The sequence below is a fragment of the Cryptomeria japonica genome, chromosome 9 (genome assembly GCF_030272615.1).
Source record: "Cryptomeria japonica chromosome 9, Sugi_1.0, whole genome shotgun sequence".
Taxonomy (NCBI): Eukaryota; Viridiplantae; Streptophyta; class Pinopsida; order Cupressales; family Cupressaceae; genus Cryptomeria; species Cryptomeria japonica.
In genome coordinates this window covers 535,491,855-535,636,033 of record NC_081413.1, presented here as the reverse complement: position 1 = coordinate 535,636,033, position 144,179 = coordinate 535,491,855, and the positions used below count along the sequence as shown (strand labels likewise).

The window sequence follows — 144,179 nt, the reverse complement described above, 5'->3', positions numbered from 1 at the left end:
ATTCATGCCTTTGCATAACCCACTCATCCCAATAAGGTTGTACCAACATACAATGATCACTCCAAATGAGCTCCTATTACCTTTTAATGGAACTTGATTCTTGATTCCTCCATCATATATCACCTATCTTCCAAATCCATTTATCCAATCCTTATGCATCCATAAAATTCCTCTAAAAAATTTAGAAAAAGTTTAAATTTTTTTTTTAAAAAAAGCAAAAAAATCATCAAATGGTAAATATTTGGCAAACAGGCACCTTGGAAAATTACCATGATAAAAACTTGGCATACATGTATCGTATGTAATTCCTCCATCCATTTTCTCTCCACACTTGGGGGTAAGTTCTTCTAGCTATCTATCCTATTATAGCATCGTAAATTGTACACCCTTAATTAGGGTTGTACAATTTCATGCTTAGATTAGCACCTGTCTTAGTGTGTTGCATTATGCATTTTCAAGATTCCTTTAAGCATTTAATTATTAAGTTAATTAAATCTAAAGTCCTCTCTCATCATTCTACACATTATAAAATTGGTCCCTTAACCCTAGGTGTGCCCCTTCTAATTTTATCCTTTTAATTCATTAAAGCCCTAATTAGGTGCTACTTCGACCTTAAAGGCTCAATTTCACATATCTAAACACCTTTAATTGTCACATCGAGTTGGGATTTACTTTGTAATCACGATACCTTGCATCCCTAAAAAATTGAAAAAAAAGTCAACTGGACCATGGTGATTCACCATTGTCCTAACCTTTTTCTCCATGAAATTTTGCAATCATGTTTTGGTGGTATTATAATGTTTAAATTTGACTTTGTGCAAAATTATATCAATTCTAGGTCAACATATGATAAAAAACAAAGTTAGGGTTTTATATATATAACCTTTCCTATCCTCATTTGAAGGAACCGACAAATCTAGAAATATAAGCAGATTCAAACCTGGTCCCCAAAAAAGCTCCAAAAATGTCTAGATTGGAGCGCTCATTGCTCTAGTCCTCCTAACTTTTCACACACCAAAAGGGGTTAATTCATCTCTGCAAATAATGTTGATTTTGAAGATTGCAGCTCCGTACTTGTTTCCTGCAAACAAAAAGAAAGGGAAATAGGTTGGGAATAGGGGCTTGCCTAAGTCAAACCTTGGTTTAGGAATTAACCTTGATTGAAATATTGCAAATATTAAAATAAATAATGGAAGGATATACCTCAAATCTGCAATGACTGATGATGATGTTTTGCTTCTTGAATGCAATCACATATGTTGTATGAAATGGCATGAACATGACAAAAACCTAATCACACATACATGCTTGCATATGAATGATGTAATTTTCTCCACAACGGTTGAATAAAGGAAATGCAACCTTGACTATAAATGCTTGATAATGCTTCACTGATGCAAGAATGCTTGATTGCTTGGAGAGATTTATTGCTTAGAGTCTTAGAATTGCTTAGATGAAAATGAGTTGAGGAGGATGCCTTATATAGGAATTTCATAATTGAAATCACCTTTAGGACGACCTAGAATAGATATATTTTGGCACAAAGCTGAATTTAAACATTATAATACTGCCAAAACATGATCTCGAAATTTAGGGAGAAAAACGTAGGACTAGGATGGAGCATTATGGTCCAGATGACTTTTTCCCAAATTTTTAGGGATGCAAGGTATCATTATTATAATGTGATTTCCAACTCGATGCGAAAATTCAAGGTGCTTAGATATGCAAAATTGGTCCTTCAAGGTTAAAATAGGATGTGATTAGGACTTTAATGAATGACTTAATTAAAAGGATAAAATAAAAAGGGTCACACTTAGGGTTAAGGGGCCAATTTTATGATGTGTGGAGTGATAAAATATGACTTTAGATTTAATTAAATTAATTAATTAAATGCTTAAAGGGAATTTAAAATGCAAAATGCAACACACTAAGGCATGTGCTAACCTAAGCGTGGAATTGTACCACCCAAATTAAGGATGTACAATTTATAATGCTACACAAGAATTCATAAAGCATTCATTATGCCTTCATCAACCATTTTCATCATCAATTAAGCCTTTGGAGATATTGAAGAATAATAGGAGATCACTGACTGTTGATTGGCTTGTACCTCTCTCTTAGGGTTTAGTATGCTTTCATGTTATTTTCATATCTTTATATGAGTTTCACAACACTTGTTTTCAGATTTACATTATTTCTTTAGATCCATTGTTGCATTTGTGGTTTGAAGCATTTTGATTTACATTATGTTCATTTAGGGTTTATACTCAAAACATAGGGTAAAGCTCTAATTTGCATTCTATCTCATTAGGATCTTACAAACACATGAGATTCTAGGGCACACACACACACACATTCTAATATTACATCGATTGACTCTTTGTGGAGGTGGAAATCTCAAAAACAAGGGGTTTGACTAAGGTAAAACCCTATATAGCCACCCAAACACCATTTTTCAAGTTATAGGTGCAGGTATAGAAATCCGACAGAGCGACAAACTTTGGAAAAGTCATAATTTGTAGGTACAGGTCCGGATCCAGAGGAAGGTCTTAGTCTTGTAGGACCAAGGTGCCCTACGCCCTGATCCTCTATGTTTTGGGGCATCTTTTGGTAGTTTTGCATCACGAGAACTTTGTCTGTAGATTCTAGAAAACCAGGTCAACATAGTAACCAGAACCAGAGTGCCCAACGCCTTAGTTCATCTTGATCAAGCTTAGTTTTTGGTTACAGGTGCACATTTGAGTTTCATTTCATGTTCTACAATTTATATCTCAGTCTTAATTTTGCATTTCTTTGTTATTTCAGTTTATATCATCACTTGTGTTCACCTCCCTAGCTTAGTTTATCATTTGTTTACATTTAGCTCGTTTCCCTCTCATATCAACAAAGGAATAGAAACCCTAAGATTATTCCTTCACTCTCTTTCACAATAAGTAGTCAAAGAGAATCACTTCCTTGGGCTCTTTCATATTCCAATTTATGGAGGAAAGTGTGATTAGGTGCTAAACTACTCGAACCCATTTTTCACCATCACCTTTGTATGTACTTAAAAACTCATTTTGTAATCATTTCTTAAAACATATAGCTTATACACTTTCATTAATTGTATTGGTTATTTCATATACTTGCACTTAGTTAATCACATAATTTTTTAATTGCTTAGATATTTAGCTTACTTTCTTTACTTGCATTGTTTCTTTCATTGCATTTTGTAAAAAGAAAAAGGACATTTCCAAATCTTTTCATGTTGCAATTTTTTTTTGGCGGGGTGCTACCCTGAACCCCATTCCATGTTGTCAATCTTAAGGTGACATGTCGGCCTTCGACCGACTTGTCTTTGCATCATAATAGTTTCTTAGATCTTATTCTAACACTTCACCCACTTCGTAATGAGCCTATTAAGGACATTTTAAGGCAAGAGGATGATTTCAATAACACCTTTATTAATGCTCTCCCTTCTAAAGATGAAGCATTAATAAATAGTGTTATTCCCTCTCCAAAATTGTCCCTTCCCATGAGGACACCATAGTGCAAGGAGGTATTTCTGACACTTCTCTCAATAATCTCCCTATTTGGGATGAACCATTAGATGATGATGTTGATTATTCTCTTAATTTGTTTCTCCCTGATGAGAGTACCTCGGTGAAAGAATATGATATTATGGTTAAAGACGGTGATATGATTGACAATTCTCCTAATAACACATCGCCTCCCCAAATTGGATCTACTCATGAGGATACAATAGTTAAAGAAGAGATTGTTAATACTTATTTCAAATATCTACCTCTCAAGGATGAATCTTTGAAGAGTAATTTTGATCCTTCTCCTAGAAAGTACCTCCCCTATGTGGATCCTTTGGTGATAGATGATATGATGACTACCTTTCCTAGTGACATTATACCTTCTTTCAATAACCTTCCCTCTAGAGATGAAGCATTAATGCCTACTTCTAGTCCATCTCCCAAAATTAATCCTATCCATGATAACAATTTGGTGCAAGAAGAGACTATCAAAAATTCTATAAAAAATCCCCATCATATGAATGATGTTGATCCTTCTAAAATGTACACCCTTTGTAAGTATAATTTGGAAGAAGAGAATGATCTTAGGTTGCAAGGGTTTGATAACATTAATACTCCCCTATATGAGGATTTCTCTTTCATTCATTCCAAAGAAAAACCTATTCATGAAGAAGTCTTTAAGGTTGATAATCCTCTTTGTGAACCACTTGATGATTTTAGCTCTACTAGACCCTCCTCGCATGTTCCCAAACCATCTTTGATTAATATGATACATGTGAATGAAACGCCTAATAAACCACTCTTCACGATTCAAGGTGCTAGTCCTCCTCAAAATTCTCAACCTCATAACAAGCCTCTCTTCATAGTTCAAGGTGGTTATAATAATGATGCCTTCTGCACTCCTAACAAACAAGCTATTACTATGCAAGGAGGATATCTCATTAAGATTCCTTATAAGTATGTCAAAAAAATAACCCGAGAGAGATTTAATGCAGTTGCCCACACATATAATACACAAAATAATAGGCAACCTAATCCTACTCCAGGTATTCCTTCTTCAATTCCTACTTCTCAACCTATTCTTCCATTAGCACCTCATATATCACAACCTCTTGTTAAAGAGTATGATCTTATTGAACAACTTAAAGCTACCCCTGCTAAGATATCTCTTTGGGATTTGATTCAAACTTCATCTACACATCACAAAATGTTACAAGATGTTTTAAAGAACTTAGATGTCCCACCTGTAGTGACACCTAATAGTTTGGCTTCTTTGAATGATCTTGTGAAAAAATATAAATCTCAAATTGTGTTCAGACAAGATGAGATACCCTCTCATGAGATTCAACACCAATATGATCCTCCTATGATTATTGTTCTTATCAATGGTAATGCTATAAGAAGAACCTTAGTGGACAATGGATCTGGCCTTAATATTTGTAACATCAATTTATTGCATTAGATTAAGGTGGATCCTTCTTCTATTCAACCTCATTCTCTTATTATTCGTTGCTTTGACAATATTGCTAAACAATCTTTAGGTATTATAACCTTGCATATTAAGGCGAGACTTGTTATTTTACCTACACCTATTCATGTGATGCTCGATAACCTTCTATTAGGAGGACTTTGGCTTATAGTATGAAATTTGTCCCTTCTACTCGTCATCGTAGCATCAAATTTATTTATAATAATAAGATGTATACTTTGTTTGGTGATACCAATTTACAAGCCCCATTGCAAACCTCATCTTCAAAATCTTGTTTAATTACTTCTAATTCTTTTTCAAATACTCCTACATGCGCAAGTGTGCATTCTTCTTCTAGTACTCTTGATTCTTCTTCCACTCACACTAAATCATCATTTTCTCCCTCATCTAAAGAAGTGCTCTTGGGTGATGATTGGGGATCTTTATATTTTATGCCATCTTCTCCTAAAGATACTCCCTCATCTGAAGAGATACTCTTGGAAGATGATTGGGGTCCTTGGGCTTTACACCTACCTTTGTAGGAGAATATAAAATCCCCCCAAGATAGCCTAAGACTAAAAAAGAGAAAGACATGAATGAATCTAAAAAGCAAGCTACTTTGTCTAATCAACTAAGTAACAATTTTGTGGTTGCTTCTAATTCAAACAATTCTTTAGAAACCTCTTCTAATTCATCTAATTATGACATTGAAATATATGAGGCCCCACCATCTCTTTCCGATTTGGCATCCCTTTATGGTCTTGGTTTTCATATCTTAGCTAAGAGTGGATATAATGGCAATGGTTGTGGCATAAATGAACAAGGGATTAAGGTTCCTTTAGAAAAAAATATACATGAAACCTCATTTAGACTTGGATATAATACTTCAAAGCCTACTAAAGCATCTAAAAGACCATCTCTCAATGTGAATTCCATATTTACTAGTGATGATGACCTCATCTTAATTAGATCATTGTCTACATCTCTCAACACTCATCTCACTCATAAGAAAATGGTGATGATTGATAAGTCTCTCTATGAATCTTCATGGAATCTCCCCAAGAGATTAGCAATCCAATTTATGAGTCTTTACCTTCTATTCATACCATTTATTATAGAAATGAGGCCCTAATGAATACTATTTGTCCCTCTCCTAAGGTTTCTTTTATGTATGAGGAAATTGTGTGGAAGAGGAACATGACTTAGTGGCCTATCCTTCTTCTAGAGACTACTTTCTTGATTAAAACATTTCAATACTCATTATCTTATACATTTTGTTGCTCTCATTCATTGTAGATCATTTAACATGTTGTATTCAAGTTCTTCATCTAATCAATCATATATTTAAATAACATTAATGGCTATTATGCTGCTCTCTATGATGTTACATTGGTAGCTTTCCTATTGGGGGCTCATTGTCATTCATTATAGTACAATTTCACATGTGATCATACTTTGGAAGCAACATAATGGCCTATTATTTCATCTCATCTCCTGTCTCTATGTATGGGAGCAAGGATGATTTCAAGCATCTCTCCTTCTTAAGATTAAACTTCCCCTTTTGTGAAGTGGTGTCTTCTATAAGGATATCTTATTTATTGTAGAGGTGTATATTCGTATTGGGAATTCCCTCTCTCATATTGGAACAACTATCCCTGATAAATATCTTTAGTACATATCCTTAATTGGGACCTCTTCCTTAGTGATGGAAGTCTATAATCATTCATCAAATCCTTTTTTCCTTATTGAGTGATATCTTATATAATGAACCCTTCTATATGGTGGACATGTTTATCCCTGAGGAGGATCCCTTTCCTTCTTTTAGAAGAGTGTTTCTTTTGATCCCGCTTTGATGTCATTGTCTCTATGCTTGGGGGCCAAGGGTGATGTCAAATCTTCTCTCTCTTTTTTCTTCAATGATTAACCTTTCCTTTGTTGAGTTGCATTTTTTATTTGATGTCATTTCTTGCATAGAATATGTGTGTTCCTTATGTAAGACCTATTCTCTATTTAAAATAATGTGTTGGTGTTGGATCTTTCATGAATGATCTCTCCTTAGTGGAAGTGTGCAATCCTTCACTAAGAATCCACTTTTTCCTAATAGTGGAGGTGTGTATTCTTATTTTCCTTCTCTTTTTAAAAATTCTATCTTTATCAAAGATCCCCTCTATTCTCAAAGGTGGATATCTTTGGATAATGATCTCTTCCTCCTCTTTCATTATTTAAAAGGTAGTTTGTTTTCAAAACTTAATCTTTCACATCTTGTGTTAGAGAGATCCAATTCTCACACTCTTGGTTGTATTGGAATTATGGTTTAGATCTCTTTCTTACCAAATGATTCTCCATTAGTTTTGTTCTTGTATCAAACCTTGTTGTAAGCATTTGTCATCAATTTTCCTTCACAATTCGATGTGGTAAGCATGATACCCTGTTTCAAATGACTAATTAGAAAGTTGAAACAGGGGGGGCATATAGCTACCCTCGAATTTCATCACTCTTAGTAAGAACTTAGGTGATTTTGTAATTTCAACTAACAATGTGCTTTCATAGGATGCAGTTCCTAATGTTGTATTGTAGATACTATTAGGGGCTTCATTTGACATCTTATGGAAATACCCTTTTTCCCATGAATGTTTACTCTTTTGTACTTTAGCTTCCACATTCAAGTAGTGTCAAATGACCACTAAAGTGGGGGCTAAATGTAGCATCATAAATTGTACACCCTTAATTAGGATTATACAATTTCATGATTAGGTTAGCACCTGCCTTAGTGTGTTGCATTTTGCATTTTCAAGATTATATTAACCATTTAATTATTAATTTTAATTAAATTTAAAGTCCTCTCTCATCATTCTACACATTATAAAATTGAGCCCTTAACCCTAGGTGTGCCCCTTTTTCTTTATCCTTTTAATTCATTAAAGCCCTAATTAGGTCCTACTTCGATCTTCAAGACCCAATTTCGCATATCTAAACACCTTGAATTGTCACACTGTGTTGGGATTTACTTTGTAATCATGACACCTTGCATTCCTAAAAATTCGGAAAAAAGTCAACCGGACCATGGTTATTCACCATGGTCCCAACTTTCTCTCCCCAAATTTTAGGATCATGTTTTGGCAGTACTATAATATTTAAATCTGACTTTGTGTGAGATTATATCAATTCCAGGAGGACCTATGACAAAAGAATGAAGCTAGGGATTCATATATATAACCTTTCCTTTCCTCAAATGAAGGACCCGACAACTATAGCAATTGAAGGAGCCTCTTGTGAAGTGAAAGTGCAGGTTTATGTGGAATATACAATCAACAAATCAAGCATTTATTAAGTCTTCATCAACCATTTTCATCATCAATTTAAGCTTTAGAGATATTGAAGAATAATAGGAGATCACGGATAGTTGATTGGCTTGTACCTCTCCCTTAGGGTTTGGTATGGTTTCATGTTATTTTCATATCTTTATATGAGTTTCACAACACTTGTTTTCAGATTTACATTATTTCTTTAGATCCATTGTGGTATTTTTGGTTTGAAGGATTTTATTTTACATTATGTTCATTTAGGGTTTATACTCAAAACATAGGTCAGAACTCTAATTTGCATTCTAGCTCATTAGGATGTTACAAACACATGATATTCTACGGCATACACACATTCTAATATTACATCAGTTATTTGTGGAGGTGGAAATCACCAAAACAAGTGGTTTGACTAAGGCAAACCCCTATATAGCCACCCAAAAACCATTTTTCAAGTTATAGGTGCAGGTACAAAAATCTGACAAAGCGACAAACTTTAGAAAAGTCAAAATTTGTAGGTATAGGTCTAGATATAGAGGAAGGTCTCATTCTTCTAGGACCGAGGCACACAATGCCCTGGTCCTCTATATTTTTTGGGCATCTTTTGGTAGTTGTGCATCCTGAGAAATTAGTCTGCAGATTCCAGAAAACCAGGTCAACACAGTAATAGGGACCAGAGCACCTAGCGCCCTGGTCTGGATCGACCAAGCTTAGTTTTTGGTGATAGGTGCACATCTGAGTTTCATTTCCTGTTTTACAGTTTATATCGTAGTCTCAGTTCTGCATTTCTCTATTATTTCAATTTATATCATCATGTTTGTTCACTTCCCTAGCTTAGTTTATCATTTGTTTATATTTAACTTATTTCCCTCTCATATCAGCAAAGGAATAGAAACCCTAAGAGTATTCCTTGACTCTTTGTCACAAGAAGTAGTCAAAGAGAATAACTTCCTTGGTCTCTTATGTATTCTAATGTATGGAGGAATTTGTGATTAGGTGCTAAACTACCTGATCCCATTTTTCACCATCACACTTATCTACCGTGCCCATCATATCTTATCCATTTTACTTCTTTCATCCTCCTTTGGATCTTGATAAAAAGAAAAGGCCACCATGTATAAATGATTTGGACACCTCTTGCCATCCATTTCCCCATCACACTTTTCATTTATCTAACCCCCTAGCTACCCATCCTTCCTCCATCCATATAATCATTTCACATACCTTCATAGTCCTTATCCAGACATCATCCTATCTTCCATCCACATCCCTCATCCTCCTAACACTTTATCATATCTCTCCTAATGCCTCATTACAAATGACATATACTAAGTGGGGGAATCTTATTTCCTTTTTGATGTAGTCCTTGAAAACCCTATCACACCACCATCCATCCACTAATCCCTTTGTCCAATGATCATTATCTCCCAATTCCTTCATCCCTCCATCAATAATCGATTCCTCTCCCAATCGTCATCTATTTACATCATCCAAAATAATTTCATCTCCTTATCCTTATCTCATAAAGCTTTCATCTCCCTATCCTTATCTCATAATGATTTCATCTCCCAATACTTATCGTCATATACTCCACCTTTCAATCACTATTTTTGTATCATTCCATCACCTCTTATATCCCTTGTCATTGGCATCTTGCTCTAGGCTACCTTCATGCAATCCAATTCCATCCATCCAATCAAACCCAATGTTCCTCGCAAGTCACCATCACATGTAAATCATATCCACATCCTCCTTACAATCCAACATCAAATGCCAATCAAATCATCCAATCACATCCTTGGTCTTGTTCCCATCCTTGTTGCAATCCTTGATCACAGTAAAATCATCATCATTGAGATGTATCCTTCCCAATCCTTGTGTTTCTTTAGGATATATCATTCCCACATCAAAAAAATCCCATCAATCATCAATCCATCTCGGGTTTTCAGCTTGATTGGGGAAACATCATGTTTGTCTTTTGTTCATCATACACAATCTCAATCCCTTGTATATCTTGTACATAGTGTCAATCATGTGTGTCCATCTAGGATCATTTGTATATATATGTCCTTAGGTCCCATCTTTTGCATTAGTTAGTCATGTGTCATCAAGATTGTGTCCCTATCTAGTTGGTGATTCGACATCATCTTTTGGTCTCCTTTAAGGTTTCAAGAGTCTCGTTTGTCTCTTGCACAAGAATCCTAGTTTAGTATCCATCTCCAGTCTTCGCAGGATATATCCTTCCTCACATCAGACCAATCAATCATCATCCATCAATCTTCCCTATGGAAAAAGGTACTTGAGATACTTATTATTTATTTGGAGATTTTGGATATTTGTTTATCTTTATCTTGAGCTTCCTTGTTTTACTTCTTTATGGTCACCACGATCCTTTATATCATGGTGTGCTATGAATGGTGAAACTAGGGGCATGGTCTTGCTATTTTTCTTGCATGTGTCTTTTTTTTATGTGTCTCATGTTGTTCCCTCACTGGGGCATATCTTTGTCTTGTAGTTTTTCTAGCATTTTTTTATTCAAAGTTCCCCACAACTTTTAGAGATGTTAGACTAACCTTTTTGTTTGTTGAGTCAGTCTTATGCATTGGTTGTGAAATCACCTTGGTTCTTCATACCCTGGTGACTCGTAGAAAATGCTAAATAAAAATAAGTGTTCACTTCACAAAAGTTACCATATGATGCTCAATCTCTCTTCATCCATTTATCCCACATCTTTCTAATCCATCCATCCTATCTTCCCATCCCCCATCTTGTTTCTTCTATCCCCCATCATTTTCATGATCTCTCAATACACATTTCTTCCATTCATCTTCTCTTGCATTTATCCATATCATTGCATCTTTTCATAATATAGACTTGTTAGTCTATCCATTAATCATTTTCATCCTTCCATCACCAATTAGGCACCATCATCAACATCAAAATCATAAGCCATTACATACATAGCATCTATCATACTCATCCATACATAATGCAACATTATCTCATCCATTTCGAGAGCACACCCATGTTCTCTTGAACCCGCGTGTCCTCTCGATGGGGCATCCTCATCCCTCATCTCTCATCATATTTCATCCTAGTCACTCTTTTGAATGATCTGGGCATCTTCCCTAATCTAACCATTTTCTTCTAAGCTTTTTTTTTTCTAATTTTCTTTGAAATGATGCTACTTCACAACACCATCTCAAAGAGGGGCAAAATGTAGACATCTAAAATTGATCACTTGTGTTTGATCAATTTATTCCCATTATTAATCTATTCTATCTATTTCTATTAATCAAATAATTCATTGTTATTTAATTAGTCATCTTTATTCCTCCAATTTCTAGCCCTTTTCCCAAGGTAATAAATTCACCTATTCAACACTACCCCTTAGACCCTCATCTATTAATTAAATAAATACCCTTGTTTATTTAATAAAATCTTCATCCCCACTTTCCTCCAATTTTGAATAAAAAATGCTATTTACCCTCATCCACTTGTATTTTCCTAATTTTCCCATTTGCCTCCTAATCTTAATCCTAATCTCCACCTAACCCACTCCACTAATCATGTGCAAACATTAAATCTTTGATTAAGTGAAGTCAACTCCTCCCATCACATCAAGCACATAGGCTTCTTACACAAGCACATGGGCTTGTCCCCTCAAGTGCCCTAAAAGGAATTTTTAACTCTTTTATTCCTCTCATCAATCCTCAACCCTTGATCTTAATCAATCAATCTTGACTATTCATTCAATATCATCAAAAATGTTATAAATCCAACCCTTAACCATTTTTATCTCTCACACCCATTTTGCATTGGAGTGTCGTGATGCTCTCGAAATATTGAGTGAGTACACATCCAACCAAATATCAAAGGACAAATGGTTTTATGAAGGGGAATAATTTGTGCTAGATTTGGTTTGCACGCTATTTTTATTTATTCTTCTTTCATCCTATCAGATGTTGCTTTAATTTTTAATTTTGAGTGTCTTCCTTTATTGTTTACACTCCTTTTGAACTCACATTTCACTACACATAGTGACATGTGTCACCAGTCATATGACATGGGATAAAGAGTAATAAGGATCCTATGTGAACCCTAATTAAACTTAACTAACAAGTTTGAATAGGATCTAAGAGGTGAACTAGTTAGGTAATATCCATATTCACACCAAAAATAGGAAGGAGATGTTTGAGCCACACCTAAACCTAGGGGGGTTCCTACTAGGGGTTAACAAGCAAGGAGAAGGTATACCAGACACTATAAGATTTGTTTAAATATACGGTTAATTAAATAATTAAAATAAAGAAACAATATAGTGTTTAATTTAATTATGATGTGATTAATCCAATAAACATATCAATGAAATGATGAAAAAGCAATAGTAAAAATCAACAAACTCATAAAATGAAAACTGTTACACTAGGTATACACATATAAACCCTTGCAATAAGAAACTCTACCCCAATGAGATCTAAGCTTGTATTATTTTCAAAAGATGAATTATTATAACATAATATACTTCTCTATGACAATAGTTTGATTGCATAATAATACCTACACAAAGTTATACAACTCACTATCCCATGTCTTTGAAATAGGAAAATTAGAAAGAAGAAACAATTGGCAAAAATCCCACCCGCCCCACCCCGTGTCATGGTTAAGCATCTCAAATAGTATGTAATTCCTTTTGCACACATTTTATGTATTGTAGATGTCATAGATTTGGTCATAAGAGTCAAATTGACAAAGATCCCAATCCTTGGTGTTCCATGTAGGCATTGGTCTTGCCAAAGCACTAAATATGAAAAAAATCATATAATCTAGAATAGTGACTAACTATTTGTAACCTCCTTATTCAATTTCTCATTACATAATATCTCAAGCATCCCTAAGAATTAACCAATAATAATAAATCCCCTCCTTCATTTAGGCATCCAACATGGATCATTTAAATTAAGTTTGGAGACTAGAAATTATTCATCATTTACATAATTAATTTATAATTATAAGACTTAGGACTAGTAAAGTGAATGACACATCCAATTTTAATAAAGGCCCTCTAGAATGACTAGTAGCCCAAATCATGTAATCATCTTGGACAAAGTAGAACACATAGAAGCTTTTTAACATTTTGAGTAAACAAATAAGTTGTATGATCTCAATATTAACAAGGATGGGGTTGATATATATCCACCCTTGACCAACCCCTACACACTAGATAACATTTGACCTCACCCAAGATCTCACGTAAGGGGTGGAGGAGATACACTGAGGCTAGGGGGTAGTTCGTTAGCCAATTTTATTTCCACAATAACACCTTCTTGTCATTACTCACATTCTATTATATTCCTTTATAGAATAGCTTTTTCCACTTGATCAAACCATTCCAATGAATAGAACCATGGGGGAAGGAGTTAATAGACAAAAAGGAGAGATATAGTCATTATTTGTCAAGTACTTAGCCTTCACAATGCTAGTCTATAGGATCGCTTCCTTGAGAAGTCTCCATCCAATTTATCTAAGAGAGATTGAAACAATCATAGCTTTCCAAGACCCAACCCCCCCAGCTTTGTAGGTATGCTCACTTGATTCCAAGAATCTAGAGCCACTCTTTTCTTCTCCTCTACTATAGAATAAAGAAATGTTATATATGAATATTCTTGAGCTTCTTTGTTATTTTGTTTGACAATCTAGAGATAAACTTGAAAAGAATAGGAAGACTTTGCAAAGTAAGTTTCAATAATTAAATATCTCTTGCTTGAATTAGCAATGTTCCTTTCCATCCTACTAGTTTTGTTTAAACCCCATCTAGAATACAATTTTAATAAGATTCCGACATCCAAAATTTAAAAAAGGAAGTCCTAGATAAGAGGAAGGGAACTCTTCATAATAGCCCTTGAAAATGAAAGAAATTATTCTTTGTCTCTTAAAAAACAAAATACTTTTATCTATAATAACCCTTTTCCTATAAGTCTTTTCATAATTGATAAATAAATTATTTACATCTTTAATTAGCTAATGGGATTATTTAAGTGGACTTACAAGCCCACAATACATTGATAAGCTTATTCTTGCCGCTAAACTATTTTTCAATTGTTGATCAAATTTGCTAGAAAAAAAGGAATGGAACTTCTCTTTCATGCTAGTAAATTGTTGGTGTTTTTTCTTGCAACCCTTATTTCTAAGAAAAAATATGTTGTCAAAACCCATGGATTGTCTAAACCCATGGATTAGAAAGATTCAACAATAATCAACACCATGATCAAAATAAGGATAAGAAAGGCCAACGAACAAGGCTATAACCAACCTTATACACTTCAAGCTCCACAAGACTCGAGAGGGTAATCCTATTTGTATGGCTTAAAAGATCATAAATGATTTACTAAACTATATTATAGACCCTTGAAATGTGTATGAATTGCAAATACTCATATGTATGAAATAAGGATACCATATATTTCACCAAATTCATGCATGATCCCTTATTTCTTTGAATAATACTAAGAACTAATAAATTATACAATATGTCTTCATCTCAAATAAATAGAGAAATCACAAATGAAAAATTACCAAGCATAACCCTTGTACTATTTAACATTCATGAAGACACAAAAACCCTAATAAATTAAACATGAAAGAAAATGATTCATTGAGATTTATAGATTTCAAAAACCATTTTCGAAGGAAAAATTGCTCAAGATTGACTAGTGTCTAAGTGTGGGCTATAGAGTCATGCATCTTCCATCTTATGCCAAAATATTAAACATTTTTTGATGATATTTTACTAGATTACCACCTTACGATAATAATATCTCTAAAGCCTGTTATATAGCCACTCTTGAGATCCATTAGACAACACAATATCCCCACTATTTTCAAAAGAGCATTTAATCTATTCCTTGGACATGAAATAACAATGAAATATAATTTATTACTACAAGTGTGTATGAAGGTGGTAGAAGCCCTTGATTATTCCCTTTCAAAGAAAATTACATTTTTTTGGGGAAATACCTAAATAGAAGTATAAGGGATATAGTAACGAAGAACATCACTTGCAAAGTCTGTAATGGCGCCTCTGCCTCTTTCTGGGAAGACTCATTGGATGGCCACCAAAAGTTATGTGTTGACCCTTCTTTGAGGGAAATTAGAGCAGAGACTAGCAGAGTTTGGGGGACCAAGGTATGTAATTATGGTAAAGTAGTCAAGGTCAATGGAGTTGACAAATGGTGTTGGAAATCTCTGGAGAACATAAACACCCCCAAGGATCAGAAGGAAATGCTTGCAAATATTCTCGAAGAGAGACCCATTCCAGTCTCTCAGGAGAATGGAAAAATTTGGTGGTGCGCTTCCAAGGATGGGGAATATAAAGTAAAACTTGGCTATTGTATAAGGGAAGTGACAGAATCCAACTATCAATGGCCAGTCAAACTTCTATGGGAGAAAGACATACTTCCTAAGGTAGGTGTTTTTTCTTGGCTTGCCATTCAGAGTAGAATTTTGACATAGGATAGACTAGCCAAAATAGGTATCTGTGGCCCTAGCAGATGTACTCTGTGTAAGAGAAATTTGGAAACTGCAAATCACCTATTATGGACTTTCCCCTTTGCTCAGTACTGTTGGAAATACCTTTTGGGAAAATTATATTTCCAGCCTGAGGAACTTCAAAGTCTACAAGAGTGGTTCATTTTATGGCCTAGATTTGTGTACAAGGGAATTTTTAGCAGCATATGGTAGGTTCTTCCCCTAACAATAATTTGGGAACTCTAGAAGGATCTTCAAGGACTAGGCAATGCCTCGGGAAGTGTTAGTGTAAAAAATGGAAGCTTCAATAGTAGAGCTTGTCAATGAAGTGGCCAAAAAGAAGTCAAAAAAATCCAATGTTTTCACAAATAGAGACAATGATGTTATGGAAAAATTTCCTGGTTTGAGGGTCCCGAGGGGACATGAATTGGCTCATTCGAAAGGCTCTGCAAAACAACAGGATGTGACAGTCTAGCAAGCCCCCGAAAAAGATTGGATCGAAATAAATTTTGACAGTACCTCTCTAGGCAACCTAGGGAATGTAGAGGCAACTTGTGTGGCTCGGAATGATCAAAGTCTCATTATAGGGAAATGGGCTGAATACATTGGAACAACAACAACTAACATTTCAGAATTTAGAGAAGCTTTGAAAGGAGTTGATCTTGGCAAAAACCTGGGGGCAACAAAGCTTCATCTTGAGGGAGATTCTCTTCTAGCGGTCAATGCAATGCGAAACAAATGGGTGGTAAATTGGCATCTTGAGAGATTGCATGCTCCCATATTAAAAACACTAAAAGGTTTTGTCAAATACAAGATTAGTCACATTTTTCAGGAGGGAAATGGGACAATTGATGACCTGGTGAAGCAATTGGCTAAACACAAGATCTCTTTCAAATCATTTCACATCGTAGCATGAGATGGGGCCGATACTTGACGGATTGGAAATAGATCATGAGGACAGTTATAGTATGCAAGCACAATTTCCCACATGACTCGACAGGTGTGGATGTGACAAGGGAGGTCATAATGCTCGATCACCCATTTTTAGAAACCTAGCCAAGTGGCGGGTTAATCATAACTTGACTTCCCAAGAAGAGGAGATGTTGAGTTGGGAACGACACGTTCATGAGGTGGAAAAGTGTCAGGCCTACATATCACTTCAAGGTGTTTATGGGAAGGAGTAACAACTAGTCCATTTATAAGGTACAACTCAGATGGTGCAATCATTATGGCAGGTGCTCGTTTTGCCCTGCAACCTTTTCGGTGAAGGATTTATATACATGGAGTATATGGTGGAAGAACCACTTCATTTTCTTTTACCTTTGAGTGACATGGAAGCTGTAGGGATGGATATGTTACAATCTAGGGTTGTCGTTACACCAAAAGATCGACCTGTCAATGCCTGATACAACCACTAGACTTATATAATCCACAAGAGGTTATTAAACCATGTCGTGAATTCTCACGAGGGACACTAGCCCACTGCCAACAATCCCCCTTCTAGTGTCACTCGTCGCAGTCTGCCTGATTTGAACCTGTGACCAAGCTCTGATACCACTTGTTACAAGCTAGGGTTGTCATTGCACCAAAATATCAACCTGTCAATGCCCAATACAACCACTAGACTTATAGAATCCACAGGAGGTTGTTAAACCATGTCGAGAATCCCCATGAGGGATGCTAGCCCACTACCAACAAGATACTCCTATTCTTTTGGAAGAAACCAAGTAGCAGATGGCTTTCCTAAGATAAATTTTAGAAAAAACATTTTCTCGTGGTGATGGAGTTGAAGCATCCCCTGATTCTGCATATGATAAAAAAGGTTTTGGGGTTGGAGTTCTTGCGAGCGACGCACAAGTATAGAGTAAATATGAATATAACGACAATGTTCTAGGCGATTTGCATCCAGTTGGGCATTTGCAAGCCCAGAATAAAGAACATATGCCAAATTATTTTATGGCATTCCTTCCTTGGAAAAATTGATGCAGTTCTGGATAATATTGACGAACAAAAGTGTATTCCGTTATCTCACCAATTTTACATGACTTGGGATGTGGAGGGGGATGCAAGGAAATTATCGATTGTTCAAACCATGGAAATGGAGAAATTCAACTGTAGTCGTGCGAAGAAGAATTGAAATCTGGTATTATTTCTCTTGACTAGGCCATAGACTTATTATTTGGGGAAATTCATGAGGGAGGAAGGTTTGCAGGGTTGAAGGGATATCGGGGTGGATGAAAATGGTGTGATTCGGGCAAGGAATGACTAGGGCCTTCGAAAAGAGGAATTGTGGATTCCAAATGACACGAGACTCATTGAAGAGATAGTTGTAGGGGATGCACCCAAGACTACTCAATCATTGCTCAGACAATGACAACTCATAGTTTGTATGAGAATATCTCGGGCTCTTCAGAGAGTGACTGACCTCACTCTCTTTTTCTCTGGTAAATAGTTTCCTTTTTTGGTCTAGTCCCTCATAGGCTTGTGCTCAATATCGTACAAATAGTAGCGGAGTATGTATGTTATCTAAATGTAGAAGATTTGATATATAAGATGGTCCTTCTCCTCTGTACCTAGATTTTGTTGATCTTTGGGCAGAGGATTTCAGCCGAACATAGTTTGCCCTTTTGGTTTCTTTTTAGCTCTATGTCTGCATTTTGGATAGGAGGGTAACAACTCATGGGCACCTCCTTCAAATGTACCAACTTTATTATCAATATAGGTGATGGCCTATCTAGCTATTTACTGACTAAAAAAAAACTAAATAGCAGTATGATATTCATATAATCCCACTTCAAAACACAAAAACACAATGAACTAATAACTAACAATTACAAACCTTCACCTAACTAAGACCACTCTAGATTCCACATTAGAACCCTTGCAAATGCAGAAAAAATTACATTTTATGGAGAAGAGAATTACCTAGATCAACTCAACACATGACATCTAGAATCATAAGTCCCTTTGATTTACAACAAGATGTCATAAAAAATATGCCCATTTCTTTACTTTATCTCTCATTTGCTCCCTATTTTCCTCTTACTTGTAACTAAAATATATTCTACTTCTTCACTTGCATTCCCATGCATCATTTTCACTCCTAGGTAAAAATCCATTTGACTGGCACTTAAAAATAAATATTTCGCCATATGCTTTAATCCATAGAGCGTTCACTTTTTAATGCTTATTTTATTTTAGGCATTTTGACCCTTCAAAATGCCTAGCCAACTCTATGTCATATTTTACATTTTGTCAAACATTTCTATCTCTGCAATCAATTGGGCATTTCTTCAAATAGTTGCCTTGCAACCCAATTACCTATAGAAATTACATTCTTGCATATACCTAGTCTGATACGAATTTCAAGTTTGAAAGCTCCAACTCCAAGCTTTCATTTGTAAACATTGAAATAGACAAAATGCTATTGAAATCATCTACAAAACATTTCTAATCATTCAAAAAAATCTTTAATATTGAATAAGAAATTTTAAACAATTTTCGAAGTTTCTTTAAAACAAACTGTCACATCTTCAAATATGCAAGTCATTTACTATTAGCAATAAAAAGAATGCTCAAAACCCACCAAAATAGTGTCTAGCATTGGAAAAACATGTTTGGGTTAATTTGCAATTTTGCTAGTTAAATTTTGTTGATGGAGACAATTAAAAATAGTTTAAACAACACCAATGATATTGTAGAGGTATGAGAATGACTGTTGGGTCAATTTTCAACTTAATAGCAACCAAAAAATGCATAGGAAGTTCTCATAAATGTTTCTTGAATGTGGAAAGTAGTATAGACATGTTTTTGGAGTACAAAATAGCAATTTACACTCACTAAATAACCCAAAAACTGCCCTTAAAGCATCTACACATGAGAGAACTTTTTTCCACTACCCTTAGAGAATCTACACATTAGAGAACTTCTATCCATTGTTGGTGTGAAGTTTATTGTAGGTTTATACAAGAGAAATCAACTCCAAAATGGAACCATACTATTATGTATGAGAACACCAACACAAGACAATAACAAGCATGTGAAAGAGAGCATAATTAGGCACCAATAATATTCTTTGAAAAATCATCTTATGGTTGTGACCTAGTGTTCCTTTGTTCATTACTAATTTGACTTCAATCAACTACATTGTGTTGGTTATTGGATAATATTTATTGGGTTTTAAATTATTTAATGAATGAAAGATTTTAATGGTGACCATGAGATTAAGTAGTATATGGGACCAAGACAAACATTTTTTTTCTTCTTCATATTATTTTGCAAGTCGAATCTCCTACCAGAGTAATCCTAGCTGGTTAATCCTATCTCCCTCAAATAACTAATGCATATTGTCAACCTTCAAACTATTTTCACACTAAGTGTGTATATCCTTATAAGTCATGCATTCCATGATGAAGTGCCATTCCATTTCCACCATTCCCTTATTACAGAATATGCAAGCTCTTTCTTCCAAGTTTTCTTGGGTATCTTCCACCTACTAGTCTCACACCTAAGATGATGCAATCTTGTCCTCAATTGTGCAACTAAGAACCTTGCTTAACCATTGCATGCCTTTTTCCTGTGACAACCTTCGTTCTTTTATGCCCCCAAATTGGCAATGAAGCCCAAACAAGACATGTGGAGTAAGTATTATTTAGTCGCATTTGATCTCCATGCATCTTTAGCAAGCATAACAAAATTTATTTATATTGAAAGGCACGTGAGGAAATAAATCTTGAGCACCAACCTCACACTTAGCACTGGCTTTGATGTCTAGGTTTGACTTATCTTTAATCTGCTAAAGTTTGCATTGATAAAATTCATGTATGCAAAAAACAACCACAGGTTGATGTTGACAAAGGTTGCCTATCACAATTTAATTTGGCTTTCACTTTGATAACCTACAATTATGTGAATAGATCTTTGAGAATTGACCTTTCCATTTAAAGAGTACTAAATCAGTAGAGATAAAGCTTTGGAGACCATTCAACACTCAAATATATCATCTTCTTCTCTCCTTTATGCATTAAAAACATTAGAAATGTTTTAAATTATTTTCAAATTTAAAGCTTAGTGAAGATGACAATTGAATTTCCCTACAAGTCAAATGAAGAAAATTTCACCACGAGCACAAACAATTTATGGGAGCCATAAAAATTTGCAAGGGCTCATAATCAATTAATCTAATAATTATTATTTAGTTTTCGTGTGTTGAAAAAAATGAACTTTCAGGAGCTCCTTTGTAAAGTGGACCCCTTAGGGGCCTAGTTTAATTTTTTTTTTGTTTCTACACAAATGATTCTTTAATCACCATGAAACTAGAGGTAGGGGTTATGGAAGGCAAATGATGAATTGGGTCATCGCTAGAATTGAGAAAATCCAACTTTCTAATGACACCCCTTAGACCCACCTTAAAATGGCGATATATTAAAATACCCCCAAAAAATTTGTCTCAAAGCAACCAAAACTGACACACATGATCCTTATGAATTATAAAAACTTTTTACCAAGAGGATTTTCATGACAACCTTTGGATTATATAATTTTATTGTTGAAAATTTTAAATTGACTAGTTGCCACGAGGCTTACAAATAAGCTTTTGTTGCCAACTTAGGACCTTTCAAGCACTTAAATTTTGTCAAATTTGTAGGTGCAAACATTTTTTTATTTTAAAATAAGGATAAAATCTATAATATCTTTATAGTAAATGCATACCAATGTGCTCAATCAAATTTACTACCCCTGCTTGGATATTCACTATTGGCAACCATTTATAATATAGACTAGTGTAAATGAATGTTGTTTGCATTCACCACTCATTGATCACCAACCAAGTTGTCTATACATTTATTTTAAAATGACTAATTATCACAATTACAAAATATAAAGGGATAACATTTTAAAAGATTAATAGGTGATTGAAAAGCAATAGTAAGCATATGTTCACCACTTTTCAATTATTTAATAGTTAACAATCAATATTCTTTTTTATTAAATTTAAAAGAATCTATTTGATCAAAATGAATTGTTTCTCAAAACTAGTCTTTAATGTTGTTTGTTAACTTTTAGATGTTGTTGAATATTATGTTGATCGAAACTTCTAAATTCTACATTATCTACATTCATCTTCAAAACATATGACATATGTGATGATTTTAATTCCATGTGTTTTGGTTGTATTCAATTTATTTAGATTTCACCCTTCATGTTAAATTGAAAGCTACATATATTATGAGTATATTTTTCATACCATACTATTACTTTGACTTTTAATTGTAATACAATATTCTATGTCTAGGTATACAAGTTACGTAGATCCTTAATAGCTCATTAATTTGTAAAGAGACTAGATATAACTGGAATGCAAACAATGTATCTTGAAAAATGAGTATTAGAATATTTGAGTGCATTGATCTTATGTCACTTTGTTGAACTATTTGTGAAAAGATTTTTTCTAAAAGATGTATCATTTTGAAATATAAAATATTTATATAAGAATTCATATTTTTAACAAGAAATTTTCATTCAAGGTTCTTATTTCCAAGAATATAATTTCTTTCTAAGTATCATCACCATTTTCAGATATCTAAGATGGGCATTCAACTTTCAAGTTCTCTAAAAGTCCACCATGAATAGTTGCTAGTTTAAGTCCCTCTTGAAAGGAGATAGTCAAAGAAAACTAGTTTGAGAATCACTAAAATATTGAGGTCGGTTGGGTAGACTTAGTTATACTTTAGAGTCCCATTGCTCAAGGAAAGTCACTATGAATGCATGTTAGATACAAAAAAAAAATTGGTTCAAGGAAGATAGAAAAGGGATTTTTTTTTAATGCACCTTTCTAAAAAAAGATAGGACTTGGTGATCAATTTATGTTTTGTCACCCATTCCTAAGACCATTCCATTTTATTTTATTTGTGTTTCCTTTCTTATTGCTATTTTTAGATATGATCATATGTGTATCTACTGAGTAAGTAATTTGCATCCGACTTTCAATTTTACCAAATTAAGATATTGGGCTTACTTCATATATTGTTGAAATATACTTAGATATTACTACAATGAACACTAGAACAAGAATAATAATAGAAAATTTGAGAATAGGTCAAATTTCCATAGCTGGGATAAGTGGTAATTGAAAGAGGCATCCAAGCGGAAGCTTGTAAATTAGATAAGCTACTAAGTTGCAAGGTAAAGATTGCAAGTTGAAGTAGGATCAAAAGAAATAATATAGCATGTTATCATATATGAAATAAGCATAGATAAAAGCACACAATTCAATGCCTTCATTTAATAGATAACAACAAAATTATTTTAGAATAAAATAAAACACAATATAAACCGATCTGGTCAAGTACATAAAAAACTCATTGAAACCATGTTAAGTGACTTACCTCAAGATTCTGCAAGTTTTAAATTATTTTGCATCTTTTGACAACTATTTGAATGAATATTGATATTTGTCTTAAAAATTGTCTTTTCTTCTATGTGTTGCTACATAACTATCTTGTGCTAGCAACATAGGTTCAAGAGCCAAACATTTATTGCCACCATCAACATGGATACGAACTATAAATAAAATTTTACATTAAAAAACATGTATGACCTGACTCATCTTTGTTTACATAAAAGGGCACATATGACATGATTTGCCTATTGGACATTGTTGCTGCTAGGATATGTTGTTGTCATTGATGTCAACATATTCCCGCTCCGGTGACTATATCATGGTTTGGTGTATGGAGTATCTCTAGTATCGTTATATTCTTTTGTATTGGTTTTAGTGATCCAAAAAGCTTAATTGATCGCATCAGATGATCTGGTTTGCAATTTGTTTATCTGATTAGTGCTTTGCAGAGTTTAGTATTTCCTCCAGTATATTCTGGTGTGATCAGATCTTGTGCTAATATTTTGGGAGATTGTTTGAGATGGTCTTGTGTATCTTCATGTCAAATGGTTCATGATTTGGTGCTTCGCAAGTTATCTTTTCTTTGTGATAGTTGTTGTTGTCTGAGTGTTCTTGAGGTTCAGATGTTGATCGATGAAGATTTGATAAGTGGTGTTGGTGCAACTGTTACTGATGATTCTAACATGTGCTTACTGGTGTTTCCTAATTGTGTCCTATTTTTTTTTTATGATTTGCATTGATCATTGTGCGAGTTCTTGGTGATTTTACTGAACCAGTGATGTTCTTCATGTTATGTGGTTTTCCTGGTGGTGTAGCGTGTTGTGGTTGATCTTGGCATGATTTCTGGTGGAGATGAGTGTTTGGGAATTTGGTTTAGGACCATGTTATGTCATGTATATCATTATATTGTTTTGGTGGTCGATCTTTGTATCGTGTGATGTAATTTTGTAATTGGGTGTTGAGGGTAGTCGACCTTGTTATCAAGGTTGATGATTTGTAAAAATAGTTGATATTATCATGTAATTTAAGTATGAAGGTTGTGTCTACATTATCAGAGAGTGATATATGTGTGAACAAGTGATTCATCCTTCGATATTGTGATTGAGGAGAGATTAGTGTTGCAGAGAAGACAAATGTGCTTAATCGGAACTGTCATTAGGCATTTGCAAATGTTGTTATTGCAGTTCATTTGATTCTGAATTGTTGTCCAATCATTTTGTAAGTCAGTGAGACTTACTTGTAAGCTAGTGAGCCTTCCCTGAGGGTTGTATCCTTTTGGGTTATCATATCTTTAGTTGTAAGCTCTAGGCAGTGTGCATGAATGCTGGTGCATTCCCCATTGTAATATTCTTACATACTACTACAGAGTATCATCTTATTGTGGGTAGGTTCCCACTGTGGTTTATCCTTTAATTGGGTTTTCCACGTCAAAATATTGGTGTTGTGTGTTGTGCTATCAATTTCCTTATCTTTGTCGTTGCTGCAGTTTATTAGATTTGTATTTGTGGTTGAGTTTGTTAATCCGATGAAAACTGATTCAACCCCCCTCCCTTCTCAGTTTTCCTTCATTGTTGTTCCCAACAATTGGTATTAGAGCGAGATCCTGCGGAAGAAGCTTAACCGCTTGAGGAGATCTGGGATGACAAGTGGAAGTGTTATTTTTAAGGAGAGTCAGAGAGATTTAATGGTAGTAACTATGCTATATGAAAAAATCGGATGGAAGTGTACCTAAGATGTCTTGGAGAGGATTATTGGAAGATTACTAAGAATGCCTATTATGTTCCTTCGATCCTCCAAATGGATCAGTTACTCTTGATGAGATCAAGGAAGCTGAAAATAACATTAGAGCAAAGGAAACATTGCTAAGCACCCTGACTGATTCTGGAAGATTACTAAGAATGCCTATTTTGTTCCTCCAAATGGACCAGTTACTCCTGATGAGATCAAGGAAGTTGAAAATAACATTAGAGCAAAGGAAGAATTGCTAAGCACCCTGACTGATTCAGAAATGACTAATGTAATGGGACTTCAGACTGCACATGAGATCTAGGAAAAGCTTGAGACCTTGAATGAAGGAGATAAACAAGTAAAAGTTTCTAAGTAGCAGAGTTTGAAAGGGGAGTATGAGATGTTGAGAATGGGAGAAGATGAGAACATAAATTCCTTTATGGCTAAGGTGAATGACCTTGTCCTAGGTATTAGATGTGCCGGTGTAACCCTTGAAGAAGATGAAATTGTTACTAAGGTGCTGAGATCGTTGCCTCCTACTTACAAACATAAGGTAACCACTATTGATGAAATCCAGAGTGTGACTACTATGAAAAGAGATATATTGGTTGGAAAGATTGTTGCATTTGAGTTGAGCAAATTTGGTGAATCACATGGAAAGTATGAGACAATATTTAGAGCATCTATATTCGAAAAGCAGAAATATGATCCTGATGAATGTAGAATATCTAGATATGAAAGAGAGAGAAGAGAGATGGAAGAGAAAGAAAGAGAATTGGATGAGCTTGAAGCATTGATTGCTCAAAGATTGCCTAAAGGAGCCAGTAATTATGATGGGAAATTGCCTTTGAAATGTTTCTCTTGCAATAAGGTAGGATATTTTGCTTCTAGATGCCCAAAGAGAATGTCTAAATATGATAAACATGATAAATTTAATAAGCATGATAGAAATGATAGATATGAGAAGTATGATAAACCCTAAAAGTCTAACTAGAAGTATAAGCATCAGAAGAACTATTATTATGTTGTTGATGAAGGTGTTACAGATGAAGAATCAAAAGGAGATGGAGTTGTGTTTATTGCTATCAAAGAAGATGGACCGATGCCTATTGATTCCACAAGCTGCACTATTGAGGATAAATCTTTAGCTGCTAAAGTTGAAGAGATAGATGAATGGGTGATTGACAGTGGTTGCTCACATCATATAACTGGTGATAAAAGAAAATTTGTGAATATGGAAAGGTATGATTGTGGAATAGTAAGATTTGAAGATGACAAAGCATTTGTGATCTGTGGTAGAGGCTCTATTTCCTTTGATGGTAAGCATAACACTGATGATGTCTTCTATGTTGAAGGTTTGAAGCATAATCTTTTAAGTGTTGGATAGATGGTTGACAAAGGTTATGATTTACAATTCAAGAATGGAAAATGCAAGATCCTTAATGCCTTTGGTATACAGATTGCATCTGGAACTAAGAATGAAGGTAATATCTTTCATTTGAATAATGGTGAGAAATTTTTTGTTTGATTGCTTAGATTAATGAAAGTTGGTTGTGTCATAGGAGAATGTGTCATGTTAACTTTGATTCAATGATTAAGATCAGTTCTACACAAGTTGTTAGAGATTTGCCTAAAATTGTTAAGCCTACTAATCTAGTATGTAAAGAATGTCAAATGGGTAAGCAAACAAGAATTTATTTCAAGAGAAAGCAATATACATCAGATGGCCTGTTAGATTTTGTATATAATGACCCGTGTGGACGTACAGATGTTAGAAGTGTGCAGGGTGACAAATTTTTTATGTTACTAATTGATGATTATTCTAGGATGATGTGGGTTGTCTTTTTGAAGGAGAAATTAGAAGCATTAGACAAATTCAAGATATTCAAAGCAAAGGTTGAGACTGAGATAGGATTGAAGGTGAAATGTCTAAGATCTGACAAATGAGGAGAATTTTGTTCTGGTGAGTTTGATTCATTCTGTGAGAAGCATGGGATTATAAGACAACTATCTACTCGTAGATCCCCACAACAGAATGGAGTTGTTGAAAGGAAGAACAAGATTGTTTTGGATGCAACAAGGACTATGTTGATTGAAGGGAATGTTCCAAAGATCTATTGGAGAGAAGTTGTTAGCACTGTTGTTTACACATTCAATTGAGTGCATATTAAAGGTGATACTAGTAAGGCTCCTTATGAGCTATCATTTGGTCATGTTCCTACTGTGAGATATTTTAGAATTTTTGGTAGCAAGTGTTATATCAAGAGAGATGATGATATATGAAAGTTTGATGCAAGAAGTGATGAAGGAATTTTCTTGGGATACTCAACAAAGAGAAAAGCCTACCAGTGCTACAATAGGAGACTAAGGAAGATAGTAGAAAGTGCAAATGTGAAGGTTGATGAGAACTATGCAAAAGAGATCAGAGCATGTGGATATGATGATGGTGAGCATGTTGTTATAACACCTATTCATACTGAAGAATTGAAGCAGAATGATCCAGTAGAGACTATTAATCTAGATGTTGTTGCTGTCGGTGGAGAGGTGCAAGAAACTAGAAATCAGAATAATCAGAAGATCCCGAGGTATGTAAGATTGAATCATTCAAAAAATTAGATTATTGGAGATAAAAATAAAGGTGTGATGACTAGAAGAAGGCTAGTTGCTGAAGAGGTATGTTTAATTTCTAAAATTGAACCTAAATATGTTGTTGAAGCTTGCAAAGACGAAAATTGGATGAGAGCTATGAAAGAAGAATTATATTGGATTGAAAAGAATAACACATGGGAGCTTGTGCCTAGACCTAAAGACAAGAATGTTATTGGTACTAAATGGGTATTCAGGAATAAAATAAATGAAGACGGTGAAGTTGTCATAAATAAGGCAAGACTGGTATGCAAAGGATATTCACAGAAAGAAGGAATTGATTATGAGGAGACTTTTTCTCTAATACCTAGACTTGAAGTTGTTAGACTATTACTTGCATATGCTGCCTATAAAGATTTCAAGGTATATTAGAAGGATGTCAAGTCATCTTTTATGAATGGCGATCTTGAGGAAGAAGTCTATATTGAGCAACCTGATGGATTTTCATTATCAGATGATGAAGACATGATATTCAAACTAAAAAAATCTCTTTATGGATTGAAGCAAGCCCCTAGAGCTTGGTATGCTAGATTGGATAAATATTTGTTGAAATTGGGATTTAATAAAGGTATTGTTGATAGTAATCTATATTTTAAGAATGAGAATGATAACATCTTAATTGTTGAAGTTTTTGTTGATGATATTATCTTTGGAGGAGATGATAACTTGAGTATGAAGTTTTCTAGTGATATGCAGAAAGAATTTGAGATGTCTATGATAGGAGAGATGAATTTTTTCTTAGGTTTGCAGATTTCACAGACTAGAAAAGGTATTTTTATATCTCAAACTAAATAAGTGAAGGAATTGTTGAAGAAGTTTGGATTGGATGACTCCAAACCGGTTGGAACTCCTATGGTGACTGGCTGCAAATTATCCCAAAATGATGAATCTATGAAAGCTAGCAATCTTTGTACAGATCTATGGTTGGTGGATTGCTATATCTTACTTAGACTAGACTAGACATTATGCATGTTGTGTGCATGGCTACTAGATATCAAGTTGATCCGAAAGAGAGATGTCACTATTGTGAAAAGGATATTAAGATACTTGAAAGGAACTGTGGATTATGGTTTGTGGCATCTAAGGAATGATGATTTCATTTTATGTGCTTACACTAATGTTTATTGGGTTGGTGATGTTGATGATCAGAAAAGCACCACTAGTGGAGCTTTCTTTTTGGGTCAAAAATTGGTTTCATGGGCTAGTAAGAAACATGATTCAGTATCTCTATCTACTGTTGAAGTTGAGTACATTGCTGCTGCTAGTAACTGCACTTAGGTAGTGTGGATGAAGAAAATGTTGAAGGATATCAAAGTTATCTATGATGAGCCTAATGTCATATATTGTGATGATTCCAGTGATATCAATATGTCAAACAATCTGGTGCAACATTCAAAGACTAAACATGTGCCAATCAAATATCATTTCTTGAGAGAAAAAGTTAGTGAAGAGGAAGTGAAGCTGGAGTATGTATCTACAAAGGAACAAATTGTTGATATTTTCACCAAATCTTTGCTTGCAGATACATTTGTCTATTTGAGAGACAAGCTAGGGGTATCTACCCCTCCTGATAAGAACTAGATGCATTGAGTTGCATCAATCCGATGAACTTCACAGTCTTATCTCTTTGTTTGGATTGATGGGTTGGTGCTACTACTCTGCTAGAGTAGTTAGTGTGTTTATGGGGGAGAGTAAGTTTGATTTTTTGTTTTGAGATCTTTGACATTGCTGTCAAAGGGGGAGAGAAGCATGTGAAAAACTATTTTATCCGCTTGATCTTAGGAGGAGTTTGTTGGAGATGTTTTCTTTCTTTGCGTTGATTGTTTTTCACATTCATATGTTGCCATCAATGCTAAAGGGGGAGATTGTTGGACATTGTTGCTACTAGGATATGTTGTTGTCATTGATGTTAACATATTCCTACTCTAGTGACTGCAAATTGGTTTATTGGGATCATGGTTTGGTGTATGGAGTATCTCTAGTATCATTATATTCTTCAAGATTGGTTTTAGTGATCGGAAAAGCTTAATTCATCATATTAGATTATCTGGTTTGCAGTTTGTTCATCTGATCAATGCTTTATAGAGTTCAGTATTTCCTATGGTATATTTCGGTGTGATCAAATCTTGTGCTGAGACTTTGGGAGATTTTTTGGGATGGTCTTGTGTATCTTCATTTTAGATGGTTCATGATTTGGTTCTTCGCAAGTTATCTTTTCTTCGTGACAATTGTTGTTGTCTGAGTGTTCTTGAGGTTCAAATGTTGATCGATGAAGATTTGATAAGTGGTGCTGGTGCAGTTGTTACTGATGATTCTAATGTGATTTTTGGTGTTTCCTAATTGTGTCCTATTTGTTTTGATGATCTGCATTGATTGTTGTGCGAGTTCTTGGTGATTTTACTGAACCGGTGATGTTCTTCGTGTTATGCGATTTTCCTAGTGGCTGAGCGTGTTGCAATTGATCTTGGCATGATTTCTGGTGGAGATGAGCACTTGGGAAATTGGTTTAGGACCATGTTATGTCATGTATATCATTATATTTGTCTGATGATCAATCTTTGTATTGTGTGATGTAATTTTATAATTGGGTGTTGAGGGTTTAGCCGACCTTGTTATCAAGGTTGACGATTTATATAATAGGTGATATTGTCATGCAATTTAGGTATCAAGGTTGTGTCTGAATCATCTGAGAGTGATGTATGTGCAAACAAGTGATTCATCCTTCAGTATTGTGATTGAGGAGAAAGTGGTGTTGCAGAGAACACAAATGTGCTTAATCAAAATCGTCATTATTCATTTGCAGATGCTGTTATTGTAGTTCATTTGATTCTAGATTGTTTTTTGATCATTTTGTAAGTCAGTGAGACTTTCTTGTAAGGTAGTAAACCTTCCTTGAGGGTTGTAGCCTTCCGGGTTATCATATCTTGAGTTATAAGCTCTAGGCAGTGTGCTTGAATGCCGATGCATTCCCCATTGTAATATTTTTACATACTACTATAGAGTATCATCTTATTGTGGGTAGGTTCCCACCGTGGTTTTTCCCTTAACCGAGTTTTCCAAATCAAAATCTTGGTGTTGTGTATCGTGCTATCAATTTCCCTATCTTTGTTGTTGCTACAGTTTATTAGATTTGTATTTGTGGTTGAGTTTGTTAATCTAGTGAAAACTAATTCACCCCCCCACCTTCCTCTTAGTTTTCATTCATTATTGTTGCCAACATCCCCAACATGTCTCAATTGACCATGACAAATGGTATATAAAAAATTGTGTTGAATTAAAATGGTTATGCTTCTTGTATGTCTTAATGAAATCAATATATTGTTTGTATCATCATAAATTTTTCATATTTGGTGATTTTTTTCTTATGTCTTGATGCAGGGACAATCCTTGAACTACAATCTCGACACTCAAATAACACTTAGAACAAAATAGAGACCCTCTGTTACTAATTTAACACATAGTTTGATACATAGTAAAGTAAATTTTAATTCAATCAATTCAATAAGCATGTCATTTACATACATGGCCCTTCATGGGCCTTCTACCCTACATAACATCTCTCTTTAGTTTTTACTCAACTTTGTTCATTTCATGTTGCCTCTTTGCCATTCTCTCTATCTCTAGCTCATGTCATCTTCCTATTCTCTTATGCACACTTTCTCACACATCTTACCTTCACAACACCATAATATATTCAATACTCTTCTACTTAGATGCATTGGCCTTGCAATCCCTATTTCTTTGATCTATCTTTCAAATTATCTCCTCATATAACCAACACAACCCCTATTTTGTTGGATTTCCTTCACAACATGGTCCTCCTCTGCTCACTTCCACATACATTATCCAAGCTTTCGTTGGCTGCAATCTTCCTCCTCTCTACATTAGCCAATCTTCACCAACCCATGCATAGGATGTTGGCAACAGTTTTGGGATTTGACGTTACATGCTCCCATTTTGGCACAGGCAGGTAGGATCCTCATGCATCATGTCTAGTTGGACTAATAACACATTTAGATTTCTCAGATTTTTATGCCTTCATATAAATGCAACCAATAACAATTGATCATGCTTTAAGAGTAGAAAGAGTTGCATAAAAATAAGATATTTTCATGAAAAGATTTTAATGCCTTTTGATTATATTTGAAAATCTAATATATAATTTGATTACTTTATTTTCACTAATATTTAGTAATAGTTTTTTATTGATTTATGTCACTTATTTAATTTATAAAGCTCTATAATATTAATTAGTGTAAAATAAGTCCAAGGGGTTGAGCTTAACTAGCTAAAACACTGGGTTCTCATTGTGCAGACCCAAGTTCAATTCCCAATAGGGACATCTGAAGTGGAATTCTAAGCTGTGACTCTTGGCCTTCCATAGGATGGGGACGGTCTTGGGGTCAATCTAAATAATAATTCAAAGATATGTAATGGGGATGGGCCCCCCTACTATGTCCCTACTGGTTCATAGCTCCATTCAAAAACTATTCAGGCTTCGACCAATTACAAATCAAAAAAATAAATTAGTGCAAAATAAAATACACTAACACATATATCGAGTATGATAATTGATAAACTTATAAGGCACTGAGAGGCGGGGTGAATCAATGCAAGCAAAAACTTAATAAATCTGATAACAACTTTCACCAACTTGAAAATCAATAAGCATGCAAGAAATATAACCACATAAGCAAACATCCAACAAAGCATGCAAACCATAACACAATGATTTTTCATGTGGAAACCCAAATGGGAATAACCATGGTGGCAATTAGTACCCACAAGGATCTTCTATCTGTAGTATAGAGATCTGACTTGTTAAGGTCATGCAACCACCCTGTTAGGGGCACACCTGATTAAGAGTGTTTCAGCTCGATTAAGAGCTATACAATAAGGTTTGTTATGATGGAGCCCTATTAGGAGCTACCCACGTTATTGGGATTTAAAAACATAAGCTAATGTGTCACCTGGTTAGAGGATTTCACCTTCGGACTTGCTAGGATCCTACCGCACCTTGTTAGGAGTGATCTTGTTACAATTGTTAGGAAGACAACAAGTTCAACTAATATGAAGTTAGCATTTCTGTGCCTGATTAGATCTGCATCTGCTCAACTTCTATCACCGACTAAACATCAAACCCTAACTTCTTCCACTACACGATCAAATTCTCAATCTTGATACATGAAATCATACAATTTACATCTCCTTATAAAGAACTTTGTTAAATCAGCTAAGAACCTTGGAACAATTCCCTAGGTTTATTGAATCTAGTCACCTTTTACATTTTCCCACTCATTACACTTTTCTTTTGTTGGAAAAACAATTCATAACTTAAAAACATAACAATAAGTTTACTGGTTACTGATCAAACTAACTCTGCTATATCGGTTCTCTGTTCTTCCTGACTGTGATAGGAAAATCCATCATAACTCGCTCAATATACTGAATCTGCTAATGCGGTTCAGAACATAGGTGCATGTTTCTATCTCCAACACTCCTGTAAGACCGCAACGTCAAACTCTTTTGCAATCATCCATACCGGTTGCTTGATCATCGCTCTGTTCTTGTTTACTGGTTGACAACAACTTCGTAGTTTTGTTGTCTGACTGATTCCACTACTGGTTAGGCTATACCAATAAATGCAACCAATAACAATTGATCATGCTTAGAGAGTAGAAAGAGTTGCATAAAAATAAGATTTTTTCATGCAAAGATTTTAATGCCTTTTGATTATATTTGAAAATCTAATATATACTTTGATTACTTTATTTTCACTAATCTTTAGTAGTAGTTTTTTATTGATTCATGTCGCTTATTTAATTTGTGAAGCTCTATAATATTAATGTGTTAAATAAAATACACTAACACATACATCGAGTACAATAACGATATTGAAAAGGTAGAATTGTTTCCTAGGATTAAAGGAGTGCACACTAAAAGGAATAACAAGGTTTCCCTATAATGTAAGAAATACAAGGTAGTCATAATGCTATGCATGCTCACTAGGTATTACAAGTGGACTCTAAAATAAATGTCTTTTACACACATACAGTCATTATAAATTAGGTCACTAAAAACTTAGATAATAATGTAATTTGAAATCTAATGCCTTTATATTAGATTTACCTCCAATGCTAATTAAGTTGTTAAAACATAAGTATTTATGAGTTAATGTCAAAGGTAGTATTACTCTCTTTGCATGCTAAATGGCCAAGCCAAAATTTTAACTTGTTCTTTCTCCTCCTTCACACCTAGTCATGAAGGACATGGATTTGCTCATTTCATTTTGAATTAAACTTCCTTTATTCTTTTTGCACGAGTTATAAGTATTTTTGTAATCAAAGAGTACTTTACAATGAACAACTAAGAAAATGGCAAATTACAATTTTATATATAGTCCTATTTAGAGAATCATTATAATACTACATTGAGCAATGGGAAAGAGTACAAAAAATGATCTTACCAAATTCTTTATTTGTTATTTTTAATATGTGCACATAAACTTTATTGGTGTACAATCATCAAATGAGATATATTTAGTTTAAGGTTAGATCATTTACATGTGCAAGGATAATGACTACATGCAATCTAAAATACAACCCATGTATGTGGTTATATACATTGCTTTACTCATAAAGATGCATAAAAATAGGATTGATGAATCATAAAAAAAAAATCTCCTTTTCCATTTTACAATTTGTTATATGAGCATCACAACCATATTAGAAATAAAATTTCACCTATAAGGCTTAAAGTGGGTCATTCTTATCATAAATGCCTCATTTTATTCTAGAAACCTAATGGACATGATTATATATGTGTTACAAGAAACAATTACTTATATTCTAATGTTATCATAGGTTAATTTGTATGTTTGCTTCCTACCATTTTTTTTTTTGAAAAATGACTATATATTGTATTTTGTTTTTTAGGCTTAAATGAACTAAACATTTATTAACTATTATAACTATGCATAAAGTTAAATTAATAAAATGTCTTCAAATAGAACCAACATTTTTCTTTGATCAGTATTCAATAATGAAAAACAATCCTTACACATTTTTCAAGGAAATAATGTGTCTTGGCTATATCTACTCTCATTATAAAAAGTTCAATTGGGCAATTTCTAATGCAACCTTTGCACATAAACTTTCAATCTATGTTTTTTCATTACCATCTTCATAATATACCAATTCTTACTTAATATATTCACAACATTATGGTGTACTGTAAGCTTGATATTCGTACTCTACTCCATCGAACATTTGTTTTGCTTAAACACAAACTTTTCTTTTCTATATTATCTACCTTTTAACATAAGACCAATCATATATTTATGATGTAAGCCCACTAAGTTCTTGTTTCAATACGTAGAAACAAAATAAATAAACAAACAAAAAGTTCTTTCTAGATTTATTTGGTACAAACATAAGTAATTATTGACTATTAATTCTTCAAAATTAAAATTGTTACAAATTTTTCTTTCAATTAATTATAAGCAAATATTTAAGATAAGACAAATATATATGATAAATATTTTCTAAATATTATAAACAACATTATATATATTTTAAATTACATTTCAAAGCATAAAAAATTAATTCTAACATATTAACTTGCATATACTTTTCTATCCAGATAACCGTTGCACCTCCTCATGGGAGTGCTGGCTTGATAATTGGGTTTAAGGCCAATTTGGAATAGCGGCAAAAACATTCATTTAGTTGAAGTTAAAGACGAGGTTTGGACGGATCTGTAATCCCAGCTTATCTTGAATGAACGACTTATTTTAGCTCTCGCTGAGATTTATGCTATTGATGAATTCCTCTTTTTTTCGTTCACAAGTGTTTACTGCTTCAATCTACATTCCATCTCATACAATGGTGTTGGTTTTGGCAATGCCTAATATTTTTGTTTCACCGATTAGATTTCAAGCAGTGTCCCTTGTTTACTCAAATCACTCATTCATAATATCATGCAATGCTGTACCCAGACAGCAGTTGCAGTCACAGCCACAAATAGAACAAGGAAATGAAAAGAGAGAGCAGCGCTATAATGCCATGAAACAACTGTTAATGAAAGAGTGCGGCTTTTCTTCCTCGCAACTCACGGCAATTATAAATAAGGAGCCCTCTGTTTTCAGAAGAAAAACTACTGAGAGAGCCCAAGAGGCAGTCCATCTTTTGAGAGACTCGGGATTCACTCCCGACCAGGTGAGGAATACCATTCGCAGAAACCCATCTGTTCTTACCCGCAAGGCTGATGAGCAGCTGAAGCCTAAGATTGTTTTTTTCAGGAAATTAGGCTTCGCTGAACACGAAGTGGGTTATATTATATCCCACCAACCAAGAGTTCTTGGTCTCAGTTTAAGCAAAAGTCTAAGTCCTAAGATCTCATTACTTCTCAATTTGTTTGGGTCAAAGACTATTCTATATAATGCTCTCAGGAGGGCACCTGGAATTATTGTCTATGATATTGTAATACTGACAGCTAAATTGAAATTTATGGAAACCACGGGCCTCTCAAAAAAGGAGGTCACGGAACTTCTTTTAAAGGATCCTAGGTTCCTTTGTTCATCTATTGATAAGTTACAGAAGAACATGGATTTCTTGATAAATACTGCAAGGTTTGCCCCAGGCATTGTGGTTAAATATCCCCCATTCTTAAATTTCAGTGTAGAGAACAGATTGAAGCCGCGCTATAAGGTGTTTGAATATCTTAAGTCATTGCTACCTTCTAAGTGTCCTATCAGTCTCGTTACCGTGCTGTGTATGAGTGAGGATAATTTCATTGAAAGGTTTTTAGAGGAAATGCCTGAGGCGAGAAGGTTATATGGACAATAAAAGGGCAAGTCTGTTGATATTGAAATACCCTGAAGATCTGTTAGCTCTCCGAGGCTAATCATTTGAGAAAGGGGGCTTGAGTGAGTTAGTGGATTGACCATAAGCTGCAACTTTTGCTACCTTCATCCAAGTTCAAGCCTCATTCATAGCCATGCTTAGAACGGTTGGCCTGCCTCCGATGAGGCAAATGGATGCTCTAGTTTGTCAAATCATGGTCCTACCTCGACGCAGATGAAGCTCCAATTTCCAAATTTTAGGAAGGCTGCTGGGACGGCTTTGCAATATATCAAGGTAATATTTTCTAGGTGGAAAAAGTCTGGTTGTTATCAGAAGAATTTGTTGTTATCCACTAAATTTGTAACTCTCTTGCAATTGTTATTATTTTCCTGTTATAATGAAGAATTTTGTAATTGTTGTCGTTAATTTTGCATTGAAGTTAAACTGGATAAAGGTATAAGATTTGTAGTCATGAATCAAGTACAAATATGGTGCTACTATAAAGGATTATTTACATCCAATGTACATAAAGTTGATTGGGAAATGCTCTTAGTCTTGAGTGCTTTAATTTATACAAGTATTTATTCTGCAATATAATATGCTCACCACATTGAAGCAATATTATTTTTGGAAAAGAACCAATGTTGACATTAGTTTCACTCAAACCAAGACTGGGATTTCACTTCGTATGCTTAATACAAATTACAAACACATCTATTTAAGCATGGATTTCTGTTTGTCTTTGATTTGTTTCCATCCTACATGAAACAAAAAGGTTAATTAGTTGTTGGAGACGCTAATTTGGTTGCAGAAGGCAGCTTCATATGTGATGCTAATGAGCAACTACAACCTATTGACACCTCATTTGTAAGACAACTTCATATGTGATGCTAAGTGAGCAACTACAAACTATTGGCACCTTATTTGTTTGTGTCCAATTGTGCTTGAATTCTAGTCCTCTTTATGCATTTTAGCCTTATTTTCTCCATCGTAGATAATCAATTTAAGATATTTCCTAGTGGATCTCCCTTGGTCAAAGTTTGCATATGTGTTGTTTTCCATTGTCACCCATGTGCCTATCATATGTTAGAAGTTGCAAAGGTCCCAAAAGTTTTATGTGTGGAGATTTTTTGTTCAAATTTCTAAGGATTGTGCTTATGTTAGAGTTTTGGAGTTTCCCTTCTTGGTATGCCTTTCCTTCCAACTCCTCCATTTCCTTTGTTCTTGTTGGGATATCAGACTTTCCCATCTAGGCATACCTTTTCCCAACCCTTGCCTTCATCCCCTTTTCATGTCAAGTTTTCCTTCCCATCACATCTTCCTCCCAACCTTAACACTTTCCCCTTTTCTTTATCCGAGTTCCACACTTTTCCCTTCTTGTATGCTTTTTGTTAGACTTTGGCTCCTCAATCCTTCATACTAAGTTACATGTCGAAGCTGGAGTTTTGATCATCCTTCTACCTCTATCCTTTGTGGCATGACATCTGTGGTATTTCAAATCTTGGTTTTTGACATTCCCTTTCATACACTTTTTCAAAGTTGGAGATGCAGAAATATTTCTAATGTATGAGTTTTTAAGTATCCCTTATTCTTGAACTTCAAAATTTCCCACTTTATTAATTAATCGAGTTTTCAAATTCAGGCCTATTCTTATATACATGCCTTGTGGAATGAATTCCTTGGTATCTGGGATCCTTGACTCCTGGTAATTTATTTCCAATATCCTTTCTAAGTAAAAGATGTGGAATACCCTTGTCTATTTTCTTTGAGCATGAAGTATGCCATAATCTTGATCCTTGATCCTCGACAAGTGGTAGGGTTTATAAGGTATCGTTGATCCATGATCTCGAAAACTCCAAGATTCCTACATCTTGCACTACTCACTCCCACTTACCTCTATGAATGACCTAGTTCACCATTAATGATCAAATTTGATGCTGCCAAAGGGATTTTCTTGTCTAGATATATTTTGCAATCTTAATGCTGCAGATATAAATGTATTTCAAGTGATAGGGGATGAGGAATGCCATGCCACCATTAATGCAATGGATACATTTTTGACACAGATGGTTTCTATGCAAGCTTTGGGCCACAATTTCAATGGTTTTCATGGGATCCAAGCTCGTCTTACATGCCTCATCCATTGATCACTAGTTCCTCCTCAATTCTCAAAGCGATAAGGCAACAACAAAGCACCATATATTCTAGTTCGTTTTCTAAAAAGGTCGATCATTTTGTGAGCAAATAGAGCTTCTAAGGTTTCAACTCTTGTAATCTGTAAATATCAAGGAGGTTAATATTGTAAATGCTTCTTGCAATTAAATGTTTCCATGGTTTTCTTTGTAGATTTTTTTGGGGAGTTCTAGCTTGGGTTTTTATCGCTATTTCACTAGCATGAATGTAATGAATATTTGATGAATAAGACTTCATTTTAATGCATCACAAGCTTTGCAATGGTCATTCCATCATAACTAAAAATGTTCAATTGCTTGATATCGTTTTTTGTAGTGTATGTGTATACATAGCTTGTATTCCTTTGTAATTTCAATTTGTGGTTCCTCATGGTATACTTGTTGGAATCGAGGAACACTAAGAGGGGGGTGGGGTGAATCAGTGTTTTGCAATCTTTAACATTATTAATTTGACTCTTCAACCATCTAATGCAAATCAACAAAAGAAAGATGTAAACACATAAGGCAAACATCCATAACACCACAACACCACAACACTAGATTTATACGTGGAAAACCCGGTTAAGGGAAAAACCACGGTGGGAACATACTCACGGTGGGATAATAGCCTGTTAGGAGTAAGTGAAATATTGCAATGGGAATGCACATGCATTCAGGCACACTGCCTAGAGCTCACTGCTCAAAATTACAATAAGGGCTACAACCCGGAAGACTCACTGCCTTACAAAATGATTACAAAAGATACAAGAAGGTTTGAACTATTGAATAGCATCAACAAATGCTCGAGTATAGTTCTGGTTAAGCACAAAACACATAATCTTACTCTGCTCTATTCTGATATTTTGCATTATACCGAAGCACAAATCTTTCAACCACGCACGTGAAACTAGGCACAATCGCTCATACACACTTCACACATATCTGTTGGCATTATGTGAACCGGTATGAGGACATAATGACATTGTATGTTGCCATTGATGTCAATATGCTGAAGAGGAGAGAACCGGTATATATGAGAACTGGTATAACATTGTGAACTGGCATTTGTGCCAAAGTGAAGCGGTGTGTTTGTTCAAGGTGAACCGACATATGGTTATGGGAACCGGCACATGGAAGCTTTGTATGACTACCGGTTGGTAGTCTCAACTTCAGGGTTTCCGGTTGAAGTGCTTCAAGCCTGTGTTGCTCAACTGGTGACTTTGTGTGATGAGTTAGCAGTGTAACGAAGAACAGATCGTGTTGCCACGTCAGCCTTGTGCGCGTGAAGGATCTTGCATGAAGGAGATTGTTCCCATCTACCTCGGGAATGTGCAAAGCCTGTAAACGGTGATAACGCGTGATGGGTTATCAGCCGCCATGAAATTGGTGGAAAACGAACGATGGAGAATGTCTTGAGATTGGATCAAGACTGTTGCATTTAATGCAGTGTGCTCAACGGTCAGGATTGAACCGTTTGAATTCCTTAACCTAATAGGTTTAGGGTTTAGGGTTTATGCTATCGACCTATTTCTTTTCCTATAAGGACGATGTTGTGTTTCTTTCTGAGGTTGTTGGCAAAAGTTGTGTGTGTGTATCCAAGTGAAGAGATACGTGATTCTTGCCAGACCAGAGGAGAGAAGTGATACCTGCATAGTGTAAGTGTAGAAGGTGAAGAGGAGCTAAAGCGGATCTGCATTGGCATTGAGTGCTGTTATCAGATCATTGTAATACTTGTTGATCTCTAACCACTTCAACAGTCAGGAAATCCCTTAACAGGGTAGCTTTAACCGGCTTGCTGTAAATCCTTTACCAGGGTGACTCAAAACCATCGAGTTCTTGAAATCCTCTAACAAGGTAACCTTTAACAGGGTTTAACCCTTAACCGGGTATTCTAGCCATCCCTTAACCAGGTGATCCCTAACAGGATCGGTTCCTAACAGAAGCTATTGTATCAATCTTTAACCGGACAAGGCTCCTAACAGAGCGGACTTCTAAAGAGTTCAAAAACAAGCTCGTGGGTATTCATCCCCACCGTGGTTTTTCCCAGTTGGGTTTCCACATGAAAAATATGTGTCATATGTGATGTCCTTTTCATGTGATGATATGTTGTTTTCTGCCAAGCAGTGAATCATGTTGATCTAGCTATTTACATATATGTCTTTGATGATAGTTTACCTATTCATGCACTAGGATGAAATGGAAATGAAGTATTAGATTGTGTGAGAAGATAAGTGTCAACCGGTTTATGCTTGTCTCAGTTATTTTGGGTTTTGCCGGTTGTACTTTGTTTAAGACCGGTGTTACTGTTTGTCCGTAAAAGCACAGTGTTTGCTGGCAAACCGGTTTAGGATTGTGATTTTTGCCTGTACTGATTCACCCCCCCCTCTCAATACCGGTTTGGTACTATCCGTTCATCATTGAGTTATCAATATCTACCATCTCAACAATGATCAAATCAATTGGTCTAATATATCCGCATCAACAATTTAAGTTTATTTCATGTCGGCCCAAAAACCGCATAACACACAAATGAAACGTGTTAGCCAAGTCAGCTCAATCCGATCCAAAACAACCAAGTGGACCAAAACAAATCATCCACACGCTTCCCAAATGTCAGCTTAATATCCTCGAACACACAAATAACCGCCAAAATCTCTCCGCATGATCCGCACAAAGAATCTTCACACACTACTGCTGATAAACACTGTTCTACCAGAAAACCTGTCCACCGGATCTTCCAACTTTCACAAGACTCAACACCGGAGGCCATACCTGGAATAAGGCATGTTACATGTCCACAATGCATCTCTGAGATCTGCAACATAAAATACTCAACACAAATGAATTACCAACCACAACATTGTACACTTTGCCGGATGTCTTGTTCTCACCGGACCTCACCAGACCTCAATCAATCTTCCGGTATGAATGAATCATGAACTGCGGATTGAATATCTGACTCAAGTTGCCATCAATGACAACATCTGAACAACAATGCGGTGTCACTTGCCAACAATACTTGGACTTTGTAACAGAATGAAGTAGGCACTGGTTTTGGAAGAATTGATCCACCATGCACCTAAACTGAAAACATCTTGCAATAGTAGAGTAGCAGTAGGAAGTAGATTGTATGTACTTCATGATTCAACATTATTAGGAAAAATGTCTTCAATGATCCATGGCAGTTATCATCTTAGAGAGTCCTTTTGTGCATACCCATAACTAGCTGTCATGTTGTGATGTGCATATCAACTTAATAAATGTCATAGCAGTAGGTTAGTCCTTGTCTTGGTGATAGGTTTTTGGGTTAAGTGTACACTGGGTACTATTGCCTATTTTTAATTGTGTTTAATCTTATTCAAGATACTTTTAGGGAAGCTCATTTGGGTCAAGTTGAGCCTGAAGTTGAAGAAGGTTTTACCTACCTTAGTAAATTGGTTTAGTGTCGTCCTGCCAAATCATAAGTAAGAGAATTGTTGCTGTGAGTTTGAAAACCTTGGCACTCAGAAAACAACTTGGCTTTAGGGATTTCAGAACTACAACTTTGTGCACCAACACAATGGTACCATTGTGGGGGACATGAAATATTGTTCTCATATTGAAGACCCTGATAATATTGCGAAGAGATTGCCAATGTCTAGTTTAATGCATGACCTTAGAAGGTTGGTTTTGAAAATTAAAATCTAGTTCATTCCTTGAACATGGAAGAGATGTAAAATGTTCTCAGGTTTTTTATGTACATATTGCTGTTCATAAGGCAGCTCTAGCAATGGTGGCCACTGGACTAGATAGACACAAAGGGCCAATGCAACTGTATATACAGAATTTTGTGTGGGATGAAGATAAATATTTTCATGACATAAATGAGCTTGGCATAAAGCACTGTGGAAAAATGAATCAACCTTTCATTATCAAATTGACTCTAACCAGTAAGAACATTGCTAAAATAGAGATTGGAGACCAATAACCTTAAAAAATGTTTTATATGAGATTACAGGTAAGGTGAGGGTCTTGGATTTAAGAATGTTGCCAATGAAATCATGCATTAGGACGCATCAAGCATCCTTAAGGAATCCGATCTCGCAGTGGAAGACCAGCAATTATTCTGATCTATGTTCACTTTCATATGGTATATACTCGTATCAGATGGACTTTCATCCTTATCATGCTCCATTGATTGGGCTTTGGTGGTTTTGCTTGAATGCACTCCATTGATGTTTCATCATTACTAGTGTTCAACAACTCTCCTTAAAATGTATTTATCCTTTATAGACAAATCATAAGGGCCACACCTTAGCTCACTTCATGATGAGTAGTATTTAACAACCATCTTCAAATTTTTTTTGTACTTTATAAACAAATCATAAAGGCTGCCCCTTAGCCCCATCTCTATCATGCCTAGGTAGCAGATATCTTGGTTGATATATGATCAATCTCATTTCATGATGCCTTTAGATCAGCTGCTGCAATCCAGATATCAGATCTCTTGGAGAAGCACTCATGTTTTTGGTTGTGTTGGTGCACAAAGTTGTAGCTCCCATTTCCCTAAAGCCAAGCTGTTCTTTGAGTGCCAAGGCTCTCAAGCTCAGCAAAAACAATCTAATTTATGATCAAGTAGGCCAACACTAGACCAATTTACTAAGGTGGGTAAGACCTTAAATTCTAGGCTTAACTTGAGCTAGAGGGGCTTCTTTAGAGGTACCTTGAATAACATTAAAGACAACTAAAAATAGACAAGTGCATAACTAGAACCTCTCTCAAGCTAATAAGCACATCACTGCATGAGAGCAAGATGTGGTATGCACATAATGATTCTCTAAGATGATACCTACTATCCAGAGAAACAAAAATCAACCAAAATCACCTGGATTTGGTGAGTCCCGAGTCGAGCGAGTCTCGGTGAGTCCAGGGGGCTCGGACTCAGACTCGGCTGCATTTGGGGTCCAGACTTGCTTGGACTCGGACTGATTTTTTTTATTTTTCTCATTTTAGATAATTGGTGGAACTTTTTTAGCCCATGTAGCGCATCTGGTTGTGAGTGCAATTGGAGTATGTTTGAGCACATACACTCCAAGAGGCGCAATAGATTATATGTGGAGAAGTCGAATGATCTTGTCTTTGTTCACTACAACCTCCGCCTCAAACAGAAACGGAGTGCACAAAATGACATCTCCCCTATCATTCTAGAGGAGGTTGATCCTAAAGCCGAGTCAACCACAAAGGCTACAAAACCTGTCTTTAGTGATGACGACATTGATTGGGTCGACCAGGTAGATAGAGAGGTTGAGGCTGTAGCCATGGCAGAGGAGGAGCAAAGAGCACGAGCAGAGACAACAGAGCCAGAGGTAGACACATATATTCATATACCTGATGTTGGTGAGGGTGGCATGGTGTCACAGGCTGAGGCTATGGCTGCCGAATCATCTAGGACCTACCTTAGACGCCTTCGTAGGAGGGATGCAGGCTCCTCTGAGCCATAGGCTTGTAGTTGTTTTTACTTTTGATATTTGTATGGAACATTTGATCATATGATGACATGGATTTTTATTCCATGAGTTTTGTAATACTGTATACATTTGACAATATTTATAGATCTATGTTTGTTATTTCCTTCAACTACAATTTGTGTTTATGCTTATGTGATTGATGTATACTTGTGTATGTAATCAAATTAGCTTCTATTTGATGATGTTATTGTGTCTTTAAGGTGTATTTAATAAAGGGTGCATGAAACAAGTTTTAAATCTTTAAAAATCTCTAAATTTCTTGAGTTTTTCACTTTGCTGAGTCCAACCGAGTCTGAGCTGAGTCTGAGTCCCGTTTCTATGCTACTATCGATTGCTAAAGATGTTTTCCTTGGTTATAATGTTGAATCATGAAGTGCATACAATCTACTTCAAACTCTTACTCTACTAGTGTAAAATGTTTCTAGTTTAGGTGCATGGTGGATCAATTCTTCCATGTTCAGTGCCTATTCATTGAGTTACAAAATCTAGGCATACCATGAAGAACAACAAATCAAGAAGGAAAATGAATATGAGCTATGTATTACACGTATACCACAAATAATGATATCAAGCGATTGAATATTCTTACTTATCCATCCTAGACTACAAAAATTCATATGAAGTGAGGAAATGACTATAGCATAGTTTGTAATGCATTAGAATGTTGTTCCATTCATACCATTGAGCTAGCAAAAGAAAACACTAAGCTAAAACTTCCAAAAAGATCTACAAATGGAATCATGGAGACATTTTAGTTGTAAGAATTATTTACAATATCCTCCTTCAAATTTACCAACATTCGCTACTCTAATGGGCCATTGGCTATTGAATTTGTAGGAGTTAAAACCTTAGAAGCTTCTTTGGCTTGCAATCATGTAGAAAAGTGAAATGACAAACTTTTTTGGAAAATGATTTAGCATATATGGCACTCTATTGATTGCCTTATCCCTTCAAGAATTGAGGAATTGATGGTCAATGGATGATGCGTGCAAGGAAAGCTTAGAACCCCCAAAATTTGCTTAAATGGCGACCTAGAGCTTGCATGGAAACCATCCACATAAAAAACATAACCATCACATTAATGGTGGCATGGCGTTCCTCATCCTCTACTAGTTAAAGTACATTTCAATCCAAGTAAGATGGACAACTATATGTAGGTGGGAACAGCCCCTTGTAGTATTTGCCACATCAAATCTAGTCATTAACGGTGATCTAGGTTGTGTAGAGAGGTAGGTGGGAATTAACAATGCAAGAAGTGGGAATTTTGAAGTTTTGGGGATACCTCATAACCTATACCACTTGTTGGGGATCAAGGATCAAAGATATGGGACACTTCATGCTCAAAACAAACAAATAAGGAAATCCCCACATCTTTAACTCCAAAAGGATATGGGATTTAAGTTATCAAGAGTCAAATATCGTAAATACCAAGGATTATCACACAAGGCATGCAATTAAGAATAAGTCCAAACTCATGTACCTGATAAAGTAACATAGTGTGAAATATCAAGATTCAAGAGTCAAAGGATACTTAATAACTCATGCCATGCATTGCATTAGAGGTATTCTTGCATTTCTGACTCCAAAAAACAATGTGAAAGGAAATGTCAAAAGTCAGGGATTGGGGATACCATGGAATACATGCCACAAATGTAGGTAAAGGGATGACCGAAACTCCGATTTTGAAAGGTAATTTGGTATGAACAATTGGGGGGTCAAGGGTTCTAGGGAAACCATGCCAATCGAGAAAAGTGCAAAACTTTGATAAGGACAAGGGAATAGGAGGAAGGGATGACAGAAAGGAAAACTTTGAAATCTCACCTAAAAATGGGGACAAAGGTGTTGTTGGGGAAAAGGTATGCTCGAATGGAAAAGTCTGAATAGGGACAAAGGAAAAGTCAAAGCTGGGAGGATAGACATACCAAGAAGGGGAACTTTGGCATAAGCACAGTTCTTAGAAATTTGAACATAAAACCTTCACACTTAGAACTTTTGGGACCTTTGCAACTTCCAACACATGATATGCACATGGGGTATAATGGAGAATACATGTGCAAACTTTGACCAAGGGACACCCATTAGAAAACATCTAAGATCGATTATCTATGAGGGACAAAATAAGGCCAAAATGCATAGAGGGGGCTAGGATTCAAGCACAATTGGGAGTAGTCAAATGGGGTGCCAACATTGGCTCTAATTGGGGACATGTGTTTCTTCTAAACACAATGTGAATCCAACTATCTTTGGGAGTAGACCACAAAAAGGGGCACCAAGGAGGGGACCAAGACAACTTATGCTTCATCATGACTAACAGAGATCATGACTACACAAAGCCTCACACAATATATACAAGACATAGCACCAAATAAGAACACAATACATACATGGCAAGACCTATACTTACAAAAGCATTGTAATCCAAGTATCATGAACCAATAGCCTCACAAAAATTCTGTCCAAGCTCTTGAGGTAGTATGCACTACCATAACCCTCAACGAATTTATCTCCAAAGGGGCAATTTATATTATCTAGGCAAAATGTATCATTCCTACACCCTAGATCATTCTGGAGGTAGCAAAAGTTGGATGCATAATTGGAATTTGTATCATTTAACTCTATTGCATCCATTGAAGGCTGTGTTTGTGGATCTAAGTCAACCTCCATTGTGCTGCTAGAAGGTAATGACTCATTTGCCTTATCAATGTCATCCAATGACAATGTAGTGGCTTTTTATGATGTAGCCACATCCTCCATTGCCAATTATGCAAAGTTGAAGGTTTTATTCTATTTTATAATATTAATGGCATTTGAATCTTTGATATGATAGTAATGATACTTCATCAATGATCTTATAATAGTGATAAAGATAATCATCTATTTTGTCGATTATGGTCTCCACTTTCAAACCTTCTCATTGTAACCAAATTTCTTAAATGACAAGAAATCCCAATAATTAGTGGGGATCTAGGGGCAATGCCCACAATGAGGTCGAGGGGCAGCACCCCTCATGGGGGTTAGTGGGGTCAAGTGGTAGTGCCCCTTACGAGGTCCAAAGGCAATGCCCTTGGTGCACTCCCTATTGCAATATAAGGTAAGGTCAAGGGGTAGAGACCCCACCACCAAACTCAAATTTAGGCCTTTGAAACCACACAAAACTTCATGTCACACGACATGTTCACAATTTAATTACACAAGGGAGAAACTAGGCATTTGGCACACTTTTGTTTATAAAAATGTTTTTTTAATTTTTTTTTTTTTGTTTTGTCAGGGACTTGCCAAGTTTTTTGAAAAAACTTGGGAAAAACTCAACAAGTTTGGTGATCTGGCAAGTACTTGTTGAGTTTGCCAACTATATTATCACCTTTTTCTCATCTTATCATTTGTCCTTTGTTTCTTCTGGCTGCTGTACATAGAATTTCCATCTGATCTAGCAACAATATCATTCTATTCTGTAAGCACGTCTTTCCTTTTGCTCATATGAATCTTGGATCTACAATATTGTTTATAAAAATGATTTTTTTTTTTGTTTGGTTAGGCACTTGCCAAGTTTTCTGAAAAGACTTGGGAAAAACTCAAACTTCTGAAAAGACTTAGGAAAAACTCAACAAGTTTGGTGAGTTACCGAACAAAAAATTTGGTGAGCTCTCACTGAGTTTGCCAACTATATTATCACCTTGGCAACACTGATGTTCCTCATCTTATCCTTTGTCCTTTGTTTCTTCTTACTGTTGTACATTGAATTTCCATCTGATCTAGCAGCAGTATCACTCTATTGTGCAAGCACATATCTTTCCTTTTGTTCATATGAATCTTGGATCTACACTATTGTTTATAAAAATGTTTTTGAAAAATGATCATTTTTTTGTTTGGTCAGGGACTCACCAAGTTTTTTGAAAAAACTTGGGAAAAACTCAACAAGTTTTGTGAGTTACTCACCAAACAAAGAATCTGGCGAGTACTCGCTGAGTTTGCCAACTATATTATCACCTTGGCAATACTGATGTTCCTCATCTTATCTTTTGTCCTTTGTTTCTTCTTACTGTTGTACATGAATTTCCATTTGATCTAGCAGCAATATCACTCCATTGTGCAAGCACATGTCTTTCCTTTTGCTCATATGAATCTTGGACGTACACTATTGTTGCATTGACATTAGCTGCTTTGTCTTCACATGGTGACTTGGAATTATGAGTTAGCTGGATGGGTTCCCTTAAATGTTTAATATTGTGCATAGGCAACTCATATCAATCTACATCAACACTATGTTCTCCATGAAAACTTGGATGTGATGTCCCCTACTAAATACCCCTGAAAAGAATACAGATAGTTGGTGACCTAGGATAAGAAAATTACCATTTAATCAACATTTCTATGAATTCCTTCTAAGATCCCCTGCAGAAAAATGAATAAGAATACTAAATTTATTTGCACATTGAGTATGTGTATTTATATTTGGATTAGTTATTAATAATTTGTTGCAGAATATTGAATTTGAGGATGGAGTCATGATTGGGTTGCCCATCCAGCCCATGCTAAGCCCACTTGGCCTACTCAACATGGTGTGGGTCTTATGCTCCTGATCATACTCTTACACCTGCAAATTATTACGTTTGGAAAGGTATGGATAGCATAGTGGAGTTCTCAGTTTCACCTCCTAAGCCCAGGAGCAAATCTTAGCCCTTCTGGCCTATTGCAGACTTTGTCATCAATAGGTGGTCTACTTAGGAGGTAAACCTTAATCCTCACACCTATCTAAACCATCCTTCCATCCGTATTTTAACAGTTCGTTATATTAGATCAGACATTAAGTATACAAAATTGATACCATTGGTTGTATTGCCATTCCTTTATTTCAATATCGATTATATAAGTTTATACCTATGTTATCTCGAGTTTCCGGGACGGGGGGACGAGTTTCCGGGACGGCAATTTTTTTTGCCAAATTTGGGGACAGGGACGGCAAAGGGGACGACTATATAAAATATAGGGAAAATTTAAAATATATAGGAAAATTCTAAATGTTCATATGACAACGTGGATAAAGCATGCATATATACATTATATTCATATAAAAACATGGATATAACATGTGTATGATACTATGAAAACATTTTAGAATGTAAACTTTGAACATACAACATTGTCAATAGACTCAATACTCAATATGCACTCATAATTCAGAATTTCAATTCATTCACTTTGTATATATGCATATCATAATAGATATTAAAGAAACATAGATATTAAAATTCAAAACCATTAACATTTAACAATTTAACATAGATATTAAAATTGAAAACCATTGACATTTAACAATTTATTATTTAATATTTTCTATTTATAATATGAATTTAAATGTTTGATATGAATGATTAAATTTAATGTTGCCTTTTAATTTTTTTAATAACAATTTGAATTAATAGGGTGCCCATGTTAGAAAATTCAAAAAACAAAATTGAAAATATGACATTTTTTATTTTTTAAAATTTTTTACTAGCCCTAGATGTGGGGGACATATGGCCGTCCCCGGGACGGATTGGGGACGTCCCAGCCATCCCCGAGACGTACGGATGTCCCCCACAGCTAGGGCAGACGTCCCCTCCAAATTTTGGCAATTTGGGAATGGGGGGGAAACGTCCCCTGGCCGTCCCCAAGTCCCTGAAACGTCCTCGGGACTGGGATGGGGGTTTTCAGGCAGGGGACGCATCCATGGGTTTCGTAGGTTAATACCATTACATGTATTAAAGATATGTAGTATTATCATTTTATTGTATCATTAACAGTTCATAGATTTCATTATAATTATGTGTAATTTATGATTGCCATACCAGATATACAGAATGCAGATTCATTAGAATTATATGCTGGATTATGATGTGCTTCATTGCCTTATTACTTTGTACACACTATATATATTGTGACTGTTTTTGTACCCTTATTCCATCCCTTCCAAAAAACTCCCTTTTTATGATCGATGGAAATGACTTCTTATATCTACATGTTTGGAGTGAGAAGTTGCATCTCTTTAATAATCATCTTAATCACACCCTTTGGGATTAACTTCTGCTTTTAATAAATCTTAATTGCTGCCCTTCTTTTATCGCTGTTTAACATTAATCACTTTTTCTGACTACATCCAAACGCTAACCTTTTCATTATTATATCCTTATCTTGGGCATTTAACTTGACTGATATATATTATATATATTAACCTGGCCAGTAAACAACTTAATTTATATACATTAATGTGGGCGCTAGGCTTCATGGTTGGCTTTGATAATATCTCCATGTTAAGTCGGCTTATTTGAATAAAGTTGACCATCTTTGTTATTGATTATTGTTTGACTTCATTAACTAAAATTGTTTGGTATCATATTCGCTTTATGTTATAATCAAATGCCTTCTTCATTCTGTCATTGAGTTTTACTTCTGTCTCCTAATTGTATGCCACGTTCACGTGTCATGCTCTTAATCGATGTTCTTAGGATAAGCTCCTCTGTAATGTTTGTGTTAATATCGCTGCCTTATAATACTACTCTTGCTGGAAATTACTGTCTATTGCTCAGGGGACAATCTCTAACACCTTTGCAGTCCACTTAGTATTTGTTTTAATAATCACTTTATTTATTTGATCGGGATGAATGCAATTCTATTATATATTGTTTTTATTAAATATTTGTTTTCTGAATTTATTTACTATTATATTTGTTTCTAATTACATTGTTATGATAATGAATGCTTACTTATTACATTTTATTTTATTGGATTCATAATTGGGGGCATGACATTGGATCAGTTGCATCATAGTCACTATATTCATCTTCTTCTTCTGCGGAGTCATATCCTAATGCATCATACTGATCGTCCTCATCTTCATAATCCTCGATATAATCTTTCTCACAAGAAAGATCATCCTCTCTTCTCATTGAGAAGGCATTTGGGTTCTTGGGGGTGGCAAGTTGAGTTTTCTGCAATTGCAATTGTGCAGGAAGTTGTTCTTTGTTCAAGGTGATACATGCTCTTCTTCCTATTCAACTTCTTCTCAATATGACATCTTGGGAAGAATAGGATGTTGGCCAACAACATATGTTTACACATTTTGATGTCTTATGCCAAAATTTTGTACATTGTAGGATATATCTCCATTCATCCTACCACGAAGCATATGATTTCTTTCTAGTTGAGCTTCCTGAAATTCAACTGTTACCATTTGCTTTTGTGCCTTATTTCTGAGGTGATAGCAATTCTTATAGTTCCTCTTCATAACTATATGTTTGCTAGGAGAAGTGGAATACTAGTGAGAAGGATGTTGACAATTTTTGTGTCAACCTAAGGATTTGAGAAATCATCAATGGCTAAACCCTGCCTTTTTTTTACCTAAGGCCTAAACCCTAAACCCTTAAGGCTTTTTGCCTTAGTCTTTTTTTTGGCCTTGTTCTTTTCCTCTGTTGACCAACGCAGGTGGTCATTCACTTAAATTAACCAGTTAAAGTGTCCTTTTTTCATCCCGAAACCAGCCTTGTCTTACCCGCTACCGGTAGGTGGGAAGTTAATTGTTACCGTGACTGCTTGATTGCAGGTTCGCAACTGTTGGCGGTCATTGCTGCTTGGCCTTGTGATGTTGCAATGGACCTGTTGTGGTCACCGTCATGTCGAGCCACACCTTCGCAGCTTGGGGTTGGTGGTCAGGGATTTGTCTGCAATGTTGTGACAGGGTTAGTGGTGGTTGCTAGTTGCCCAGTCGCATGGTTCGCAACGGTCAAGGAACTATGCTATTATTTCTTGTGATGTTGCGATGGACCGTTGGCGGTTAAGTGAATGTTGATCACATGGTTCGCAACTGTCAAGGTTAACAAACACTTAACCTTGTGATGCTGCGATGGGGTTATCGTGGATGCTAGGCCGCATCATCATGACGGTCAAGAACAAGTGTTATCTCAAGCCATGATCTTGCGATGCATGGCTAACAATTAAAGTGGATGCTAGGTCGCATCTTTGTGGCTTCTTTGTAACCGTTTTGGACTAGGTTGCGAGCGTGTGATTGATGGGCTTAGTCATATGGTGGGGCCAACAAAACTTCACATGCAACAATGGCCGTTCGATTTCGCTTGAGGGCAAGATCGATGGTGATGTTTAAAAAGTCATTATGAGGGTCTTCCTAAAGGTTTTCTTGATGCATCTCAGTTGTTCATCCATGCATTAAAGAAAGATCTTGCAACCGAGATTCAAATTTGGGGATGAACGTTGGAATTCAAACCGTGCCATGATGGTTGCCGACCTATTAGGTCGGAATTGAATGCAGGTCCTGTCGACATGCCAAATTAGATTCAATCTCACTCCAACCAGTTCCAAATTCACGAGGAGATTGCCATTACTCCTGCTGGACTCTGCAGACGTTTCCTAGGACCGCCCATGCCCATTTACTGCACACAGAGACTTTTTGGTCCGAGAAAGGACATCAGACGCCATCCAGATGTAGGGGCCTTCTTGATTTTCGGGGATTGTTGTTCTTTCCTAGTTCTGCAGGATACTTTCAGACACGCAACAATTTGATTTCTTTCCTTTGTAACCTAACCCTAGTCGGTTAGGGTTTTGGACTTGATGTAAACTAGAGTTATGCCTGAGCTATAAAGGCAAAATTTTAACATATTCTCAGGGTTCTTCCCCCTTCATTTTGATATGGAACTCGTTTTTCCTGTATTTTTAATATACCTTGCCTTTGCATCAATAAATTTAGCTTTTTAACCTCTTTCCAAGTTCATTTATCTTGTGCAATTATCTTGCCTCTATTATGAATGTGTTCTTAATTTGTTTTGTTTGATCTGTATGTTGTATCAACTTTGCTTATGAGTACTGTCTTTGGATGTTTTAATCCCTTCCAATACTTCATTAAGTTCTGATCTCATATATGTCTTAGGGATTGATTAAGGATAGGAACCTGTGTATGCTTTTGAGTTGCTTTCATTGATGTCTTGTGCAGTCATAGGTAGGGGAAAGAAACAAATTTGAATCTTGGTGTATCACCTTTCTTTTCCCTTTCAGCATTCTCTTTCTCCCTTTTCCTCTACAATTCGATAGGAGTAGGTTTTACAATTGTTGAGTTGGTCTAACATTGCACCTTGATTGGAAAGGAAGCCGCAAATGCGCAAGGTCTCGTTGATGTATTTTTCATGCACATGCGAACACATAATAAAATACCCAAAAGTATCTTATCCTCTCTTGAACAAAGTTACTCAAATGTTGAAGTTTAGCTTAAGGATCACTTGAGACAACTCCAAGGTTCTTGTATGTCAGGTCATGACGCGTGGATAAGCTCAATGGTTTGATGTGATTATGTTGGGATCACAAAAGGACTTACGTTGAATTGTTGAATGCTTGAATCGCTGGAACTTAGATCCTAACTACTTGCTTGGATAATAAAGAAAGAGCAAAAGGCATAAGGTTTAAGGAGTCTATTCTAATCCTAAGAATGCAAGAGAAGAGTGAATGATTCGATGGAATCCTATTGGGCGAGGTCTCACCATCAACTTGAACAATTTGACACAAGCTCAATGCGATCTTCTAAGGGATAATTCAAAGATGTTCAAATTATTATCATCAAACATTGATTACCATTCAAGTTAATGCATAAACAATGGATGTATAACAATTCGAAGTTAAGCTCATATGACTCCAGTTGACCATGCAAGGCACACTTACAATCAGCAAGAGGCTAGTGGTATGGACTAAATGGATTCCACACAAAGGCATTCAACAATTTCCTCCATTCAATTTAATCAACATGAAAGCAAATGAATTGAGAAGTAAAGACCATGCAAGTTGTTGAAGTAACAAATCAAATTCACCATAACTTCAATGAAATCAATTGTTCTTTACAAGAAGGTTTTGGCAACAATCTTTGCCTTCTCCCAATCTAACTTCTATTCCAATTGCTATTCACTATTCTATTACTATTCTCTTACTATTATTATTACTCTATTAACCTTTTCAAATGAGAAGCTTGAGCTTTATATAGAGAGCTCATTACAATGAACGACCAGGATTGAATCTCCATCAATGGCCAAGATTTTACAAGGGAAACCCTAATTAGGGTTTGTTACAACAAACTCTATTTTGGCCAGTGAAATAATTATAATGCTTTGACACGACCAATAGATAATGGGGGTAGGTACATTGGAGTTTGTGCCTTCATGGATGAGTCAGGTACATTGCATCTAGACATGTTGTCCTCATTTTTGGATTCTAAAAAATGTGACAACCCCTACAACATTTTTGCCTAAAAAGTGTCATTTTTGTCTCCAAGGCATGTTTTACGAGGTACAAAACTCACATTTGATAGTGTCAAATCATTGGGGGGTGTCTTTGCCATCATTGTCCAAGTTTTGGTGAGTTTTGGTCTTCCTTTTCCTAGCTTTCTATGCAATTTCGGGTTTCAGAACAGTCACTGCAGGTTGAAGATTTTACTCTATGGCACACTTCTCGAGGCAGAATTTTGCTTCGCCCTTGGACTGGCTTAATCCTTAGTCCATCCTCAAACCACGTTTCAAATTTCATCGCATTTTGGGTTCGTTTGCTATGTCTTTCCTTCAATTTCGGGTTTTTTTCTCCTTGTCTACAAGTGGGAAATTTTCCTTGAATTGCAAGTTTTAATGATTTCCTTTGTTTTGGTCTTTGTAGGGAAATTTTGGCTAATTACAAGTGCACTTTATTGAAAAAAGAACTTGTAACTTACTTTTTATTTCCCCCTTGACGCTTTCTGGCTTTTTAAGTCATAATAGGGATTTTTTGGATAAGTTACAAGTTAATTTTAAATTGCATATTTAAAGTCACTTGTAATTTTTTTGAAAAACCCCTATTTTAATGTCTTTTGCTTGTAATGGGGATTTTATTCTCCTATTACATGTGTTGAGTTATTAAAACTTGTTGTAGGGATTTTATTTTCCCTTTACAAGTTATTTATAACTTGCATATCTCTCTCCAAAACCCGATTTTGTTTAGAAATGGAATAAAGTGACAATTTTAAATTTGCTATTGTGCCCAAAAAACCCGATTTTCCCCATAAAGTGTAAATTGAGGAATTTTAAACTTGCAATTGGATTTCTAAAACCTGATTTTGCCTTGTTGAGAGAAAAGTAACATTTTAAACTTGTAATATGGGAATTAAAACTTGATTTTCACTATTACATGTAAAATGAAACTTCTTGTTCTTTCCCAAAAACCTGACCAGCAATATTGGAGGATTTTGTTGACAATTTCCACCGATTTTTGTGGAGAAATCTTAGGAGGAAGGCGTTTTTGATTCCTTGCTATTTTCATGCATTTTCCATCTCTCTTCATGCCATTTGGAAGACATTATTGCTGATTTTATGGTGTTTTAACAGCAAAAATGTTTTTGAAAAATGCCACGATTTGCCTCATTCAAGTGCCACGAATCTTGTCTTTCCTAAATCGTTTTGGCTTGTCTTGCCTAGGCGTGGAGGTTGGGTGCTTTACTTGACCTATTCTTCATGCTTTTAATGGGCATTTTGATACATATGGCGTTTTGGTAAAAACGTGGCTAGGGTTTTGGAATACGGTTAATCTCTATTTAAGAGTTTTCCTCCCTTCTTTCAAAGATTGATCATCTTTTTGAAGAGACATTTTAGTTTGAATCAAGGTATGATTTCTTTTCTTTTCTTGTTTCATTTTCTTGTTTACTTGTTTTTTAATTTTTCCTTTCTAGTTGTAGATTTGTATATATGTTGATTCTGCCCCAAAAATCGGTTTTGTGAGAGAGATTTTCCCCTTTGAAAATCAATTTTTGAATTGCATTGTTCTTCCCCATTTTCCCTCTTTACTTGTATTCGGGATTTTAAATCCCGATTACAAGATGGATGAAAATAATTGTTCTTCCTTTATGATTATAAGAATTTAACCATCTTTTGTTGAAATTTCAAGTTGCAAAGATGAAAAATACCCATCCTTTCAAAATCGGGTTTTTAGAACCGGATTACATGTGGAAAGTTCTTCCCATTTTCTTGAAGATGACATTCTCAAAATCCTTCCATTTTCATCCATATTCATTGCCATCATCCGTGCATACCTTTCCCACCATTTCATCCACTCATTTCACACCTTCATTCATTTTGCCCATTTAAAGTCTACCTCCAGTCAGCCATCCAGAACCCGAAATTGGTCCAAAATGCACTCAAAAACACTTGAAAATGAGTTTTAAAGGTCGCATTACAAGTGCAAACTTGTAGTTACCCATTACACATATGAAGTTGCATGTTTGTTCTCCACAATTGCAAGTTAATGCTCTTTTTTATCCCACACATGTAATGTAGCTTCCAAAACCCGAAATTCACTTGTGAGCCGATTTTTGCATCAATTTATCTCTTCCTTTGTCAGTCCGGTTTGCACACACAACCTACCAAATCAATGAATTAAGGCATGGGCCTTATTTTGCAAGCAAATTTCAAGATTGGAGGATGATACAAAGAAGAGATACAACAACAATTCATGGTTGAGAGCACATAATGCTTTCAAGACAAATATGGTCATGACATGGAAAGAGGGAGGCAGCCCTTTCCCTCTTGAAAAGCTAGTACTACCCCAAGCAAGAAGATAAGGATGCAAGTTCCCGTTCCGGTTCAAGATGTCTTTACTAATCTAGAATATTTCAAGTTCTAGCATCCTGAAGGGACATGAAGATCATCACAGACAAAGGATGATGCAGTTAGAGTTGTGTCTTTAGACACATGGAATAGTTTTAGTTATGCATTTGTAATTTTGTTTTGACAAGTTACATGTAAAAAGTAACTTTGTAATTGCAAGTTAACTCATTACTTGCACTTTTGTAATTACATGTAAAGCAACTACAAGTTGTGCTCAATTAGGACTGTAGTTGGAATAAGTCATAGTTAGTTATTGAATAAGTCTTGGCGGTTGAGAGAATTTCTTAAGTTAGTTGGGATCCTCCCACCTTTTTCTCATGACTCCTCTCCTATAAATACTTGAGGGGGTCTATTGTAATCTTGATCTTTTGGGAAAGCAAGCAAAAACCTCTGCCAAATTTACAACAAAGAAGTCTTTGAGCTTTTATGTGTGAATTCAAGAATTGAAAGAAATAGAAGGAAATTGCTCAAGCTTTGAGTCTTTGTGCTACATTCTTGAGTTCGTGTTCTATATTATCTTTCTTGCAAGTGTTCCTTCAAAGAACTTAATCGAATTTGATTTGCAGTCTTTGTGCTGCAAGTATTTGAGGTTAATATAAATTAGAATAAATATTCTTTTGAGAGGAGCTGTAAGTCTTTGTGCTTGCACTTATTCTTAAGAGAATTTAAGAGCAGATTTTGTGAGAAATAGCTGTGAGTCTTTGAGCTTATACTACTTCCCATTGTTTTATGTAGAAAAAAAAAAGATATTCCAGTCTTTGAGCTGTTATAATTTGTTCTTGATAGTGTTAGTATAGAAAAGGGTAGATAGGACTTTATATAATCAAGACTTTGAGCTTGATATTGTTGTGCTGTCTCGAATGAAGTGACGAAAGTCTTTGAGCTTTTAGGAAACTTCATTTTCTTTTTTTCAATTCATTTCAAAAAGTTGTTACTGTTGTTTTATGATAAATTGCTATCACTTTTCTGTGAAGAGAAAAGGATATTGGCTTTCTTGAAAGAAGAAGAAACACTGCTGTCCCATCCCATTTTATTTTTAAAGTTGTAGTTAGATAGGGGGAACCTTCTCTTAATTAGGAGAGTTTTACTCACACACTGTGGTTGAAACCACAATTTTGTATATTTCTCCAAGTGTACAAAATTTTCAACCAACAAGACATGCTGATGTGGAACTTCTTTAATTGGTGGAGTAGTGATTGGGATGATATGATTAGGACACCACTTCAACTAGCACTTGTAGACTTGGTAGATCATCATGAAGGAATATTTTTTGATACTCAACATTATCTAGCTTCAGCGGTGATGATGATGGTCTTCTAACTTTGACTAACTCTTCTAAAACTATCCTCTTGATTATCTCAATCACGGAGGTGCAAGGTGTAGTTTTTGACTCCCTCTTAGTTTTGGATCTTGATACCGTCTTGGGATGAACCCTTGATGTCACAACTGCTTCTCTCCTTTGGAATTCCTTCTCTGTGACTCCCTTCATGTTGTTGATTCTTTCAATGCACCAAACCTTGAATAGCTGGATCATGCCCTTATATTAGTGAATGTTTCTTGTGTAATCACCTTCTTGTGCTTGTCTATGAAGTTCCCTTGAGGACATTTTCCTTGTATCTTGATCTTGATGTTGAAATTTTCTTCTTGAGAGACTTGTTCCAATCTTCATCCAACCTAGTCTTTTTGATTTCTTTCTTCACTTCCTGCAAAACAAACAAATGAGCATCAAACACACATGGTATATACCTTCTATATAACCTCCTAATTTGATGTAATTTCTGATTTTATGTGATTTGCAGGTTTGATAAGAGGAGGTCGTTCCTAAGGGTGCACAATGGAAGATGGAGCAAATTCGCTCATGATGAGAAGCAAAGGAGGCTTAGCATCATTTCATCACTTCTCTACCAATTGATCTCTTAAGATTTAGTTTTCATGTGCAAAATTGATCATATCACCTTCATTGAATGCATTGAGGATGACTTCGCTCCAAGATAGAGGTAAGAGAAGAGGATTTCGCTCCCAATAAGGGGCAATAGAAGTTCTCTCAAACCTATTTCTATTCTGCCCTTCATCACTTCAGGTTTGAATACTTTGTCATTCATGCAAGTGGAGGCATCAAATTAACTTGGAAGAGGACTCTATAAGCAATTTTGCTGCTAACCTTGGGCACATGAAGTAAATTTCGCTCCAACTAGGGAGCACTTGAAGTTGAAATCACTCCAAGGAGCAACTGAAGTTGTTTTCCAAAACGAAGTCTCGCTCACTAATGACAATTCAGATGCACTAAATTGCACTCACTCAAGGCTTTAGGGGCAAATTCACTCCAAAGAAGGAGCACTTGAAGTTCGCTCCAAAAGAGGTGCACTTGAAGTAACCTTCAATTTTGCCCTTCATCATCTTAAATTCAAAAATTCTCCTTTCTAAGCATATGAGGACATCAAATTGGCTCAAGGCAATGTTCTATAAGCAATTTCACATCTTATCCTGGGCAAATGAAGCAAATTCACTCTCAATGAGGAGCACTTGAAGTGAACTTCGCTCCAAAAGTGGGGCACTTGAAGTGGTTTTCGCTCCAAAGGAGCACTTGAAGTGAATTTCAAATTAAAGTCATGTTCACTATCTTCACTCATGACCACTCAAATGCTTTAAATTGTGTTCAATCAAGGCTTCAAACGCACATTCGCTCTAAGGGGAGAGCTCATGAAGCAAATTTCGCTCCAAAGATGGAGCACTTGAAGTGGTCTTCAAACTTTGACATTGAACTCACTCTTACTCACTTTTCTTCATTCTATGGGCTCAACCTTAAAGCTTTTAACCATTCATTGATGAAAACATGACAAACTAACCTCATGGAAAGCCTAAGAAGAAACTTCGCTCCTATCTCAAGGCACTGGAAGTGAAATATGCTTCCACTAAAGAGCACTTGAAGTGGATTTCGCTCCCAAAGAGGAGCACTTGAAGTGACTCTCAAGTTGACACTTAACTCTCCTTCGCTCACTCTCCTTCACTTTCTCAACTTAAATGCGTCAAACCATGCTCGATGTGAGGCTTGAGGAGGAATTTTGCTCTAAGATTTGAGCACATGAAGTAGAATTCGCTCCTACTAGGGAGCAACTGAAATTTTTATATACTTAATCAAATTTTTTCTCCTGAAGGTCACCTCTCATTGAAATGTATATAAGTCACTCGGATGATGAAGAAACTCTGGCATTGTTGATTGGACTTGTTCTTTGAGTGCTTCTCCATCAAACTCTTGACTTGACTCCTCATCTCCCATCACTTCAATCTACCCCTGACAGGAAGGGCTATTCTCCTGATTCCTGGCCTCTCGACCAACTATACTTCTCCAACGCAAAGGCTAATAGCTAAGGACTCAAACTACTACCCTAGAAAGCAAAAAAAATGGGGGTCCCCATTTGCAATGGGGCGATGTGTGAATACCTCACAACAGGTCCCACACTTGGAGGTTGTTTCCATGTTTCAAAAGGTTGTTGAGCATTAGTGTTCAACAAGGGTGCAAACCTTTGTGACAACAAAGGATGTGCACTATAGCATTTATCCCAATCTTTTTCAACCAACAATCGTATAATAATTCTTATTTCATAACCAGACCTATGGATTTGCCTATGTTTTTTTATTATTCTATAAACTGGACCTTCAAAATTATATAAGTGTTGATCTCTTGAATCAAGGAATAAACATTTTCTACATGTACCTACTTCTAAATCTGGATAGGTAGGTGTGAAATTTTTACTACTATTTTTAGCTTCCCATGATGGGCATTGTCTTCATGCAAGAGTTGAAACTTTATCTTGTTCTTGCTGCTACTTGGGGTGCCTCCTCTTTATATTCAAGTCTTTTGATTTACTAATTGGTTTTGAGTTTAATTGAAGCAGAGTCACCACTCTTCACTTGGAAGAGAAATTTCAGCCCAACAGTGGAAACTTCAAAACAAGGAAGTAAGTTCTTGTCTAGTGTTTTGAAGTTTCAGCTGTTGCAGAGAGATAGGTCTAGAGTTCAAGGGAGATAAAGAGAGTGAGATAGAGAGAGCGAGAGAATGCTGATAGGAGCCTGTTGAACTCTGAAAATTGACTAAGTCTGAAAACTTGGAAGATCTAAAACCTAGAATTTGCATTATACCTCCTAGAGATCTGAAATCACTCTCAAACATCCTGCTAGTATATACATATGCATTTTATACTTAAATGTTCTATTTCATGTATATATTCTGATGAAGAGAATTAGATTGACTTGAAGACAAAGATGAAGAGTTAAATGTTATATTTCTTGTATATTCTAGGGGCATATCATATACCAAAAAAACATTGAAGTTTTTTTGTTTAAAAAAAAAAAGAAAACTGGCCGAGTTTTAAAACACTTGGTTGACATCAGCCGAGTTCAGGAGACAGGACTTGCCTAGACTTGGTGAGTTGTCAGACTTGGTAAGTTGTCAAACTTGGTTGAGTCTGAGCCCTTGGGACTTGCCAGGCTTGACAAGACTTAGGACTCACTGAGTTTCAGCGAGTCAATGCGAGTCTCATTTATATGGTTGAAAAAGTGCTTTATTACCCCACAATTTGGAATTACATCAATGAATCTTGCACCTAGGGCCTAGGGCTTACAGTTTGAATTTGCTCTCAACCTCAAATTACAACACAATTCCTACACTAAACAAGAGTCTGACTTGAAATACTAACTTCCTTGTGCTAATATTACTCTAACAACTTCTTTGAACCGCTAGACAACAACCTGGAAAATAAACTCTCCTACCTACTAGCACATGCTCTTGCTCTTAGTGATTCGATCACCTTTCTATAGTAAATACTAAATATTAATATAGTGAGCTTTGATGAGCTAAAATAATAGCTCTTTTATTTCTATGACTGATAAGTTTTTTCTATGTTTTAAGTTGCATATTGGGACAATGTTAAAGTCATGTGATGTATCAGAGTTTTGATTATGTGCATTTTGAATGATAGCCAAACCCGCTGAACCCTGTATTGTTTTGACTTAATATTCCTATAGCTATGCAGATTATTATGGTAATATCATGCATGGATGTATAAATGTTGTGATTAATGGAAATGAATATATATATATGCTTGTATGTTCTAACCTTTAATGCTGGAGTAAATAAGTTGCTGCAGAAGCGGTTGTGTTAAGCCAGATGGAGAATCACGCCATGCAAACAGTTGGAGACATTTCGGGGCGGTTGAGCATTTAAAATAGTGGAGAAGATGGTGTTCGAGTGAAGCGGCAAAGGAATAGCGAGGCGATACCAGACTCATTTATGGTTGTCTCCAGCAAGCATCAATCTAGTAAAAACCGCCATGCTATATTCTTGGCTGCGGTTTAGTGAAGTCCCACGTTCTCTGTGGATTGACTTCTTCTCCTTGCTGTAATAAATGTTTCTGCCTAGTTTCATGGGCATGATCTAAGTAGTTGAAAGTTTGTTATAACTTTCTTATAAATAAGGACCTGCACATCTTCAGAGAGGTTAGACAACGTTTTCCAAAATTAGAAGCATTTCTCTTATTTTTATGCATTGTATCGACTTTTTGAAATAATGAATAAAGGCTATGTTATTCTGAGCATATAGAATCATTTTGAAGTCTGGATACACTCATCCAAGGGGGCCCACTTGGTGAGTATTCCTGTGTGATTGTTAGGTTAAGTTTCCTTTTGCTGCAGTAGAGGTTCTAGCAACTGACTGTTACTGCAGTCAGTAAAACCAGATCCTGTTACTGTTCCTGCAGCCAGAGCAGATTGAGTAATTCTTGTTTGTTAGCTTTGAACTTAGTTAACAATTATTAAGTTAGAATCTTTTGTTAATGGTAAGATTTCCTGTAGCCATTCTGTTGTCATATTTTCGCTTGTTTATTTTAGATAGACTTAGTTGCTGCAGTAGTGTAGAATGACTTTTACCGAAACTTAGTGCATATACAATGCAGACCCATTTCAAGTAATATGTCCCTGGGTTGACAAGTAAATGAACCTCAGTCATGGAAATGATAGCTACTCAGAATGGATGACCAATCCTTGAGTTAAGACTTTAAGTCTAGTTATTGTTCTTATTGGCTAGGCAAACATTTTTGGCGCCGTTGCCAGGGTGGTGTCAAACTAAGAACTTGTCATAGTTATGAATTTTTAAGTTTTCAGTATAGTTGGTTTTGATAGTTCAGTATTGTTGTGACCTAATCACACATCACCCCATCCCAGATAGGGACCCCCTAGCTTTTGCTCCTTTTGGTTGTTTGGTCTTGTTTTTTTGTGTTTTTTGGTGCCGGTCTCTTCAATCTCTCCGCTTTGTGGATGTTCGGGGGTCAATTAAAGTCGATTTGCTTCTCTGTCGAGCGAGTTCTATGAAGTCTAGGGCTTGTTTTGTCCCTTTTTAGGGTTTCTGCCTTTTGTCCTGTTGGTGTCTGTTTTATCATCTACCAAACATTAGGATAGGATACCCGAAGGTATTCTATCCTCTCCTGAAAAATCACTACTGATTCCAAGGTCTATATGTGCGAACAAGCGACTTTAGTGGAATAGCTTCTTGGGTAGTGTATGCTGAAATTTCCAAGGGGGACTTACGTTTGACAAGTATCTTGAACTGCTGGACTTAGATGGATTTAGCAATTTTAGGCTCTTCCTTTTTTTTGGGGGGCATTTTCTGGGATTTAGACTTTCAAAAGAAATGGAAAAAGAGATAGGGTTCAGGAAGGCTAATCTAATCCTACGAATTCTGGAGACGGTATCAACTGGGTGCTTTCGAGAAACCAAACCTTGCTTCACCACACTAGGGACAACTACACAAGGCCGGTGCAATCTTCAATGGGTTGTGCTTATGATCGAGATGTTGGGATGCACAGGGGATGGGCTCAGACTAACTTTGCACGGTAGAATGGAAATCATCCATTTACCAAAAGTATGAGCGAAAATACACCATCAATTGATACTTATCAAATCCTTCATTCAAATTAACAACAATGAAAGCAAATCTAAATTATTTCTAAGTAAGTGTTGAGGCAATTGAAACCATGCAAATCATTCAAATAATAGAGATTACAAAGCAGCGCACATGCAATATATTATCTGGAAATGACCTTAAGCAACAATACATCAAAAACCTCACCCTTTTCAAATGAGAGGAGGCAACCTTATATAGTTTCTCAACAATAAATGAATGGCCGAGATCAAACAGTGATCAAGGGCCAAGATTGAAAGTCCTAAACCCTAATTAGGGTTTCCCGAAATACTATCAGTTCAAGCAAATGAAAGAGTGACAAGTGGCGCAGCTGCCAATTTTACTGAGGTGAGTGGCCACTTTCCTCTTTCAAAGATTCAACGTATCTGGACACCACGAGCTTGACCTCCTCCATGGTGACACTTGGCAAACCGCCAATCTAGAAGTCGATGAGATCCACATCATCAGCGCATGTGGCAAGGATGCCTTCCCACTCCACTGCTTGGGTGAGGAAGTTGTCATCAATGGAGAGGAAGTTTGCAATCTTCGAAAGGTCGCCTTTGTTAATCATCCTTGAATCTCGGAAGAAGCTTGCCTGAATCCTGGCTCTTAGGTTCTCTGCTTGTAAATGCTTCTCCCTTAGGCTTTCCTTCTGCCAGATCTCTGACACCACGCGGAATACCTTGCCCAGGATCTCTCTAACCCTTGCTTCTGTCTCAAAACACTTGGTCTCGGATTTCTTCAGAACCTCAATCCGAGTGACCAGAGCATAGTACCACGTGCCAAAGTCGTACCTGTCTCCTGTTTGTATGATGCCTGCATCCACTAAGCTCTTCTTTGACATGCCTCGCATAACCTTCAGGTGAGGGAGTATTTCGTTTTGAATTTCATCCACTTCTTCCCAATTGGATGATAGATCCTGGATACGATCAATCAACAAAGAAGTTGCCTCATGTGCTGATACGAAGTTTTCTACTAGGGTGTCAGCACGTATCACAGCGTCTGAAATCCACTCCTTTTCTTGAGTGTATGATCCCTTCATATCATCATAGTCCTTCATTGATCCTTGCTGAAGAGGCCGTGGTGGAGTAGCCGGGACTTCATGGTTGAGCGGGCCGGTAAGATGGAGAACATACTTCCTCCACTGCTGGTTCTCTTCTTCCACTTTCTTCCTCTTTTCTTTCTCATGAGCCAGCCTCGTCTTTAGAACGTTACAGGAGTCATCAAAGTATTGGATCTCCTGGTCCTGGGTAGGCTTACCCATCTCTATGGTGGTAATCTTGTAGTCATCTGCGATGACATTGTCCCTAGTCTTCCCTTCTTTGGGCACTGCTATTTGGACTGTCCTGAATCCGACACTGTCTCTCTGAATCAAGGAGAACTTCCTGGCTGGTTTGGGCGGTTTAGCTACAGCGGGTTCATTCACCTTCTCCAGGAATGCTGCGGTAACCTCCTCGGTTGAGTGGGCTTCCTTGGGAACCTTGGCCTTTATCCTTGCTCTCAGCCAATCAGGAATGGTTGATTGTTCTACAGTGTTCCGATCAAACTCATCGTCTGCTTCTCCTGGGTTCGCTGGTATGCCATCCAAGAAGATTGTAGGGGCTTCAACCTGCCCCCTATCTGGAGTTCGGAAGACCTTCTCCACCACTTCCTCAATTGACTGAGAAAGCACTCTTACTTCATCATCAATCACATAGATGTTCATCTCTTGTTCCCCAATTGTACTCTGATCAGGTGCAATGGAAGCAACACTTAGGATGGAGTGACTTTCACTGGATTCTCTTCTCTCAACTACAACCCTTTTCCCTGTGCACTTTGTGGAGCTTCCACCCAACTCCTTTCTCTTTCGAGATCCAACACTTTTTGGATTCCGAGCATCACCGACAGAGGTACAAGGGTGGACGGACAGAGTATCATCCACTCCCATTAATTCATAAGTTAGAACCACACCTTTGGCCTTCAACTGTTTTGTCTTTTCAGATGCCCACCACCTTGAGTACTCAATCACCGACCTCATGAGGTCTGCTAGATCTGATTTTTCTCCCTCTATCCAATCTATCAAGACTAAAGGTTCATTCTTCATCTTCTCAAATCCCGGCTGTTGAAGTTCTAGGCTTTCTTCTACCTGATCGGCAACTTTGAATACTTTCGTTGCTCTAACCATACTTAAAGGGATTCTTGACCAGAACCTCTTCCGGATCTCGAAACCATCGGCTGCATTAGCCCAGTAGTCTTCTAGATCCAGTCTGTGCTCAAATGTTGTCCCTTCGATCTTCTTTATCTTATGGAATGGATCAAAATCTTTTCTTGCCTTGTATTGGTAGAAGGGATACCAGGCCAGTTCTTTCTCAGCGGTAGCTGCAGCCTGTGATGATGGACATGTTTCCAGCCCATTACCAATTGTAAGTGAGGATGTCCTTGCCTTCTTCTGCTTATCCCTTTGAATCACTATATACGCCTCCAATTGTCTCACAACCTCGAGCAACACCACTCGGTTGGTAGGGTAAGCTGGAAGCTTGTATGGAGGACCAGAGAATCCTTGAATTCGGAGGTAAGTGAACTTTGGATATTGGATGTACCAACACTCGAACCGACCGATGAAGTCCATAGACTCTTGAGAGAGCCTCTGGTGCAGGCCACCTTGAAGGGTCCGGGTAATGTGCATCAGGAAGGCATCATTCACCCTTTTGAAATGGAACTTCTCCTCCATATGGAGTTGGGGATAGCAATCATATACCGGAAATTGGTTCTCCTTGTTCCCAACTTCTCCTCTACAAGTGAGACCTCTGTACCTGTAGGTCCTGGCTAAAGAATAGAACAAGTAAGACCTCATGAAGAAAGTCCTATTCGCCTCCAGATTCCTTAGCTAGCTGTCTAGGTTGTTGCTTATCATACGGGCCCAGTCTATCATTTTTACTCCATTGATTATTTCATTAATGAAATAATACATCCAGGGTTCGAATGGAGCTCCTTGAGGATTTCCTATTATTCTATTGAGCAAGACAATCATGTCCCCAATGTCCTCCTTGAAGTATGCTCGCACTAGGCTCTTTCTTTGGAGTTTGGAGGCGTCCTTCCTCGGCTTGTCTAGCCAGGAATGATTAACTATGGCATCATATTCTTCCAGGTGATCGTGGTATAGACTGTTAGCTTCGTCCTTGGTCATATATACTGCGTTGTGGTACTCAGGGATCGTGAAGGCCTCTCTGATGGCCTCATCGCTGACATTCGCCAACACTCTTCCATCAGGTGCATCAATATCCTTACTGATGGGGTTGTAGTGTTTGGCACATTCAACTACTAGTTCATTGCACTGCATGGTGGGGAGGAAGCCGACAGCGTGCACGATACCACTCTTCATCATTTTTGGTGCAATGGTGGTTGGCACAAGGTTGTCTAGACCAAACATTCGCTTCTTAAACTCCCTCAGGTTGATGTGTCCGAGGTTGGTGTCGTTGATGTTCTTCCACTTGGAAGTCATCCTTGACTCTGGAGGAGCATCTTTATCTACCTGGAACTTCATGGTGCTTATGACCTGCAGATGAATGATGAAAACTTTAAGTAAGAAAATTTCTGCAAAATTTTGAAAAAAAACTACGAGGATGCGAAATGGCTAAGTGTTGGATAATTTTCCATTTTTTACTCTCATACTTAGCCACAAAAATTAAATTTTCACCTCCAGACCCTCAGCCTTGACGTCAGTTGAAGTCACCATCGAATGTTAAAACTTAAAAAAAAAAAAAAAAATTTCATACTTAGCCCAAAAAAAAAAAATGATTTTCTTTCTCCAAAATTTTCGAAAAAATCATTTATTAAATTCTGGAAAATATTTAGAAAATTCACAATTTTAATTTCACCTCTGTCTTGGATAGGAGTAAGGCTAGACTTTTCTCCAAAATATCGAGAAAATTCAGAAAAAAAACTTTCCATTTTGGATTTATTTTGAGGATTTTTTTTTTTTTATTTAGATATTTCTTCATTTTGGATTTAATTTTGAAATCTCTGTGGATTTTGTGACATCATGTTGACTTTGTTTGACCTTCCATGTGTAGGTTGATTTTTCGAATTTTATCTCCATCTTTTTCAAATTTTGGCAGACTTTGCCAACCTCTCCAAGGTATGGCGGACTTTGGCTAGAACTCCTTCATGGCCTCCATTAAAGTGAAAATTTGACTAAGGCATTGGGGCGGACTTTGACTCTTGCTCCCACATGGCCTCCTTTTCCTTAGCGGACTTTGGTGTTGATTCCTCCATGGCCTCTCTAGGTGGGGCGGACTTTGGAGTAGGCACCCTCAAGGTCTCCATCATCCTGGCAGACTTTGGCTATGACACCCATGGAGCCTCCTAGCCTATGGCGGACTTTGGAGGTTGCTCCCAACACTTGGCAAGCTTGGGCGGACTTTGTTGTTAGCTCCCACATGACTATGGCGGACTTTGGTATCTTCTCCATCTTGGGCGGACTTTGGCTATGACACCCATGGCCTCCAAACTCATGGTGGACTTTGGGCTTAGCACCCATGTGACCCCCCAAACTTTGGCAGACTTGGGAGAGTGCTCCTCCTTGGGCGGACTTTGGCGACACCTCCTAGGGCGGACTTTAGGCATCCCTCCTCTTGGGCGGACTTCAAGCATCTCTCCCATCTTGGCGGAGTTTTGGTCTACCTCCCAACATGGCGGACTTTTAGACATCTCCAACATGGGCGGACTTCTAGACCTTTGCTCTTCAAGGCGGACTTTTGGAGGCTCTCAAGAGGGCGGACTTTGGAAGGCTCTCCATATTGGGCAGACTTTGGAAGGCTCCCCTCACCTTGACCCTCTTAACCTTGGCGGACTTGGCTCTTCTATCTCTTCACATGCTTGGGCGGACTTTGAAGGTGTCTCCCACATGACCTACAAGACAGTGGCGGACTTCTGGATAGCCTCATTTGTACCTGCAAAACCTTTCGTTAGCCAGACTTAGAAGATTTTCAGAGGAACTTCAAAATTTCACAGCTTAATCTAATTTAACCGGATTAACTTGAAATTTGAAATCCATGCTTAGGTGGATCATCTGAAACAGCAAAAAGCCTAAAAATCTAGGGATTCAGCTTTTTTAGGTCAAAACTTGGAATTTTCGAGTTTCGGTCGAGGTTGGTCAGTAGTACAAGTGTAAACCCTAGGTTTGCATCCCGGAAAAAGCAAAAAGCCTAAAATCTAGGGATTCAACTTTTTTAGGTCAAAACTTGGAATTTTCGAGTTTTGATCGAAGCTGGTCAGTGGCACAAGTGTAAACCCTAGGTTTGCATCTCGGAAAAAGCAAAAAGCCTAAAATCTAGGGATTTAGCTTTTTAGGTCAAAACTTGGAATTTTCGAGTTCCGGTCGAAGTTGGTCAGTAGTACAAGTGTAAACCCTAGGTTTGCATCCTGGAAAAAGCAAAAAGCCTAAAATCTAGGGATTCAGCGTTTTTAGGTCAAAACTTGGAATTTTCGAGTTCTAGTCGAGGCTGGTCAGTGGCACAAGTGTAAACCCTAGGTTTGCATCCCGGAAAAAGCAAAAAGCAGACATCCCTAAAAAATAGGGAAAACTTTCTAAAAATAGCCATACCAGGGATTGGGCTAAAAATGCCAAAAACGAAACTTCCTAAAAAGGAAAAAGCAAAAAAGCAAACTTTCTAAAAATAGAAAGTTGTCCAAATTCATCCAAATCAATTGCGATCTTCGTCCTTTGGCCTCTCTAAGCACTTTGGTGGTGTTCACACTTCGGAATCACATAACTTGCAAGAACTAACTTTCAATTGTTAGGGCCTGAAATGCTCTGAACTGGACAAGGCTTGGTGAAACTGTAGCAAAAGGTCATAGGATACTAACAAAAATCCTAGAAAGTAGGAAAAGAGAGGGTCCCCATTTGCAATGGGGTGATGTGTGAAAAAGGTCACAACATGTCCTAGATTTTAGGGGTTTTTGTTAGGGTTTTGGGAAAACTGAACATACAATTGGAATCAGGGCCCTTCAAGGGACCTCCCAATAAAATTTGAGCCCAAATGGAGCAACTTTCTATTTTTAGAAAGTCCCTATTTTTAGGGATTTTTCCGAGTCTCGAAATGTAGTCATTTTGCCAAAAATCAAACTTACTATTTTTAGTAATTTCTATTTTTAGTAAGTTTCTATTTATAGTTAGTCATTCCTGCACCCTATTTAGGGGTCTAATGCTGACACTTTGAAGGTTTCTATTTTTGGAAAGTCAGTACTGGCAAGGTTAGTAAGACAAAGCGACAAGGACCAGACATTCACAGACATTTCTAATTCCGGAAAGTCAGATAGCAGACAGAGAAAGCCAAAAATTGATCAAGTGCTGGAAGCCTATGTGTAATGCCCCCTTCTCACTGATGACCTTCCAGTGGTCCATTAGCTTATTCTTGAGACTTGTAGGCTAGGTGGAATGAAGAATGAGGGTCCAACATTGATGAAACGAGGACTTACTATTTTTAGTAAGTCAGGGAATGGCCATTCTAGTGTTACTGTCCTACTGAGCTCTCCATGCTTTGCCTCTGGAAGCGAAGATCATGCTTTTTTGAGCATTAGTTCTTGACTTACTATTTTTAGTAAGTGGCAGTGTGGCACAATTCTATTTTTGGCAGTAGACAGGGTTTTGATTCTGCAGCAGTTCTGTGGTCGTCCAGGCTCAGTTTCATCCTAGTTGTGATAATAATCAGTACGGGAGTCATTTGCGACATACTTAAATATTATTTCCTTATCCTAAGGTTAATATTTAATTAATTTGATTATTGGCTACTAGTTTATTAAATTTGGAATTAATGCCTATTTTATCCAAAAACTATTTTATCCTAAGTTTTTGGCGAAATATTTTAGAGGAATATTATTTCACATTGCATCTCCATTATTTGCCAAGTGATTGACGTGGGTCCTCTCCCTTTTGGCATGAGTTTTGACTTATGAAAGGTGGCGCTACACTTGGGTCCACATGTAGTGGAATGAAATGCAAATGCAAGGCGTTGAATTTGGAGGAATTGCATTTGGGTTTGAGGAGTGAAGTTATAAATATGAGACTTGGGCTCCCATTTGCACTAGCTATGAAAATTGCATCGTTATGCTGCCGGTTTGGTGACTGAAAATCTGAGCTTCGAAGTATGGCTTCCTAGCTAAGTCTTAGTTTCGTACTTGCAAGATAATACCTAGCTGTGTCCTTGTATTCTCAGTGATGTTGGTGAATGAGTTGCAGATTGTGGAGTGTTCTGTGGGATTTGAGTGTTTTCTGGTTGTTGGTCGCAGGACTGCTGAAAGTATATTTTTGCTCACACCTTTTAACTAGGCGACTCCATCATTCTGGGTACCGGCTCATCCTTCCTTCCTAGCCATGGTGATACATTGTGTAAGTTTGTAGCAAGTTTAATTGAGCAATGATTTTTCTAGACAAAATCGAACTTCCTAGGTCTAGCATTGGATTTTGTGCTTGCATTGGGATGCATGCCAAATAGTTGTTGGGTTGTAGCTTTGATTGGTTGCTGTTGTGAGTGAATTATGGTGGGATTGGGACTGGTTTGAGTCAAATTGGATGAAAAATGAGGGAGTTATGAGCATTTGGGTGTTTCCATGGGCTGTTGTTTTGTACTTTCAACTTGCAGATTGATTGTAACAGAAAATTATATTCTTGCTGTAGAAATCTGCATTACTCTCCTTTCATCTCTAATTTTGTAAGGTTGTTTCAGTAGTACTGATCAACTATTCTTGCTGTCCTTATTTTGTAATTCCCACTGCATATGTGGAAGAGGCTGGCTTAGCCGCCTTCTTACTTTGAAATTCAGTTTATGTATTCAGTCCTCCCACTGAATAAGTGGTCGAGTGATAAGTTCAATGCAATTGTCCTCCCGCTAAAATATGCGATAGAGTGATAGTTTAATGTATGTCCTCTTGCTGAAATATGCGGTAGAGTGATTGAATTTCAGTTTCTTGTCATTTTCCCTTGGCCGGTTTACCGTCAAGAGTTTGGTTTCTATCCTGCTGGATAAGCAGAAGGGGCTGGCTTGCCGCCTAGGCATTGTAATTTCAGTTTGATTATTGTTGCTAACGATCTTCGGAACACCGTATGCTCTCACCCTCCCAAACTGGGCTCTCGGTGAACAAAAGGTGGAAGGGTTCCCTTTCAGCAATTTGGATTATTTCTCTAACCTTAACGGGTTGTGGTGATTGCTTGTATCTCTTATTGTTAAAAAATAAAAAATAAATTTACTGGGATATTACACTATGCCTAAAATGGAAAGCTCAAGAATTCACCAACGTTCAGGAAGTCATTCCAAAAGTGCAAAAAGGGTCAAATTATCCTAAGTCTGGAAAGTTGGATGGACAAATTTCATGAATCCTTGGCCCATGAGAAAATCTGCCCAAATGTGGACTTGGGCGCCAAAATGGAGGAGACAAGGATAGATGGACAAATTTCATGAATCCTTGGCCCACGAGAAAATCCGCCCAAATGTGGACTTGGGCGCCAAAATGGAGGAGGCAAGGATAAGCGGACAAATTTCATGAATCCTTGGCCCATGAGAAAATCCGCCCAAATGTGGACATGGGCGCCAAAATGGAGGAGGCAAGGATAGATGGACAAATTTCATGAATCCTTGGCCCATGAGAAAATCCGCCCAAATGTGGACATGGGCACCAAAATGGAGGAGGCAAGGATAGATGGACAAATTTCATGAATCCTTGGCCCATGAAAAAATCCGCCCAAATGTGGACTTGGGCGCCAAAATGGAGGAGGCAAAGGATAGATGGACAAATTTCATGAATCCTTGGCCCATGAGAAAATCCGCCCAAATGTGGACTTGGGCGCCAAAATGGAGGAAGCAAGGATGGCTGGACAAATGGAAAAATCCTTGGCCAAGTGTGATTTGCGCCCCAGACATGAGGGAAGGCGCCAAAGTGGCATGCCCAAGGAGAGAAGGACAATTCCATGAATCCTTCCCTAGTGAAAATTCCGCCCAAGGGAGTGATTGGGCGCCAAAATGATATACCCATGGAAGGTGTAAAAAATGAAAAAATTCCAAGGCACAGTGAATTCAACGCCCAAGCTAAAAAGTTGAAATTTTGCCTAAGGCATGGAATCCAAGGAGTCAAGGAGGAATAAAAAGCAAAATTCCCCTCGGGCAAATTTTTGAATTTGCTATTTTTAGACACCGAATCTCGACAGTGTGTGGAAAATTTTATAGATTTGGAATCGGGCTGAAATTCTCCATCCAATGAACCCGACTCCTAAATTTTAGGAGGATCCCTAAAAATTAGGGATGTTGAAAAGTGACATGGAAATTCCTTCAAAAGCAGGAGACGACAAGTTAGAATGGAATCGAGCAAATCTTGAGAGAATCCTTCGAATTCCCTCCAAAATTGGAAAGAATAAAAATCAATGAGTTGGAAAAGAGAATCTTCCAAGTATGACGCATGACTTGGAGCATTTAGGGAAAATTCTAAATTTGAACTCATTCGCATGGGAAGTTGCCTTTGCATGGCGTAGTGATTGGGGAAAGTATGACACATCATGAATGCAATTGCTAAATTAATGCCTCTTAAAAATTCTATATAAGTTTGGAAAGGCATTTCATTTCTCACGTGCAAGATTCAGGAAAGAAGTGGAGAAGTGAAGAATAGTCATACTTAGTCTCTGTTTTTATCATTTCCAAGGTGCTTCCAGGATGGCGGAATCAAGCAAGGCAACTACTATCTCCAGGTAGGCATTGATCAAGGTGGAAATGAAAATTTTTCTTCCTCATTCTCAGTTGAATTCAAGATGGGATGAAATCAGCGATACTAATCTAGGCACATTCAACCTGGCTACATTCAAGATCCGAATGTTCAGAACAGCAGGGCACAATCCATCCTCGACAACCGTCAGAATTGTGAAAAGTGGAATTGTTGCGGTAGCTGGTTTTCCTCCTGCTATTCAATGCCCAGACCTAGTCTTGGAATGTGCAACACATTACAATCTGGAGCAAAAAACAATCTCAACGCCAGATGGCAAGCTGCTGGCAACATTGACTCCGGAGTCAATTGGCGAGGCTTTCAAAATTCCTTCACATTATTCCATGACGTACAGGACCAGCAGCGGAGCTTAGGCAGTATATGAAGCAGGTCCTGCCAGGTGTGCTGATTTGATTAATAAACAGTGGTTGCTGAAGCCTAGAGTGCACGTTTCCAAGATGCCCAAAACTCTCACCATCTTCGAGTTCAAGCAGGAGTATGTAGACTTGATAAAAATGCTAAGCAGAGTAATGGGATGCCCACATTCTATGAACTTTGAGGCCTGAATGTTCTTCTATATAGGGGAGATCATGAATTCAAATACGTTGATCGACTGGGCTAGATTGATCAGTCACTACTTGCATGAGCAGTTGAAGAGCTTAAAAGAGAAAAGATCCTTGTCCTTTTTTATGAGCTCTTACCTGTTCTATATGCTTGCACGAAGAGGAGGATTCGATGGGCTGCCGGCAAGAGGAATCATGGGTTGCAGATCAGCTCAGTTAAAAGTACATGAATGTTATCCCCAGCTGCATCGCCACAATATTAATTCTTACAGGTTGGCGAATGACACCTTCACCATGTACTTGACGCGGCCCATGCAGAAGAAGTTGCACGTAAGGATGTCACCGCAAGCAAGTGCCTTGGTCCGGAGGTATGGAGCTGCGTTCTTACAATTTCCTAAATTCATCTACATCAGGACGCAAGGATTCTCCTTCCAGTCATACAAGTTGCCCAGATATCCATCAGACAAGCTTGTATTGCTAGAGCTCATGAGGCAGTTAACGGCCTATGATCAGCTGCAGAAGAAGAAGAAGAAGCAATCAATTGAATTTCCAGTTGTTCTGGGTGACTTCATGGAAATATGCCTAGGCTTGGAAGCCGCTGAAAGTGCAGCAGGGGAATTGGCATTCTATCACTTGCCATTTTATACATCCAGGGCCCAATATGATCCTTACAACCAAGTTATGAAGGTTGCTGGCGTCAAATTCATACACAAGTTTCACTTGGAGGATTACTGGGCAAGTGCCGAGGATGACCTTGAGGTTCGGAGAAGAATGCATTCCAGATTGCCCCTCAACACCATCAGGATAAGTGAAATATATCAGGTGCCAGATCAGGTGGAGGAAGATGCAGATTTGATACAACCTGAATTCAAGAAGGTAAAGGATCAACCTATTCAGTTGCCGGATTGGTCAAAGCTCGAGATGGATGATTTGAATATCCTAGCTAGACCAGTGCTGAAATTCACTAAGCACTGGATTGATAGGCAGATAAGAAAGTTGGTGGAAGAAAATGTTTATCTAACATACCAGCTAATGGGAAATCTGGATTCCCACAGTGAGGCAACTGAAAGCTCTTCACAGGTTCAGGCAGGAAGGGAATCCCAGATGGATAAAGGGAAAAATGCCCCAAAGAGACCAAGGACAACAAAGAAGAAGGACATCCAACAGGAAATCCCACAGGAGGTTCAACAGGAAGCCCAACAAGGAGAACCTCCACAAAAGAGAGCAAGGACAGAAAGGGAGCATTCACCAGTTAGTTCCTCGAGCGTGCGGGAAGTAGAGATGTTTCCACATTCCACAAGTCCACTTCTAGGGAGCGTTCCAGCACCCGATATACTCAGCATCAATGCTTCACAAGGACATTGTCGACCGAGAAGTCAGAGGCAAGAAAGTATCCGCACCAGGAAGAAGCTTGGCAGGATAGCTTCGTGGAGGCTATCCTTGGTGAAATGGAAGAAGAATCTCAGGAACACGAGCATGTAGAAGATCATAGCCACTCCATTCCCGCTCCAGACTGGTTGATAGGCAAGTTGGGGAATGAAGCAGAAGGAGGAACCAATCCTGCTTAGGAGTTGGAAGAATTATTGAAGAGGATGGATCGGCCAGTGGAAAGAAAGGCTCCACGGAAGTTTTCCAAGGTGGTCAGGGAAGAATCTGGATCCCGGACCTTGCATATTGCTGAGCCTGCAGTGGATAAAGATAGAAGTGAGATTAGGCAGGAGGATTACGTTATCAGACAAATTGATCTTGGCCATGCTTCCATAGGTCAAGTAGTGGGAGACTTTGAAGAATCTTCCTTAGCCATGAAGGAGAAGTTGCTGAAATCAAAGGCGAAATGTAAGCGGCTAAGGGAAGAAAATAGAGTCCTATGCGAATACGTCAAGAGTTTCAAAAGACTCCTTAGGGAGGCAGGTCCTTCATTCACTCCTCCCTCCCTTCCCAAGGAAGTGGTTGATGATGCAAAGCTCATTAGAGCAAGGGCGCAAAATTCTCGGGAATGGGTAGAGGACGTTTATGCTGAGGCAGGAAAATTCATTGAGGATCTAGCTCGGCTTCATTTGAAGCTCGTGGCCCTCCTAAACAGATTGGAGACAACAGAAGGATTATGGGAGGATGTAGACATTTACCAAGACTTAACCATTCCGCGACTCAGGGCTTTGACGAAGACTCTGAGGCAAATGCTGGCGGACGGGAAAGTGATCCAAGAAAATGAAGCTTATGACTTTCCCCGATGGTTCTATGCCATCTGCTCAGGAAAGAACACCTTTGACAAATTCAACGTTGACTCTGTCACCTTGAAGGAGTCTATCAGAGGGGTACAGGAGGACATCCTTAGTGCAATAGAAGCATTGTTTGCGAAGAAACTCAATGACGGAGGAATAACGGTGAACTCCCTGAAATCTCAGTTGCACGATTTCTTCTTCGTAGGTTCATTCCCTAAGGAACATTTTGCAAATGTTTCTTCATTCTCCGATATAATGAAGAAGACGCAGGTAGTCATGGCGGAGTGGGAAAGCTTCTTTTCCAAGAGCAAGGAAGAAATTGCCTTGATGGAGTTTAACATTGAAAATGTGCCAAGTGTCTCCATCGGAGAATTGGAGGCTATCGTCGGCAGATTCATTGCATACGCCATAAATGAATGAGATAATGGTCATCCATTTTTGGACGAAAGTCTTTTGGCTGAATAGTAGTGGCGTACTTATTGCTGAAGGAATGTTGACTAGGCATGGGTCCAGTCAATGCATGTCACCATCAGATAAGGAATCTTCTTGCATGTCGCCTTCTCATTATGGTTTTATGATAGATTCTCCGTGCATGTCGTCGTCACTAGGAGAATGATGGGCATTTATGATGGTGTTGGTTATATTCTGAGCATAATCAACATCATGGGGCACATTTAATGTGCTAGTGGGCGCTACTTTAGGCTCTTTAAATTAATTGTACATGGGCATAATGGGTTATTAATTGCCGATTCCCACCTTGTTGCACCTTGAGTGGGGAATCTTTAGGGCAAACCCTAATTAGGGTTTTGCATGTAATCATGGCTTGAGACCTATATAAGGGGGTGACCCCCTCATTTGTAAGGGAGGAGAGATTATTGTCTGAGATTGTTGCATCAGGATTGTGAAGTAGCCAACTTAATGCTGTTCAATTTGATGGTGTATTCTTGTTCTACTTTGGCAATCTGCATGGTCTTGCTCTCTTCAATTATATTAGATTTGCTTATGAGTTGTTAGAAGAACTGGATTTGATAGGAGAACTTGTTGTAGAATTTGAGCTCATAGTTTTGGTGTGCAGCTGATTGTTGTATGCCGTGCAAAGTTAGCTTGAGCCTGTTGATGTGTATGCATTTAACTTCGGTCATCAGTAGAGATTGTTCGATCCGATGGTTTGTATTGATGACCTGAAAAGCCTCCACGTACTCTTTGAAGATTGCACCGCCTTCGTGTAGTTGTGCTTTGCTAGCAAAACGAAGAGTGGTTTGATTTTGCATAAACAATCCCGTCTCCTACTCTTAGGATTAAGTTAGCCTTAGCCTAGTTTTTCTCTACCCTACTCCTATTTACTTTCCACATAATTCAAAACCCAAAAGATCCAAAACCAGAACTTTCATTGCAAATCATCTGTACAAAAATCCTTGAGCTTACATAAGTCTTCTCCAATTGAACATGTGTAAGGCCCCTTGGGTTATCAGCAAACCCATCAAAAACCTGAGTCATGTCCACGCACTGAAGGAACCTTGGAATCAGCCGTTTGAACTTTAAGAAATCCTAGCATACGGACTAATCTTGATCAAGAGAGGATAAGGTGACCGTTGGTGACTTTATTCTGTGTTAGACGCTGTCATAAAAAACACGTCAACAAGTATATTTTAAGTAATTCTCATGAATCTGCATGCATAGATGAAGAAGAGATGCTTACAGTAGATTCGTTCCTAACCATTTTGATCATACAATACTCAATCCGTATGAAGCACCAGATGTAAACCCTTTTGCTGCACTTTATCAAGCCCCAGACAATTTGAACCCTCTTGCATTTGAACTTTCTGAGAACAGCCTTCATTTCCTCTTTGGACCACCTGAAGAGAACCCTTGTCTAGTAACTGCTCCTCAAAGACCAATGCAAGGAAATTCAGCCCCCGGTGGTAATAACCCACCTCCACCTGTGAACCCAACATTTGAGTTCCCCATTTCTGATTTGCATGATAATGCTAACCTCAAGAACATTCCAGCTTCTCTGCGTAAATTTTATGGACTGGTGATAGAGGACCCTGATACTTTCTTGTTTGAGTTTGATGTCCTCTGTAGGAGTTATGATTACACTACAGATGCCCATAGACTTAAAATACTCCCTGCCACTTTAAAGGAATCAGCTTTGAGATGATTTATGAATCTAGGGAGTAGTACAATCAATACATGGGATGAGATGAAACAGTTGTTTCTTGTGAAATATAAAGATTATTGTAGAGGGATTGACCGCCATGGGGATGATATCTTTAGAATGACACAAAGGGAGGATGAGAGTCTAGAAGATTATCTGGAGAGATTTCTATTCAGTGTCAAGAAGTCCAAGCATGGTACTTTAAATGAAGACTCTCTTAAGTTGATATTTCTGAGAGGGATTAGTGATGAATGGATGGATGCTTTAGACCTTATGGGAGGTGGTGATATAACTCAATCAACATGGAATGACATTGGCCAAATTTGTTAGAAGTATTCCAGATCCTCTTCTAAGAAGAATAGGCGTTTCAAGCCGGGAGTGTCTTCATCAATATCCAGTAATGGAGTGTCACAAATGGAGCTCAATCACTTTTTGAAGGATTTTAAAGAGGATATCATAAACAATATGGCTACTCAGTTAGATACATTTCAAACTAAGAAGAAGCAAGAGGAAGCTGATTCAATGCTTGCAGAATTATGTCCGCATTGTAGACAAAAGAAGAGAGACTATAGATGTAAGATGGTTGCAAATCTTGATGTTCCTAATTTCAAGCTAGTACAAGGAGATGATGAACAAATCTTTTATGTTGCTCAAAGAAGACCAAATTTTCCAAGACAAGGTATGCCCCCTGATCCACTTTCTTTTTCTGGTTATAATGGAAATTCCTATGCCCAAAATAATCAGTGGCAACCTCCATATTCTCAAAATTTTGGAAATTATCAAAACTGGTATAACCCTCAAGGCCAAGGGCAAAATTTTGCCAATCAAACTCCATAGTGGCAACAACCACAAGGAAATTGGTCTCAATCTCAGGGGCCACGACAACCATTCCAAGGAAATTGGCAACCTTCTCCTCAATGGAGAGGAAGTCAGCAATGGTCAAAGCAGTCTTCTGGGTATCAGCAACCTCTGCAGCAGCCTCAACAGCCTGCTATAATGCCGCCTCCTGCTACTAATACAATTCCATCTAAACCTACACAATTGCCCACTCAATCCATGCCAAATCCTAATAGCAAGCCCCAGTAGCAACAACAAGTTTACTCAGCTGATCCTAATCAATACCCAACATATTCTCTTTCTATAAGTGATATTCACTTTAGATCCGGGACAACTTTGCCTAACCTGTCCCCTCCAGTTATAACTAAAGTACAAAAGGAAAAGAAAATATCTAGTCTAGCAACCCAAATTCCTCAAAATCAGCAAATACCCCCATTTCCTCAAGGGTTGCAAGCTGAAGAGATTCATCAGCAAGAGGATATAATTTTTGATATTATTGATCAGCTGAAACACGTGTTAATATTCCATTATTTCAGGCTATTAAGGATGTCCCTATCTATGGTAAAGCAATTAAAGAGGCATGTTTAAAGAAACCTGTCAGGAAGAAAAAGGATCCGCAAACAGTGCATGTAATGGGTCAACTGGTTGATATTATGTTGGAAAAAGTTTCAATACCTAAATATTCTGACCCTGGTAGTCCTATTGTGAAAATAGTCATCAATGGCACTCAGATAAAGAATGCATTAATAGATTTGGGAGCAGCCATCAATGTAATGACAAAGGACATTATGCAAAAACTTAACATAACCAGTCTTAGGCCTACTCCTACGGTCCTGCAACTTGTTGATAGTTCCACAGTTCGGCCTGATGGTATGATTGAAGATGTTGTGGTTACTCTAGATTCCTAGGAATATCCGACAGATTTTATGATCTTGTCTCCTAAAGCTACATTGGGGGGATATCCGGTCATCTTAGGGAGACCTTGGCTTGCTACAGCTGATGCATATATTGGATGCCGATCAGGGGACATGACTATTTCTGATGGAAATTCCACTAAAACTCTAGCTCTGTATTCACCTGCTCAACCCCAACTTGATCAAGAACAAGTTGTTTGGCCTGACGTGGGGGAGGAATTAGAAGGGGAAGTTAACTCTGTCAGTCATCTTATGATGATTAATAAAGAATCATTTCTACGACTTCAAGATGACGATTCTGTCCTTTCTAATATTCTGGAAAATCATTATAGTCTGGAGCAGCAATCGCAGGAGCTAACATCAAGTATTACATCAGATTTTCCTGCAGCCACTGACATATTGCATACCTTGTTGCCGCAGGAAGTCCGCACTTCTTATCTTTCTGAAGCAACTCAGATCGATCTTACTGTCAAGGTGGAAGTTGATCCAAATAAATGTTTGAATATCAATAATCAGCTTACATAAACTCAAAAGCTAACATTGGTTGATTTGCTCAAATTTCATTAGCACGCTTTTGCGTGGGATTACAAAGACATGAAAGGAATAGATCCTACAATTTGTACACACCACATATATATCAAAGAGGACTATAGACTGCTTAGACAACCACAAAGAAGAATCAATCCTACATTAAGGGAGATGGTTAAAGATGAACTACAGAAATTGTTAAATGCTGGATTTATCTATCCTACATTAGATAGTCAGTGGGTGTCGCCTCCAGTCATAGTTCCAAAGAAAGGAGGTAAATGGCGAGTATGTGTAGATTATAAAGCTTTGAACTCAACAACTAGGAAGGATCATTTTCCATTACCATTTGTGGATCAAGTATTAGATTCCTTGGCAGGGAAGCGGTACTTTTCATTCTTGGATGGATTTAGTGGCTACAACCAGATTCAAATTGCTCCCGAGGATCAGGAAAAGACTACATTTACTTGCCCTTGGGGAACGTATGCATATTCTGTTCTTCCCTTTGGGTTATGTAATGTTCTAGCTACTTTTCAAAGAACAATCGTAAGCATATTTTCAGACATTTCCCAGGATAGCATGGAGATCTATATGGATGATTTTACCACTTATGGTTCAGAATTTGAAGAGGCATTGGAGAATTTAAAGAAAATTTTACAGAGGTGTGAAGATTACAATTTATCCTTGAACAGTGAAAAATGCTTTATGATGATGCAGGAAGGCATTGTTCTTGGTCATCATATTTCTATAACTGGAATACAGGTTGACCCAGCCAAAATTGAAGTCATTCAAAACCTTCCTGTTCCCACAAAGCAAAAGGATGTTAGAAGTTTCCTTGGTCATACTGGATATTATTGGGCATTTATTAAGGATTTTAGTAAAATTGTAGGACCTTTATATTGTCTTTTGACTAAAGATATGGAGTTTGATTGGACTCCCGCATGCCATGAAGCTTTCTTGAAGCTCAAACAAGCATTGACTCAAGCACCAGTGCTCAAGGGTCCAAACTGGTCATTGCCTTTTCATATTCACACAGATGCATCAGATTATGCCATAGGAGCAGTTTTGGGCTAGAAGATGGACAATTTAGAGAATGCAATTTATTTCATCAGCAAAAACATGCAAGGACCTGAGCTTAATTATACTGTCACTGAAAAGGAGATGTTGGCAGTAATATATGCACTTAACAAATTCAAGCATTATATCACAAGATATCAAATATATGTGCATACTGATCATACAACAATCATATATCTCATGAACAACCCTTCAATCACAGGAAGATTGGCTCGATGGTTACTATTGATGTAGGAATTTGATATTATAGTTGTTGATTAACCAGGTAAAGCTAATGTAGTTGCAGATTATCTTTCTAGGCTTCAATTGTAGGACAATCCTGAAGCAATAGATGATGCTTTCCCAGATGAACATTTGTTCTTGATAAAAGATCACACTCCCTGGTATGCTGATGTTGCAAATTATTTAGCTGCCAATAAGATGCCTTCTCATTTTTCTCCTAAAGAAAAAAGGTTGCTAGTTGAGAAAAGCTTTAATTTCTCTTGGATTGCTGATTGTTTAACTTTATTTTACATTGGACCTGACCAAGTCTTAAGAAGGTATGTTAGAGAGGATGAAACATATGATATTCTTCATGCATGTCATGATGAGCCATGTGGAGGACATTTTTGCTGCTAAAAGAACAACACTTAAAATCCTTAACACAGGGTATTATTGGCCAGCTTTGCATAAAGATGCAACTCAATATACTAGAAAATGTGATAGATGTCAACGAATGGGTAGGCCCACTAGATCTGATGAAATGCCATTGTATCCCCAAATATTGGTTTCACCATTTGACAAATGGGGATTGGATTTTGTAGGACCAATTGATCCTCCTTCCAATGGGAAATCCTATATTCTAGTGTGCATTGATTATGTTACAAAATGGGTGGAAGCAAGAGCAATGGCACATGCAAGAGATAATAAAGTAGCTAAATTTCTCTATGAGGAAATATTTACAAGATATGGAGTACCAAGAGAGATTGTTTTAGATCAAGGACCACAATTTACTTCCACATTAATTGCAGCATTGGCTAATGAATATAATATCAGACACCGAAAGTCTACTCCATACCATCCTCAAGCAAATGGTCAGGTAGAGGTTACAAACAGGGATTTAGAAGCTAATGTTACCAAGACAGTAGCTCTTCATAAGAAAGATTGGTCAAATAGACTTCCTGAAGCCATTTGGGCATACAGAACAACATGGAAGACAACAACTGGTTTTACACCTTTTGAAATGGTGTATGGAAAAACAGCCATGATGCCCATTGAGTTTGAGCATAAAACTCTTAGGACAGCTCTGCAATTGAATATGACTCTGTCAGAAGCACAAAAAGACCGCATCATGCAATTGAATGCTCTAGATGAATTGAGAAAGATGGCTGTCCAACATACATAAATTATTCAACATCAACGTGCTAAATGGCATGATAAATATATTAAGGAGACGAAATTTAAATCTGGAGATTGGGCATTGTTATATGATTCTAGATATAAGGATACAATGGGGAAGTTGCAGACACGTTGGTTGGGCCCATTTGAGATTGTTGAAGTTTTTCAAAATGGAGCAGTTCAGTTGGCAGCAATAGACCCAGTCAGATTCAAACTTTTGGTCAATGGTCATCAACTACGCCTTTATCATAAGCCTGCTACAAAAGAAGACTTCCCGCAGCAATTTGACAACCAAGTGCAGACCACAGTTCCTGCAGCCTCTACAGGGGGCCTTCTCGGCCCAGAGTCTTAAAATTCCATTTGCATGCATTCATAATAAACATTTCCATATTTTATGGAAATACCGTTCTTCGCTAATAAATTTTCTCATCCCCCTCATCTCACTTCATTTCTATTTTTGCCACATCACCCACTTCACGTCACCTCATCTCATATTATGAATAACTAATCATTTGATTGCAGCATTAATTAGCATGACTGCAAGTATGTATATTATTTATTTTTCTTTAATTATGCATTTATACTTTCATTATGATGATTACCTGATATGATTCGCATAATCCACATTCCCTTCCCTTTGTCCTTTTTCACATGTGTGGACACGTGTCATCTTAAGTTGGGGGGGTGTTTTATGGTTCTATTTATGACCGCATAATTATGTGTCCTTGTTCACGATGTGTTTTAATTTTCTTGACATCATTTTTGAATGAGTTAGTACTGATGTGAAAGCCTGTAGCACGAGTGAGTATACCTTTCCTGCCGCCATAGTTGATGAAGGTATTGAAGAATAAATAAAAGGTTACGGGGCATGAATTTTCAAAACTCGCAGGATATTTCAGTTTTGCATTTCGTTGTGGTGATATTCAATTAAAGGCATTGATGTCCTGGATACAAAATGAAATTAGTATGGGGGTACAATCTAGAATGCACAGGAACTTGGAACTTGATTGTCCACTGCCATTGAGAGTTGAGGCTAAAAACCCACGGCAGATGTATTATGACTGGCAAAAACTGTTGAATAGATCTGATGTCAGAAGCCAAGTTTTATCATTGAGGGAGGAAGTATTTCAGGAGTATGAAAATTTGATTGGATCTGATAATCAAATTGTAGTTGAACGTTTGACTCAGCATTGGAACAGCCTTCCAGAGGATCTAAAGCAGGGTGAACCCCATTCATTGTCCAATTATCATGCAGCCATACAGAGAGCTCCCAAGTATATCTGCTTGGGCAGGACAAAAGGTAATAATTGGCTACCTTTGATATTTCAACCACCTATTCTTATGTGGCCATTAATGGGATGTAGAGCTATAGATAAACCGTATGATGAGGCCGGAGGAAGCCAGGTGGGCTAGGCTGGAGAAGATGAAGGGATTTTATTGGAACCTGGCTACAGGAGGCACGGGACAAGGTACTGTAAGTGATTTTCGAGTCAGTGCCAGAGTAAGGAATTTTCCTCCTGCTGGAGGACCAGCAAGACATTAAGTTGGGGGGCAAATGATGAGCTAAAATAATAGCTCTTTTATTTCTATGACTAATAAGTTTTTCCTATGTTTTAAGTTGCATATTGGGACAATGTTAAAGTCATGTGATGTATCAGAGTTTTGATTATGTGCATTTTGAATGATAGCCAAACCCGCTGAACCCTGTATTGTTTTGACTTAATATTCCTATAGCTATGCGGATTATTATGGTAATAGCATGCGTGGATGTATAAATGTTGTGATTAATGGAAATGGATATATATATATATGCTTGTATGTTCTAACCTTTAATGCTGGAGTAAATAAGTTGCTGCAGAAGCGGTTGTGTTAAGCCAGATGGAGAATCACGCCATGCAAACAGTTGGAGACATTTCGAGGCGGTTGAGCATTTAAAACAGTGGAGAAGATGGTGTTCGAGTGAAGCGGCAAAGGAATAGCGAGGCGATACCAGACTCATTTATGGTTGTCTTCAGCAAGCATCAATCTAGTAAAAACTGCCATGCTATATTCTTGGCTACGGTTTAGTGAAGTCTCACGTTCTCTGTGGATTGACTTCGCCTTGCTGTAATAAATGTTTCTGCCTAGTTTCATGGGCATGATCTAAGTAGTTGAAAGTTTGTTATAACTTTCTTATAAATAAAGCCCTGCACCTCTTCACAGAGTTAGACAACGTTTTCCATAATTAGAAGCATTTCTCTTATTTTTATGCATTGTATCGACTTTTGGAAATAATGAATAAAGGCTATGTTATTCTGAGCATATAGAATCATTTTGAAGTCTAGATACACTCATCCAAGGGGCCCCACTTGGTGAGTATTCCTGTGTGATTGTTAGATTAAGTTTCCTTTTGCTGTAGTAGATGTTCTAGCAACTGATTGTTCCTGCAGCCACTAGAACCAGATCCTGTGACTATTCCTGCAGCCAAAGCAGACAGAGTAATTCCTGTTTGTTAGCTTTGAACTTAGTTAATAGTTATTTAGTTAGAATCTTCTGTTAATGTTAAGATTTCCTGTAGCCATTCAGTTGTCATATTTTCGGTTGTTTATTTTAGATAGACTTAGTTGTTGCAGTAGTGCAGAATGACTTTTACCAGAACTTAGTGCATATACAATGCAGACCCATTTCAAGTAATACGTCCTTGGGTTGACAAGTAAATGAACCCCAGTCATGGAAATGATAGCTACTCAGAATGGATGACCAATCCTTGAGTTAAGACTTCAAGTCTAGTTATTGTTCTTATTGGCTAGGCAAACAAGCTTGTGCTGACTAAAAACATAGTGCAATTTCACATGCACTTAGGATAAGCATCATGGCTCTAACATTATATAATTTCTGCATTAATTTTTCCTTGGAATTGGATGCATGCTATGAAACATGCAAATGGCTGCCTCCTCTTGTCCAGTAAGATATATGTTTGTAAACTTGATGTTGCTCAAACAATGAACTACCTTAGGGCTAGTAGTGCCAGTAATTAAATTAGTTGTTGGTGTGAAGCTCAAAATCATGATGCACATCGTATAAGCCTCTTTAAGCTAATTTGGCAGGCCACTATTTACAATATACATGAAATACAAAAGTAGACACGTGGATATGCTCTAAATATTTATATGATGCTCTAGTTGAAATCTCATGATGATTTGATGCATATGGATTACCACACGACCGATTATATTTGCTGGTCTAAGTGCACTATTTGATGACAAAGACCATGACAAAGGGCTTTCATATGGGATCTTAATATCTATCTCCCCATCTAATAATTTACTTATTTGTAACTTCAACTCTACCTCACACAAAAGAGGTTCTTTCAAAATCATCTAAATTTCTTTTAACTTTGAACACAATTTAAGAGTTCCACCCAAAGATTTAGTGAACATCAAAGGATGGATGGATGGTGGAAGTCGATTTATTCCCCAAAAAAATCGTTCACCCAATTTTCAATGATTTCTTGCATTTAAATCATGTTAAAAGCATGTTAAAGACCCCAAAAATGGCAAAAAAAGTGAAAAAAATTATTGTAAAAACTAGCATAACCCTAGAAAAACTCGTGAAATTGCTGAATTGCTTAGAAATAGGGTTGATTCGAGACGAAATCAGAGTCAATGTGGAATCAACATTGAAAAAGTTTGTTATTTTGTCCATTTTCGAGGGGTTCGTCATTCCCCACATTAACTTGTTCAAACCCACGAGCTCAACGACCCAACAAAGGCAGAAAGCCCGTGAGCTCAATGGCCCAGCAGGGGTTTGAACCTTGGTGGCTGCCTCAACAATGGAGTGTTTATACCACAACACTAAACGTCCGAAGACACATTTAATATATATAGATATAGATATATGATTTATAATTTATAATTGATATAGTTAATTTTTGCTCAAACAAAGACATACAATTCATTATGTGAGTAATATATCTAAAGTGCTCCATGAAATAAATCTGAATGGCAGCAAACAAGCTTACATAGTTGTAATAAAAGAGCCTCCAACACAAAATCATTAAAATTTGTCTCTGCCTAAAATAGTAGTTGCAAGCTAGTTATTGCCAAAACCAGTGGCTTGCTAATCTTTTACTTCAGCTAAACAAATGCCTTTTGTTGAATTCTACTCCATATAAAAGACTTACCAATTGCCATCAGGGAATATAAAGCATTGCAACTGTGGAATATGATTTGATAAGCTTTCTCAAATATTGAACTACCCCTAGAAAACTCCTTTCCTCAATCACAATGAAAGTCTTGGATCACTTCAAAATGGCTTCCACTTTTACTAAATTCCTAACAATAGCTAGATCTCTGTCTGATAAATTTTGATCTCAGCTCCTTCATAGACTTGGCTAATCTTTCTCAGACTTAGACAACTATTTGGTATATTTGGTGACTGCCCTTTTACAAAGCTAAATGAATATTTGCCTATGTAATCAGCAATATGAATATGAACAACAAAAATCTATTTTCTACAATTCATGGGTTAATCTCTATTTTATATACTCTCTATATCTCTATGCTATGGAAATGCCCTTAAGTTTTAAAAAGTAGTTTGTGTCCATTTTTCTACAATTTTTACGATTTTTTAAAATCCAATTTTTAACCCATTTTTTCAAAAAATCTTATACTTTTGGTTTGCCGATTTTTTCCCCAAACAATTTTTGTTACTATGATATAAAGCATTGCAAACGTGGAATATGATTTGATAAGCTTTCAAAATATTTAATTAACCCTACAAAACTCCTTGTCTCAATCACAATGAAATTCTTGGATCACTTCAAAATGGCTTCTACTTTTACTATTTGTCTGTTAACTTTTGATCTCATTTACTTCATAGACTTAGTTAATATTTGATCTCAGACTTAGACAACTATTTGGTGTATTCAGTGACTGCCCTCTTAAAAAGTTAACTGAATATTTGCCTATGTAATCAGTAATGTGAATATAAACAACAAAAAATTGTTTTCTACAATTTATGGGTTAAACTCTATTTTATTTTCTTTTTATATTTCTATGCTATGGCAATGCCCTTAAGTTATTTAAAAAAATAGTTTTTGTCTCTTTTTCTACAATTTTTTATGTTTTTATTTTAAATCCGATTTTTTCAAAAAAATCTTATACTTTTGGTTTGCCAATTTTTTTCCCAAATGATTTTTGCTACTATGTTTGAGACTACTCAAAAAATGTAAGATATACGTATGACCCTAGAAAGACAACTTGCTAATAAAAAAAACCATGCTTGAGAGGTTTCACATACTGGTGATGAAGAAATCTAAGGGCACCAGAAGGAAAATGGGGTTAAAGGAACCAAACTCTTAGTTAATGCCCTAAAAAAAAGCATTTAGAGAATATATTGGCCTTGATTATAATGGGCATTGATAATGTCATCTTTGCATTTAAAATTTGAAAGAGATGGAAAAGAATTCTCTTTTTCCTTTGCAAGGATTAGCAAATGGAACAATGTTTCGAGGACAACATTGCAGACACACGTTAGAGCTACATCCCTTAGAAGGTTGGTTTTGAAAATTAAAATCTAGCTACATCCCTTAAAAGCTCTAAATTGAGATAATTGAGTTCCATTGTGCATGTTTATGAGTGATTTGTGTTGGGCTGCATGGTTGGCCAAATTCAAATTGTAAGCCCTAGTGGCAGAAGTCATTGATGTTATTCCAAATTGTGGAGTAATAAAGCACTGTTTCAACTATTATCACATTTTCATTGAGATAATTCAGTTCCATTGTGCATGTTTATGAGTGATTTGTGTTGGGCTGCATTGTTGGCCAATTTCAGATTGTAAGCTGTAGTGGCAGAAGCCATTGATGTAATTCCAAATTGTGGAGTAATAAAGCACTCTTTCAACTCATTGTCATATTTTCATTGAGATAATTGAGTTGCATTGTGCATGTTTATGAGTGAATTGTGTTGGGCTGTATGGTTGGATAGTTTTTCATTAGATTCTCATTCCCTGAGTGTGTCATTTATGGTCTTTCATAGAATCATAGATGTGAAATTATTGTGATGGCATGCTTAAGTTCTAGACTTTTTAGCACAAAAGGATGTTGGTTGATACCAAACTTTGATTTTCTCTTTTATCAACAATATTGAAGGCCCTTCATATAATCCAATCTGTTCAAGAGAGGTTATCAAAATATGGCGCTACAGATCTACCACATGTTTGTCAACTTCATTGAGTGTGTGAAAATGACAAAAGCCAATGATATTGTCCTTGCTGTAGAAGGTTACCTTTTACTAAAATGATAAAAATGGTTTCTCCGATATCTTAGAGCCTTTTTCAACCATTTTGAGAAGCCCAATACTTCACTACCTTTCACTTTGCCAATCATAAAGAGAAATGATTAGCTTTTGAAATGGATATGAAACATGACAATATATGTGTGCCCCTAACTTTGACATTTTCAAGGAAAATAAAACTATTTTTTTCTTTAAAATATGATTTTGGAGGGAAAAAAATTGATGTTTTGGATTGCACCATGTGATCTATCATCAAGATTAATTATATGTTAGAATTGTAGTTTAGAGCTGCTTGTTAAACTAAAATATGCCAATCAAGTTTACATTCGTAGAAAGAATTAGATATAAGTGCAAACAATTCGGTGTTAGAATTTTCAGCTTTGTAACATGCTAACTTAAAAACATTAAATTTCTAACTCTTTAAGTTTAGGTCTTCACCAATTGTTCAATATTAATAAGCCTTCATCTGTGTTGAAAGTTTGGAAATATTTTCCAATCTACCCTACCTCTCTGAAGGGATATTTGAAGTAGTGACTCGCCATTATGACCAAAGATTGGTAAACTTCAACTCTATCTTAATAACTTGTCTCCAGAAAAAGGTCTGGTTTGAGTACTTTTCTGTAGTAAGTTCTTTGATGAATCCTTAGGCTAGCATGTATTCATCTTTCTATACTTATACAAGATAAACCCCTTAAGTTCATTAGAACCCTTTTCTCAATTAGATATAGAAACCATGGTTTAATAAGAGAATTTCCACCCATAATGGTATCTTATCCTCCACCCATGCGAGAAGGATTTCAAGGACTATTCATGTAGTTAATAATGATTGCTGCAAGTAACTCGTGCCACATTGTAGGATATACCAGTTTTCCTTGTCATGTTGACCATAATGGTGGAAGTTATGGAGAAAACTATACTTCGAAGAGGTACCAAGATATCAAGTTATAGTAGAGCTCCGTCTATGCCACAAATAGATGATCAACCAAGACACTAAATAGAAGCTTGAGTAATATGCTAAGATACCTCAATAAGGTTAACAAAAACAGTGAGATTTAACCTTAATATTGGCAGAATTTGCTTTCAATGCTAGTATTAACATGTCCATTGGTAAGCCTCTTTTCAGATTGTTCACACTAGAAATCCAAAAGGTGCAGCATATTTGTAATGTCCCCTATTGAGATTTTTCTATATATTGCCCTAGAATTCCCAAATAAGGTAGGAGGTATATTTAGGAAATGCAAATTGCCAACTTTAAATCTTGATTTAGAAGTTAGAACCTGCAACCAAGTTAGTTATCATTCTAACATCCATGAAAGATTTGAAAACATATAATAATAATATTATAAGGAGAATCCTAATCACCATTGTAAATTACCTAATGTGCATGTGTGATTCAATAACACTTTCCCTAACAGCCCATCCACATTATGGAGTCCCTTGAGAAATCATATAAGGTGCCTTGAGCCTATGTCTTTCCATCAATCCCAAGAGCACAAAATGACACCCGCCATTCGCCTACTGGCCCCACTCAGGGTTGGTGTACTTGATGGAACTCATGCTACTTGCTGCCTTAATATGTATTTCATTCTTCCCTCCATAATGGGACGGTTGGATAAAGTATTAAGGAATCGTTCATAGAATTTATTTTTCGTGAATATCAGAATATCAAAAATAGAAACATATATATATATACATTGATCGGTAATAGTGATAGTTTTTATTAAATATAAAAAGTTTACATAATCATCAACATTTTCTGCAAATCAAACCCTAACTGCCATTGTACTAGTATCATCTCGCTGCATCATAGACTTCCAAACTTTGAAACCCTATCTAAAACAGTCAATACTTTCAAGAACCTGCCCACCCAAGCTACAAATTTACATTTAAGCATATACAAAAATTGAAAAACAATGACATTGTAAACCCTACTCCCCATACAGCACCAAAAATCCATCAGAGCCACTACTGCTCGTAAGCCCTATAAACATATATACCAAAAACAAAAACAAAATTGGAAGGGAGCCATGATCTCATTTTCTTTTCACCAGTTACAGGGGGCCATTCACCCAATGATCACTTGGATCAAACTTTTGCCCTGTTTTGCCCTTCTATGTCACCTCTACATTCTCGACCCATTCCTTTGCTTTCTCATGAAGAAAATCCTTCAATGCATCCAGCTGATGTGCACCTCTGCTCTGCACTCCTCTTTGTCCAAAGAAGCACTCCAACGAATAAAAGGTTTGCAAGGGCGAAGAGAGTTCCTTGACCCGTATCCAATTACCACCGTTTTCCATAACCTTGACCCCGGGTTGCGTTGTTGCCAAGAAAGACTGCATACCATACAACCACTCTTCTTTAACACGGTTCTGCATTTCCCACTTAACCCCATCCTTCTTTCCAAGCTCCAGTCCCCATGCCGTCACCATTAAAACACTATGAATATTGTTCTGATACGTATGCTCTGCATTAATAAATTCTTCTCCAAGCAAATATCCATTATCTGCATGAAGAGGGGATCATCAAATTGGAATAGACTTCGCATCCTCTTCTCCATCACCGTCCCCAGGAAAGACAATTGCTGCTTTGGGGTTTTGAGGGGAAAATTGGCTTACATTTTGCTCCGGCCCTCTCCACCCGTCAACCTGCAAGCTCACCTATCACCACTGTGTTGCACAATGTAGCGTTGATCCACCTCATTCCCTACAAAGGGCCACCAACCTGTTGCATTAATTGCCCATTACATTCCACAATGGGCCAGCCTTTTGGTGGCATACGGACCTCCTCAAAGGACTAGACTCACACTTTGAAAATCCTCCTAGACCCTGCCCATTACATTCCACAATGGGCCAGCCTTTTGGTGGCATATGGACCTCCTCAAAGGACTAGACTCACACTTTGAAAATCCTCCTAGACCCTGCCCATTACATTCCACAATGGGCCAGCCTTTTGGTGGCATACGGACCTCCTCAAAGGACTACGCTTACACTTCAAAAATCCTCCTAGAGCTTGTTCGAATGCCCATCATTTATTGACACTACCAACTTGGATAATGTGTCAGCAATAGTATTGGCACCCCTTCTTACATGAGAAACTTTAAAATCATTAAAAGATTTTAAATAGTTATTTATCAATTTGACATATTTATTTAATTTCCAAGATAGGGCTTCGCCATTTATCCTTGCATTTATAATTATCATTGAATCTCCTTCCAGGTGCAATATGGTAATATCTTTTTTTTTGGCCATTTTTATTGCGAACAGGGCTGCCTGTACCTCCACTTCATTGTTGGTACCTTCCAGCAGCTTCTTTGCCCCCAAAGCCATTATATTTCCATCCCAATCTCTTACCACAATACTAGTCCCAAAAGGGCCCTGATTCCCCTTTGATGCTCCACCAAAATTGACTTTAATCCATCCATCCTCAGGCTTGCTCCATACCACCTCTGAATTACCTGAGAGAGCCAGATTAGCCTGGACAGGCCCATTTACAGGCCAAACATATAAACATATTTAATTACTTATTATTCTCATATAATATTAGGTGGAAGACATGATAACCAATCAGCAAGATAAGAGTTCTATACATTATGCAGCATACCTAATACTTGGAAATATGTAAGACTGCTGATTATTCTTTGAATATTAATTCTGAAATCAGTATGAAGTTTGATGCTAGCTTAAATGGATCGGTAGGTCTTCTTGATGGATCAATGATGAATGGTAGATCTCTTCTTTAATCTAGCAATCTGCTTTTTGTCTTTCCTGTTGTCTGATACACTTTGTTTGTTGCTGATTTAAAATACCTATTCTGTCTTGTTTGATTGACTTGCTTGATATCTTTATCTGATTCCCTTGATGTGTTTTCTGAACTGGATTGCTTGATCTTCTTCCTCATATTTCTATTTCTCCTTCCTATTCAATGATAGCCTTTTCTGCTGATGATAAATCAGAATTTCTGTTCTTATATCTTCACAATGTGAAGGTCACATCCTTTGGAACTGAAGAGATGTTCCTCTTTTTATGCACCCCCATTACCTGCTGCTCTTTCCTTGACACACAGTGTCCGTTGATAACCACCAATGCCTCTTGTTAAATACTAATTTGAAAATAATAGATTTCAAGTCAGCCCTTAATAACTATTGATTATTATTTATGTTGGGTTGGCTGTTATTCCACAAGGCCAATATTTTGGGTCCGCCTTGTATTATTAATCACCCAGGTTTTGTTTATTTATTTGTTTTTTGATTGGTAATCGCTTTTGACTGGAGCTTTGAACCAGTGGGGGTCACATTGGGGGATCCCCTCCCTGTGGTTACAATCTTTCTTGAGGTATTAACACCTCCATGGTTTGTATCTCCACCTGCATCCTCCGTCATTTTTCTACCGCCTCCACACACCATCTTCTATACTCCCGCATCACCACCTGCCACCATCCTCCAGCACCTCCTATCCTCCGCTTATCCTCTGCCCTTCCTTCTACATCACCACCCACCAACATCCTCCACCAACTTCATCTCCAGCTACCGCCTTCCACCTCCTTTTCCACCATACCTCCGCTCTTACACCCATCGACCAACTCCAATACACTGAGCTTCAACTGCCACGCCTTAGTGCCACTGCTTGCTTGCGTGGACTTCCTGCCAACTGTATTGCCAACACCTGTGCCTGTATTTGGAGGAGCATTAACACCCCCTAATCACCTCTGACAGTACGAGAACACCTGGGCACATACACCTGCATGGGCCTCCAGAGATGTCACGGGGACATCCAATGCAACAAGCAGGCCTGAAAGTTCGAACCTGGAACCTCCGTATTAACACAGAGTTGCAACTTCTGTTGCACTGTGTAGTCATTGCCCATTTATTTATTTATTATTATTTCTTCCTTGTGACTTCTATTCTGGCCACTTTATATATTCAGTCGGCTAGGGTTTATTTAACGACAGGACAGATCTAGGATTTATTATTTATAGTTGCAGTTTGTGATCTCATTTTTGGCGAGGACATGACAATATCTAATTGATCTACTTGAAAGACCATACATTAGCAAAGATGCAGAAATTTTTTTGAGAATATTCAAAAAATACATTAGTAGGTCCAATAAAAGCAAGGAAAAGTGAATGAGGGTAGAACTTAAAAAATAGTATGTTGTTTGTTATTTTGGGGATTTTATTCCAAGATTGCAGTCAATGTGCAAGCTATTTACTTTAAAGCATGAACGAGAGAAACAAAGAAAATGAAGATCTGCATACGAGGGAAAAGGATTTCAAGGTACATCTGAGCAAAGAAAGATATCCTAAAGGAACCTACCACAAATAAAAACCTAGAAAATCTGGCCCTTGTAAGCTCGTAAAGAGGATAAATTAAATTGCCAACATGATTGACTGTCTCAGGGATGTGGACATTAGTCTAAATGTTTATGTTGCTGATCTAGCTGCATAAAACTAGTCTAAAAGATCATCAAGAAGTTAAGGATACCAGATTGAGAGAGCATTAGACACCAAAATTACTGCAATGACGTTCCAAACTTCCAGGCATACAAACTGCACTTGAATAATTGGGTGCGTCTGCTGGATTCTTTTTAACTTGTAGATCACTGAAATTGAATAGTTAAAACTTAGCAAATTAGACCTTCCTATTAGCTGCTTTCTAGGGGATTCTGAATTATTTTCAGTCAAGGGAGGATGATGCAGATGATTGATGACAACTGGCTGGAGTAAACACCATTTTTTTGGTGTTTGTCTGCACCAATCTTAGATCAAAAACATTTCAGCTTGGGAATATGGATATTGATGCAGGATATCTAGAGATCACAGTAGTGTTGATCTAGTATAAGGATTTCTTAAAATGTAATTGTAGTTATTATTGGCAGTCAGGAGAAGAGGGAGAAAATAGAGAGAGTTCAAGAATAGGAATGCCCATAACTCTGTTTTTTTTTAAGAAATCTTAGAAATTTGAATTAGAGGTCTGATTTTATTATGCATCTCTTTATCTATGTATATCAATTTTTAAATGGGAAGTTTTTGTTCTGGATTTTACTTGAGTTCACTGTTTGATGATGGCTGAACTTCTCACTGCTAAACTTCATATACCATATTTTTTTTAACTTCAGTCTGTGTGGTGTAGAATCTAATTTCAATTTGCAGGTTTGTTAAATGTCTGAATGAAGTTGAAGACAATTAATCGATGGATATGAAAGCAATCAAGGTAATGACACTCAATATGTATTTAAGTGTTTGAGTGAACACATTATTGCACTAGTTCAAACACTTTTGATGTGCTATGCCCCCTTCCAATAATGGGGTTTGCCTTGATGTTTTTCAAGCACATATCCTACATACACAAGCCAAGTTCCCAATCCTTCATATCTTGTCTTGGAAACATATCTTTAATAATAAAGGAAATTGTAAAATAAATACAAATTAATCAATATTATTGCCTCAATTTGAATGAAAAATAAAGACTAAAGAATCATAATTTATGAAGCATAAAAACCATATATGTGGAAAAGGTGTGGCATGTAATGCTTTGAGATTCATTCTACATTCTCATCTCAAAACTATTGTTTTGGTGTTTTAACATTAGGTCTTAAATCTCCTAAATGAAGTATTGAGATAATTCTAAGTAAGATTGAGATTATTATGTGGTGTTTTAACCATGACCTCAAACATTCGATTAGTGTTTTTATTTGTGCCTTTCAATGTGACACAAAATGAAAGAAATGTACAGTAGAACTACTTGTGAAATTAGAAGAAGCTCCTTGTAAATAAAAACTAACATACTCTGCACAATATATATTTTCTATTTAAAATGTTTATGATATTCTTTAGAGTGGTTCATGCATATATTGAATAAAAGTAAAGGTGTCCTTTTGGATTTATATGGGGCAAAAGGCTAACACACTCTTAAACTAAAGACAAGATTTTGATTATGGATTTTTAATTGAAAGAAAATCCTATGAGTGCTACATATTTATGCTGTTCAGTTAAAATTAGGGACTAAGCAGTACAAGTATACAAAGATTGGACAGGTTTACACAGCACAAACATTTGGCAAATCAAAAGGAAAACAACACATACAAAGCTGTGTAAGATTACACTTCTCAAAACTTTTGCAATACAAATCTTGTAATATTTGGAGAACAATTATTTCACCCAAACAAACAAAATATTACAAGTTAACACAGGAATAGAATACAAAGCCTCAAAACCCAACTTAATTGTCATTGCGATACAAACTCAATAATTATTAAGCAATGTTTGACTCATAAAGTCACAATAAAACTTAATACCTCAACAATGATTTTATCGAGTATGCATGAAAATTGCTATAGAAAATTAAGTGTAGAATGGCATTTATTTATAAGCTTTACAGGACATTACATGAAAATAAATTAAGGAATTTAATTGTATTTCTAGTTTAGGAAAAATTTGATTGTATACAAAACAATATTTATCACAAAAATCTCATCTGCTAATTCTAAATTTAGCCCATGCAATTGTCAATTAGATTGCTAGTACCAATTAGCACTTAACAATAGCTCCAAAAGACGACAATCTTACATGACTCCCCCAAATGCTAATTGGGCTAAAATTAGAGATTGCTAAAATAAAACAGACTATTAATAACTCTGGCTGAAAATAGAATATCTTAGAATATTGTCTCTTTAAAAATAGTGATGGCTAAAGATAGCCCTTTTTTTAGTGTAGACAAAAAATTGAAAAATCTAGTCAGGCGGGTTTGTAGACAATTTTATTGATGCTTTTTTCTGTCTCAAACATGGCAGATTTTATGAAGACATTTATCATTCAGTGCCTTGAATTTGGACATCTCTTTTTCGACTGATCCTTAAACCCTTTGAAATTTTGCTAAATTGATATGATAGATCCTTCATTTTGTTATATCAATACTTGATTGAAATTATATCCTAAAAAACATCCTAGGTTCTGATAGCAAGCTATTGTAGGAGTGGCATAATGACGAACAACTGTCCAAAACCTTAATAAATTAATCATAACCAGGGAAAGAATACATCACCATCTCTTTATCCAAAACTTGACGTAGACTTTCAAACTTTGCATTGAGAATCAGATGGAATTTAGGCAATTTTGAATAAGAGCAGTTGAATTTGAAAGGCAGATGAAAACCCTAAGCACCATGTTTGCCAAAATCTAAATTTTCTGAGTTAAACCGTTTTGATACCCAAATGAGACCCTAGTTGATGACCCTATCTCCTAACCAAGTAGACATAAAAAATAATTGAATTTGTGGCAGAAAACATGTTGTAGATGATCTGAATTTGATGAAAAACTATTACAGTCAAGCACCCTAGATGAATAATGCAATTATGGAAGATTGTAGATTATGAAAGTTGTTCTACTGCTGCTTGCGAAGATAAAAGTTCTCCTATTTGAAAGCCATGTTTTGGTTTCGATGAACATTGACATTCTAAATATGATTTGAAATTGATTTTTTTTGGATTTCATATTCTATTGTTTGTATTTTGCTGCAACTTGCTGTTTTGTGAACTTCATGTTAATATTGCTTGTGGTGAAATTTCATTGCTCAATAAACTTGTTGGTACTTGGAATAGAGGTAAACATGGTCAAATACTGTTGAAGACTGATTTGGTTTTTTGAAGCATTGTGCTTTCTTTGGGTTTCTTTTGCAACTTTTGTTCAAATCTCTACCGAATATACATGTTTCCCTTATTTATAAAGCTTATTCTTTGCCCATCTTGGTTGGCTGTTTGAACAAACATGCCTCTATAAATAAGTCTTTCCTCTATTTATAACTATTGGTTGGTTGGCATACCCTTAAGATAGGGGCACACATTATAATAGTGTAATTGATTTACAAGTTTTTATTTAAGAAGCCTTTATGAGGTACACACATTGAAAACTCCGTTGCCTCACTAGCATGCATCTAATTGGAACTTTTGAAGCTACTTAGATATCGCCTTTGATAAGAAAGCCCTTGAGTGTACAATTTTTTTTTAAAAACCCTACAAAGAAGGGTGGATCTTTGCATATCAAATTGATATTTTTGATCTTTCTTTGTATGCATTTGTGTCTATTAATTGGAATTTAACCTTTAAATATTGCATGTCAATCTATATTATCACTCATACACATTTGATTTGCATTTGAACTTTGATTCAACACCTCTTTTAGGCATGTATTTTATATTGGATTTTGAAAATCAAAATTTCTTCATCCAAGCATATAACTCATAAGGGGATTCATTGATTTGAAATTAAATTTCTTCTTCATTAAAGCACACGTCCATGAATATATTTTGAAATTTGAAGTTGAAAAAAGTCTCCCTTGCAAGGTACACTCTTGAACATATTGTTTGGACCTTTGTATTTGCGATTTGAGTGCATGCCCTGGTATAGTGATTCTTTATTTTATTTTCACCCCTTTTAGGGTAACACCTATTCTTGTGTTGAAGTTTTTCTTGTGCATGCATGGTTGACTACATGACAAAATTATTCTTCAAAATTTATGACAAGTTCCTTTGAAATTGCAATTTGAGTACATGCCTTGGTGTAGGGATTCTTGATTTCATTGTCGATCCTTTTAGGTCTTATGGTAAACATTTTTTTTAATAATTTTAGAAGTTTCTCTTGTGCGAACACGCTTGACTACATGGCAAAATCATTTTTCAAAACCAATGACAAGTTCTTTTTTCAAGGCATGCACCACAATAAGACACTTACAATTATTGATTTTATCTTATTAAGAGTGCAACTATACATGTAGAGTAGACCTCCTTTGAACTTCTTTAACGAAGCATGTCCATGTCAATAAACTTTTGACTTGATTTTGCCTTACCACACATGCATCCCCATTAAAGGCATATCTTGACTTTTGGTCTTGCATCTCAAACTCATTGATTTCTTTGTCTACTTCAACACAACTCCCTTATAGTGTTGCATACTTCAACAAGCATTTGGAATTTTCAAACCAATATTCACTTCCTTTAATTCAAGTGTGCACTTGATAAGGGAATTTTGACTTTTCTTTCTTAATACAAGTGCACCCTAGTTAATGTAAAATTCTTCTCTTTATTTGTTTCATACAAATGCACACCTATCAACATGATTGCAAAATTAACCTTTAGTTTCCTTTTTCCCATGTGAGGAGTACACTTGACAATGCAACATTGATTCAAGATTTGAGTTCCCATTTTCCATTGCCAAGTGTGCATCTAACATTGCCTTCGAAAAATCAAATCATTCCTCTTTATATAGGTGGACACTTGTCAATGAGAACCTATTCTTATGACAAGTCAACTTGATTCTACCTTATCAAGGGCCCACTTGATAGTGCAATTTTGACCTCCTTTGAAACTAACTCTCCTTTACAAAGGTGAGCCTTTGATTTTCCTTCATCCAACTGCACCCCTAACCTTATGTATTAGCCATTTCCTTGACAAAAACTATATTTCTTATGGTAAAGAGGCATTGCTTGGTTAGGTTTTCACTCAATATTTGAGTTGCATTTTGACTTGAAATTCAATTTCTTTGTGATTAATTTTTGTTCTTTGCCTTGATGAACTTTTCATTAGCTCTTCATCAATTAATTCTCACTATTAAGATTTTAGAGTATTTTAAAGTTATTTTTATTTTCTTCCACATTTAAACATAGAAAAAAAGATGACAAAAACAACATCGACCAAGAAGGCAAGACATTAATACATGACAGTTTGCAAGGATGAAAAGGTTTTCGCTTTGAAACTTGACACTTTGTTCGGGGACCATTGTATATACCATTAGTGTAGATTGATGCTAATTAACTGGGTAATAGAGTCAAACTATTCTTAATCACCTAAACCATGAAGACACAATATTTTAGATAAACCTACTAATGACAAAACAAAATTTTACAATACAAAAGGAGAAATACAATACTACATAACAAACACATCACCAATTGGGAAACACGATATTAAAAAGCAAAAAACATAACACATGTTACAAGCATGGATGAAAGACAACATAACATCTTCTATAAATCATTCATAGGTTGAGAACAATTAGAATCTCTCCTCTTGAGCTATGATTCTAGTCATGACAAAACATCGCAAATAATCTAAAAAAGTTGTCATGAAAAAATGGTCAAGACAAAATTGACAATTATGTAGAGAAAACATTGTTAAGATTTCATCAATACCTCGTGATTCCATATTGTATTTGATCTCATTCAAATTATCATCTAGAAGTGGTTGTAGTTGTTGAAGAAACATCTCAATATCTTGTAGTGGACTCCCTAAGTTTGGAATTGATGTTGGCTTCAATCCATGTATGAATTACTTCAACATTTTCATTAGTTGAATTTTGATTTGTCCAACCATTAAAGTCAAAATATTCAAACACTAGATTATCATTGAATTACTCAAGTTGAAAAATATCAGTCCCAGGTGACAAACTCTACCATCCATTATCTTTGGTCACAAAAGTAGTAGGAACATGATTTTATAATGTTTGAATTTCCTCTTCCTTGATATCTTTAAGAAACATATCCAATTATGTCATCAAAATTTTCCCCTCGTCAACATGTCCCCTAGAACTAAAATTCATTGCCATTATTGCTCTTAGATTTGCAAAAACTTGACATTGCAAAATCCTCAAACTTTGTTTCCTTAGCATTTTCTTGTTATTCTTAATCTTTTGTAATAACCTTCTCTATCATTGGCTCATGATATGTTTTGCATTCACAACATTGTCTTTTGCATTGACATATATGGAATCTTTTGAAGACAAGGATGAGTTAAAACTCAAAAGCAAATTCATTTTGTCTTCTAGTGAAAACCCACTCTCAAGGTGTTGTAGAAAATTGTCAAGATTTGGTAATCAATCCTCCACATATACTTCTAATTTGATGAACTCCTCTGGAGCTGAGTTATCTTTTAGAAGAAGGAATTGGTATTTATATAACTATAACTCTTCATTGAAATCACAAACAAAAATACAATCATTTGGTAGGAAAGTCTTTGTCTTGCCAACATATGCCAATTAAGAATTTTCATTATTAGTTTTAGTGGAAACTACTAAATTTGCAGCTAGAAACTATTGAAAGAGAAAAAAATTGTGATCTTCTTCTTCAATTATATTTGGTGCAAGTTCTCCAAACAATCCTCAAATGAAGCTACTAGATCAATTGTCTTCTTCAACACGACTAATTTTTGCTTTCTTAGTATTTGGAACACAAGTTTGCTCCTCAAATATTGACTTGATCTCATCCCCCTATAAGGAATATACGACATATGTGTAAAAGTAGTTTCCTCTTTAGTAAAAAATCCCTCCTTAGCCTTACATAATTTGAGAAAAGTAGGAAAATGTCTACTTATTTTGTGTATTGTTCTCTTTGTGATTTCTTATTATACCAATGCATGACATCATCCAATTTATGATTATGCAAATTTTGTTGCCTTATTAGGTTTACATTGAGTACATCTCATTATAGGGCCACCCTCAAGTTCATCTAGTAGATAATGGGGATTACCTAGAAACCCTCAATTTTGATTTGACAATTCTACAATGTGTGTGAGACTTTTCCATTTCAAGACAACTTTCTCCATCATGTTCACTTGTTGCATGGAACAAGCAATGCATGTGTAGTGAAAGAGATGCTTTTTCTACTTGCCTTATTTGAGAAGGAAAATGAGATCTATCATTGTTATGATCGATGAAATAATTATTCCTACTTGGGGGAAGTGGACATTGTAGAAGTCATGGATGGGATGTTCAAGGAAAGTTTTTTTTTTCATACTTGCAACATCACTTACTACTCTTTGCAATAAAGATCATCTAATTTTTTTTATTCAATGTCTTTGATTTTTTTCTAAAATGATTACATGATCCCCTAATTGAATTTTATGTTCTTGGATATCCTTCAATTTGGTAGCATGACATCTTGATAAAGACAACAATATTTGATGACAAAGCGTTTATGAATTAACATAAAAGAATATTAGAAAAATGATTTCAAGTGACAACAATCTTGGTAACCAAATGGTTGAATCTTGTGATAAATTTTCTTCATAGGTTCACTATCATTTGTCTTGGCATTTGAAAGTTATATGGATAACATATGACTTCTTCTATTAGTTTGAAGAGCACTAGAATTTATCTTTCCTTAACTTTCAATTAATAATCAAAATAATAACAAGATTGTGAAAGCAATTAGTTGCTATGTCTTGTAGTGTTTCCATAAACAAGAAAATTGCAACATCTTCATGCACCATGCTCAAAATTCTACATGTAATAGTGAAGGCTAAAATAGTTTTATTTGAATGTTGCTTCCTATTACTATAGAATTTTGGAAACTTCTTCCTTGATGCATGATGATGTTCGTGATGTTTTCATAATATCAACATACCAATTTAATTTGGATGTTGCAATGGCCATTCTCTTAATTAGCCATTCATTGTGGTGATTTTCTTTTGAAGCTTAAAAAACCATCTCTATGAACTTTGGAACTTGTATGCCAAACTTTAGTGTTAAAATCAATAAGATAGTATTCTTATGTCATCCTAATGAAGTAGCCAAAAATTGTTAGCAATTTTATTTGCACCTTTTAGTGCAAGATACAAATATAATGGAGTGAGCAATAGAAAAACTCTTCAAATTAGAAAAGGGAAACTCTTAGTAAATAAAAAACTTACATAATTTACATAATATATTTGTTCAATTTTTAATTTTTTAATTAATTAATTATTTATTTTCTTTGTCTGGGGTGGTTCATGCTCATGTTGAATGAAACTAAAGGTATGTTTTTCTAGATTTATCTAGGGTAAGGTTGACATGTTCTTCAACTTTGAAAACAAGAATTTTTTTTCTTTGACCAAAATAAAACCATACGATTAGTAGACACTTAGACTATTCAATTAAAATCAGCCACTAAACAATGCTAGTATACATGCTAGTTATCTTTTGCCTCTTCATTTTGATTTGTGCATATCATGCCATTTTGATAATTTCAATGTTTTCTTCAATAGTGTTTCGTTCTCTCCAGGGTTTATTGTAAATATTTTGTTTTGTTCCTAGTATCATGTTTAAGAACTCTTTCTGAGTTCTCTCCTGATTTTGAGGGTATTCCTGCCCTTAAAATCTTCTATTTACTCTTTCATGTTATTGTAATTCCCCTACTTTAATATTCAATATATTTTTAGGCCTTGGCGTTTTATTAAAAAAAAAAACAATGCTAGTATACACTTTTTTTTTTTTTTTAAAAACAATGGTAGTATACATAAGGATTGAATATGTTTACATAACACAAAATTTGACAAATGAAAATGAACATAACAAATACAAAATTATGATGACTAAAGTTTTCAAAACTTTGGAATACAAAGTTTGTAATGTTTGGAATAAAATTACCTCTTCCATACAAACAAACAAGATATTGTGAGGTAACATAGGAATTGACTATAAAGCCTTAATACCAAACTTATTTTTTCGTTGCAATACAAATCCCTCAATAATTATTAATCAATGTTGGACTTTGAAAATCACAAAAAGACAAATATTACTTTAGCAAAAAAACAATAACAATTAGGCATTAAAATTACTAGTAGAAAACTAAATGCAAAATGACACATTTATAAAGACATTGCATGGAAATAAACTAAAGAAACTAATTGTACTTCAAACTTTGAGAATGCAAGCAATGCAATCTTTATTAAAAAAAAATTATCTACCAATTTTAAATTTAAGCATGCAGTTGCCAATTAGATTGCAAGTATAAAATAACATTTACAATTCCCTTCTCTTGCATGACAAGATATCAAAAAATATTTCATTTGACAACAATTGACTTCTTAACAAGATCATGGAGCTAAAATTAGAGACCGCTAAAAATAATATTAAATAGTTCTAGCTAAAATGAACTAATCTCAAAATATGTTCTAAAGAAGTTGAGAAATACAACTTCAGAGATCCCAAGAACACCTGCAAGCAAAATACCTGTCACAAGAGAAGAATGGAGGCAAAAAAGAAATAATGGCTCTGAAGAAAAATATTATTATTCAGAGAGGGAATGCATAAAGAAACACAATACAATCCTTATAAAAGGAGATTATGCAACCCTAAAGAAACCCTAAAGGGATAATGTGTATTTAATAATTAGAATAATTATTAAATACCTACAATATTATTAAATGCCTAAGTTTAGCTTAAGTGTAAAGGATAATAGACTAATAATTAAATAAATAATTATTAGCTAATACATGATAACTCTAACACCCCCCCTTAAGCTGAACTTAGGGAGTAGCTAAAAACAACTAAGGATTAAAAATGCATGTAAACAAAATGCATGAAAGTAACAATGGGTCTCGATAACTAGGCTTGATGAGGTACCCAAGTACAAAAGAGTCTTTGTAAAGTGGAGAAATAGAGAAAACCTCATGGGAAAAAAACTCTACTCCAAAAAGAGATGAAGATTAGTGAAGGACTGAAGAAGCCTCAAAACTAGAGAATGTTCCAGAAAATAGGAACAAAGGATGAACATGAAGAACACCACTGAAGCATGAAGCTGCAAACACTATCGAAGAATAACTGTTGATCTGAAGAACCTCCACTGAAATAGAAGATGATGAGGTAGAGAAGACTGTAATCTGCATGAGTGCCTTCAAATAACACTACTCGAATCAGATGGAAAACAAAGGCAAACAAGTGAACTCGAAGATACAGATGGAAAAAACACCAAAGTCGAAAGAGCTGATCAATCAAAGATGGAAGGTTGCCTCCAAGAATAAGAGTGAAAGGGTGTCCATATGGTAAATGATCCATCTCACCGAAATGCATAGGTAACCAGCCACTGCATCCACCAGGTACATAGGAACAAATACTTAATACATAGCTCACTCCAACGAACCAAGGAAGTATTAGAACCAACAACCAACATGAGAAACCCCCCCATAATGCTGACAAGGGAGAGGTGACAGGTACATTGAAACTGAATGCCAAGAAAAATTGCATGACGAAGAACCAGGAACATCGAGAGTGCAACAGAAAGTACAAACACATATAAAGGCTAGTGTCGTGGAAATAACACTCATTTGACACACATCATGAGGCTAATGTTGTGGAAGGAACACTCACATGAAAAAGGTAGATGGTAAACAAAGGCAAACATCAAACCCCCTATGACACTTTATAATGGAGTGCAAGTACAATAAGGCACAAGATGTGCAAGATCCCAAGCATGCAAGGCATAGTGGCACTTTATCTCAGTGCATTTGTAAAAAGGAAAATGCTTACAAAGAAAGCTCATAATGTAAAAAAAAGACAGAAGACTGGAAATACTTGAAGAACAACAAAAAATGAGTCATCCCACGCAAACTAGAAGTTTCCACGAGCTCATATGTCCAAGTAATTCACTAGAGTGTGAAAACACAAAAAAATGAATAAAATGTACCTGGAGTAAAATATGGAAAAAGTGCATGGATGGTTGTGAAGAGCTCTGAAACATCGTCCAAATGCCACTAGAATCGTGAAAAATAGATAAACTGGTGAAAAGATATGAGCTCGGGACTGAAAACAACACCTCTGATTTCAAATGGTTGTAGAATGTACCAACAGAAAAACCAGGTGATGAAACCCACAAATCTGGAAAGTAGACAAAACCAGCTTTCCAATGATATCTCGTTTTCCAAAAAACAGTATTATATGCCCAAGTTATAGCCAAAAGAAAAAAAAACACCTCTTTTAGGGTACAAAGAGGGTTCAAAGGGGCCATGCATAGTTGTCTGTACCGCTGACATCAGCAAAATATTCCCTGTTGGCCGAAAAAATTTCCCCTTGCAGCGGAGATCGAGCGAAAGGCGATACGGGGGCCGAAGATAAGGCCGATCAGTGGCCAGAATGGCAGAGGGCGGGGATGGTACCGCTAGCCTTGCTACAGACCGTACAGCTGTAGTAGGGGGTGCGCCCCCCCCTGTCCTTTCTTTTTTTTTAAAAAGTTCTTCACAATGTTTTTGCATTCCGACCTGGGTATGTTGTAAAACTGCCCAGGAACAATTTTTTTTTGAAATTTCTTGATATCCGTGCCCAGAAAAGGGCAAACCCCCCCCCAAAAAATTCAGAGGCCAAAGTTGTCCTAATTGGATAAATTTTATATGAAAATGGGGGTTTTTGGGTGTTCTGAGCTCAACAATGAGGTCCATTTGAGCCCAAAATGCTCAGAAACAAAGAAGCACCCCATATTCAAAATTAAAACTCTAAAAATCTTGAATCCCTATCCTCCAAAAAATCTTCTGAAAAATCAAGAACAAGTAGCAGCAGATGTAGGCTCTGATACCATGAAGAATTTGAGAAATACAACTTCAGAGATCCCAAGAACACTTGCTAGCAAAATACCTGTCACAAGAGAGGAATGGAGGCAAAAAAACAATAATGGCTCTAAAGAAAAAGATTATCATTCAGAGAGGGAATGGATAGAGAAATACAATACAATCCTTATAAAAGGAGATTATGCAACCCTAAAGTTGTGCAACCCTAAAGGGATAATGTGTATTTAAAAATTAGAATAATTATTAAATACCTATGATATTATTAAATGCCTAAGTTTAGCTTAAGTGTAGAGGATAATAGACTAATAATTAAAAATAATAATTATTAGCTAATACATGATAACTCTAACATGTTCTTTTTGAAAATGATGATGACTAAAGATTAAAAAAATTGACAAGGGGCTCTAGAGATAATTTTGATGATGCTTTCTTTAATCTCAAATATGACACATCTTATAAACTCTAAAACTTTGCCCATTTGATGCTTTGAATCTAGACACTCCTTTCTTTGATAAAGCCTTCAACAAGCCCTTTGCAACTTTGTAATTTTGATAATTTGATGTTTTTAATATAATAGATCCTTCATTTCATTGATTTTGTATCAATCCTAAATTGAAAATATTGTTGGAAACTTCCAAGGGATTGATAACAAGCTATTGTAGGAATGATATGCCAATGAATAATTGTCCAAAACCTGGTAAATAGCCACAATCAAGGGAAGAATACTTCTCACAATCTCCCTAGCAAAAAAATACATAAACATAAGCTTTGCTTTAAAAATCAAACAACATTTAGACAATTGTGAAGAAGAGTAAGTAGGTTTCAAATTCAGATCAAAAGCCTAAGCACAAACTTTGTGAATTTTTATTTTTCTATGTTTTTTTTTATGCCTATTTCTCTTGAAACCCTAGTTGATGATACTATTTTCTAACTAAACGGGCCTAAAAAGCTCTATGAATTTATGGTGGAGAAATGGTTGTAGAATATTGATTATTCATTGAATTTGATGGAAGACTTATTATAGTCAAGCTTCTTAGTTGAATAACACAATTTTGATAAACTACAGATAACAAAAGTTATTGTTTTATTGTCACTTTGCAAAAAAAATTATTTTGTTAATGTTGGGTTAAAATTTTGTCAATTCAAGAGAGCTTACAAAATGAGGGTTTTCACCACACTATGTGAGACAATATCTCTTAGAAGGAAAGACATGGTCCCTCCTACTTATAAGGGAAGGCTCCCCCTTTCCACTACAAAATATATCTAATATTATCCTACCTGCTAACTTTACACTAATCTAGAATGATACAATTACTTTAGTCTCTTTTTTCAGAGTAAGTATTAGCCCAATTCTCTATTTGGAATGAATTTTCTTCCTAAGGCTTAAAACACTTCTTGTTTGCAGTGATATAAAATCTATACTAACTTGGAAGCAAAGTGTCCATAAGAGTACAAAGCTTCCCGTTGCTCCCTTTTTTCTGAAAATAACTTTGGGATGGGAAAGTAATACTAAAGCTTAAAGTCTTCTTTTTATCACTATCCTATCAACATTTACAAATAGATGAATCTTTCTTACAATAAACTTTCAAATACAACCAAGAAGCTCATGAAAGCTCAAAGACTTTCTATGACTTCCTATAAAGCTTCAAGAACAAAAATGAGATATGTGTAGCTCAAATACTTCAACATACACTTCACCTTAAATGCACAAATGTAGAAGGTAAAAGCAACACAAAGACTAAGAGTTATCTCTTTTCTTGAGCATGAAACATTAGCTTCAAATGTGATAAGTAGCTCAAAGACTACAAGATCAAGTTTGACAATATAACATTAATTATAAACACAATAAGCTTCTCAAAGACTACAAGATTGGGTTTAAATCTCTTTCAAATAACACCACAATACTCACAATCAACTCCGACTAATGTCGTTACATTACAACTTGTTCCAACACAAAGATTGAAAGCAACTTGTTTCTTTTATTGATTGCAATTTGATTTACATCTAAAGCAAAGTTTTAGAGTTCTTCCCAAACTGGTAGAGTTTTGTTGCATTACCAAAAGATTCATCCAAAGATCAAAAGATTTGAAAAGATCCTTATTACAATGAGCATCCTCATATATATAGAGGAGAGGTACAACATGAAACTAGGAAAGTTACAAATAATTTGGGACCAAGTCAAATGTAGAGTCTTATTTGACTTAGGACGTGTGCAATCATACATGTGTACAAGTGCATACATAGAATGACACATGAGGTGTCGATAGCTTATTACAAAATGACACTTGAAGTTTCGATTGAAATTACAAAATTCCACTAAACTAGAGATGCATAAAAATGACTAAGTGTTCAGAGACACATCTTTATTATGATCATCCTTCTTTCAAAAGTCTTCATATTGTTGTCAAGTACCCTGAATTTCAAAATCATTTGGTGTTCACAATGTTTGACGCCACTGAGGATGACAGGAAGAGTGGATAGGAGTCTTGCTTCTTGAACTTCATTGTATTTTCCCTGGAGACGATTCTGACATTTGAATAGCACTATAGCATTGGGAAATCATCAACACTTGTAAAGAACAATCACTAGCCATATTGATCATTTGAATGGAACAAGATCATGTATGTGCTAAATTTGGTGCCATTAGGGTTACAAAAATCCTCATTGTATCATGGTAGAACAAGTGTAAATCGGGTCTATGACCTCGATTTACGTGTGTACATTTGGTGTAGTTTCAGCTTGTAGGTCTGATTTGCACCTATGGCTAAGTGTGGCTAAAATGTGCAGTTCGGGTTCATACTGTACCTTTGGGAGAAGCATGTGATTGGTGCAAATCAAACCTATAGGTCTGAACTACACCTAATTGAGTGCATATCAAAACTAGGTGTAAATCGGACCTACAGGTACGATTTATAGCTAAGTGGAAGGATCAAAATGTATGGCGGGTTTATAAACCCACCATGCACTTGAAAAGGGTAGAACTCAAATCATGGTGTAAGGTGGGTTTGTGAACCCGTCATACACAATGGCAACAAAATATGGTGCAAGGTAGGTTCACAAACCCGCCATACACCTAGGATATGGCACGTAAGGTTGGTAAGGTTCAGGGAGGGATCATAGACCCTCCATGCACCAAGTAAGGTTTTCGGTATATGACGGGCCTACGGCCCCACCACACACTGTCCACACAAGGATGGCAAGGGCGATATGGTGTTGTTCGGGTTTGTAGGCCTGAACAACACTAATAACATGGTGTAGTTTAGGTCTACCAACCCAAACAACACCAAAGGTGTAAAACAAGTGCAAGGAGGAGGTACAATTTAGGTTTGCAAACCCGATTTGCACTAGGAAGACTAAATGGTTTAATTCGGGTTTGTAAACCCGAATTTCACCTGGACACTTAGAATTTACAAGACACACAAAAGACCAAGAAACTTCAAATGAAGGTTATAAGGCAGGAAATCACGCATGGGAAGTGACACAAATTACCTCTGAAAGAGTGCATAGAGCATATAAACAACAAATTGGACAAAATTTGTAGGGTTACCCCAATTTTTCCAAATTGAGGATAACAAATGATTAAAAACATTTATTTGATGCTAATAAATATCATGTTTTTCTATGCTTTGGAATTATTTTAATTTTGGATTTTGTATTTTTCTATTTGTATTCTACCAAGGCATGTTATTTCGTGAATTTTATGTTGATGCAACTATTGTGGAACAATTTCATTACCTTATAAACTTGTCAACACTTAAAATAAAAGAAAAAATAGTCAAAAGACTAATTTTTTGCCTTTTTATTGACATTTTTTTTTTCTTTTTTCTTTTTTGTTGTGACTCTTATTCTAATTTACTCTAAATATATAGATGTCTCCCTTTATTTATATTACACACATGATGGTTGAATAAGCACACCTCTATAATTGACTCTTCCATCTACGATTACTATTAGTTAGGCCATGGGAAATGATTCCGAGGGGTTTTGTATGAGGTTTGTTCATGTCAAAAAAATTAATGACTTATTTTTGTTATAGGTTGAATTATCAAAATGTAAATTCCCATTGCTTGCATGAAATGTCAAGGGAAATGTTACAACTAAACAATTTTTTAACAATTTATGGATTCATTTTGTTTTTTTTAAGTTCCATCATTTCATATAGAGATGCTACAATATGGGAGAATATTATCACTTGATAAAGAACTCTAGGGTTTTCATCTACAAGTGGATTGGAAATGAAGGTGATCAATAGGACATTGTATCTATTCTTGTGGGGATATAATAGGAGAAATTATAACATTTGACATTTATTCATCCATAAAGGCATCTCATTCTTCTACTAGTATATCTCTTTTTGAAATACACAATAGAGAACAAAAAGCCAATGATTTTAACTCTTGTAAGTAGAGGATATTTAGTGCTACAATATTTTAATATCCCTCATAATATGATTTATAGGGAGGTATATAAAAATTTGAATATTCAAGTGGATGAAAATAATTGATGAGAACTATGAGGCATGCTATTATTATCCATCTCGTTAAGGCTAGAGTATCAATTGTACAAAAACTCATCTTGAGAAAAACTACCCATTAATATGTTGGAAATTTGTAATCTTTGTTTGCAACAAATTATCCTTCTATCAAATGTCTTAATGGATTGTGAGACCAACTTAGGACCACAAGAGAGGAAGGATAATGACAAAGGTTCTCTAGATAAGAGAACACAATGTATGCCAATGGTAGTGCTCTAAAAAAATTAGGTTGAGTGGAAGGCTCACCATTAGAGGATCCACATCTTTCCCTTGTTTTTGAGGATTACAAGAGTTTCCAACTTGTGACTTGATGACTAGGGCAATAGATGCTAAAGGTTTGGTGTGAGATCCATCATGGCCAAAGTTTCTATTATTTTTTTGGTTTCTAACTTTAGTCCACCCTTCAACATTTTAAGAAGGGGGGAGCCTCAGTAGTCCAAACAAAAGGCTTTATATATGGTGAAACCAATGTGAAACCCCTCATCTTATGATTAGAGGATTGGCAATAAAAACACAAATTTGATAAGTTAAGATAAAGAACATTTTGATTGCGATGCACATGGGAATTTTGGATATCCACAAACTCTTATGAATCCTTAAAGAGGTAAACCTCAACACAAACATACTTTTATAGATTAATTGATAAAAAAGTGTTAGTAGCAACACAAATAGCGTTTCCAAGCGAGCCAATAATAGTGCTCAATTTTATTTAGCAAGGAAGGGTAACCCTAGGGATTATTTCCAAATTGGCATGCAAAGGGTCTTTTCATATGAGATTGAAAATTATTAAGTCCAAGGTTGAAAAACCAAAAGAGATGCATGGACACCCCTAGGATCATAGTTGAGAATGCCTTTTGCATGACTAGCTTCAACAAAACAAAGAAAAGAAGAAACCCCTATTGAGGTTTTTAGATGACATCAAGACATATCCCATATTGATGCATAGCATCCAACAAACTCAATGGATGAACACAACTTAGGGAGATATTTCTACCAACTCACCTATTCAAATGGGTGACAACCCTTCATCAACTCACAAGATCCCTCACAAGGCTACTAGGTGCTCGCAAGGCTACAACTCCCTAAGAATAGAATCATGCCTCCAAACCTTCTCCCAATCATTGAAATACATTAGACCAGGCCTATTTCACTTTCCCAAGACCAATTTGAGTCTCTCCAACTACTAGGTCACACCAAACTCTCAAAACCCCACTCACACAAAATCAACTCCTAATAGGTCTCCAAACTATCCATAGGTACAACACACATAGCCAAAGGATGTTTATCAACTCAAGGGACATCAAGATGTTTGTGAAATGTCTCTTCCTCATAGACAAACTATCCTTGAACCTCCCTTCCACCCTTAAAGTCAAAAGGAAACCTACTGCTGCAACAATGTCTCTTTATGACAATCATAAATACTTAGGACAATCATCCTTTCATGGACCATCCTTTCCTCACAACACTCTCAAACATTAACACTAATGATGGGGATCTTCTCTCCTTCTTCCCTTGACTCTACACACACACCAACTCCCTACTTACCCCTTTCAATTTTGGATTACTCTAACCCACTGTTGCACTGTCACAGTCCTAGGCACTATCATTAGGACAATCATAATCTTTCTTCATTGGCTTGGGTATTTGGTATTACCAACCCTTGGAATATGTTGGAATACCTTCACCACACCCATCATTGCCTCCTTATTGTCTCCTAAGATCCTTATTGCGATTGGTCCCCCTTCTTCACCACCAACATGTTGCTAATCACAGCCTGAGACACAAAATTAGACTTTGTGTCATCCTTAGCACGTCCTTACCATGGAACCCTGCAAAGAATAGGAAAACAAAATACCTACTTGTAAGTGTCATCCCACACCTTGGCATGACTTCATCAACGTGGAAGTGACCCCTAATGCATTTTAGATTGCCTTGGGTTACCCTAGACTAGGGTTTTGACAATTTTCACCAAATTGGATATAACTTTTACCAAACAGAATGAAATGAGATGAAACCAAAGGGAAATTATAGAGGATTCACCCCTATAACACATTCAAAGGATTTCCTAAGAAAATGAACACGTTAAGGAAAGCAAAACTTCAGTATAGCAGTGCAACGTTGAAAAACTCAGAAAATGTAAGGTAAAACTTAGATTTTCATTGATTGTGCTTAGTTGCATTGTCCAACCGACCTCTTAGTCGTGGAGAGTTCCTTTTTAAATAACTCCCAAGCCTCCTAAAATGGATATAAATTAATTTTGAAGTTGTATTAACAAACAAACAAACAAGTAATCACCAATTGTGGTACAAAAATTGCTTGTGACAACTTTTGTCATTATGGACAACTTTTGCATAACTTGACTCCAAACTTAAAATAGAACCTATATGGCTTCAAACCATGATGAATACATGCTAATAGGCCCAAATACCCCTTATACATGGTGGATCATCACATGAGATGCCTTAAACACACTTTCACCTTATAATGGCAATTGTGACCACAATGGGACAATTAGGACCTCAACTTGAATCCAAACATTACAATTTGGTCTCAAGGACCTTATTACATGACAAATGGTCTTTCAAGACCTTATTACATTATAGAACTTGAAATAACTCATGATGGCCAAATTGGAGTATATGAGCACCTAGGTGATCTTGCACCACATATGGGACCTAATGCTTGTTAAACCACTCTCTAAGCATGATTTTAAGAGGATTCCGCACAACAAAATAAACTATATTTTTTTGTTTTTTGATTGATAAGGGACGAAGCCAAATCAATTTTGATTGATCCTATGAACGAATGAAACCACATTTTTGAGGGGCCTCACCCTCATATATGTATCACTCCATTTATCTCCTTATTACTCCAGTCCTTACTTCTCCAATGGTATGCACTCCTTAAATCTCCACTAGCGCGAACACCTTCTCTCTCCAACACATTCCTGTGTTCTCACCGTAGTGTGCTCCCTTCGTAGCTGTGTTTGAGTTGTCATCTACCACTGTTGGGCCAGGGCACCACCGCGGATTGTCCACCTACCTACACTAGTATTCCAGTCCAATCATTATGTTAAGGCCCCAACAAGGGTCACCACCGTGACACTGGTCGTACAACTCTCCTTTCTTCCACCAAATGTTCCAGGCAGTCCGTCTTCTTCTCCTACGCTTGCCATCCTCAAGCTTTGCAAATCTTCCATGAGACCTACAACCTTCTGCAAACACTAGGGTTCAGGTGGGAATCGAACCAATGAAGTAGTGTGAAACCCTACCTTGCAACCACCGTTGCATTGCGAGGGCATCCCCACAACAAAATAGACTAGTAAAGCAAAATGGTCAAGCCATTTATAGGCATTATCAACTTTGGCATGGGTAAAAAAATATCTGAAGGAGATTTAGAATGCTTACTTCATGGAATAACTTGGTAAAACATTTCTAGGGTCACTTGTTAATGAGGATCTATTGTCTACAATAGTCAACCATCAACACCAATAAAAATTGTTAAGTTGATAAAGTTTTAGGCTATATAAAGGCTAAAATATACATAATAAATGAGATTTAAAATGATTTTTCCTATGCAAAAGGTGTGGTGTGACATTAGAAAGCAACAAACCTCAAGAAAATATAGAAATCCTTGCAAAGCCTCCAAAAAGCCACTTTTAATCCAATTGTGATCTATACATAAAATGAATTTAAAAACTTGTGGTTTTTGAGATACTTAATACTTTTGCATAAAAAGGTTATATTGAATTTATCACCTAAAAAATACAAATAAGGCTTTGGATATTTGGATTAAGATGAAATTAATACATGAATTTTAATAATGATTATGGTCGATTATTTGTTATTCAAATTGAAAAATAAAATATTCCTATCTTGGTGTAAAATTGTATGTATTTTTATCTTTTACTTTTTATTATGGCTCCTTACTTCTACTTCATCTTATTTTTTAACTTCCTCATTTCTATTAATTATTAGTAATTTTAGTAACCATTTATCTTTAAAAACTTGTTCTAATCCATCCAAAGATAAATGTATGTATTCGTCGACCGAAACAAATAGTGAGCTTTACCTTCCAAAAAGAAAGAAAATATACTTAGTGACTTTTGACTATAAGCTCTTTTATATTGGACCTGTCATTTTAGTGCATTAGTATTTCCAATAAATCTAGGACAATCTAGTCAAAATAGGATTTTGAAAAACATTTTTAAAAACCTCATTTTCTACAATGGATTTGGAAAATAAAATAATGTAGAAAAGTTTATTTAAACAGTGTAGAAAATAATGAATTTAATTTTTTTTGAGTAACTTCATACTGGCATATGTCCCTTGAAATGGATCCACATATTTAATGTGACCATATTTCAATAAGTCTTTGGTTTTTTTTTCTATAATGAATAATGCATTGCCCTTTTCAACAAATTTGACATTGAATGAAAAATTAGCAACAAAAAAATTTCTACTTTAGAGAAACTTTGATACCATATGTTATAAACTCAGTAAAAGGAAAAGAAAATAAACCAATCATAGAAGAGATATTTCAAAACCCAATAATAAAAATATTCAAATTTATATTTTTTTAGGGTTGAAAATGGGATTGATTGAACTAGCTATCAACCCTCTTTCAGCTACACATTAGAATACAAACCTCTAAAGGGGAGAATATGCTTGACTAATTATCATCAAATAGAATCAAGTAATGCCTTAGGGTTTTATTCCTTTCCTATTTTAAAATTTGATTTGATTGATTTGAAAAGTAAGGTCTAAAAATGCATAAATGAACCAATGAACTAATAAACATATCTGATATAGGATAGAAACTTCATAATAAGTACGAAAATGGAATAAAAGATTCAAAAGTGCACGTGTTTGAAAACTAAGTTGAAGCTAGGAGGTCAATGCTACTAGGCACCCTTGTCTAATTGTTTGAACTACTAAGCACTAAATTGGATCTTGGATTTTGAGACACTATGTTGTCTCTCTGTCGAATTTTAGCCAAGATTGGGAGGTCAAGGGTGCTAGGTTCTCTTGTCTAGAGGCATTAGGGGCCCTAGTCCATATGATATCTGATGAAATTTGTAGTGTTTCTTTGTCTTTGGGTCCTAGGAACTTTTTTGTATTTTGTCTCCATCAGAAACGTATAGCTGAATTTGCAAAACAAAGAAAAGGTGTGGTTTTGCCTATATAGGGGTTTGTCTTTGTCAACCCTTTATTTTGGTGATTTCCATATCCACAAATAGCCAATATTGAAACTAGAACAATGTGTGTGCCCTTTAATCTTAAGTGTGTCTAAGATTGCTATGAGCTAAAGTGCAAAAAAAGTAATCTAGAGTCCTACTCAAGCGTGTTAGAGTAAACCCTAAATGAAACAATTGAATGTAGACTATGAACTAATTCAAGAGTGCATAAATCACATAACTAGAATAATAAAACTTAAGTATGGAGCTTAATTACAAAGATATGAGAACAACATGATATCATACCCAACCCCTTAGGGAGTGGTAAAAACCAATCGTCAATTGGCGATTCCCTATCATCCTCCAACATCTCTTCAAGATTCCATTATAGTGAATAAGTGTTGATGAAGGCTTGATCTTTGTTGTTTTGTCCTTGAATTTGTAGATCTGGAACTTCACATTAGGCAGAGCTTTCACATCATATGAATTTTTCCAATTTGCATAATTGATTGATGTCACAAATGAGGAAAATGACTTGCTTATATATGAAAACCTAATTTTAAATTGATAAAAAGTTCAACTTTAAATTATTAATTTTTCACATTGAGGATAGTTTCAAAATTGGAAATATCAACATATTATCCAGTTGACATTTCAGCCAAAAAGCATCAAACACTATTCGTCGATTAACATTGTCTTGACAAAATAGGTCCAATTTTTTAGGGTCGCGAGATAATAGAATCCTAATTCTAGAACTATAATTTATATGAAAAGTTATAATATTTAAGCATGCCAACAGTTGTAAGAACTTTGAAATAAGATAGGACTTATAATGAATTAGAATGATAAAAGATAAATGGCACATCTAGAATTGAGGGCCCAATTAAGGGTGTGATGAGATTCAAGTTAAGAAAGGACTCATGTTCTTGAATTAATCATTAATTAAATACATAGAAGGATGAGACACACTAAAATGAGTGCTAGAAGAGTGTGAAATTGGACACCCTAATCAAAGGTGTACAATTTACGACACTATAATATTTTAAAAATATATACATAATAACCATTCCAAATTATATCTTAATATAAGATCAATATTCTTAATATTCCCACATGAATTTCTTTTATTTTGTATTTATTACTCAACTACCTACCACTTTCCCATACATATGAGATAAATACCTATAGTCTAATTAATTAATGTGATAACTTACAAAGCATATGCACCTTACTAATGTATTTATTACTACCTAATACATTAAGCACTATACCCTGAATTATATATTTTTATCACAACTTTTACATCTATTTTATTCATTATTTCTCTCATCACAATATTCTAGTGATAAAGTCAATTTTCTTTTTCTTTTCTCCGCTTTCTCTGCTCATAGTATTTAGGTTGAAGTTGTTTTTTCCAATCGAAAGGAGAGGATTCAATAGAAGTAAGAACAATATCACATGTGACCTTTTTGTGATTTTCATTTGTTTTAAAGTGACCACACATTCCCATACATAGTTTTTTTCAAAATAATGGTCATGTTGGTTGTTGATTATACATTGTGTTTTGCCTAAGGAAATCATCTATATGAGCTAGCTAAAAGTGTTAATCCTATAGGCCTGATAATGAAGCTAGTGCCTAACAAGTAGGATAGAACAAGGAGAATTTGTGTACTCAATTTTACCTATGAGACTTTTGTAACTTTATTGTTTATGATCTAGTGAAAACAATACATTTGTATTGTTACAACCCAATAAAACAAAACCAAGAATAAAACAAGGTTGTTTTTTGTACAAATAGGTAGGGTTCTTTTTTTTTTGTATTATTCAAAATTCCTCCATAGAAGTAGTATGATTGTTATATCCTTAGAAGTAGACGTTTGAAAGTAAGTCCTTTTATTTCCAAGTGTGTGTGGGAAAAGTGGAGTGATGAAACGGAAAATATGAATTCGGGACTTGTCCACACACCAATGGGACTCTTGGTGCAAGTTATGGAGCTATATGGAATAGCTCAACTTCCCAAGGGAGGTTCCATTGTTCTCTATCTCACAAGACCCCTCAAGCCAATGCCTTTACTCTCAGATCACTGAACAAAGTGACTTAGGGATGACAATCATGAGAATGAGGGGCTAGGATTGAAAGTTGTCAATCCATGCACTCAATTCTCACCAATGAAATGGCGACAATTGTCAACAAGAGACTGCTTGAGAGGAGATGTAAGAAGCATTAAATGCTTGAGAAGACCTCATGGTTACCTTAGGAGGTAAGTGTTAAGGTTAGGTTAAGGTTATCTATTGGATAAAGCTTTTACCCAAAGGATAAACTCTTGTGCAAGGGTTAAAGGAATAACCATGGTCAAAGCAATGAATGCTTGATGAGACCCCTGGGTTAGATGTGGGTTGAGTTAGAGAGAAAGTCTCTAATCATGCAAGGGGGTTGAGTTAACCATTAATGGTTTGGAAGACTTTCAAGGTTAACTTGTTGAAGACATAAAGCCTTTAATGGTTTTCAAAGACTTTGAGGGTTTGAGAAGTGACTTCCCTTTGTTTAGGGATGTGACAATATTTAGGAAATGGGTTAGGCTAATTTAGAAGTGATTAGAAGAATCTAGAAGGGGGGTTAGAGAGGCAAGTGGGAAATGTAGGAGAATGCAAGTGGATGGAGGGTAATTTTAATTAAAATAAATTGCTTTATTTCAACAAAAATAGATGCAACTTGCATAAATACAAGTGCGGAATTTAAATATATAAATTAGATTTATTTATTTGAGGTGAACAATTTAATTAAAAAGAGTAGAAAGGGGATTTAATTAAATAAAGTGATTTATTCAATTTAAAGGATATGAAAGGCCTAGGTAAATTTAATTAAATAAATTGAATAACTTATTTAATCAAATAGATGAATGTGAATGATTTAATTAAATAGAGGAATGAGAATAAAATGAACATTAAATATTCACTTTAGGAAAGTGGTCATTTTTATACGTCTACATTTTGCCCCTCTTTGAAGTGACGTGTGTGCACATGTTGATTCAAAGAAAATTTGTCGGATATGATGTTGTGGATATGAAAAATTGAATTGATATGAAAAGTCAATATGATGCCCCAGATTTGATGAACGATATTGACAATGCCCCAGATATGAAGAATTGATTTGATATGAAATTGATATGAAATTGATGTCGAGATTTGATATGATAATGCCCCCTCGGGAGATCGTTCGTGCACAGAAGGCATGAATGATCTCTTGAAAGAAGAAGAATGTTGTTTGAAAGATAGAAGAGTGGATAGTGATGACATGCATGGGTTAGATAAGATTAATTAGATTGATTGGATTAAGATCAAGTCTGGTTTTAGGTATGACACCTCTTGTATAAGACATGGATGATTGAGCGTCTGGTTTCAGGAATGATACCATCTGTATAAGACATGGATGATCGAGTGTCTGGTTTCATGAATGATACCACCTGTATAAGACATGGATGATCGAGCGGTTGGTTTTAAGAATGATATATCCTATATAAGAGGTGATCAAAACATCTGGTTTCAGGAACGATATATCCTGTATAAGAGCTGATCAAAACATCTATTTTCAGGAACGATATATCCTGTATAAGAGCTGATCAAAACATTCGGTTTCAAGAAAGAGACAACCCGTATAAGACATGATAGATAGTTTGGAAGAATGATGAAGATATGATGATGCGATAAATAAATGCTTTTGATTTGATATTGATTGATATGATTGATGATGAAGATGCAATGATATTGATTTGTGAGATGTATCTTGAAAATGAGATGTATGATAATGATAATGTTGTGAGATGTATCTTGAAAATGAGATGTATGATAATGATATGCTGTGAGATGTATCTTGAAAATGAGATGTATGATAATGATATGATGTGAGATATATCTTAAAAATGAGATGTATGATAATGATATGATGCAACAAAATGCAAATTTACATGATATGCAACTAATTTGTAAAATGATATGCAACTAATTGTAAAATGATATGCAACTAATTGATCATCCTCATTCTATCGTTTGTCATTCCTGTATAGTCACATGTTTTTTCTTTCTTTGTGTTTATCATCATTAAGCTGTTGATATGTTGAAAATCTATACAAGCATAATGGTATAATTGAGTTCCATAATGACTTGAGAAAAAATTACAAGGATTTTGATATTGCAAGATGGCACAAGCATCGAGGTATAATTGAACCAAGATGCCTTGAGTGTTGCTTGCGTATAAACATACAAGATTGAACCATTTGTATGCGCAAAGTGGAACAATGTCTTTAGTGATATATTTTGAATCACGTCTCAAGACAAGTATTTGCACAGTACAAGTGATCACCTCATAGACAAAAAACTAAAAAATATCAGAGTCTCCATCCACTTTCTCTAGCTCGATGCATTGTTGAGAAATTTTAGGGGATCCAATAATTCAAAAAGTTCAAGTGCAAAAATAGTCAAAACTTCATGCAAGATGTAAACAAATTATACTTCAGAAAATCATCCATTATGTGTGTTGAAGTTGTTAATTGGATTAGTGTTTTGTTTTCTTAGCTACTGGAGTTTTGTTTGACATGATTTGCTTGACATGTGGTGATTCTTGTTTGTCTGAAGTCAGATGAATGTTGCCCCTAGTTTATAGATACTGATCGAAGTGGATATGTACAGTGATTACCAAGCCATGGTGGGATATAACGAACTTATATTCAGATAAGCAAGGACAGTGACTATGCTAAGTATGTCCAGGATAATGTTTATAAAATGTTGGGCAATGGCCAATGGTTTTGACTTCAGATTAAAAAAGATATGACCAATGATAGATAGAGGAGATGTTCCCCCACAAGTAGCATTTGTTGCTAGGTTTTCACCATTTGTTTTTATTGCACTGTTTTGTTGTTTTTGATTTTTTTTGTTATTTTTTGATTTTTTTGTATTTTTACTTTTTCCGTGCATTAGACCACTCAAGTATAGAATTTCTTTAGATGGATGTTGTTGGTTGGTTCATCAAGCATATCGCCTTCTGAAGTTGTTAGCTGATAGTCACCTGATCCATAGGCTGATATTATGACATAGGGACCTAACCAGTTAGGCTCAAATTTGCCCTTCTTTTCTCGATCCTGTTGATTTCTGTGATTTTCTTTGAGTATGAGATCACCGACTTTAAAAATCCTAGGGATGACTTTGTGGTTGTAGCTTCTGCACATGCACTGTTGGTATGCTTTTAGGTGATTATAAGCATGTTGGAGTTTTTCATCCAGAAGCTCTAGTTCTTGCAATCTGTTGACCCGATACTCCTCATCTGGAATGAGGCCTTTCAAAGATACTCTGAGTGATGGAATTTCTACCTCTAGAGGTAAAATTGATTCTGATCCATATACCAATGAATATGGCGTAGCTCCTGTAGGTGTCTGGATGCTAGTCTTGTATGCCCAAAGTGCCGGATTGAGTTGCATATGCCAATCCTTTTTTGCATCATTTATTGTCTTCTTTAGGATTTTCAATATTGTTTTACTAGATGCCTTTGCTTGACCATTCCCCTACAGGTAGTAAGGTGTAGAGAAATGATGTTGGATTTTGAATCATTCACTTAGTTCTCGCACATCCCGATTTTTGAAGGGACGCCCATTGTCTATTATGATGGAACTGGGGATGCCATATTTGCAAATTAGATAATTGAGAATAAAAGAGGCAATTTGTTTTCCAGTTACTGTGGTCATTGGAACTGCTTCAATCCATTTTGTAAAATACTCTATTGTAGTAATAATAAACTTGTGTCCATTTGAAGATGAAGGATGTATTTTTCCTACTAAATCAAGTCCCCACTGATAGAAAGGCCAAGATGTTGTAAATGGCTGCAATTACTGTGCTAGTGCATGGATAAGATTGACATGGATTTGGCACTTAGGACATTTCTTTGCAAATTGATAAGAGTCTTTCTCCATTGTCGGCCAGTAATATCCCATTCTCAGAAGTTTTTTAGTGAGAGTAGGACCACTTGAATGTGTACCACAAATGCCTTTGTGAAGCTCGTGTAAAGTAGAGTCGGATTCATTACAATCAAGGCAATGAAGAAGAGTACCATCTAGACCTCAACGGTAAAGGGTATTGGCGGTTAAGGTATAACGGGTGGCTTGCTGGATGCAGTTACGTTTTTGCTTCCAAGATAAGTCAATGGGTAGGGTATTGGTTTTAAGATACTCACATATTATCCTGTATAGGGGAGAGTTTGAACTAGTTAAGGTATAGATAACATGGGATGCAGAATTGTCATAGGCTGGGGAAAACATTTGGTCTACCAGAAACTCATAACGACTTTGTTTCTCTGGAATTTGTAGCAGTGAAGCGATAGTAGCCATTGCATCGACTACTCTATTGTCCAACCTTGGTATTTGCTCAAAGGTGATGTGTACAAAATACTGTTTGAAGTCATCCACCATTCTTTTGTATGGCAGTAGCTTGTCATCCTTTGTCTGATATTCATTGTTGATATGATTTATTACCAGTTGGGAATCTCCATAGACCTTCAATTCCGTGATTCTCCATTCCACGACCATTTTGATTCCTATGACTAGTGATTCATACTCAGCAATGTTATTTGTGCATGGAAACATGAGTCGATATGATCTTTGTATGGTGTTTCCTTTAGGAGTAACGAACAAGATGCCGACACTTGAGCCATGTTGAGTGTAGGAACCATCAAAGTACAGGGTCCATTGCGTGGTGGTAATAGTAAGGACATCGCTATTTGGAAATTCGACCTCCATTGGTTTCTTATCTGGTAGTAGTGCTTCAGCTAATTTATCAGCAATTACTTGTCCCTTGATAGCCCGACGCTCTATGTATTGGATATCAAATTCACTGAGAATCATGACCCATTTAGCTAGTCTTCTTGTGAGAGTCGCTTTGTTGAGTAAATACTTGAGAGGATAAGTTTTTGCTACTAGCTTGATTGTGTGAGCTAGCATGTAATGTCAGAAATTTTGAGAGGCGAATACCACAGGTAAACAAGCCTTCTCAATGAATGTGTAATTCAACTCATATCCATTTAATGTTTTGTTGATGTAATAGATAGCTCGTTCATTGCCTTCTTGATATTCTTGTGCTAATAGTGCCCTCAATGATATGTCTGTTGTTGATATGTAGAGAATAAGTGGCTTCCCTACTATGGCTGGTACTAGAACTAGTGGGTTCACTAGATATTGCTTGATCTGATAGAACGATTCTGCACATTTGGCTTCCCATCTGAATGGTAGACTTTTATCTACTAATTGGGCTATGAATTCCCTGATAGACTGCAGTCATCCTTATAGAGATCTGAGCTGGCTAATGTTCTTGGGAGATGGCATCTCCATGATGGCCTGTACCTTTGTTGGATCTACTTCAATGCCCTTTTCAGACACAATGTAGCCTAATAATTTGCCTGATGTTACCCCGAAGACACGCTTCTTAGGGTTGAGCCTGCCTTGGAATTTCTCCAATCTTTGAAATATTTTCTCTAATATGCCCAGATGTTCTGCTTGGGAAAATGACTTAGCCAATAAATCATCCACATAGTCCTCCATGACGGTATGCATCATATCATGAAAGATTATCGTCATTACTCTTTGATAAGTCTCCCCAACATTCTTTAAGCCAAAAGGCATAACATTCCAACAATACGTTCCCCAAGGATAGGTGAACGTTGTTTTATCTTGATCCTCTGGAGCTATCTTGATTTGATTATAGCCAGAAAAACCATCCATTAATGATAGCATTGCATGGCCTACTGTGAGGTCTAAAATTATGTCGATGCTGGGCAAAGGAAAGTCATCCTTTGGAAAGGCTTTGTTAACATCCCTAAAATCTGTGCATATCCTGATGCTTCTGTCTAGTTTTGAAACTGGTACAATGTTTGAAATCCATTCAGCATAGTCTATAGGTCGAATAAATCCGATGTCTAGTAACTTCTTAAGTTCAACTTTGACCATTAATTCTATATGCGGATTCATTTTTCTCAATTTTTGCTTGACTGGATTAGCTCCTAGAGAAATAGATAAATGATGCATGATCAAGTTTGGATCATTCCCAGGCATATCTGCATAGGACCAAGCAAAATTGATTTGCTTTTCTTTGAAGAATTTGATAAACTCTGGTTTTTCTTCTTCTATTAAAGATTATGCTAGGTGTATGTTTTTAGTTGCTTCTTCTGTACCAATGTTGATTGATTGAGTGGGCTCAATCAATATGGGTGATCGCTCTTGATAGTGTTCAGGAAGAGTGTCAATTATCCCATCCTTAGGTGCCTTAAAAAGGTTTTCAGCCTCGGATGCGTCCTTTATTTTGACTTTTTTGTGATCTAGTGTTGCCATTGACTAGTTTTCAGCATTAGATCCTTTATTTCTTTCATTTTTGCGATTGAATGACTTGGCACTCTCCTAATTGCAGATATTGTTACTTTGTTTGCTAGTAGAGTTTGTTTCCGAGTTGACAGTACATAGGTAATGCATAATGGATTCGTCATCTGGGAAAATAGGTATGTCATGGTTTTCACGTTCATCCCAGTCTATGAGATCAGGAAATATGAGCGATAAAGAGTCATTGGGTGGGTCGAGTTCAACTGCAGTAAGTGTCATGATAGAAGAATCGTTAAGGTTGTCCGGGATATGGGATAAGTTAATGATATTGTCGAGGTCTTTGATGGTATCATCTTCTGTATAGACTTGCTCATAATGTCGCTGCTCATTTTCTTTGGCTTTGTAGATATGTTGTGGACCAAATTCAAGTAATCTAGACTTTGTGCCTTGTCCTTCTTGAGAAAAGGGTGTATGAATAGTACTCTCAAGAATATCTTCAGTTAGCATTTGAACAACTGCCCCATTCATAGTCATTAGAGTTTGTTTTAGAAGTATTGTCCCAGAGTCTTTCAGTGCTACTGACAGGTATGTTGTAAGGTGAAAAGAGATCCATGATAATGGTTACCAGTCTGGTAGTTTTCTCAGATTCTGTATCAGATCCTGCTTGTACTCTTTGCAGCTGTTCATATACTATTTCTCCTTGGGGAGTAGTGATTTCTTTAGGGGGTGATTCTGCCTTGTTTGGAATAGGTTCCTGAACGTGGTGTACTTCCTCATAAGATGCTTCTTCTCTTTGAATGACCAACTCTTCTTGTTGTTTTTCTTTTTCTTGGTGTTCTCGCTCTTTCCTTATTGTTTCTACTACTTGATGTAGGACCTCTTGCCATGAGTCCTCGTTGTATTTCTTCTTTGCTTGCCATTGAGGTTTTTGATATTTTTTCAGCTTCTGCTTTGGGGGTAGAGTGTGCCCATAGCCCAATCATGTTTTGTCTCTAGAAAACTGTGAAGGAGGGTCCAATGGTTATGTGATGCCTTCTTGACACTTGCCTATAGGTCCTTTGCCATTGTACCCCATCCGTTGCATGATCAGGTATCCTTTTCCATACTGTTGTGTTGGTATAGCTATTTCTATAGTAGTACCTCTGTCTTCTCCTTCATCCTTGTATAGCCAGCTAAGGATGTCCTTTTCTTCGGACTCATGTGCTAATGTACCCAATTGAATGAACTTGCCATCAAACTTGGTGATGGGATGAGTTGCTTGATGTGTCGATGCAGAAGGTTGTCCATGAGACTTTGGTGATGCTAGTAAGTTGGTTAGACACATGGGTTTGAAAGAGTATTCTTGCATGCCTTGCTCTTTGATTTTCATTTTTTGTTTGAAATCCATGGATAAAGATTTGATCTTTTCTTGATGTTGATCTAATGATGAGGAAGTTTGAGCTTCCCTGTTGTGTGGAACCAAGCTGCCTTGGGCTACCCCCATAGCATTGCAATGCTGAAAGGGGTTATTATCTGCTGATATAGAAATCTCCTGCCCATTATATGGAAATTTGACACACTGATGGTAAGTTGACGGGACCGCTTGCATTTCATGTATCCAAGGACGACCCAATAAAATATTATATGTGAGGTCTATGTCTAAGACTTGGCACATAGTTTCTCTTTGTATCAGTCCTAATTGAATTGGCAGTATCATTGTTCCCTTGGAGGATCTCTCTTCATCATCATATGCTTTGATGGTGATGTTTTTGTGTGGATCAATAAACTGTTTAGAGAAGCCTAATGCACGGATAAGTTTTAAGGTACAAATATTGAGCCCAACTCTTCCATCTATTAATACTCTTTTAACTCAATGTTTGTAGACTAAGACTTCAATGTGAAGAGTATAATGCGGATGAATCAACAAGATATTATCATGCTTAGAAAAGGTGAGATTATGAGGCCCAATCATGTGAGCCACAATGGTTCAAAATTTGTCAATATCCAAATCTTGAGGTACATTTGTTTCCACTAGTGCTTGTTCCAGGATGTCTTTATGTTTTGGTGAAAGTTTTAACAACTCAAGTATGGATATTTGAGCAGGGGTTCTTCGCAATTGACTTAACAAATCATATTGAGTCTTTGGAATAGTATTGGATGTTGATGTATGCCCTTTTAAAACATATTTTTGAGCTTGAGTTGTTACATTGAGTGATATATGATCTTGTTTGTCTTTGATTTTTATGACGTTTATCTAATTATCCTCTATTGATATATGATTGATAGTGTTGTTGTATAGATGATTGATGCGATATCCTCGGGTATCGTTTGATGATGAAGCTCCTTCTTTGTTGTAATTTGGAAGAGGATTTTTAAAAGTGTCATGATCACCGTTCGTTTTGAGACCATCAACTGTTAAATCTCCTCGATCAATCATGTCTTGACCAATGTTTTTAAGTCTCATGCAGTCATTTGTGTGATGTCCTTTGTTCCAATGGAAATCACAGAAGTGCGAGTCATTCCACCAAGGTGGTTTAATCTAAGGTACGAAGTTGTTTATGGTTGGTAATGTGATGATTTTGTTTGCTAGAAGTTCATGGAATGCTGATTCTAAGGATTGCCCCAAAGGTGTGTAAATGCGTCTATTTGGAAAATTGTTGGTGTTACCCCTTGAATTTGGATTAGGTGCTCGATTTGTATTATTGCCTTGGGTATTGTTGGTGTTGTTCACATTTGAAGGTCCCAGATTGGTATTCGGTGCATAAGTGTTAGTGCTTTGGTTAGCACCCTTTTGATTCTTGGTAGCCTGAGGATTACCTGATAAAGCCAATACTGGTTGTTTGGACTTCATATCATTAGCATCGGTTCCTCCCTCATTTCCAGCATTTTTGTTTCTGGTTCAGAATCTGGATTTGTCTAAGTTGTTATTGTAGTTCTGATTGTTAAAGTGAGAGTTGGACGAATTAGCTCCTTCTTTGAAGAACTTCAATGTTCCCTTTTAGGCACATGCTTCCTCTACTTGGATTCTGTTTTTGATTAATTTGGCAAAAGATGGTATACATTGGAGCTTGAGTATTTAACTCATCTCGTTATTTAAATTGTCGATGAAAATTTCCATATTTTCCTTTTCGGGCACATCTCGAGGATATCTCGAAACCATCTCTCCAATGTTGAATAAACACCATGAATGTTTCATTGTTTTTTTGTTTAGTATTACATACATCTAGCATGATGATTGCATGTTGAATATTGTAGGAGTATTGAGTGATAAATTTATTGACCAACTCATCAAAGGATCCGACGGGAGGTGTAAGTTTGGATAACCACTCCATTGTTTGTCCTCCCAAACTTCTTGGGAATAATCTCATCAAATAAGTGTCATTGTGGGAAAATTCAAGGCTCATGGTACAAAAATCCCAAACATGATCACAAGGATCACTCTTACCATCATATTTATCATATTTGGGTATATCTAAATTTGGGGGAAAAGGTATCATGTTTAACCTCCTATCAAAAGGATAAGGACAAATTTTGTTTAAGGAATACCGTACGGTGATCCCCTATTGCATGTCCTACATTTGCCTTTGCAACATTTGCATTTGTTGTGTAAGAGAAACCAAGGGCACATTTGTTTGCTAAGGGAAGGGTTCTTCCCTTTCTTTATCCCTAGTTCGGGTATGTGTGTGTTCTGGCATGTTTTGCTCAGGGTCACGTGATTCCCCTTCTCTCTATTGTTCTTGATAAGTATAATTTCGAGACCTTGTCCTAAAAATTTCGGTATCGAAGTCTTCAAGAAGTCTAACTCCTTTTCTTGTCAGCATGAGCATGTATTTTTCTTTTTCCGCCTCTATGAGCTTTTCCATAAGTTTTTTAAATTAAGGGTTTTCTTGGCATTCTTGAAGGAGCTCTTCAGTGATTTCTATTTCTCCTAGATCAGTGTAATCAAATGGGTTTGATAATCTTCGACCCATACTGGATTCTGGTTGTGGTTCGCTTTGCTTGTTTCATTGAGAGCGAGCGACTATGGACATTTAATAGAAAATTTCTGTTACAATGGGGACAAACTCTTCTTCTTCTTCTTGTTCAGGGGTTGGTGGTTCAAATCAAGCTATGTTATAAGTAATGCAAACTTCTGGGAAGAAAGATGGATTGATCTTTCCACCATGATTTAAGCATTGGCTGAATGCTGATTTTTGGCAAAAGGCTCTACTTCTCAATGGTTCTTTGTCAAATTCGTTTGACTTGTCTTGAAGATATAAGCGCATATGAGGGAGAAATGTGCGATGAGTTTTGAAGAGTTGGCGATTGATGTAGAGAAATCTATTCCGTTTAGCAAGTTTTTGGGAACTAAGTTGTCATTTCTTCAACTTAGTGTTGTGATGAAGACTTTTTCTTCTCAAAATATGAGAAGTGGTCATACACAGGTAATCAATGGTTTCCTTTGATTTGGTTGGATTATGATACTTTGTTTGAAAACTTAAGCCTACTTTATCAAATGAAGGTTTAAATGCCCCCTCACGACAAAGTGCGTCAAATGATATGGAATAAGAGTTTCCTGATATGGAAACTCAATTTGACAACTTAGGTTTAAACTAGGTATGTTCTGATGATGGAATCCGTTTAATTGGTGGACCTTTTGATCAGTGTGATGATGTTACCCGATTTTGATAGGAGAAAGTGTTATCCTTAGCTAGTTTTAGATTTTGACAACTGTTGTTCTAAGAATGACTTGTTTGATTTTTTGATTGTTTTGGAATAGTTTCTGATGTTCTGACTTAAGTTTTGCCTGATGAGGTTGACTGAAGATCCAAAAGGGTATTCGAAACTAATGTTAAAAATTTTCAAGAATGTTCAGTTTTGCTCTTTGTTTTTCTTAGTTTTACCTATGCGCTAAGATAGAAATTGGATGTGCTAAAGTTTGACTTAGATGCGCTATTTAAAGCCACCTATGTGTTAAGCTGTGTGTGCTATGCGCTAAACTAGAGTTTTGATTTTTGCTATGACAGGAATGGTTATGCACTAATCTGTCCTCAAAAAGCGCTAATGTTTTGAGTCAAAGCATTGTACAGTTTGCCCTCAATGCGCTAGGCTAATGTTTCTATGCGCTAATATGGTGCCTAAGAGCGCTAGTGATAAATTTCCAAATGTTCAGATGGTCATGCACTAGTTTTGAGAATGAATGCACTATGTTTTAGCTTTGATGTGCTAAAGTTTGCTTTAGATGCGCTAGGATGTTGCTCCTATGCAGTAAACTGCTTTGTTTGCTTTGTTTGTGAGTTTTTCTGGAAATTTTAACACTTTTTCAACTTTGATGGATGATTTTCTGAAGTATAAAATGCAAACACAACACCAAAAAGACAACCATTTTTGCCTATTCTAAACAAAGAGTGTATGTTTTGTGAGGATGTGTTCAAAACCCCAATGTTTTCACAGGTTTGGATACAAAAAATACATTTCAGGCAGACTTTTTATTCAAAGGTCATCAACAATACCATAGCCCACTAGTCTCGATACTCCATCAGCTCAAACAACCGTGTCACCCCCTAGGGGGCGCCCTTTTTTGCCTTTTGCCAGAAATTAACCCAAAGTGAATTGCTTCACAATTGAGTAGCTATCTTGGGAGATATATGGTGAGTAATCTTGGGGGCAGATTCTTCCCCACCCTTGCACTATGATATTGAAGATGTCTGGATACTGACTCGGCTCAAGGTTTCTATTTCTAAGGTTCGTAATCAAGCTTCTTGTTCGGTCATCAGTGATAAACTCCCTTGGGAGGCTTCCCAACCTTTAGAACAAAGGCTTTATGTATCGTAAAGATACTGGGGGAAGGCTAATTGCTAAGAAAAACCATTGAAGGGACTTTCGTCACCCTCCACTTTTGATTATAGTGGGTTGGAACACTTGGCGATAAAGTTGTTTCCCACTTAGGTCATTCCCCTCTCACTGACCATTTAAATGGCGCTCTAAGAGAAACTCGAGAGGGTAGGCCTGCTAAAGGTTGTAAATGCTTAAAATATTGAAAGCGTAAGAGTGGTTTGGCTTTTTGGTCACCCAGTTAAGGGGAGAGCATATACCTTCCACTTTCGAGACAAGGCACAAAATGATTCTTTTTAATCTTACAATTCAATTGTTTGCTAAGTCTATTGGGAGATGTTGCTCCAAAAAGGCATGGTGTTCTTTTTAACTCCCAAATTAGTGATTTTCTATGCTAAGTAATAAAATCCTTGTCAACAAAGCAAATTCTTCGATATGGTCAACAAAAATGAATTCGATAGGGGAAGAATTTCCCTCTTTTGTTTTTTTCTAGAACTTGAAAACAAGTGAGGTTTTTTAACTTATGCAAGAAAATGTAATGGATCCTTTTAGACACCAAAGGATAGTGAGGTTCTTTTTAAGACTTTGCATAAATAAAGTTTGTTTTGTTCTTTTTAAAACCCCCCCAAAAATGAAGTGGTTTCTCTTCCTATGAAAGCAAAGTAAGGTTTTGTTTGTTGTTCTTTTTAAGTTACCCAAAAGAAAAATGAGTTCAATTTTACTAATGAGGAAATGAAGAAAACTTTAAATAACTAACTGATGCTCTGCAAAAAGGATTAGAAAATCTGTTTGATGGCAACACACACAAGAGCACAAGAAACAAACATTAGTGTTAGCAACAAAAGATTATCCTAAACAGGCATATCAAGAGAGATATTAAGCATGAAATAGAAAGCATATAAACATAAAATGAAATAGCTAATCAAGATGCTCATAGTTGCTCCTCCCTTGTTCCTCTCCTCTCCAAGTCCCAAATGAGTGTAGCTCTCAGCAGCTTTTTGCACTATGGATGCTTATGGAGGATTGAGATTTAATACTAAGCTTCAAATATGAAATGAAAAGCTAAATACTATGCTAGAGTAGATAGTGATGCTATGAAAAAGCTCTATGCTAATGCCAGTATAACAACAATACTCTAAAATGCTTCTCTTCTTTGTTTGAGGAGAAGGGTTCTATTTATAGAAGAAATGGGGAAATGAAGGGTTAAGATTAAATGGTTTAATCAAGGGCCAAGTTTGAAAGTTGGGGATCCATGTGCACAATTGGCACCAATAAAATGGTGACAAGTGTCAACATAGGATTGGGTTGAGAGAAGAGGTTGGAGGCATTAAAGGCCTGAGAAGACCTCATGGTTATCTAGAAGATAAGGGTCAAGTCTAAATTAGGATTACCCACTGGATTAGGAGTTAATCCAAGGATAAACCTTTGTGCAAATGATTAAGAGATAATCATGGTCAAAGCATTAAAGGCTTGATGAGACCTTTGGGTTGGGTAGAGGTTGAGTCAAAACAAATGTTTTAACCATGTGGGAGGGTTGAATTAACCATTAATGGTTATTGGAGACTTTGGGGATTAAGTGGTTGAGTCAAAACAAATGTTTTAACCATGTGGGAGGGTTGAATTAACCATTAATGGTTATTGGAGACTTTGGGGATTAAGTGGTTGAAGGTTGGAAGCTTTCAAAGGTTATCCAAGACTTTGAGGGTTAATTTGTTGAACACACAAAGCATTAATTGCTTTTCAAAGACTTTGGAGTCTTTGAGAAGTGACTCCAATTTGCTTAGGAATGTGACAATATTTAGGGGATGGATTAGGCTAATTAGGAAGGGTTTAGAAGAATCTAGAAGGGGTTTAGGCATACAAGTGGATTTTGTAGGAAAATGCAAGTGGGAGAAATTTTGGTATTTTCAATTAAAATAAAATCATTTATTTCAATTAAATGGTGTAAGTTGAATTTGGATAAATATTTAAATAAATATTAATTTATTTAAATGAGAAAAAGAAGATAAAGCATTAAAATGCTTGAAGACTTTGAGGGAAACCATTAAAGGCTTGAAGACTTTAAGGAAAACCATTAAAGTCTTAAAAAGATTATAGAAGGAAGCCATCAAGTTTGAAGACTTTAAAGCCATCAAGTTTGAATACTTTAAGGGAAACCATTAAAGGTTTCAAGTGGGTGAGGATAAATAGGATTTTAAATAAATAATTTATTTAAAATAGTTGTGCAACTTGCTTTTGTAGGAAAATACAAGTGGGTGGAGGATAAAGGTGATTTAAATAAATTATTTATTTAAAATAATTGTGCAACTTGCATTTGTAGGAAAATGCAAGTGGGTGGAGGATAAAGGTGATTTAAATAAATGTTAATTTATTTAAATGTGAGAGGTGGGATTTTGGGGGATTTAAATAAATATTAATTTATTTAAATGTGAGAGAATATTTAATTAAATAAATATGATTTATTTATTTAATTAATGGTCTGAATTTGGTTAAGTGAATTAAATCAAATAAATTGAATAATTTATTTAATTAATAGGAGAAGAGGGTTAAGATGAATTAATTAAATATTAATTTAATTAATTATTAATTGATGGTTAAATAATCAAATAAATACTAAGTATTCATTTAATTAAGTGGACAGATTTATGTGACTACATTTGCCCCTCTTTGAGACGGTGCGGTTTATCGCGTCGTTTCAAAGAAAGAAAAATAGGTGTGAAGAAATGCCCCATAAAATGTAAATTTAATGGGTGGTATGCCCCCTCGAGAGATGGGCCGAATTTTTTTTGAAAAATCGGGCGATCTCTCGAAAAAGAATGAAAAGTGGAGGGGAGGTAGAATAGAAGAAATTAGAACTAATGATGAAAGAATGGGAGAAAATGGAGTGAATATGAAGAAACAACAAGCCAGCGAGTACCCTGAGGTCATGCAAGAGATACATAGCAGATGTAGTGTGGGGTTTGGATTGATGCTATACAATTGATCAAAATTGGTTGGACAATCTGGTGCAATCGGTTGAATTGCCCCGGTCAAGTCAAAGCGTGACAGTTGATGTCAGTTGGTCGCTTGAACATGATAAAGTCTGAGTAAGTGAATCAAAGTGACCTGATGGTGACTTAGACAATTGATGTAATTGTCCGATGAAGTCAAGGTATATGAAGCAAAATACTCGTTGAGACGTAGACAATTGATGTAATTGTCCATTGGATTGTGTTTGATTGGTTGATCAATTGATAGTGTGTGCGTGTGATGGATGGTTGTGGGGAATCATGGCAACCCCGTTGAGACTAGGTCATTGTGATAAATGCCTGATGTAGTCTAGGATTACCATAATCGATTACCTGTTGAGACCCGAAGATACTTGATCAGAGTATCTGTTGATAGTCTAGGTGTGTGGGAGTCGATGTATCTGTGCAAAATAGAGTAACTTTCTTGACTTATTGGATGACTTAGGATAGGAAACACAATCCCTCCTATTTAGAGATGGATGGTGATGAACGTGGCTTGATTAGGTTGATTGGGACATGATGTAGGGTATGTGATGGTGATTATCGAGATGGGGAGGGTGAGGGGGGATTCGATGTTAGATAGAAGATATGGAGGACTAGGACCGAGTCCTATGGAAGAAGATGAGTAAAATAGAGTATGCATTATTATGACTATGTATGCATGATATGCAGCTATTATGAATGTATGGATGGGTGGAATGCAACGAAATGCAATATATACAGATGAGATGAAATGACGATCCATAGTGCTTTATTTTTCATCATTGAGCTTTAAAATGTTGTAAGAAAATACAAGCAACTTGACATAAAGATTCAAGATGACCAGAGTATTTCTTACATGGATTTGATATAGCAAGTTAATACAAGCAACTTGATATAATGGATCAAGTTGACCTGAGTATTGCTTGCGGAACAGACAAGGATTATCTCTATTCATGCATGACTTGGATCGTCCTCCTTGATCTTAGGCTGATCATATCCTGAGACAAGTTCATACCGTACTAAGAGATAAAAAACCTTTATCCAGTTTGGATGAGGTAGGAGGAACCAAAGGAAGAGCATTGCACCTGCAAACAAACAATATATACATAAAGAATAAAGAATATGGATCCTTGGTAATGGTTACTGTCCATATGGTCAAGGTATACGCTGTAGTCAGCAAGCTGTAGTGATCTATGACTGTATTTTGCATAAGATCACGTAGCTTGGTGAACTTCCCACGTAGACACCATTAGTACATGCCCCAGTACTTCATCGGAAATAATGCGCAAACGATACAAAACAATGCTGAAAGATCCCGATACAGATAAACAAATGATTGTACTCATAAATCAACCAAGTATTTGATAGCTTAACATAATTTTCTTGTCAAAGAAAATGTCATCTTGTCTTTGTTTTGATAAGGAAGGATGCATCCTTGTTTTAAAGACAGTTTTGGATTGTTGATGTGGATTGTGTGGTTGTTTGGTAAATGGTCATTGTGTGAGTAGTTTGTCGCAATGTTTGTTTTGGTATCTGCATGGATGAGTATGTACAAGGTGTTGCCATGTTTTTGTGTGATTTTTCAATGGTTTTGTCGATGTTTTTGGATTTTGAATTGTTTTGAATGTTTTTGGTATTTTTGCGAGATATTTTTGAATGTTTTTGGATTTTTGATGATTGTTTGAATGAAGAACTTAATGAATCATAAGACAATGTAGAATCCACTTCCATCAATAGGTTAAAGACATTGCCCCCAGTTTTAGACATGACTATGAAAAAGCGGGATGCAAGATGTATGGAGTACTATCATAATTGCAGAGGAATAACAAGCCATGGTTGATGGATGGATGGATGTATGTATGAAGTAGATGTGATCGCCACAAGTCTGAAAGATAATGGAGCCATAGCCTTTACGAGTGGCGCCTGTTTGCCAGGTTTTCACCATCGTTCTTACCCAAGGTGCCACCGGAGTGGTTGTTCACCGTTTGGATGCATGATTTTTCTTTACTTTTTTGAATGTTTTTATATTTTCTTCAGGACATTTTTCTGAATGTTTTTTGGTATTTTCTGATAGGCAGGGGAGCCTGATGCTCTGTACAGCTTATGTGTAAAACCGTTTGAGGTGCATGCTGTTGATTGGATCTGCGAGCGGTTCTCCGTCTGATGTAGCCAACTGATATGCCCCGGACCCAAATACAGCAGTGACAACATATGGGCCTAGCCAATTTGATTCAAACTTGCCTTGATGTTCTCTGTTTGGTTGGTTGCGAGGATTCTCTCGAAGAACAAGATCACCTACCTCAAATGTACGAGGTCTAACTCGGTGATTGTAGCTTCTACTCATGCGCTGCTGATAGGCTTTGAGATGGTTGTATGCAGCTTGTCGCTTCTCATCAAGTAGCTCCAAGTCCTGAAGGCGTGAGACTCTGTATGCGTCATCATCAATGAGATTGTGCAAGGAAACCCTTAATGATGGTATCTCAACCTCAATAGGCAAGATAGCTTCTGCACCATAGACCAATGAATAAGGAGTTGCACCTGTAGGGGTTCGAATGCTAGTTCGATATGCCCATAGCGCTGGATTCAATTGAACATGCCAATCACGACCAGCATCATTGACTGTCTTCTTTAGGATCCTCAGTATGTTTTTATTGGATGCTTCGGCCTGACCATTGCCTTGTGGGTAATAGGGAGTGGAAAAGCGGTGTTGGATATGAAATTTGTCACAAAGCTCACGGACATCCTGATTTTTGAAAGGAAGACCGTTATCTGTGACAATGGACATGGGCACACCATACCGACAGATGATGTAATTGAGGATGAATGAGGCGATCTGCTTGCCGGTGACTTGGGTAAGTGGAACAGCTTCGATCCACTTGGTGAAATATTCGGTGGCGGTAATAATGAATTTATGGCCATTGGATGAAGATGGATGGATTTTACCCACAAGATCAAGACCCCATTGACAAAAAGGCCATGGTGTTGTGATTGGTTGCAGTTCCTGGGCCGGTGCATGTATCAGGTCGCCATGAACTTGACATTTCTTGCATTTTTTGACAAAGTAGTAGGAATCCTTTTCCATAGATGGCCAATAATATCCAGCTCGCAAGAGTTTCTTGGCGAGTGATGGACCACTTGAATGAGCCCCGCAAATTCCTTCATGTACCTCTTCCAAAGCCTTTGTTATCTCACCTTGTTCCAGACATCGAAGGAGAGTACCATCAAGACCGCGTCGGTATAGGGTTTCGGCAATAATGGTATATCGAGCAGTTTGGCGAATGAAGGTTTTACGTTGGTTATTTGATTGGTTGGGAGGAAGGGTGTGATCGCAGAGATAGGTGTAGAACTCACCGTACCATGGGGATTCAGAACCAACAAGGCAACATATCATTTCAGATTCGGGGATATCATAAGCCGGGATCCAAAGTTGTTCTACCAAGAACTCGTAGCGTGTTGAATTCTGTGGAAGATCTAGTAGAGATGCGATGGTAGCCATAGCGTCAGCAGCTCGATTCTGATCTCTTGGTATCTTCTCAAAAGTGATAGTAGTAAATGATGTCTTTAGATTGTCCACCATTTGTTTGTATGGCATGAGTTTATCATCTTTGGTCTGATACTCATCTGTTGCTTGTCGAATGACTAGTTGGGAATCGCCATATACTTGCAGTTCTTTTAATTTCCATTGTATGGCTAATCTGAGTCCTGTGATCAAGGCCTCATACTCTGCTATGTTGTTTGTGCATGGAAATGTGAGCCTGTAAGACTTCGGGATGCTATCACCTTGAGGTGTGATAAACAGAATGCCTGCCCCCGAGCCGTGCCTAGTGTATGAACCATCAAAATATAGTTTCCATGGTTGTGCTTCTGTGATCATGAATATCTCTTCATCTGGAAAATTGGAAATGAGAGGATGATCGCCTATGAGTGGTGCATCGGCCAATTGATCTGCAATGACCTGACCTTTGATAGCTTTACGGTCCACATACTCGATGTCGAATTCACTTAGAATCATTACCCATTTAGCTAAGCGACCTGTCAATGCTGCTTTGTTAAGTAAATACTTGAGTGGATCAATCTTTGCAATGAGTTGCACCTTGTGTGTTAACAGATAGTGCCTCAGTTTAGTGGCTGCCAAGATTACTGCTAGGCAAGCTCGCTCAATAGGTGTGTAATTGAGTTCATAGCCCACAAGTGTGCGAGAGATGTAGTAAATAGCACACTCTTTTCCTTCTGCATTATGTTGTGCCAGTAGTACACCCAATGCTGTACTTGTTGCTGAGATATAGAGCAATAATGGTCTACTTGGATCTGGTGGCATCAGCAATGGTGGATTCATGAGATAGTCTTTAAGCGCCTGAAATGCTTGCTGGCATCTGTCATCCCACTGAAAGCGGATGTTCTTGTGTAGCAGGTGTGTGAATGGGTGACACTTATCAGCCAATTGTGCAATGAATCTGCGGATAGATTGAAGCCGTCCTTGTAGTGTTCTTAGCTGACTGATATTCTTTGGAGGTGGCATGTCCATGATTGCTTTAACCTTTGCTGGATCGACCTCAATGCCTTTGCTTGAGACAATGTATCCTAGAAGCTTCCCGGAGGTCACTCCGAAGACACATTTCTTTGGGTTGAGTCGAACATGGTATTGTTCCAGTCTATCAAAGATTTTATCTAAGATGTGAAGATGTCCTTCTCTAGTAAGTGATTTTGCTAGTAAATCATCCACATAATCTTCCATTATAGTATGCATCATGTCATGGAAGATGGTGGTCATTGCTCTTTGATAGGTCGCTCCTGCATTCTTTAGACCAAAAGGCATTACATTCCAGCAGTATGTTCCCCATGGACATGTGAAGGCTGTCTTATGTTGGTCCTCTGGTGCGATCTTTATTTGATTGTATCCTGAAAAGCCATCCATGAGTGAAAGCATGGCATGTCCTGCTGTCAAATCTACTATGATGTCGATATTTGGTAGAGGGAAGTCATCCTTAGGACATGCCTTATTCAGATCTCTGAAGTCTGTACAAATGCGAATGCCCCCTTTTGGTTTGCCAACTGGCACAATGTTGGAGATCCATTCTGCATAATCAATTGGTCTAATGAAACCAACATCCAGGAGTTTCTTGAGTTCTGTTTTGACTAGCACGGCAATCTGAGGATGCATCTTACGAAGCTTCTGCTTGACAGGTTTGGCTCCTTTTGCTACTGTGAGATGATGCATGACTAAATCAGGATCAAGCCCAGGCATGTCTGCATATGACCATGCAAAGTTGATCTGACGCTGTTGGAAGAACTCTATAAATTGAGGCTGTTCCTCTGGAGTGAGAAGAGATGCCAGATGTATGATATGAGGATTTTCAGGAGTCCCCACATTGTATTCTTTGGTTTCCTCGATAAGAATCGTTGATCGTTCCTGTTGTGTACTAGCAGGGAGGATGTCAAACCCTTCATCCTCAGGCGCCTCAGAGAGGTTTTCACCATTGGATACACTCTTTCTTTTTACTTTTGTCGGATCAAATAGTGCCACAGTGTGGTTTTCACTGGAAGATCCATGTTTTATTGTTATATTTTTGCAGCTGAAGGATTTGGCATCCGCCCCGAAGTATGCGGCGCTATTAAGTTCAATGGCGAATCCAGCTTTGTGATCCCCGCTTGGTAGATTATCCCTTAATTCCAAAAAGTCAATGATAGCCTCATCATTTTGGAAGAGGTCAAGACATGGGGGATTTGGTTGGTTCCATTCGATGAGTTCAGGGTGGATAATGGGCATTACTTCATTGATTAAGTTAAGTGCGGGAGATGTATCAGTGAGGGTTAAGACAGTGTGGTGAAGGTAGTTGATGGTACTTTCCCTGTCAGAATCAGGCGTAGGATGAGACGTAGGGTCTGTGGAAGATGTTTCCAGCTCAGGTACCCAAGTGGTCTTTATCTGTGCTTCTCCGTAAACAGGAATGTCTTTGCGTGGCGGAGGTGGTGATGTGTCTTCCTCATCTGAAGTGTTAAGTTGCACTGAATCGAATTCCCACTCATGTGAGTCGGTCTCTGAATCACTCTCCAGCATCCGATTGCTATACCATACTGGGATGTCTTTGGAGTTAAATACTGCAGGCGTGATTGGTTTATGTACTTTTGTGGTGATCAATGCTGCAGGAACCGTGATGGGGTTTAAAGGATTTGTTACTGGAAGTATTGGTAATGGTGACTCAGTGGCTTCTGCTAGAACTACTGGCGCCATAGATGTTGCTGCGGGTTCTGATACAGTTGCTGCTGCTATTGGTGTTATTGACGGGATTACTGGTTCGATTGGTGGTATGTTTGGCACTGGTGATGGTTGCGGTGGGGTTGTGAGCCTCGATGGGGCAATGGCAATATTGCTTGATGGTGCTTTGATTATGAAAGGTGTCCTCTTTACAGTAGGTGGGCAAAATGGTTTGCTAGGTTTTCCTTTAAATCTGAGTTTAGGAAGGATCTCTTTTTCAAAGCCTAGGCCTGTATTACCTTTGGGCTTGAACTCTGGCAGCAGTGGTTCATGTCGTCCTTGTTTGCAGTATCCCAAAGCACTCTGACCATCATACCCCATTCTTTGCATAATGAGGAGGCCTTTACCATACTGTTCCATAGGAAGTGTAACTTGCGGTTTATCAGTGGTGATGGGATCCTTATAGATCCAGTCCGCTAGGTCCTCATCTTGTGTTTCTTCCTCTTGACTCTTTCCAAGGATGAAAGGCGTTAAGGCACATGCTGGCGTGATTAGTGGTTGCTGGAGCAACTGCTGTGGTTTACCATGTGTTCTAGGAGAAGTGGGCATTTGTCCCACACAAAAGAGCTGACTCAATTTGTATTCTCCAGGACCTTCCTCTGCGACTTTCATTTTAAGCTTTTCTTGCTTGGGCATAGGGGTGTTCGAACTGGCAAGAGAGGCGGGATTTACATATGATGTGGAGGAAATGGCTTCCCTATTATTAGGAACAGTAATCTCTGGTTGATGGCTGATATTATGGCAAAATGCAAAGGGATTTGCATCACCCAGGATTGTGATCTCTGCACCATTATGTGGGAACTTGATACATTGATGGTAGGTAGATGGAACGGCTTGCATGGCATGTATCCAAGGTCTCCCTAATAATAGATTATATGGCAGAGGAAGGTCCAGAACCTGACAGATGATGTGCTTTACCATAGGGCCTACTCGGATTGGTAGTACCACCGCTCCTTTGGATGAACGCTCTGCATCATCATAGGCCTTGATGGTGATCTTCTTGCGAGGATCCACTGATTCTATTGCATATCCCAATGCTGTGACCAACTGTAGTGTACAAATGTTTAGGCCTGCTCCATTATCAATCAAGACTCGCTTGATCCTGTGTTGGTTGACAAAGCCTTCAATGTGTAGCGAAGCATTATGAGGTTGTTGGAAAGAAGAGTTGTCACTTTCGGAAAAAGTGAGACAAGGTGATGACTTTAGATTTCCAACCATGGCTTGAAACTGGTCCGTGTTTAGGTTTGCAGGGACTGACGCCTCTTGGAGTGCGTGATCCAAGATTGTTTTATGAGAGGGTGACAGACGCAAAAGCTCCAAAATGGATATAAGTGCAGGGGTTTTGTCTAATTGTTCCACAAGATTGTATTGCTTCGGGATAGAGGTGGTGCCCTGTGGAGCTGCCTTTATGGTGACCTTGCCACGACGTGTAACAACATTGCAATTTGAGGTGGGATTTTTGAAGGTGATAGTTGCAATTTGTTCACTGGCATCATACAGGTGATTGACAGTGTAATTATACGCAGCCTGCGTATAATCAGTGGTATCAGGACCTCGACTGGACGTCGAAGGACCCCTTTGATCTTGCGATGGAAGTGGATTCTTGAACATCTGATGATCATTATTGGTTGTTTTTGGGTCATGCCCTTCAATTTCAATTTCTCCTCGGTCAATAAGATCCTGAATGAGATCTTTCAATCGGTGACAATTACTTGTCTTGTGTCCTCTTCCTTGATGGAACTCACAGTGTTCAGTATCTTTCCACCATGCTGGTTTGACTTGAGGCTCATAGTTTGATAGCTTAGGTAGAGTGACCAAATTTTGAGAGAGGAGTTGTCGCAACACTGTTTCAATGGGTTCCCCTAAGGGAGTGTATGTGCGTTTTTGTTTTTGTGGACGAGGTCTTGGTTCATCATGAGATGTGATGTGACCTTGATTAAGAGGAACATTTGTGTTATTTTGAGGTGGAGGATTTTGTCCTGCAAACCGAACCACAGGTTGTGCATTTTGGATAGTCCGAGCATCCACAACTCCATCGTTAACGATATTCTTATTCTTGTTCCAGAAGTTCGGTTTATCGCTATTGAAGCGCGGGCGAGGACCATCTTTGGGTTCATTAAAGATTTTGATGAGTCCTTTTTTGATGAGTGCCCTTTCACATTTGATACCCTTGGTGATCATATCGTTAAAAGAATCGGTATCTTTGACATCCAGGTGAAATTCCATTTCTTCGTTTAAGTTGGAAATGAAAATTTCCACTAGTTCTCGTTCAGGTAACTGAAGAGAACGTCTGCTAGACATTTGGCGCCATCGTTGCAGGAATACTGAGAATAATTCACCTGGTTTTTGTTTGGTATTGCATAGATCAGCCATGGTGATGTCACGTTCAATGTTATAAGAGTAATGAGATAGGAACTTCTGGATGAGTTCCTCAAATGTTCTTATGCCTCCTGGAAGTCGGGAAAACCATGATGTGGTTGTTCCTCCCAAGCTTTGGGGAAAAAGGCGCATTAAGTATGTGTCTTCATATGCAACTTCGAGACAAGCGGAATGAAATTCTCGGACATGATCGCGGGGATCTCCCTTTCCTCTATATTTTTCGAATTTTGGTGTTTCGAATCCGCGTGGAAAGGGTGGCATATAAAGATTCCTATCAAACGGATAGGGACAGATGTCGTTAAGTGAGAATTGATTGGTTTTAACACCACTATGAAGTTGTTGGGCGAGATTCTCGACTTGTTGCCGCAACATCTCCATTTCATTTGGAGGAGGAGGTGGTGGGTTACCTCGAGGGATGTTATATCTGATGTGATTTCTACCTCTTTCCTCCTCATGGCGACTTTGTCTTTCTGATGCTTGTCTTAATTGGGCAAGATCAAAGTCTGAGGGGAGTTTGGCTCCTTCTTGAGCAAGTCTTAAGAAGTGAGCATCTGCGTTGCTCCTTAGTATTTCATCAAATAATCTGTTAAAATGAGGGTTATGCTGAACCCTTTCGATTGTTGAAGGAGTGGGTGTACCTGGGTTTTCATCATTCCCAGTTCCTCCAAGTGCTTCTTGAAATTCATTGAGGTTGTCCTCTTCTTCCTCAATTTCTATTTCTCGCTGCCTTGATCGTGATCGGGTTTGAGCCATTTTGTTTGCAAGTTTGTTTTGAAGTTGATTGAAGATGATGATGAGTTGGTGATGAAAGATTGATGATTGGTGATTTGTGTTGTATGTGGATCTCTAGCACTTTAAGGTAGATGTAACCGAAATTCCTTCTTTGATTTGCTTGTTTGTTTGATAAGTTTGGATGTGATAAGGTGCAGAGAAATCTGAGATGTGTTACAGATTTAACTACCTAGCAATGAGAGGATTCACTCATGAACTAGTTTTAACCTGCGTAGATGTGTCTCTTAGGATGAGCTTATCCTAGATGTAGAAACAATCTAAAAGTGATGTGATGTGTTTGATTTCAAGCAATATCTAAAAAAGGAATCTTGGGACAAGAACCTCTTAATGTTTTGAGAGTTTGGGGATGAATTGATGATGGAAAAATGATGCATGAATGAGATGATGGATGTTTTGTTTTCAACTTTAATAAAAACTTTGTGTTACAAATGGAACAAACTCTACTTCTTCCCTTTCAGGCGTTGGTGGCATTTCTCGAGCTGTGTTGTAGGTGATACAGATGTTTGGGAAGAAGTTGGGATTAATCTTTCCTCCTTGATTTTTGTGATAACTCAGAGCTCTATATTGCATAAAAGCTCTGCGGTTCAATGATTCGGAATCAAACTCGTTTGTTTTACCTTGAAGATAGAGACGCATGCGATGTAGAAAGACTCTATGTGAGACAAATATTTGTCTATTGAGATAGAAGAATTTCCTCCTTTTGATCAAAGCCTTTGAGCTTAATGGTCTTCTTTTCAAGGTAATATTCTGATGACACTTCTTCTTTCGCAAGATGTGAAGAATGGTCATAAATTTTTGACTCTTTGTTTGTTTGCACTTTGTTTTTGGTATTTTTGGTTGTGTTGACAGATGTTGGATGAATACTTTGTTTTTGGGATTGATTTTCTGATTTTTCTTTGACAAGAAAACAAAGCAAGCACACAAACACAAGATTGTAGCCTCAAAGGCACAAATGAGTATGGGTCTAGATCAACCCAATCCTTGGACTTGTTTTTGACCCTTCCTTTAGATTTATTTTAAGGTGTATTTCCAAAGCCTGAAGTCGGGTCAATTCGCACTAGGTCTGTAAAACGAACACACTTCAAACACTTTTTATCCCTAAGGTCAAATGGCCAGTTGTGATAAATTTAGCCCACATCTTGATATTTCTTCGACTTTGGTACTACATACCTTATGAATCCCGCCATGGCAGGTAAGGATGTGATATACT

General features: G+C 36.7%; 1 protein-coding gene across 2 annotated transcripts; it reads left to right on the top strand.

Annotated features, from left to right (window-relative positions):
• Positions 1–35,258: 35,258 nt before the first annotated feature.
• On the top strand, positions 35,259–95,812 carry LOC131077090 (transcription termination factor MTERF15, mitochondrial). Of its 2 annotated transcripts, none has more exons than XM_058014510.2 (2): positions 35,259–36,731; positions 95,548–95,812. In XM_058014510.2, the coding sequence occupies exon 1, from the start codon at positions 35,406–35,408 to the stop codon at positions 36,438–36,440; it is 1,035 nt and encodes a 344-aa protein (XP_057870493.1). In that variant the 5' UTR covers positions 35,259–35,405; the 3' UTR covers positions 36,441–36,731; positions 95,548–95,812. The 2 variants fall into 2 exon arrangements, with proteins under 2 accessions (XP_057870493.1, XP_057870494.1); XM_058014511.2 differs by lacking the exon at positions 95,548–95,812 and adding an exon at positions 38,504–38,789.
• Positions 95,813–144,179: the final 48,367 nt, after the last annotated feature.

Coding starts and splice junctions, on each gene's coding strand:
- LOC131077090 (XM_058014510.2), top strand. CDS start 35,406: ATGCTATTGATGAATTCCTCTTTTTTTCGTTCACAAGTGTTTACTGCT.